The sequence below is a fragment of the Anser brachyrhynchus genome, assembly GCF_964034855.1.
Source record: "Anser brachyrhynchus genome assembly, chromosome: 1".
NCBI lineage: Eukaryota > Metazoa > Chordata > Aves > Anseriformes > Anatidae > Anser > Anser brachyrhynchus.
Window position 1 is genome coordinate 81,883,980 of NC_137694.1, and position 121,865 is coordinate 82,005,844.

Genomic DNA, 121,865 nt, shown 5'->3' on the forward strand with positions numbered 1-121,865 from the left:
CCGTATTTTCCTGAATCTTACAGGAGAGTCAGGGGAAAAGTCAAAGGACTCACAGTTAACCTTCCCTTAGGGGCTTTTGCATCATATGCATTCTTCTGGTGGCCTTCAGTTCACATATATTCTCTTTTCCCTCTGTATAGGTAAGTTCTAGTTTTCAGCATGCTTCACTGCTAGCCAGAACCCTTTAATAAAGGCTTTGCCTTATACAGACACTCTGTTTTCAACAATATAGGCTTTGAGTTAAATGGCACAAAAGTAATCACAGCTGCATAATTAGCCACTAAAAGAAATCTTGAATTTCTACCAAGCATATTCTGTAAAGAAGGCTGTGACTCAAGGTTTTTAACATTTCTTGGTACGATATTTTTGAAACTAGTAAGGCCATATAAACATGATATGGTGAAAATATAAAGACTTGACAGAGGCAAGGATGCCATTTCCAAACAGAGCATCTTGCTACCAAGACAGGACTGTCTAGGGACTGTATAGATCTTCTTACACCAAAAATGCGCTTCAGTCTCCAATATCCATCACTGGGTCTCAATCTTTAATGAACAGTGGCTTCAGGCAATATTTAATTGGGTAGTATAGTAATTTTTGTGATCAAGATATAAATTCATTACAGACTAGATTGCAACTGACAAACTCATTTCACCTATGACCTAAACTGATTATGAACTCAACTCTTCTCAGGTAGGAAGCTGATGCATAAAATTGTTTTAAACTCATTTCAGGGGATTTAGAGTTCACATTTTTAGTGGTTTAATCTGGGATTTAAACCTGAACCCAGTTATTTGAAGAGCTAGCCAAATCCAAGTTGTACAGGTAAAGCATATATATATATATATATATATAAATGGGATCATTTTTATTGTTTTAAATACCACTTTTTATGGTGAAAGACAAAACAGGTTTTTGTTTGTTTTTGTGTTTTTTTTTTTGTTTAGCATTGCAATGCTAATACTTAGATGTAATATCAAAAATGTGTCTATTTGCTATGTCTTTGAACGTGCATTAAAATTACAAATGTTAAATAATGTTACAGTGCTCACAACACTTTTTTGTCAGTTTCGCTGGCACAGTTTTAAAAGATACTTTCCATGAAATGGAATACAGCCAGCCCTAATGGCAGACATTGGTCAATATCTTTTGTAAAACAGATTCCTAACAATTTGCCACAAGTGGAGAGCTCAGCTGAAAGGGAAGAGAAAGGCTTTCTTAGACATTTGGATATGTTGAAATTGAGCAAAGCAAAAATTACATTTATGCTATGTGATTAAAAGCGTTTAATAATCATTAAAATTCTCTTTCTGAACAGAAATGAAGGACTGGCTAGCTCCATGCCTGGGTGAACAAAGACTTTTCAAGAACATTTCACTGCTGTTTTATAAGTTTACTGTCTTAACAGATACTCCCATTGATCATTGTTTGCCTTACATTTTTTACTACATATTTAAAATTGACATATATTTGAATACTTACCATTATATGGTTATTGGAGCTATTCATTTAGTAGGTCAAATAATCATTATATTTCACTAGCATGCTGGGTTTTAATTCATTTAACATTTTAATCTTCCATCAGTTTTTCCTTTAAGAGGATTTCAGTGCATATACAGGATTTGTATAAATCTGTGCAGTAAATTTATTCTTTTAACAGTTTTATTCTTTCATCAGAAATTCATTTAAATGGATTCCACTATATATCACTTTCACTGCCAGTGTGGCTTTAGGTCAGGCTGTAATTGATGCAAAAGCAATGAGGTATTAAAAGAGATAGGAAATATCTGAAACTGGAAAGGGTTCAGAAAGCATGCCATTGTAAGGCCATGGCATTCTTCGGATATGATAGGGATGGGGTATGGACCACTAATAAGCCATTTTGGTTGAAAGCCTTGTATAATTGCTAATTTCTGTCTGTAGTATAAAGTCAGAATTTGTGCTAAGAGCTTTAAAGTTGGCTTTAAAGTTTGAAGGGGCGTGTCAACAAAAGAAACACCTTCAGTTTGTTGATGTTATGCATTTGACATATTCAGCTCTTCTCTTTTGATGATGTCAGTTGCTCTGTTGGTATAGAATACACAGAACAGTAACTATAATACATGATTTTTTTCCCAAGTTTTAAGGTGGATTGTAAATGGCAAAGAGTAACAGAAAAAAAAAAAATGAATCTAGCAAGTGATTGTGTGTGTGTGTGTGTGTGTACAGAGAAAGGAGGTATGGAGAAAAGGGAGCATGATGTGGATAAAGTAAATACACTCAGACTTCCTAGATATAGCAAGAACGTAGAAAAAGTTCTTTTGTAAATTTCTATATATCATCTGCTACTCTTTAATATAAGCAGAATAAGGACATACTTTTAAAAATAATTAGCAAAGTTAATGTAACTGTGGCCTTTTGAAAAGATCGTTAAGGTGTTTCACGACAAAGCTGGAGGCGTGAGTTCATACCGTGTTCCTGATTCAGCCCCAAAGCTGTCCGTTGGTAACCTTGCTGTAAATAGCTTCTTGTCATGTGCATGGAGGAGTCAAAGGTAGTAAGAAATGCAACTGGTTATATAATAACTTCAGCTGCAGAAGCCAGTGTAACCAAACAAGGGGTCAGGGATAGACAGTATTGGTGCATTCAAACAATTAAGTTGCATACCTTGAAAGCAAACAGAAGAAGAAAATATATTTTAAAACTAGCAATACATGTAAAATAAGCCAAAAAAATAGCTGCAAAGTAGCTGAGGAAAAATGAAGACAATCTGAGAAAAAATGCTAGAGCTAGAGTCTGTAATATTTATGCATGTGTGTAAAAAAAACTGTCTCAATGCAATTATTAATTTCATTGGAAAATTTTCAAATAAAATAAATTTATGTTTATCTCTCTTCTTTTTTTTTTTTTTAAAGGAAAAAAAATAAACCTAAAACCTGTGTTTTATTTTAAAAGTATGTTTTTTAATTTTAAAAAGTGTTTTATTTTAAAAGTGGTTTCTTTTAAAAGGTTATATACAGTATACCCTTGTTAATTTTAAAATTTTTCTTTTGCTAGAATTCCTGATGATTGGAAGGAGGTTTGGAATATAAGTAGTGTTTCAGCACTGATGAGGAATAGTTGATAAGATCCATGAAGAAAGATATAATGAAGGGTCTGTTGAAGATGTACTGTGCTTCTTATTTTAATTCAGCAAATAATTAGCTATATAAATCAGTGACTTACATGTAAAACAAAAATACAATCTTACTCTGAAATTGCACTAGTTACACATAATTTTCTTTGTTTTTCACAGTGACATTTTTGATGGCATTGTGTGGTATAAAAGGTAGAAAGCAGGGTCCTGATGTGAGGCTGAGCCCAAGCCTGGGCTTAGAGGATAAATTAGGAGAGAGACAAAGCCCAGTGCTCCAGCTAAAGTGAGGCTGCAAAAGGTCTATCAAAAGAAGTAGTGGGTTACAGAAAGATTATTTTACTGAACAGTTTTTTACCTGAGCTATGACTAAGGATCCTTGGGTAAGGCTCAGGCCACTCCTAGTATTGAAGTCAAGGTTAGAAGAGTGAGAAACCCAAGAGATTCCATTGGACCAGGCAGCAAAGGGGTTCCCAAAGGAAGTCGTGGGCTATAGAAAGACTTCTTCCCCATCTACACTTTTGTATGGATGGTGCCTGGGAGTCCTGGTCTAGGGCTGAACCCTCTACGACAGGAAGCATTAAGGTTAGGGAAGAGTCAAAGGCTAGACCTACTTTTGAAGTGGGGCTGCAAAGCAGCTGCCAAACAAGTAGCAGGCTACAAAAAGATTCATCCACCTTTTCATCTAGGCCATACCTGGGTATCCTCACCTGAGGCTCAGCCAAGGTCAAGGCATAGGGCTATAGATAGATGGGATGAGGATTAGGAGAGGAAAAAAGGCTAGATCTCCTGTAGGACTGGGAATGGAAAGAATTTGCCAAGAAAAGTGGTAGGCTACAGAAAGATTTCTCCCTTGGGCTTTTTATTTTATTTTTTTTTTTCATTAGGGCTACTCCTGACAGCAAGGGGTAAGTTTCAGACCACCCTTTGAGTTGGGGATAGATTTAGAGTTAAGAGAGAGAAAAAGCCTAAGGCTCCTGCTGGAGTCAGACTGTAAAGGGCCTACCAAAAGAGGTAGGCTGGAAGAGTATTAATCTCCTGACAACTTTTTTATCTAGCCATGCATGGGGGATTCAACAAAGGACAAGCAGTAAGGTTGTAGTTATAGTAACCTTTAAGGTTAAGATACAGGTTTAGAGACAAAACCTAGAGCATTCATTTGAGCGGATCTGCAAAGGCTGTACCAGTGGATGGGACTGGCTGTCAAAAGGTTTCTACCCTGACTACTCTTTAATCTGTACCATATTTGAATGTCCTGGGCTAGTGCTGAGCCAATACCAAGCTAAAAAGTTGGGGTTAGTTTTAGTTTAAGAGAGGCAGATTCTTGCCATTCTGTTTCAAAGTGGCTGGAAAGGGAAGTGGTGGGTATGCCCACAATGATATCTGAGTTTTGAGTTAGGATTAGGAGACTGACAAAGTATAGAGATTTTCTTGGGGGTGTGTTTGCAAAGAGAGTGCTGAGGGAAGGATTAGTCTGATAAATATTCCTCTTGACACTGCTCATCTGGGTCATGGCTGGCATCCTTGGTAAGGCTCATCCTTTGTGATAGAATTAGGATTAAAGTTAGGAGAGAGACAAAGCCTATATCCCCAGTGGAATAGGGCTGCAAAGAGGTTGCTAAGGGAAGGGGTAAATTGCCAAAGTATTTCTCCCCAGAAAACTTTTTCTTCTGGGCCATGGCTGTATGTTCTTGGCTGAAGCTGAGCCTCTGTTGGCCATTAGAGTTAACATTATAATTTGGTGAAGGGTCAGGAGGGAGACAAATTCTGGCTCTGGGTGGACTGATGCTGCATCTGGGCTGCCAAGGGAAGAGGCAGCCTACAAAAAGATATCTCTTGAAATTACTTTTTCATCTCAACCATGGCTTGGGGTCCCAGGTTATGTCTTAATGCATAATACATTTTAAGCTTATGATTAAAACTGTGGGTAAGATTAGATTTAGTGTTAGGAAAGTGACCATATCTAGATCTTCAGCTGCAGTGGGGCTGCAAAAGGGCTGGCAAGAGCAGTATCCTGCAGAACAATTTCTTCCAACAGTTTGTTTTTTTTTTTTTTTTTTTTTTTTTAAATCTGGGTTATGGTTTGTGGGTGTGGGCCAAGTCTCAGCCCATGCTGGTGGTTAGGGTTAAGGTTAGGAGAAAGACAGCACTTTCTTTACTCAATCTGATCAGTTTTTCTCTCTTTTCTGAAGCTCTGTATTTATAGCATATCCTATCACATTTGAAGTTACACCCTTAGGCTGGTGTGATGACTCTGTATGTCAGAGAGTTTGTTCCTTCTGCTTGCTGCAGTCAATTTACTTTTGACAACCAAGAAATTTGATTTTTATAATGAGGCATAAATCACAGGAAAGGGTTGTCTGTAATGGACTTCAGCAGAGTTAGCAGCAAGAGTGCAATAGTTCACATCAACAGGATTTTGTAATAGAGATCTGCACAGTAAAGGATGTACTCTACATGGATAAGGAGAATTCAGATAAATTTTGGATATCTAGATAAGTTACATAGCTTGGAGGTTAAAAGCCGTTGTTGTCTTGTTATGGTATGTTGTTGTTCTAGCATGGTACCTGGTTTGATATACACAAATACTACCGAGCCAGGAGTCTGGCTGAAAACAGAAAGATGGGGTGAAGTGCAGGGTGCCTGAAACAGCTGCAGTACATCTCATTGCTCAATACACTGAGCTGTGTGTTTGTTAAATTGAATTATACCTTTAAATTAATTCAATTGAATGTGAGGCAAATGAATTATAAATAATTCTTGGTGAGGCTATAAATATGGCTTGATAGAACCTACCATCACAAACAGGAAAAGTCTATAAAAATATATTTTCATGTTTACATATCACTCCCCTGTGGTGGATTAGTAAGCAGAAAGAATTCTAAAACCACGGGGGAAGGTTTAAATAGGATGATGCAGACATTACTGAATGACTAACAGTAATTTCACAAAGGTAGAGGGTAAGCTGCTCATGTTGGAGAATCTCACAAATATGCTTTGAATGGTTAACTAAATTTGCTCGGTAAAAGTTTAATTAAGGTTGCCACAGATTGACCACAGTTATTCAACTTAGTTTATAGACTGTCTATACATCACATATGGAAAGCACAGTTAGCCAACATGAAGATGCTAAAGACTTCTTGGATCTTTCTGGGTTAGCTACCTCTGACACCTCATCTCCGAAGAGCAGAGGTAGTCACTCAGAGAACATTACACTGTATAATGTCCCAAAAGGCTTCTAGCAGCCTCTGACAGAGTCTTCTTAATAAAGTATAATATACATACACAGTGCATGTACGCAACAAGCTCTGTGGGTCAGTGCATGAGTGAATAGGGTCAAATCCCTGTCCCCTTTGGTGAAATGATGGCTCCTGTTCTCAAAGCTTTTGATATTTCTACAAAGCTGAGAAAAACATACTGTCTCTTTTGACTGCAAGTGAACTCAAGGCTGGGAATGACGGAGCTCTCTTGTATCCTCGTCTGCCCTTTACAACCTGCTCCCCACTGCCCAAACACACTCACATCCCCTCCTCATCACTCTCATGTCTGCATAAGCCTGAACATAATCTGCCCTTGGATGGTTACACTAATATTTTCAAATTCTGCTTACTGTCTTTTACAGGTAATACTATTTTGACACAGTTGGACATACTCCTGAGAACAAGTGACATCTGTGTAGTTTAATTGCTGTTTTTCTTGTCAGAGGGAGAAAAAAAAAAAGATTAGTGCCCTTAGTAACTTATGATTAGAGTTGATTAGAAAATAAGTATTTCCTGGAAAGCATTTTGAGAGAAAGCATGAATTTTTCTTTAAAAAAAAAAACAATAAATCATAGTTTTATCAAAACCTTCTTACCTATCATTTCAGTCTATTGTTAAGCATTTAAGCATTCTTTCTTCCAGCTTTTCAAGTCATACATTTTGGTTTTACAATGAATCTTTGGTTGTCTGTATTCCAAGCTCCAGTGAAGAGGTGTTGATTGTCAGATAATGGTAGGCCAGGTAAATCTCTGATGGTTATTGAATGCATCTCTTCCTTCTAAACAGTTCCATGAATGCTATTAAAAAATTTGTACATTTGGAAATATGACACATTTGTGTGGTAGACATAGCAACATAGAAGTTAAAGAACATCAATAATAAACATTGTTTACTATCAAGAAGACTCCTAAATTCCCAGTGTTTATACCTAAATCACACAGTTTACTTGTGCTCCATCCATTGGCTTAGTGCTCCACAATGTACTTTGAATATATTTTGAATACAGTTTGAATACTTAATATTTTAAATATGTTTAGTATTTTATTTACATCCTTCCTATATCATGATGTCTTCAGAGTCATACTGTTATTCAAACAGTAACTTTGAACCTCTCAGAAATCCCAGAATTATTTCATTAGTAGTTTATGTGAATACTGAGTTCCAAAATACACTAGTTACCCTGTTTACAAAGATTTCCAATGTAACATACAAATTCACTAAAAGGCTAAGTAATTTTGTTTCATTAAGAAAGCCATGTGTCTTGCTCTATATTTTTATCCACGGCCTAAACTTAATTTCTACTATACCAATTCTTTTATCAGCAAGCTATAAAAACTGACTAATTTTTAGCTAACCTTTCCAAAAGCCTGCTTGGTTTTCTGTGTCTATATTGTTATTGCACAAAGCAGTACCACAAAAAATAGTATCATAGCCACAAAAATTCAAAGGTCAGGACTGGGAAACATTAATTATTTTTACTTGGATCACATTTTTAAGAATGTTCATACCTGTCTCTTTACATGCTTTGTTTGTCCTAGTAGCACTTGGAATATTCATGAATAATTAGTTCTTCTTCTATCAGTGCCTTAAATAAAGGACTAGTGATGTCAGGACAGCTTACTTAGGCACATATTAAACATTCTATAACCTACCTGTGCCTGATTGTAGGGGTAGCTGGAAGAGCATATTTTTAAGATTCCTTCATTTTCTGTCATCAGAAGATCTGGCAACCTTAGCTGGAAAGCTTTGACACTTCCCCACACTCTACAATGTGGCATGTACTGTAGGAGCATCTATTGCTTGACATTATGAAGCTACATTCAGGTTAAACTGCAGAAGCGTAGCAAGGTCCTCCTCCTTCTTTTTTTCCCCTTCTGCTCTCCAGAGGTAGCTGGGGGCACAGGGAGCTGAGCGACTGTCCCTGGGGAGCTGCCTGTTGCAGGGGGTGTGTGAGCCCTGCAGGCTCTGATCATGGTTCTGAGGGAGAGCATTCACACCAGGGAGTAAGGAGAGAGCTAGGCTGTTGCCAGCAATTATCCTTTTCCACCCACCTTCCTGGGCTCAGTTATTCATTCTCTTGTTTCTTGAGGCGTCAGCTTTGAAGTGCGCTTTCCTTCCCTCCCAGAGGCAAGGTTTGGACTGCTCCCCCCACCCCACCCGCGTCTCCTAAGTGATCCCTTGGACCACTGTCAGTATTGACACTAGGTACACAAGGGGCAAACTTAAGGCCACATAAATGCTCTATATTTAGATATTTTTCTATTTTCAAAAACTTTCCAAAACTTCCACCTTTACAAGAGTCACTTTACAATTTTTTGTCACTTTACAATTCTTTCAACAATATTATAATTTAGCCACACTGCCTAGTTTTCTACTGCTACAAAGCTATCTTCTATCCCATGTGTAACTTCTCCTGCTCGTGAGCACAAATCCCTGTTCTCCCACTGAGGTTTCCTCTGCTCATCACCCATCCCACCCTGCTCTGGAGGAGCAGGTGCAAGTGGGTAGGGCATTAAAGATAGGAGCCTGTTCCTTTGCAATTCCAGCAGCAGCAATGAAGACCTAGAGAAATTCAAATGAGCAGGAGAAGTTTCTTACTGGCAGAGAGTGTGAAGCAGCTCTGTTTTGGTATCAGCAGGCTACCCTTAGTGGAGCAAGGTTATCTGCTCCTAGAGAAAAATCCATAGAGCCATTATAGAGCTCCTTCTTTTGCTTCCTTATGCAAGTTCCACTGGGAATTTGCACCATTTCTCTGTGCAGTAGAGCAGAGTGCTTTTCAGAGGCATGCATATATATAACAACTGGGGGAGAAAGCATGGAGTCACAGCTTTGCAGCCTGACTGCACTTCTGCCGCTGCTTTAGCTCCCAATAAGCAGCTCATCTGCACACAGGTAATGCGGAGTTTCCAAAGGTGGTTGAAAAAGGACGTAGGAAGGAAGACTTCTAAGACTTTACAAGTCTTAGAAGTAATTACAAAGTCTCAGAGAAAGTGCAGGATTGCCATAATCTCATTGTGAGGTGACAAGCATTTGTTTAGCTGGGTTTAGGGCATCAGGTAGGATGGGCTACATTCTGCACGCTAGCCCTATGACACAAGACAGGTTAAGAGGTCATTTTTGAATTCAAAATAACAAAGGGTCACAGAGGAATTCTTTCTCTGGTAGTGTTTTGATGATTTATGGCTATCTGCCTTAGATGTGTAGATGCACACCGTGGCTACAGATTCTTCAAAGTGTCTGCTGTTTCCTGCAAGTATAATCTCAATTTTGTGAAGGTTTAACATCAACCAGCTGTTCCACAACCATATGGTAACCTGAGCAAGATACTGGATTGACGGGATTTCGGTGGTGTTATTGAATGTAGGTTCCTATTATGGATGCAGAAAAATACAAGATTAACAATTTATTAAATCAGTCTCTTTCTCTGCATTCACTTCTGCCCCTGGAGCAGCTGTTTATGCTCACCCTCAAAGTGAGTAGTGAATTTACTGCAATAGATACGAAATCAGGCCCTTTACCCATAATAATTACAGAACAGGCAAAGTGCATCTGATAAAATGTGGAGAAATCTAATGCAAATCTTAAGCTTCCCTCACAGAGAAAGAAATGAGCCCTAACTGTGACTGAACAGGTTAATGGGAAAATTGCACCAAGTAAATTCAATCTGCAATATTAATGCTGCCTCAAAGACATCAGGCATAGGCAATAGCATATTTAAGGTACAAATAAAAGAATGCCTCAAGCCATATTTGTCAGCAACTATTCCTGCATAAAAAATGTCTCATAATTAACGGAAGATTACAATTGAGTTAAATCTTAACATTTTGTGTTGTGGATTTTCTGTAAACAAAGTGATTAGTTTGGCTTAACTCTGTGTTCTGAACAAGCTTTATGAAAGGTCTATTTTACTGAAAACTACCATCCATCTCTTTAATTCAACAGTTTTATCTGACCTGGCTTCTCTAAACATTTTATTATTTTTTTTTTCTCCACAAAGATTAAAAAATTCAGTGTAGAATAAAATTATCTCAGCTTTGAAAATATGAAATTGCATCTAAAGTAGTAGTATGTAGTAATTTACTATGGTAGCTCTAAAGCACAGATGGGAGAGTATAGAAAGAGGATTAGACTGCTTTCCACATCCTAAACTTTATCAGGGATAACACAGAAAACTGTGACATTCATTACTGCCTGGGAAGTTCTTAAGTGTTAACAATTTATCTAGCTGATACATTAGAAAAGCTAGGAAGGTTTTTTTGTTTGTTTGTTTTGTTTGTTTGTTTTTTTCATTAGCAATAACAGACTGCAACCAAAATGAAAGTCAAAGTTGCATTGCAAATTTTATGCACATGCCAAACAGAGGAAGCAAATTGCTTCACCTGAAAATATTGATCACAGTATATTTAAGTGCATGGACCCAAGAAACAGACTGCTGAGAAATTTATTTTTCTGAGCCTATATTTCTAAAAAGGCTATTTTTGCTGTATCAGAAATAAAGAATAATGAGGCACTATTTCTAATACTTCTTGTCACAGTAGGTTTGTGTTCATGCACCATTCTTCATGTTACAACTTACTGACTTACTGAACTAAATTATTTTGTTTAGGATTAAGTTCAGAACTTATTCAAATCAAAAGAAATACCCTCATTAACATTTAGCAGACCTTGGATCAGGCCTATCCAAAGATTCAGCTGATAATACAGATACATGCAAGAGATTACAACCAAAGTCTCATTATCCCTTGTAATTATATCTCCCTCATGTTTGTTTTCACTTGCATGCTTTGGTATCTTTTCTAGATACTTCTATTTAAGATTTAGATTTAGACTTAGCAGAGTTTTACAACTGTGTAGTTTTTCAATGATTCTGAATTTCTACAAATCTAAAGTAATATTGTTCAAGTGTCAAGTTTACTGTGATTTTGTGTAAAATGGATGACACCACAAAGTTATTGTTCAGTTTGTCAATAAAACCATTAATATAGCATGGATTTTAAGAAAAGAGTGTAGAAGATCTATACTTGCAGGGTTTGTTAAATGTTCTTTTAAACCACTTTATGGAATTCAGCGTATATAATTCAGTGTGTGTATATATTTATATATAAGCACACACATGCTTCTCTGTGTCAAGAGTATACACTTCATCCTGAAAGAGGTAAATTGATTTAAATTTTTTCCACAAGACCTCTATGTCAAATTTCATTATATCCTCTATGTAAAAGCCTGGAAGTCTCATACACAGTTGTACTGAATCTCTCTATTACAAGTGCTTTTTGCCAGTTTTCACTGCAAATGTTTGCTACCACAGCTGTTTCTCATCTCTTAATTTTTGTCATATTCATCCTTGCTCCTATTGGCTTTTTGTAGGCTGGGATCTAGCTTATCTTCCACTGCTAGGATTAATGTAAAGTCAATGGATAATATGCAAGTGTAGGATACCTTCTGATGATGGGAAAGCATCTCTTGAATATGTAAAAGCACATGAGCAAACATAGTGCCAAGGTATACCAAGACATTTGAAGAAGAATGCATGAGTATCCAGTCTCCAACAGTGACTGAAGTTGTTATTAGTCATATTCAGAAAAATAATTCCAGCCCTCATATTGTGCTTTTTCTTTTGGACTATCTAATCCCTTAATAGCATATTATGCCTCAGTTGCTGTTTGTGGGATAAATAATATGCCTTCTTTAAGTAAGTGTAAACTGACACCCAGCAGAGCTGTGGCTGTGAATAACACCGCTTTTAGTAGCAGTAGCAGTTTACAGCTCTGGGCTGGGACATATGCGTGCACATTTATCCTCTCCTACTCAATTCTCACATAGTATCATTTGCTCTTTAATAAGATTTCCTATATCCACTCAATCTGACTGTTGATTTTTTTACAGCAAGGTGCTGTTGACAAAATGATCTGGCTTGCCTGTGGATAATGCTGCACACAGCTATGCACAGCAGCAAGTTACTAGTAATCAGCTCATTGCATTTGTCTTTATAAAATGTCTCCTTCCTCATCCTGACAGTTTATCTCCTGCAAGTTCCCAGAGATTGGAGTAAGAAGGTAGGTGCTGAGCAGGGGGAGCTGAGAGAGGAAGATGCATGCCCTCCTTTCTCCCTCCAGGGGTTATACATTAGAGATAATCAAGAAAATTAGAGAATGGCAATTGTACTACATATCCTGCACAGTTTTCAAACTAGCTAGAGAAATAATCTGTTTCCAGTTTTATTCTGAAGAAAAAAAAATGTCTTGGTGGAGTGTTTAGGAGAGTTGGTTCTTCTTCTGCAAACTTCTTGCCTGAGCACCTACAACCACTCCTCCAAAGCATTTTATTTTAATACTTGCTGCAGCGATTTTCATTTCTGCTCCAGTGAACTAGATTAATATTCAATGCTTATTGGAGCTGGACCTGGAGAATTCAATTGTATCCCTTGTCAAGTGACTACTCTAACAACCAGGCCAGAGACCTACACAAACGTATGCACACGTATGTACTCATACACACCCCCGTTAGCTTAACAGATCTAATTAGTATGTATAAAGTAGAACAGATAATTTAGGAGTCTGAAGTAGGAGAAACACAGTTCAGATAAGTCTCTCACCTGGTGGCTGGAGAAATCACACAGAAGAGGAGAACAGAATCCATGAAGAAAATTTGAACCCTAATCACCCCAGTGAGAAGGGATGCTGCCATGGCTGGGCTGCAGCAAGTGGGCTGACAGGTAAGAGGCAGCAGGAGGGGGAAATCCTGTCCAGTCCATTTGCCTTGTTCTTTTCAAAGCTTGTTTGGTTTATTTGCTCTGAGGACAACAATCAGATTAATCACTGAGTTAACATACGAACAAGATGCAATTTACAGATCCTGATTTAACCGAAATGTAGACTAGCTGTCTAGCTGCTCAATAATGCCAAGATTTATATAGTGTCTGGACTTATTCATAGAGAAAATTTACATTTCTAAGTATCTTTAAGCACCTGAAGAATGAGGAAGCATTTTAAACTGCAGATTTAAAAATCAGTATTTTGGATTCAGGCATCCCACCATCAGTGAGCAATAGATTACATATATCTGATTATGTCTTTTAGTGATACAGACAATATGCCCAACTGTGTGATAACATGGGAATAACATCACTTTTCTTGTCATAGGGATGTTCAAAGGATAACTATGCTAAATGTTGTTATGTTTTGAATGTGGGAATAATGGTACCATGCAAGTGCCTACGATGAAGGTAGGAATGTACATCTAGCAGAGCCAGCTTTGAAGTTCTAACTATATACTGGGTATATTAGGTAAAAATGCTTCTGTAGCACTAAACAATGTGTGTGATTCACTAATCTGTTCCTGGTGGACATTTATAGCTTATTTGTGAACATTATTTCTGCATATAGCAGTGGTTTTCTTTTTTTGTGCATTGTTAGAGTAACAGGTTGTTGAACCACATCTGGATTGAATAGAGTTAGGGGAAAATTTTGGCTGTTCCATGGTTATCCAGGATAAAAATGTAATCTATTCCATTGACTCCTACTTTGAAGAATTTGAATGATAAAAGAGCAGGGGGAGTCACAGGGGGCTGGGTCACTCTTTGATGTACAAGTCTTTGATCTGTAACTGTATCTGTTGCATGTACCCTTTTTTGCAGATCTCTAGATGCCAGTATTATTCAAGAAATGTCTTGATTGTTCTTTTCTGTCATCAGTTAAAAAAGTTAGTATAGCGAGGTAGAAGTTCCTATGCAAATACAGAAACACTGCTGTGCACTGCTCTCTCCCCTCTCAATACACCTGTAATTCGTTAAGATGATAACTCATTCTCCTGTTGGAAGACCATGTTCTTCCTAAAGCAGAACAACAGTGAAATTACCTAAACAAGTCTTTCTAGACTGTTTTTTTCATGTATGTTCCATTTTTCATGTTATCCATCTTAGGTTCTTGGTGGGTTGCCTGAGGTAATCATTTTCTACTAAACTGGCATGGGGGGATGGGGGGGGAAGGTTACCTACTCAACCTTTAATAAAGTTTCAGGAACTGCCAACTCCAAGCATGTTGTTTAACTAGGATGGATTTAAGTGAGTAATAATATCCAGTTACTAGCTCTGAGACAATTTGGCAGTCTGAAGTACCATGAGGGCTCAGCTACAGCAGGGAAGGCTGTTCTCCACAGAAATGAATATATGCTGATATGCTGCCAAAGTTATTCTAGGGATGCAGATGGCATCTACAGTTCCCACTGGATAAGGCTGGTTTTAATGTGACTGGTGAGGACAGTGTGTAGTGGATACAAATTTTTACTGGCATGTGATAATCAAATTTAAATTTTGTTTTCCCCAAATATTTTAGAACACACTGATATCCTATGTGTCGTTCCTGCAACATATCCTGATGGCAGTGTACAGACTTCTCCCCCTTAATGTCAGCCTCTTCTGCATATTCAATTACCTTAATAAATGCTGGTAATTTATCCAACAGTGGGTACAGACAGGGCATATTTTGCAGGAACACGAAGGTGTGAATTGCCACAAGGCATAAAGGCTGCCACTTGTTTTTTAAAGAGGTCCTAAGTGGCAAATAGAGTTCGTCTCTCACATGGCACAATATGTTTGTAGAAATGAAAGAAAGTGCTATAACACATGGAGAGGAAGTAAGACAGTATAACAGGGTCATGGATAGTCAAAACCGAGGACGCTCCAAGCTGGAGGCTCTGCAAATCACATGCACAGGGATGTAAACAGCTCGAATTGCCACTGCATCAGTTGATGTATCCTCGCCTCTAAAAAACAGCACTGTAGTAAAAATTAGCTGCACAGTTGTAACTGTGGTGACATTGGACGAGTTGACATAACTCTGTTGAAGAATATGAAGTTCTACTAATGTCTACCAACTAAGGATCTATTCAGATTAACTTCCAAAGAATACAAATGGTCTGTCCAAACAGTGGGTAGCTGTTAATGCAATACAAAAGGATAAAGTGGGGAGAAATGCTCTATGTAGCAGCACGTATTCCTTGCTGCAACATGAGCAATTTCATGTGGTTGATTCCAGCTCATGGCTGTATTTACAGTCCTGAAGTGTTTAGACCATTTTGATTTAAGCAAATTTTGTACTTCCTGGATGCATTTGTACTCACACTTCATAACTGGTTTAGAGTGGTTTTATCACTATATTTTACTAAGTACAGATTGAAACCTAAGTTGCAGAGTGTAAGAGAAAAGCTTTGCTTGACACTAACTGCATAGCCTTTAATGTATAACTTGTGTGGATTGCTGGTCATCTCTGTATAAAAGAAGAAATGCTTTTTATTAGGAGATTTTTTTAAAAAAACTATTGAGCCAAACTTAGAGCCAGTGTGATCAAACTGTGATGGTTGTACAGCAGATTTATTTATTTATTTGGAATGATGCCCAAGAGAATGGGCTACTGGCAGCAGATATGTATCTCAATCAGCTAAGGAGCCACGAGGTATCTAGAAACTGAATGGGAAATTTCTGAGTCTCTAATTATGATTTTCAACAAGGTTAGACTAACACAAACCTGAAAATTAAAACATATGGTAGAAGCTCATCAATAAAATTAGTCTTCAGTTTTTCTCTTGTCGATGCTACAGTGGTTTCATTAGCTTCCAGTGAATTCCTGCTGATTTGTCTCAATGTGAGTAGAGAGACAGGACCAAAGAGTCTCAGTGTAGACTCCTGAAGGACAGAAGAAGATTTTGCATCTGGTGTTGTGTCTACAGATATAGGCAGATGCAAGTCTGAATTGGCTAGCTATGAAACAGCTCCAGGCCTGAAAACTGCAGATGAAATGGTGGTACAGACAAAATATTATGTTCTGTTCAGAGGCTACTTATCTAGGTGCAGTTGGCTGTGTGAGTCAGCTGGCTCTTTTCTATTTCACTTGGAGCTTGGGGCTGTCAACAGCTACCTGCGGGTGTCACCTGGATTTAAGGAGGTGCATGGGAGCAGAAGTGTGTGGCTATGGCTGCAGGGAGTGGGTGCAAGTTAGGTTAGAACGACTGTCCTCAGGCTGTACCCACCTTAGCATGTACCTCATAATTAGTAGAGGAGCTCTGAGTAAAGTTACCAGGAGTGCTCAGATCAATAGATGCATTCCTTTTGGCTTCATTAAGCTTTGGATCAGTCCCTCAAGGAATGACTAAAGTTCTTAACCTAAATTCTCATAGGCAAAAGTGGCAAGGCAATCTCTCTTGCAGAGTGGATTGGAAAAACCTCTGCTGGCCTTTCAAAGTTCTGTTCTTAAATGCTAACACAGGGCCTGGGTGGCTACAGACTCAGAAGGCAATGTTAATTTTTTGGAGCCATTGCAGGCAGGGTGTGCTTAATAAGACTGTCATCTTGGTATTAAACAAAAAATAAAACAGCACCACCACCAACAAAAACATCAAAAATAAATGGAATACAGGGTGATGGGAAGACAAATGTTTAGAGAACAGTCTGGTTCTTTGAGTTTACTAGCCCATTACATAAAAAAAATGCATGAACTGTGTGATTAAAAATATTAAGTAGTAAGTATAGAAATCAATTCTGTTTAGTGAGGATTCAAATCCCCTTGAGGCTTTAAAATGTTTTTTAAGGTCTAAGGAGGTAGAGGGTTGACATCTCTTCTATAAATGCATAGAATTACTAAGCACAGGGGATTTATTTAACCAGGAAACTTACATTATTGAGATTAGACATCTCGTTTTCAAGGTGCTTCTGAAAGATAATGACTCCTATACCCATAATTCACTGTAGACATCAGTTTTGTCTGGCAGTATATAAATTGGCCTGATGAGAGAAGTTAGCAGTTTTCCCTCTAAATTGCAATATATTGCTAGATAGCAATATAGAATATGTGGGCCTGATTCATGGAGTTTCAGTAAAATTATGGAGCATAGAATTTGGCCCTCCCATTTAGGAAATAGATGTTTCCTTTCTAGAACAGTGATATGTTTTTTCCTTTGATTAAAATATATCTGCTCTGAAGAAAAATGTAAGTCTTCTGGGACAAGGGAAAGAACAATCTGATTGTTTATCCAGAAAGCAATGTTGGCTTCAAAACATGACCGAACATTATGAATTGCATGGGAAATACCATGTGCTTTTATGATGTGACTAAATGCGATCTGTTAGCAGGAGAAGGTGCATGAAATTCTGATTTAACTGAATTCAATGGGAATTTTGCCAGTGACTTTAACAGACATAGACCTGTAGAGGGATTCTGGAAATTGTGAGTGTTTTACTTGCCTTTTTGATTGTGAGTTATAGAATATTGGCTATTTGTGTCTTTATTTGCTTGATTTTCTGAGCTGAAGTAAATGTTATGGCTATTTGTGCTGAGTGAGTTTGAAATAGTCTTTAACTGAGCTAAACAGTGTTGCCAATCTTCATTGCAAATGTGTAAAAGCTGCTGTATTGAATCAATCATTGCATCTGTAAAATTGTCTCTTCAAAGGAGAAGGGGAGTACTGCAGTTTGGCAGAGGTAGGGATAGTTGTGAAGCTTTTTCCTTACCAAATTTAATTACTTGCTGAATGTAAAAGGTGGAAATGAAGAAGCTGTCTCTAAATTGAAGGAGATTCTAAAAGAAAAAAAAATCAATAATGTTTAAAGAATCAGATTTTTAGTTAGTACTTCATGGTTCCTTTCCCAACTATTAAGTAGTTGTAATTTAGAACCAATGATTGGAACATTTGATTCTGGAACATCAAATGTTAGTAGCTCTTACAGCTTCTGATATGTTTGTGGTCTGAAATGGAGCTTTCTACCATTTGGGGTATCTTCAGGGGATGTTCATGATAGAAAGTGTTAAACTTTTTTTATCATAGCATTTTCCTAAGATCAAATAGTGGCCTGTCAAAGAGCACTCGTCATGGGTAGTGGGTCAACAAGAAAAGCATTCTGCACGCAACAGCTTTGTCATCTGCTTATTGAAAGTGAACAGAAGGAGGTGAAATAAGGCAGGTTTTTTATCCATTGTGCCAACACAAGGTTGCCCTCATATGTTAGAGAATATGGAACATATTGAATAGGCACTTCCTGAAAGTAGACACACAATCCCTTTCCAAAGAAATGGGAGACCAAGAGAAAGCCTATAACTGAGTCGTAATTTCTGAATCTCCCAGTTTCTACCAGCAGAGCCTCTGTAGCACTGTAGTAATGCACTACATTTACTTTGAGCTAATGATGAAGTAATAATTCAGCTTCTTATGTGCAGATAATAGAGAAACGTGACTGCTCACCATATGATTATTTGAATATTTAACATTCATACCTTATCAGACAATAGCATTGCTGCTGTTGGTTTTAAATCTGTGGGGAGATGCTCATATGACAGATAGATGATGATCAGAAAAGTAGACACATTTTCATTAAGGATAGTTGTGCTATAGGAGGAAAAAAAGAAGGGGGAAGAAAAGAGGGTAAGTATTTGTTCCAGCTTTACTCAAATGTAAGTAGTAATTAACTACTGTGTTTAAAACTACTGAGTATATATTTGTTTGTCCAGTTAGCCAAAGAACTCAGACTCACTCATCTGTGAGTCACACAGTTCTGCTGGTGAGTTTTCACAGTGACAGTTGAAGCTGCACCAGTAGAAAGGCTAGCATAGGTCTGTGAGCCTGCAGCCAAGACTGAATTACAAGTACCTGAATCGTGGTTTGACCTCGACTGCTGTAAACCAGGCTAGATTTTATGTTGCCACTTACTGTGAATAGCCTGAAATCAAGCCTTCTGAAGAGGCCAAGAATGCCTAGAGATCTCAGCTATGCAGTCTTTTCACTGTTTAGGAACAGAAACCTCAATATAGGAAAGCCTCAATTTGTGGGCATTTTTTTCTTTTTAATGGTGTCTGAACAATTTGCACAGATATAGAACCCAGATATGTAGAAACCATGTAGCAGTGAACACAGAGATTAAATGCTAACAGTAGCGCAAGATTAGAGTTAGCAAGTGAAGGTTTCAACTGCTTCCTGTTTGGTAAAACTTATTTGTCTACCCTTCTCACAACATGCTTTTGCTGCTCTGCTGTGTTGCTGTTGCAGCAAATTGCTCTTTTTATGTCAGATAAAATGTACATAGATGTCACAACACTGACTTTACCTTCAAATTTGTTCTTTTTATTTACTAGATTTTTTTCTTTTTATAGCTCAAATTCTTTACACAAAGAGCTGTGATATCAAGTGTCATTAAGAACTCTTGCTGAGCTTTTATTTATATGATTCATCCTGACCAACCAATTATAAACTATTGCATCTTATATTAATTATTATATTAGGTGCTTCCTCACAGTTGGTAATTTATCCATTAGTCTAGGGCTGGAACATGATGGGTAATGTCATCTCTGGTTTACAAGTATCAATTTGACCTGTACAGATGGCTATAACAGTGAATTAGTAGAGGTCCACAATGCTAACTTTTCGTAAGAGGAGTCTTAGTATTCTAAGTATTTAAAAATGTGTAATAGCAAGTCTGCAGTCTTTAGAGTCTTAGTGGCTCATATCTAGACTATCTGTAGCTGTCCTTTGGGATCCTCCTTGAAGTCCTTACTGAAGACTACTATGTGTAAAGCAGAATGGAAATGAGAGTGGGTTAACTATCTCTGCTTCTCAAGCAGGATATCTGAACTGGATGTGTAAAGCTTTTACCCTAGCAGAATGGAAATCAGAGTGGGTTAACTTTCTCTGTTTCTTAAGCAGGATATCTGAACTGAATATTTTATACCTTACTGGAAGAACTTTCACAAACGCTGCAGTGTCTTCAGTACAGATATACAAAGATAGCTGATACAGCTGGAAACTGAAGGACTAATACACCAGGATATGAAATGAGAGCAATTGAATGCTGGAGGTCTGCCTTTTGGAGAATGAAGGAAGACAAGCCATCTGGGACATCCATTCAGGAGGCATGTTCACAAAGTTTAAACCTGTGTCACTCCCAGTTGCAATCTTCAGCTCTGTATTTGAGGAAAGCATGCCTCTGTTTTTCACATTTTGCTTCGGTGGACTAGTGCTTAGCTCACGAGATTTCAGGCTTGATGTGATGAATTGCACCTGTCCAAATGGTGAAGCAAGAACAACTAAAACAAGAGTTGGCCCAATGCCTTAGAAAGTCAGCAGATGAGCATTTATCTCTCTTCATAAAAGGTTACCTTGTACAGCTCTGCATTTTTGCTTTGCTATATAGTCACTTTCCACATATGTGTATGTCTGTAAGCAGAGATACAGGCTGGTTTTTATGTTTTAAATTGTTTTTTTGGTCTTCAACTATCCTCTTTTCTGTGTGTCTGCACATATAAGCAAAATGTAAACTGAATAGCTCAGTATAAGATCCATGCTTCCTTAGCCACACTTAACTTACAGATCTGTGGTATAAAATGAATAAACTTCCTCCCAGGGGTCTGAGAGTAAAAATGTTTAGAAAAAAAAAAATCCAGAAAATAAACCAGTCTGAATACAAAATGCATCCCCCTGAGTTACTTAGGTTTTGATTCCTTAGTCATGTTACCAGTTTTTTAGTCTTCTTAGAGTTTTATAGATAGCTATTCCTATAAATATGTGTAAAAAAAAAAAAGTCATAGTTGGGCTAGGGTACTTTTCATCATTACTTTCATAGTACTATGCATGTGAGGTTTGTGTTGTTATTTCAGTTTTTCCAGCTGAAGAACCTAAGGCACAGAAAGGATCAAAATTTGTCCCTGAAGAGAAAACTACTGAGTGAGCCAGAAACCAAATGCAAGCCCATCTGTGGTCAGTGAGGTCTCTCATATGTCTATTTGTGCATAATCATGTTAGAAAAGTGTCACTAGGTGGTAGTTGACAAAATCTGTTAGTATTCCTCAAGTTTGTAGTAAGAGTAAATGAGAAGCCTCCAGTGTAATGGGTTTATCTATAACAATTTTCATAAAGTTCTTCATAGCCAAACCATTTTTTTTTCTAATATGTGAAACCAACCTGAAATTATAACTAAAAAGGAGGCCTGGGAAAAGCCTTCAAGTCTTCTATAGACTTTAATATACATCAAAGTAAATAGGGAAAGCACAAACTGAAGTTCTTTTCTTTTTCATGTTATGTCTTATCTGTCCTCTGGAGTTTGTCTGAGTGCCTTTTTGTGAGGTTTGCTTGGGTTTTGTTCAAAGTAGAAAATAAGTTATATTAAAATGTAGTTATCCTGCCAAAATCAGAGGTTTTGAATGCACCGGGGGTGCAGAATCAGACTGCAAAATGACTTGCACAAACTGAAGTAGTCAGAAGTATGAGCAATAAAAGAGATACTTGGCATTTACTAATATAAATCCCTATAAAAGGGAAATTGAGCTCTCGGTCACAAAATGAGAGTACCTCTCCATTTTGATGGAATTTCAACTTGTGTCTCTTTGGTACCAGCAACTACGCATTCATATAACCAAATATCATAGTGTTCACATTAGAGTTGTGGGAGGTTAACTGGTGGGTTGCAAGGGAACATTATTCCAAAAACAGATTAAGTTTACATGTTCTATAATCTGAAACAACTTGAGACTCACAGTCTCTATGTCATTACTTCTTCTTCAGACTGTAGTTCTACTCCATAACAAATGAATACATGGGAATTCCTTGGGCTGATGGAATTTTGTTGATTTTTACCAGTTAGTCACATAGGCTACTGTTTTTATTTCTAATTTTCCCTCATCTGCCTGCAAGTATATACGGAAAAGTTTCATTATAACCCATGAATCAGCTTTGAATATTCACAATTTTTTAATTTCCAAATTTGCCATGTTTTCGAATAGCAAACTTGGTTTAATCTTAATCTGCATCATCAAGCAGTCAACATGTCAGGCACTGGTTTGGTAATTATTCATTAGTGTACAGCCCCAAAGAGAATGTGATATATTTTTCTTTATAATTTGATTATGGCACATAGGTTTCTTTTTCAAGGTACTTAAGTAAGATGCTTCCATTCTAAATGCAGTGAATAGCTACTGTATTTTGTAAACTAATTAATCTGTATAGAAATGAAGTATTTTCCAAGAATATCTGCTTCTTTGGAAAATACAAGCAAGATGTGAAGAGTTGCTTTGGGGTTAGCTTTATGTTCTGGTGGCCTTCGGCATAAATAATTTTATTTATATTAGATGATAAACAAAATGGAAACAACAAGAGAGCATATCCTGAACCCTTCATAATAATTCAGACCATGCTTTTGTTTTGTTTGTAAACATTGTTCATTAATTCAGAAAACAGTTTGTACTGTCCTGAGAAAGCCTGTCTCATTTGATAATGGGCTTTGAATCCAGTGGATTATTGCAGGGATTTTATCTTGCAGTAATCTGCAGGGAGAAATGTACAAACAGCTGGGAGAGCAAGGAGGAGCTGCATTGTGCAGTGGGAGTTCTTTGGAGCAGAATTTTGGGGTGCTGGAGTGGATCTCAATAGCAACATGAATCTTTTCTGTTTTTCTCTGGTAAGTGTACACACACATTTTTCTTTACAGGGTTGCTGAGCTGATAAACTGAACCAGTGGGTGTGTTTGGAAGGAAAAAAATTCAAGGTGTTGTATCATCAAGTGTACAAAGATTGTGTAATGACAATGATTCTCTCTAACATAGAGGAAAGAATTTATGTATGAGAAATTATACATAACAAAACATGATTCAGTAAAAATAAGATAAAGTAAAAAGCATATTACAAATGTGCTGTGTGACTTCTGTGATTATTCCAAAAATCTGCATATTTAAACATTACACATTTGACGCCAGCACAGTAAAACATATGTGTCTTAAAATTACAAAATATATGTATGCTATAATTTGCTTTAAGTTATTTTGTTTGAGATAGTAGTGTCTGATTTCCTTTTATAGTAGTCTGGGAAATCTGCTAGAACTTTTACAGCATTAGTTTTCTATTAGCCAAGCATGAATACATAGTCTTCTGGGTTAATCCAATCATATGGCGATATTTACTGAAGGACAGAGGAGTTGATCTAAGACCCTCTCCAGGTTTTCTTTGTTTTGTTGTTTGATTTGTTTGTTTGTTTGTTTGTTTTTCTCTCTCTCTTTTTTTTTTTTTTCCTTTTCTCTTGCCCTAAGACTACTGGTCAGAATGAAGAGGTAAATCAGGGTAGGAAATCCATAGAAACTGTTTCTGTTTTAAAAGCTTAACCATCTGCCAATACCAATGATCAGTATTAGCAGTAGTAATTAGATGAGTATATTTGCAGTATTTACACGGAAAAGGAGATCTGTTTGCCCATTTTTTCATCTTTTGTCCAGATGTTTTGTATCTTTTCCCCATATGTTTAGAAAGAAAATAAAAATCAATATTCAAGCCGCACTTATACAAATTCAAATAGGGAAGCTGCTTTGTGTAAACCATTGTTGCTAGTTGCTAATGCTAATCTCAGCACAGAGTATTGGTGCTTTCCAGACCATGAGGATTAAAAGCTGTTTTGGAGTACTTAAAGTAAAATACAATGATATATCAGGATTTTGTGACAAGAGTCCCCTCATAAAAATAATATCATGGGAATTCAGTGACACTTTTGATCACAGTTTATTGTGAATACCTGTGAATTTGTTCAAAGTTACCAATGGCTTTGTGGTACAATCTGTAACATCTTGAAAATACTTGTTTCTGCAGGTTTTTGGGACAGAACTGTTCTATCAATTTTTTATTGTTTCATTGGGGCAGCTTCTTGTTTTCTATGTAGTTCACTTTTTAAGGTGTTGAGCATTGTAACAGTTGAGAAATCAGCTTTTAAACAGAATGGGGGATAGATCATGTGGGCAAGTGCAGGTCAAGTTGCAGTTTTATGTTATGCTGGCTGTGCATCAACTAGAGTTTCTGTGACAAACATAATGACTACAGTAATTATAGATGGCTCAGGCAAGTGAAAGCTAGTGCCATGATAGCTTCTGTAATGAAATTAGTTCTGTTTAAAGATTGCTGCTAAGAAGATAACCTCCATTCATTACAAGCTTTCCATAGGAGCCATTCTGTCTACTGTGGTAATCTTTTGAGCAGCTGGCAAAACTTCTCACAAGTTATTGAGATCTAAAGATAATTCATAAGTCACTAGCATGGGTCTGTATTTCATAAAACTCAGAGCCATGTGTACTCCTCCCTGTGCATGCAACAGAGTGCAATTTCTTTCTGTAATCAGATTGTCTAGCTTGGAAATGAGCTAGTGATCCAAATATGTACACTAGCTACTTTTCAGTCTGTGGCTGTGAAAAGGCCGGCAACGCAGTGGCTGAACTAGCAAAAAAGATATGAGGGTGTTTTTCTCTTCAAGAAAGGCAAGTCAAAAATAATGTGCAGTAACAAAATAATTAGACTTTAAAAACATCTTTAAAAAGCACCAGAGGAGACAGTTCCTTTGCAGATGTAAAATGACCAATGATGAATTGAAATATTTTATACCAGGTGAACATCTGGTGTAAATATTGAACCTGCAGCCATAGAAGAATCTTAGACTACTGGCAGACATAACTAAAAGAGCTTTCCAAAAATAGTATTTTCATGGAAGTATTTTCCTCACATAGACCAAGAAGACTCACTGCAATGAGCGTGTGTGTGTGCACATATGCATGAATATATATTTTAAAATACAATGTTGTATAGGTCAAAAAATACTTTTCTACCTTACTGAACATACTGGACAAAGTAAGATATAATCTTAGGGAATGCCAAGAATATTGTGTTTGAAAACAGGGTGGAACCAGACTTCTGGCAGATTTAAAGCAGTGGAACAACTGGTAGTTAAAGGAACATCAGTTTCTGTTGTCAGATTTGAGTTTCTGTGGGTTTGCTTTTGGAACTGTCCTTATCACTAAGACGGATTTTTAGCATGAGGAACCACCAAGTGTTACAGACAGTCCAGCAACTGGTGACAAGGAGGCTGAAGACACTCAAGTTACAAGAGGGTTGTAAGGTCTCTGGAAGCCTGGACAGGACTCTGCCCTTTCCTGGGAAGCAGATAGTTGAGACTGGAATAATTCCTGTTGCTGCTTGGTAGGCCTGTTGTCTCCTGCTATGAGTGCTCCGGCATGGGGTGTTTCCCCAGCAGTGTTTTGTGTTCTCAGTTAACTTCATAATGATTTGTTTTCTCAAATGAGATTAATTTTGCCTTGGTCTCAAGAAATGTGCAGACTTTCCTTCATAACCTTGTGCCATTTTTTCCATTTACAAAATGGTCTAAAGCATAAATGTCTCTGCTTTTGTAAACATATCATGTTAAAATGTCAGCCTTACACTCAAAATTTGCAGTGTCTTTTCCATCTTACAGTGCTTAACATTCAGGTGCTTAAATCAGAACAATACTGTTTGGTTTTAGAGCAATAGGGAGAGGTACCCAAATCAAGCACTGCTACTGTGTCAATTGCAGGGTTATGTCTTCAAATCATCTATTTTAATAGCCTGCCTACTAAATGGAAGCATCCTACAAATCTAAGGAATAGAAAATATTGTTAAAACATCTAGTCTTTTAATTGAGGTAGATTTTTTTCCTATATTATTTTCCTGAATCAAGTCTCAAATCTGCAGACTATATACTCTGTGGTTAACATCAGTTCACCTGGAACACCTCCAATTAATCCTGTTCTGGGTGGTTTGTTTTTTTTTTTTCATTTCTTTTTCTTTTTTTTTTTTTTTTTCTGAGACTGTGTGCTTATATTACTGATTTGGTAGCATTCTTCCTGGAAGCAGCGTAATGCTCACCTTTGATGGGGACATCTTTGAACATGGGTGTGCAGTTAACCAAAATTACAAGCTTTTAGTTATTTCTGTACTCTTGGACCCACAAGAAAGACACAGTCTGCAATTCTACTAATAAAACACACACGCCCAGGAACATGTCGAGACATTGAGGCTCCTAAGGTTGCAATAACTTAGGCCTTTTCTAGCAAACCCTCCAAAACAAGGTGGCTGCATGCAACCTGCCTGTTGAGTATCATCTTGATGGGGTTTTAAGAACTGTGCTGAGAAGTCATTTGGATGCCTTTTAGTTACTGTAAGACAAGTGTGAGTCAGGGACTGCAGATGATCATGTTACAGTGTCATGGACTGTTCTTGTCCATAATTTCATTTACTAAGAGAGATGTACAACCAGATGTATTTCTGGTTCAAAGAAAAATTGAATTTCAGTAAAGTATCCATAACAAAGTGGATATGAGGGGCATGAAAAAGCTCCTTACAAAGGCAGTATTTAAACGCTATTTCCAACCCTTTAGCAGTGAACAGTAGCATTAACAATGGAACCGATGAAGACGGGAGAATTTCAGATGCTTCAGGGGTGACAACACATATATATCAGAAACCCGTGAAAGAAGGGAGCTAGGGAAAGGACACAACACTCATAATCACATGGATGCTCAAATCAGTTATTCGAGTTAAGCACTAATCTTTGGGTTTAAGCCAAATAAGATCCCTTGCATTTGTCTATTTCTCTTCCATATGGTAGCTTTCTTACTATCAGTTTTGGTAGTAAAACGTAAAGTACTGAGTGAAAGTCTCACCAGCTCAGTGATTTTAAGTAGCATAGAACTAGTTATGGTTTTTTTTGATAGTTGGTTTAAAGATGTGCTGACTGCAACGTAAAATGCATTACATCTAATGTTATTAACTAAAACAGCCATTGGCACTAAACTAATGTTTCTACTGTGAAGAATACAGAGAAGATTCATATTAAAAAATGGTGTGATAGATATATTAATAACTACATGGAACCCCCTTACATTAAAGAAACCATAGAATAAATAGAAAGATTCTAATGCTGCAATGGGCATTGGGACATGATGCTACTCAGAAATAGATTTTATTTTAAAATGTGTTTTAACAAAAAAAAAATTAACTGAATGTGGAAGGAACGTTCTCTGAAGTATAGTGCGAGTAGAAGACATCTGAGCATTCGAGCTCCCATGCTTCCCATGTAGTCATCTTCTTGTTCTTTTTAGCTAGCTAGTTGTCACCCCGTGATACACAGGAGTTCACAATTAAACACTGAGTTAGAGAATGATCTGACTGCATTGCAAAATGCGCTTCTCTCTGCCTTATGATTCGTGTAGTCACTGCACACCATGATAATAATAACATGAAAAGTAAAGAACTGCAGACAACTATTTTCTTCTAGCTCTGAATTAGAATCTTTTCTCCCATAAAATTCCTGAGGCAAAGGGCTTTAAAATGCTTTCTTATACAGTGTAGGAGAAAGAAGTACTAGGTACTACAGAATTAAGTTATTGGTTTTTTCTGCTCTCTCTTGTATTGTCCTGTGCCATTTAATGTGCTCAGAAGTACTAAAGGAGTTGAGTAAATGCAAAGTCTACACCAGCTCATATCTGCAAAGAATTTTCTCTCATTGACTGATGTTGGTTGCAAGGGGCAGACCTAGACACTACTTTGTGAATGATCTTTGTGTCCTAGCAAACCCCAACAACAGCAAAATAGCAATATCTTTTGTGCACCAATATTACATTTCCCCTTTTCAGAATAAGTAAATATTGACCTTATTTTGCCAGATAAAGAAATTTGTGTCTCCGTATACCCATGTATCCAAAGAATTCCTGGTATGGCCTAACAACTTCTGTTTTGTATGTGTCTTACGGGTGAAACAGTAGTAAAAATAGCAGGTTTTAGGAAGTGAATATGGAAGTGCTGTATGAATTAGAGGTTAAAAGGGGTGGATTTTCTGGAGATTTTTCATATTTATAGCTTTTAAACGAGACTTAGTGTTTGTGTAACAGAAAAGTTTATTGGCATAGCATTGTCTTTCTCATACACTTTTTTGGTACACGCTTGCTCTCTTGCATGTGCTCATGTCTTCTTATGCCCACACCTTTTCCACACCCAGTATTTCTCATTTCTCATGCCCTCACACAGGCTTTCCCCACATGCTCAGTCTCTTCCTTGCATGTCCCCGTGTGTTGTGGTTTAACCCGGCTGGCAGCTAAACATCACACAGCCGTTCGCTCACCCTCCCCCCTCCCTCTCTGGGATGGGGGAGAGAAACGGGAAAGTGAAGCCTGTGAGTTGAGATAAAGACAGTTTATTAAGACAGGAAAATAATAATAACAATAATAATAATAATAGTGATAATGGTAATAGTATTAACAATTAATAATGTGTAAGAAAACAAGTGATGCACAATGCAATTGCTCACCACCCGCTGACCGATGCCCAGCCTATTCCCGAGCAGCCGGCCCCCCCACCCCGGCCAGCCACCCCTATATATTGTTTAGCATGACGTCAGATGGTATGGAATACCCCTTTGGCCAGTTTGGGTCAGCTGTCCTGGGTCTGTCCCCTCCCAGCACCTGCTGCACCCCTAGCCTGCTCGCTGGCAGGACAGAGCGAGAAGCCGAAAAGTCCTTGGCCTGGTGTAAACACTGCTCTGCAACAATTAAAACATCAGCATGTTATCAGCACTCTTCTCATCCTAATCCAAAACATAGCACCCTACCAGCTACTATGAGCTACTTAACTCTGTCCTAACTGGAACCAGGACAGATATCCACCCCTTATTCCATACCATTTATGTCATGCTCAGGTTACACTCTGTCCAATACATTCTAATTAATCACCATTTTCATCTATGATATATAGCAATCATGGTAGTGATGACATACAGTATTATATAATAATTAACATACTACAATTCAACTCATGGTCTATTCTCACCCAGTATCAAATCCCCTTGAGGTACACACCGGACCTCCCCATTCTTTTGCATTACCCACCAAGTGCATCCAGGTCCCTGAGCAAAAGCAATTCCACGAATGGGTTTGCCTTTTCCTGAGGCAGGAGTAGCCCAGACTGTTTTACCCAGCATGTTTCTTACGTGCACTACAGGAACTTTATCCCCTTCTACAGTGCGTAACAGGTTTGATTGGGCAGGTCCAGCTCGGTTGGCAGATCCCCTGGTATTGACTAACCAGGTGGCCTTTGCCAAATGTGTATCCCAATTTTTGAATGTCCCAGCACCCATTGCTTTCAGTGTAGTCTTCAACAGTCCATTGTATCGTTCAACTTTTCCAGAGGCTGGTGCATGATAGGGGATGTGATACACCCACTCAATACCATGTTCTTTGGCCCAAGTGTCTATAAGGTTGTTTCGGAAATGAGTCCCGTTGTCTGACTCAATTCTCTCTGGGGTGCCATGTCGCCATAAGACTTGCTTTTCAAGGCCCAGGATAGTGTTCCGGGCGGTGGCATGGGGCACAGGATATGTTTCCAGCCATCCGGTGGTTGCTTCCACCATTGTAAGTACGTGGCGCTTGCCGTTGCGGGTTTGAGGGAGTGTGATGTAATCAATCTGCCAGGCCTCTCCATATTTATATTTCAGCCATCGTCCTCCATACCAAAGAGGTTTTGACCGTTTGGCTTGCTTGATTGCAGCACATGTTTCACAGTCATGGATAACTTGTGCTATAGTGTCCATGGTCAGGTCCACCCCTCGATCACGAGCCCATCTGTAGGTTGCATCTCTACCTTGATGGCCTGAGGTGTCATGGGCCCATCGGGCTATAAATAATTCACCTTTATGTTGCCAGTCCAGGTCCACCTGAGCCACTTCAATCTTAGCAGCCTGATCCACCTGCTGGTTGTTTTGATGTTCTTCAGTAGCCCGATTCTTGGGCACATGAGCATCTACATGGCGTACCTTTACAACCAGGTTCTCTACCCGGGCAGCAATATCTTGCCACAATGCCGCAGCCCAGATGGGCTTGCCCCTGCGCTGCCAGTTGTTCTGCTTCCATTGCTGTAACCACCCCCACAGGGCATTTGCTACCATCCATGAATCAGTATAGAGATAGAGAACTGGCCACTTTTCTCGTTCAGCAATATCTAAAGCCAGCTGAATGGCTTTTACTTCTGCAAACTGACTCGATTCACCTTCTCCCTCAGCAGCTTCTGCAACTCGTCGTGTAGGACTCCATACAGCAGCTTTCCATCTCCGATGCTTTCCCACAATACGACAGGACCCGTCAGTGAACAAGGCATATTTCTTCTCATTTTCCGGTAGCTTGTTGTACAGTGGGGCTTCTTCAGCATGAACCACCTCCTCCTCTGATGATATCCCAAAGTATTTGGCTTCTGGCCAGTCCATAATCACCTCCAAGATTCCTGGGCGACTGGGGTTTCCTATTCGAGCCCGCTGAGTAATCAGTGCAACCCATTTGCTCCATGTAGCATCAGTTGCATGATGCGTAGAGGGGACCCTTCCTTTGAACATCCAGCCTAGTACCGGCAGTCGGGGTGCCAGGAGGAGCTGCGCTTCAGTACCGACCACTTCCGAAGCGGATCGAACTCCTTCATATGCTGCCAATATCTCCTTTTCAGTTGGAGTATAGCGGGCTTCAGATCCTCTGTATCCCCGACTCCAAAACCCCAGGGGTCGACCTCGAGTTTCCCCAGGTTCCTTCTGCCAGAGGCTCCAGGTGGGACCATTCTCTCCGGCTGCGGTGTAGAGCACATTCTTTACATCTGGTCCTGTTCGGACTGGCCCGAGGGCTACTGCATGAACTATTTCCTGCTTAATTTGTTCAAAGGCTTGTCGTTGCTCAGGGCCCCATTCAAAAGCATTCTTCTTACGGGTTACTTGGTAGAGCGGGTTTACAATCAGACTGTAATTTGGAATATGCATTCTCCAAAACCCCACGACACCTAGGAAAGTTTGTGTTTCTTTTTTGCTAGTTGGTGGAGACATAGCTGTTATCTTGTTGATCACATCCATTGGGATTTGACGACGTCCATCTTGCCATTTAATTCCTAAAAACTGGATCTCTCGTGCAGGTCCTTTAACTTTATTCTGTTTTATGGCAAAACCGGCCTTCAGAAGGATTTGGACTATTTTCTTCCATTTCTCGAAAACTTCTTCTGCAGTGTCACCCCACACAATGATGTCATCGATGTACTGCAGGTGTTCAGGAGCTTCCCCCTGCTCCAGCGCAGACTGGATCAGTCCATGGCAAATGGTAGGGCTGTGTTTCCACCCCTGGGGCAGCCGATTCCAAGTATATTGGACTCCCCTCCAAGTGAAAGCAAACTGTGGCCTGCACTGTGCTGCTAGAGGGATGGAGAAAAATGCATTAGCGATATCAATTGTGGCATACCACTTGGCTGCCTTTGATTCCAGTTCATACTGGAGTTCTAGCATGTCCGGCACTGCAGCACTCAGTGGTGGCGTGACTTCGTTCAGGCCACGATAGTCCACTGTTAGTCTCCACTCACCATTAGACTTTCGCACTGGCCATATGGGACTATTAAAAGGTGAATGAGTCTTGCTGATCACTCCTTGGCTCTCCAGTTGACGAATTAGCTTATGGATGGGACTCAGGGAGTCTCGGTTGGTGCGATATTGCCGCTGGTGCACAGTTGTGGTAGCGATCGGCACTTGCTGTTCTTCAACCCTCAGCAACCCCACAACAGAAGGGTCCTCTGAGAGACCAGGCAAGGTAGACAACTGTTTAATGTCCTCTGTCTCCAAAGCAGCTATGCCAAAAGCCCAGCGGAACCCTTTTGGGTCCTTGAAATATCCTCTTCTAAGATAGTCTATGCCAAGGATGCACGGAGCATCTGGGCCAGTCACAATACGGTGCTTTTGCCACTCATTACTGGTTAGACTCACTTCAGCCTCCAATACAGTTAACTGCTGGGATCCCCCCGTCACACCATAAATACAGATGGGCTCTGGCCCTTTATAGCTTGATGGCATTAGAGTACATTGTGCACCGGTGTCTACCAAAGCCTTATACTTCTGTGCGTCTGACGTGCCAGGCCATCGAATCCACACAGTCCAATAAACTCGATTGTCCCTTTCCTCCCCCTGGCTGGAGGCAGGGCCCCTCTAGTCCTGGTCAGAATCTTCATTTCTGTGTTTAAAGGACTGCCTGCTGGAAGTTGGAGCAGCAAACCTTTCAGAGAACTCCTTTTTCCCAATTGTTTTCCTTTGCAATTCACGTACCCGTGCCTCTAGGGTCGCAGTAGATTTTCCATCCCATTTTCTCATGTCCTCTCCATGGTCACGTAGGTAAAACCACAGGGTGGCGCGGTGTGTGTGCCCACCATATTGTCTTCCTTGCATAGATGAACGTTTACCCCTAATAGCTGAGACACTGGTTTGTACAGGTGGGGAGGAAAATAATCTCTCTTCAAGTTGGTGGATCTTTTCAGAAAGTTTCTCCAAGGTATTCTCTTTTAGCTGGTGGACACTGGTTCGTTCAGGTGAAGGGGAAGATAATCTTTCTTCAAGTTGGTGGATCTTTTCAGAAAGTTTCTCCAAAGCATTCTCTTTTAGCTGGTGGACACTGGTTCGTTCAGGTGAAGGGGAAGATAATCTTTCTTCAAGTTGGTGGATCTTTTCAGAAAGTTTCTCTAAAGCATTCTCTTTTAGCTGGTGGACACTGGTTCGTTCAGGTGGAGGGGAAGATAAATTCTCTTTAAGTTGGTGGACCTCTTCAGAGAGTTTCTCCACAGCTGAGACACAGGCCTTTAGGGAAGAGGAGAGATTTCCTTCGTACTGCCGGAGTATTTTAGTCACTTCATTCACTGTGGGATTCTCCTCCGCTTTCCAGGCTAGTATTGCCAATGAGCTGGCATATGATGATGGGGCACTCTGTACAAACTTCCGCCACATGGGTAGTGTACACCGGACTGCATCTGGATCTGCGGATGTTTGTGCATCGTCTAGGTCCTTATAAATTACTTCCCGTATGGCCAATTCCCTCAGGTACTGAATTCCCTTCTCCATGGTGGTCCATTTGCTTGGTAAACATACAAGTTCTTCCTTGAAGGGATACCTTTCCTTCACAGCTGACAGGAGACGCCTCCAGAGGCTGCGAGATTGTGCTCCATCTCCAATTGCTTTGTCAATGCATGCGTCCCTAGCAAGGGATCCCAGCCGCCTGGCTTCCTTGCCCTCCAATTCCACATAATTGGCTCCCGTGTCCCAGCACCGGAGCAGCCAGGTGACAAGCTGCTCACCTATACAGCGACCAAAATCTTTTCGCACATCTTGTAGCTCACGCTGGTATAGAGTCCGGGTAATTACTGTTGATTTTTCGACATCCTCATCCTCATCTTCAGTCTTCTGCACCTTTGATGGCCGGTGTAGAGTCCGGGTAGTTACTGTTGATTTTCCGACATCCTCATCCTCATCTTCAGTCTCCTGCACCTTTGATGGCTGGTATGGAGTCCGGGTAGTTACTGTTGATTTTTCGCCATTCTCATCCTCATCTTCAGTCTCCTGCACCTTTGATGGCCCAGCCTCGTCTTCACTACGCCCAGACTTAGCAGAAGACTGTCTGCGTTTTAAACGACCTGAGCCTCTATACCATTTTTTCACCTTGTCTACAGGGGCAACTTGCACTGCTACAGCTCGTTTCTCTGACCCAGACACAGGGTCTGCCACAGGGGTTGGAATACCCTCTGCGGGGTCAACTTGCACTGCTACAGCTCGTTTCTCTGACCCAGCCACAGGAGTGGGAGCAGCTGCACGAGCTGGGGCAGCTGCAGGAGCTGGAGTGGCTGCAGGGGCTGGAGCTGGAGCGGCTGCAGGAGCTGGAGCTGGAGCGGCTGCAGGAGCCGGAACGGCTGCAGGAGCTGGAGCTGGAGCGGCTGCAGGAGCTGGAGCTGGAGCGGCTGCAGGAGCCGGAACGGCTGCAGGAGCTGGAACGGCTGCAGGAGCTGGAGCTGGAGTAGCTGCAGGAGCTGGAGCGGCTGCAGGAGCTGGAGCTGGAGTGGCTGCAGGGGCTGGAGCTGGAGCGGCTGCAGGAGCCGGAACGGCTGCAGGAGCTGGAGCGGCTGCAGGAGCTGGAGCTGGAGTAGCTGCAGGAGCTGGAACTGGAGCGGCTGCAGGAGCTGGAGCGGCTGCAGGAGCTGGAACTGGAACGGCTGCAGGAGCTGGAGCTGGAGTGGCTGCAGGAGCTGGAACGGCTGCAGGAGCTGGAACTGGAGCGGCTGCAGGAGCTGGAGCGGCTGCAGGAGCTGGAACTGGAGCGGCTGCAGGAGCTGGAGCGGCTGCAGGAGCTGGAACTGGAGCGGCTGCAGGAGCTGCAGCTGGAGTGGCTGCAGGAGCTGGAGCGGCTGCAGGAGCTGGAGCTGGAGCGGCTGCAGGAGCTGGAACTGGAGCGGCTGCAGGAGCTGCAGCTGGAGTGGCTGCAGGAGCTGGAGCTGGAACGGCTACAGGAGCTGGAGCTAGGTTGCTAGTAGCATCAATTGCAGCTCGATAGGCACAAGCCAGACCCCAGCACGCTACAGTGATTTGTGTCACTTTGGAACTGCCAGAGTCATGACACCTTTTTTTCAAGCATTCTGCCAGCTTTTTAGGATTTTGCAGTTGTTCAGGGGTGAATGTCCAAAACACTGGAGGTGACCACTGCTCTAGAAACCTGCCCATATCCTCCCACACTCCCTGCCACTCGCAACCATCCCGCCTCAAGACAGATCTCCGGATGAGATTCCTAAGTAGTTGTTTAACCCTCCACAAAATCTGAAGCGCATTCAGGAGACATAACAACAAGAGCAGGCTGGTCTGAGTATCCCAAGGATATTCAACATCTCGGAGAACCACCGCAACTAGCTCGGGGGATAAGAGGGTGGTGGTGAAGGAGAAAGGGAGAGTGAACAGGTAGGGAAACATGTCTTCCCCTGTCCCCTTCACAGATTGGCTCCCTAACGAAAACAGGCAATAGGTGTAATTGCTAATAGTTTCCGAGATATGGGTTCCAAAGTATAGAGTCGACGTCAGTGCTGAGTACAAATACCAGGTTAAAGTCGTGACCAGATATTTCATCATTTCATAAGCCATTGCTACACCGCACAGTACCATAACAATCTTAAACCAGGGCCCGGAAAGGATAAACAGTGCAACAGGGAGCACATACAGAAAGTAACGCACCATAAAACTCAATTTGGAATACAGGTACAGCAGACTGGAGATTAAGGCAATCAACATCGTGACTAGCAACTATTAAGCAGGTCCAATACTTATACCAATTTTAGTTTAACACACTCTGGTCAGATTTGTCGATATCTCAACCCTTCGGGCCCCACGTTGGGCGCCAAAAGGACTGTTGTGGTTTAACCCGGCTGGCAGCTAAACACCACACAGCCGTTCGCTCACCCTCCCCCCTCCCTCTCTGGGATGGGGGAGAGAAACGGGAAAGTGAAGCCTGTGAGTTGAGATAAAGACAGTTTATTAAGACAGGAAAATAATAATAACAATAATAATAATAATAGTGATAATGGTAATAGTATTAACAATAATAATGTGTAAGAAAACAAGTGATGCACAATGCAATTGCTCACCACCCGCTGACCGATGCCCAGCCTATTCCCGAGCAGCCGCCCCCCACCCCGGCCAGCCACCCCTATATATTGTTTAGCATGACGTCAGATGGTATGGAATACCCCTTTGGCCAGTTTGGGTCAGCTGTCCTGGGTCTGTCCCCTCCCAGCTCCTGCTGCACCCCCAGCCTGCTCGCTGGCAGGACAGAGCAAGAAGCCGAAAAGTCCTTGGCCTGGTGTAAACACTGCTCTGCAACAATTAAAACATCAGCATGTCATCAGCGCTCTTCTCATCCTAATCCAAAACATAGCACCCTACCAGCTACTATGAGCTACTTAACTCTGTCCTAACTGGAACCAGGACACCGTGTTCTCTCTCTCTCACCGGCTCCCTCTGCCTCATTCTCTCTTCCATGAACTTGTTCATTCTCCCGTGCTGGCTCTTTCTCACGCACAGTCATAACACTTCTCAAGCCGGCTCCATTCCTCACACCATTGCTCTCTGTCTCATGTCCTTCCTTGAACCTCTTTCATGCCCTTACCCTTTTGCACAACCATGCACCCTTTCTTGCCACCTTATTCTCACTGTCACACCCTCACTTTACTGCGTGTGCTTTCTCTTTCTCCCACCACATCTCTTTGCCTCACACTCTTCTCATGTTCTCTCTCCCTCTGCCAATCTCTTTCTTTGTCCCACCTTCCCCTTCCCTTCCCTCCTCTTTCTCTCATGCAGTCTAGCACATCCTTTTTAACAGCCTTTTCTCCTGACCTTACACCCTTTCTTGCAACCTTATGCTCTTTCTTACAACCTCATGCCCTTTTCTTGCAACCTCATGTTCAGTTTGTCTCACAACCATATGCTTGCTTTTCCACGCACACTTTTTCTCTCACCATCTTTCTCTCAACACCTTATTTCTTGTGCATTCATGCTCTGTTCCTTGTTCACTACTTTCCCTTTCTTGCATGCTCATGCTCCCTCATGCTCTTGTGCTTCCTTTCTTGCACATGCTCACACATTCTTGTGTTCCCTTTCTTAAGCATTCTCTTTCTCTCATGCTCTCAATTTCTCACATGCTAGTTCTTTTCACTGCTTTCTCACCATCTCTCCTCACTGTTTCTCTTCCCTCTAGCTGTCCTCTTACTACCTCTTCTCTCCCCTCTTTCCCTTAATCACGTGCACTTTATTGAGTGTGCTTGCTTTTCCTCATGCATGCTCATTTTCTTATGCCCTAATGCCCTTTCTCTTAATTCCACTATTTCTTGCAACATCACACACTTTCTTGCAACCTCACACCAGCTTTTCCACATGCTTTCACTCTCCTTTGCATGCATTCGCTTTTTCTTGCATTTGATACTCCCCTGTCTTACACCTCCTCCCCTTCTCACACCCTTCCTTTCTTTCTTGCACTCTTGCACCCTATCTTGCACTGCCATGCCCTTCCTCACAACCACAGTCTCACCCTCTCATGTCCTTGCACCCGCTTCCTCACGTGCACATCCTCTTTCCCTCCCTGCTCATTTCTGCACATATCCCGCTTCCCTCCCTCTTCCTCTCCTCCCTCTTACTCTCTCCTCTCTTCCTTTCTTTCTCTCCCCTCACACTTTTACTTTATTTCCCCCTTGTTTCCCATCCCCTTGTCTTTCTCCCTCTGTCTCAACAATTCTCTCATTCATTCTCTTTGCTCTGTCCCTTTCATTGTTTCTCCACCCTCATCTCTCTCACCCTCTCTTTCTTTCTCTCATGTGTGCACTCACTCCTCATCACACACGATCATGCCCTTCGCACGCTTGCACTCTGTATTGTGCCCTCGTGCCCATCCTTTCTTGTGCCTGCTTTTTCTTGGGGGAGTTTTCTCTTATTCTTTCTTGAGAGCTCTCTTGGAGGCCCTTTCTCTCTCTGCCTGTCCCTAACCCCCAGCTCTTGCTCACTCACTTTTTCTCCCATGTGCATCTGTGCTCTCCCACACACAACAATGCACTTTGTGTGCTCATTCCCTTTCTCACAACCTCACTCCCTTTCTTGTGCTCTTAAACCTCTCCTCACACCCTTTCTGGCAACCCCAGTTCTTGAGACCTCACCCCCTTTCTTGGCAGCTTGCACCCTTTCATCCTTTCTATCTCTTACGTCCCTACATGCCGTTTTTCCCATGCTGCTCTCTCACACTCTCTCTCACACTTTCTCCCTTGTTCTTTCTCCCTCATTCTCTTCTTTTCTTCCCCACTCACTTTTTCTGGATGATGGCATGCTCTTTGCAAAGCCCACTCCTTTTCTCACGCCCTTGCTCTCTTTCTTATGCCCAGTATCTGTCACACTCACACTTTCTTTCCTGCTACCTTGTGCTTGTTCTCTCTCATCCCCTTGTACTTGCTTTCTTTCTCATGCCATCTCTCTTCTCATCATTCTCTTTCCTGTGCCATCTCGCTCTTCCACAAACACTTTCTGGTGTGCTCTTTCCCACATGCTTTCACTTGCATGCACATGCTCCTTTTCTCACATGCTCAAGCACTAGCTTTCCCTTGCATCATTCCCTATGTACACATACTTTGTCATGTGCTCCACTCCTCACACGCTTTTTTTCATGCCCTCTTTGTTATGACCTTCACATTTCTCAAGCCCTCATTTTCTCACATGCACTTGCTCTTTTCTGCACTCTACTCTTCCATGTGCACCTGCCCTTTCTGATGTCCCCACACTCCATCTTTATTTCACAACCTTTCTTTCCTGTTTGGGCTTCCTTGCACGTTCTCCCCCCTCCTTAAGCACTTTCTCACAGCCCCTCTGTATGTCCCCTCTTCTCCTACCCCTTTCACACTCACACCACCTTCCTTTCCTCTTCCTCTTTCATGGCCCCCCATTTGCCTCGCCCCCACTTCTTCCCACCCCCTACCTTTCACACAGGCACTCTTTTATGCTTTTTTTATGCTTTCAACTTTTAATCCAATACTCTTTTCAGCAAGATCCAGCATTATGACCCATTGAGGGAGAAGTATATGATTACATTTTTACACCGTGAATCCTGGAAGTGTGTAACAAGGTTTTAAACTCATCATTTTTGTCCAGAAATTTTCACTCCAGAACTTCAGACCTGGAGCCTGAACCATCATTGCTACATGGCAACACAGTTAAAGTAAAAAATATCACTCTTTTGAAGGTGTCTTTGCATAGTTTCTCCTGCCTGTCCTCTTCCTGAAGATTATTAAAAAATATACACGCCTTTTTGGAAGGTACTGTATGAATGCTTATTAGAAGAAATGAGATAAGAAAGGTCATTGCATGTGGAGACACACAGACTTTTCTTCATCATAGTCTTGGAAAGTCTGTAGATCTGGTGGCATACCAGACACTTTAATCTGTTCAGACTCTACTGAATTACCTTTGGTTTACAAAGGAAAAATGTCTCTTCTCAATATGAGAGAAGGTCTTAAAGGTATTTGATCTGAGCATCGCTGATTGCTGTCTGTGCTAGTATCCCATTTTCTTAACCCAAATGTTCATCTTTCCTTCTAATGGGGGTTTTTAAAACCTTGCTAACCAGTGGTCAAACAATTGTTTTTAGTGGGCATTCTTATTTAGAAAATGCAAGTGTGGGACAAACAAAACTCTTGTAATACTGAGCCAGGTCCAAGCAGAAATAAATGTATTTGCTTTCAAGCCCCAGGCTCAGCTGGCTGTAAGGTGCACCAGCCATGAGTAGTCTGCTTCATAACCCATCTGCCACATTGCCAGGAAGCTTTAACTCATTAACAACTAGAATGAATCCTGGAATATAATAAGTATTTTCAAGAGGTACAACCTGTAATATTTCTCCCACAGCATTTATATTAGCTTATCAAGACTCTAGTAGACTGAAGCAAATGAAGTTCCATAGATGAACATTGTGGTTGCAAAAATAAATCGTGTTTGAACTGCTGTTCACCAGTCAGTCATATTGACTGTAAAACATTACATATTAGCAATATAGCTTCAAATATGCATCTGTGTTTATCTTCTGTACTAGAGGAATAAATATTTTTATAAAATGACACATTGATTTCAATACTGGTGTTCTGCTACAAGTCATGCGGCTAAAAATTTTATTTATTCCTTAATTAATGCAGTTAAAATCAGAGATCAAAATTCATTGGGAAAATATTCAATGCAGATCAAATAGCAACATCTAAAGTCTAGGATTATTAGTTAGTGTTTTCAGTCTTGCCATCTGCTTTCAGTTAGTTCTTGTATGGTGGAATGGTGGTGTGTATATGAAGTATTTGATCCTGGAGTTGTGGGTTAAATGTGAAAATCTTGTTTTCTGTTAAAATGCGTCTATTCTTTTTGGCTGGAGAAAAAGCCAACATGTATATTATAACATAAAGTTCAAACATTTGAATGCAAATGGAATCCATTTTAATTCATTTCTAGCCATTGACATGACTTTGGGGGCTGAAGTCATGGCTCAAAATTCTGGGAGTTGGCAGCATTGTTTTTGTTAACTGCTATAGAATAGGGTTAGCTTTTTACATCAAATTAACATTTCCCATAAATAACAAGTATTAACATTTTAATATTTTTGTAGACATTTTCATAATGTATTGTTTTCATAGAAATTTCTTGTAGTATTCAGGAGGAGATATACACCTGATTTAACTCCTCCTGAGCAGATAATGCTCATTTTTATTGTACCCTCAGCTTTACTCCTGCCAATCTGTGGAATCTATGTTGTGATACCATGAACTCCAGCATTCTGGTGCTTACTATAATCAATTGCCATATCCTTTTTAAAGAAAGAAGAAATGAAGGATTTCAAAAGATAATGGATGAAAATCAGTCTTTTATTTTGTAAATCATACAAAATTGAAGCTTTTTTCTTTTTCTTTTTTTTTTTCTTAAAGTGGGTTTACAAGTGTTCAACTTTGAAAATCTGTTTCAATTTGTTTTAGGAGGGTTCAATGGACAGCTTGTATGAGCCTGTCCCAGAACATCAAGAACCCAAGGATACAACTAGTATTGGCAGCTGGGCAAGCACTCCTGTGAGCATGCATGTAAACTGTGGACTTCCTGATAGGTCTACGTCTTTGGTAAGTTAATTGCAAAGTATGCAATGTGTCTTGGAATAAAAAATATTAGAGTGTATGCAGACTCATGTGTGTTCAGCTGGCTCAGCTGCCAGTTTGAAGTATTTAGGCTCTTTAGAGCCATTGTTCATATCTCATCCCTGTACCCAATGACCTGATTTCTGTCCAGTCTTAATAAGCACACTTTAAAAAGAGGTCATGAGTTTCTATACAGCTAGCAAGAAACTGAGATTAGTACTGCTTCACAATACAAGGAAATTTCTCTTTGCAAGTAATAATGTATGGAAATAGTGGGTATATATATTAGTAGAGTATGTCTCTACAGGATCTACTATCAATGTATTTAATTGTCTTTTTGAAGGTGTGAGTTGTATGAATTTTGTAAGTGATGGCCTCAGTGGAATAGCCTTTACACTTTATAAGACATTGTTAGGTGAACAAGTGAAGGAAGTTGTTTTCTGTTTTTTCTTCTTCATAAATATTACCCTACTTAATTCTTTATTATTGGTATGTTATTGGTATAATATGTCATTGAGGCTTTGAAAAATAATTTAACATATTATATTAAATGTTATAGTCTCTTTCATTTTATAATCTCTTTCCTCTGCTTAACAATGCCTCACTTATAATTACTATATCTTTGCCAAATAGTGATATATGATGCAGTCTGATGAAGGAATAAAAAGAAACCATGCTGTTCATTATCAGGGAAGAAAGACTGCCTTGCCTTCACAAATTATACCAGGTTTTACCCATATGTCCTATGGCTTAGGTGCTATATGTCCTATAGGTAGGTCCTATGTTGGGGCTATGGTATTGCAGTGTCACAAGGCAGGTTTGCATGCAGTACTTGTGTGGAGAGAGCATTTGAGCTGGTGGGATAGGAGAATGGCCAGGGAATTATTGCATGCACTTGTTGAATCTTGAAGGAAGGGAAATAAATAACTTGTTCTTCTCAGACCCTTCTGCTGCAACCATCTTGCTCTGGGCATGCTCTCTGCCAGATAATCACCTTAATGCTCTGTGTAATGGTTCTGGTCTTGAGAGCATGGCAGTGCAGAGATCTCCAGAGGCCTCATCACATCACCACAGATGTATGAGCCTGGGCTCTGAGATGTGCCTGCATTATAGTTTTACTGCAGCAAGTGGGAGATGCTTTCCTGTGTGACAGATTCTCCCCATTATCTGGTTGTGACATCGTTACTATAAAAATAAGCCCCCTCTACACTGTTCCAGCTAAGTGTCTTTAATCATGGTTGTGAAATATGCCTGTAACCTGATCTTAACATGCTTGCAGTACCTCAGATATGCGGAGCTCTAGCTATTTGGCTAGGGCTGTGGTACACAACCATACTGAAACATGCTATTCTTTGAATGAAGGTGAGACATTATGGATCAGCTTCTACATGCATTCAGACTTTCCCTTTTTGTATGACTGCAAGTCAGCTTACCAGTTAAAGACAACTACACTAATATTTCTTTGTACAATGCCTATCTGCTAGGAACTGGATTTAGCCAAAGTGAGTCAAAAATTAAGAGCAGGTTGTTTTTTTTGGTTTTTTTTTGTGTCCAACATGTGACAAATGACCTCCTCATATACTTTATATACTTTGCTATAGATAACTATTAGAAACTGCTCTTTGTCTTGTCAACGTATGATAGAGACAGGTCCATAAAACTGTGCTCAGCACCAGCTTGTTACAATGTGGAATGGTAAGAATTAAGGATGCAGTGACCTCAGACTTTTTATTTTTTGCTTTTTCTTGTTTTGTTCTGTTTTCTGATACAGCGGCATTTCTTCAGACTCCTCATTATTTTGAGTTAGGCTTGATACATTTTTCAGCTAAATAAACGTAATCAACCTGCCCAATGCAGAATTTTATTTTTGTTAAGCCAGCCTAGAAAAGCAGATAAAATGCTAGTGTAGGATTATAAAATCATATATATTAATCTGAACAATTTGTAGCAAATTATTCTCATAGTGCTCAGTGCTTTTTTTTTTTTTTTTTCTTGTGGGATGACACTGCCTAGTCCATGAAGATGCATGTATAACACTGAATATAAGAAACCATTTTTTGGGGGTTTCTTCTAACTCTTATAATACATTTCTGTTTCCTAAAGGGGGTATTTTACTGATGGCACATTTATTCATCATAAATTTAAATTTCATCATCAATAAAAGCTAGGGTAAATGGGAAAGCAATCTGTTGACTCACTAGATATTAACAAGAAGCCTCATAAGACTGGCTGTGGGTTTTATTGTGTTCTGTTTTTAGAGAATATTCAGCTCAGCACTTAACTAAAAGTAACGGCTTGATGCTGTGTCACTGTGCTGGCCGTAGAATCAAAATGGTTATTTATAAAATACTCACTAGAAATGGAAAACAAGATTAGCGATGACGTGTCGACAGTAAGACCTATGGAAAAATGCTGCTAAGGCCAAAGGACTGTGTAATCTTATCTACTATTTCTAGCATGTGAGTTATTAGACCTACACCTTGGATGAAGCCGTTAAGCTTATTAACTGAGCCCATTTGTACTTCTCTCCCATTTTTAATTCCGTCACTTGGTTTCATGCTGCAGGAAGGCCCCCATAGCATGATAAATTCAGAACATTATTGGCTCCCTCAGGCCCTGATTCAGCCATCTATCATTATTCAGTAATGCACATACTTAAGTGCATTGCTAAGTAGGTATGGGCTTGAGTGTATGTTTAAATGGTTGGCTGAGCCATGGCCATGCAGATTCCACAGTGCTGTTAAATCTCAGGATGGAGCAGCCTGGCACTGCACATCTCCTTCCTCAGAGACTTTGCACCCTTCTTTTTTTCTATACTGCTTTATGAATCAATAGGGCAGGCATTTCAGGTCTGCTCCTCTCAACACAGAAGAGCGAGGCTAGTACTAGAGGAAATTTTTCCTCCTACTGCAGCAAAGTAATTATCGTCTTGCATTTATCTTGTCTGTTGTGATTTGTCCTAATCATAGTTGGGCAGTGATGTTTCACCAGAGACATGGAAAATACAGGGTCCTGAGGTGTCTGAAGCCATGCATGACAAGTCAGAGAACACACTCTTTGGACGCCTTTTTGAACTGCAATTATTTTTGCTCCTGGCAAAATATGTGCCCAAACAACACATTCTGGATGAAGAATAATCTTTTGTGTACATTGTTTTTCACATAATTTAGATGACCTGTTTAATATGAAATGTTTTGCCTGGAATGTTCCCACTCTGGGTTCCTGTGGTAACAGCTTGTGCCAGTTATACACACTTGTTTTTTTATTTTAATCCTCGCATGGAACTGGCCTCCTAACTTTCTGGTTACTTTGCCTGTTGTTCAGCTTCAATCATATTCTCAGACAGAAAGCAAAAACTAGGTTTACAGAGCTGTTTCTGAACCTTATAGGAAAGCTGAATCAGGCTTTCCTCAGAAACAGCTGGTAGCCAAGAGTGCACAGTGATTCATGAACCCTTTGTCTCTAAAGGTGTTATTAACAGGGAAACTGAATTTCTTCATCTTGCTGCCTCTTGTAGCTTGGTGTTACAGTCTTCTACCTCATGACCTGTATTAAGCTTAGAATCATAGAATCATAGAATATCCTGAGTTGGAAGGGACCCATAAGGATCATCAAGTCCAACTCCTGGCACCGCACAGGTCTACCCAAAAGTTTAGACCATGTGACTAAGTGCACAGTCCAATCGCTTTTTAAATTCAGACAGGCTTGGTGCAGTGACTATTTCACTGGGGAGCCTGTTCCAGTGTGCAACCACCCTCTCAGTGAAGAACCTCTTCCTGATGTTCAGCCTAAACTTCCCCTGCTTCAGCTTAACACCATTCCCGCAGGTCTGCTGGTGATTACGGAGAATAGGTCACCTGCCTCTCCACTCCCCCTCGTGAGGAAGCTGTAGACTGCGATGAGGTCTCCCCTCAGCCTCCTCTTCTCCAGGCTGAACAGGCCCAGTGACCTCAGCCGCTCCTCATATGTCTTCCCCTCTAGGCCCTTCATCATCTTCGTTGCCCTCCTCTGGACACTCTCCAACACTTTAATGTCCTTCTTGTACTGTGGTGCCCAGAACTGCACGCAGTACTCGAGGTGAGGCCGCACCAGCGCAGAGTAGAGCAATCACTTCCCTCGACCGACTAGCAATGCCGTGCTTGATGCATCCCAGGATACGGTTGGCCCTCATGGCTGCCAGGGCACTTAAGCTTCTTAAAAAAAAAAAAAAAAACACTCTTCCATATTAAAACTATTTTCATATATTTCCTGTCAGATTGCAATCACAAATGTCATGAGATCCAAATATTTTTCAACTGCTGACTGTGATATGATTGACTACCCTGTATATTAGAAAAGTGCCAAATAACTTATCAGTCTAAGTTATTGCCAGCAAAATCACAGTCAGTCATGATACATACTTTAGTATGCAGTGTTGTAATTGGCATTCCATTGATGCCACTGAGGGAAAGATTTCAGTTATCTGAAATCATCATTTCCCTGTTTGGAAATCTGACAGACACAGGAGCTCTAGTTTCCTCAGCCAGCTTGTAAACAGCAGACGGATTAATTCTTTAATTCAGAGTTATTTGATGAAAGCAGTGAGGAAAGGACTTTATTAATTCATAATGCTGAGTTTCTACATACATGAGTTTGGTTTCAGGAAGCAGGCTATTCATATATGGAATAGGGAATTGTTCCCGTAGAAAAGATAATGATGCACTTCAGAGAACGTAGAGAGTAGATTCTAGATGAAAGTTAATTTAATTCTAAGCTAAAACGTGCTTGTAAAACTGCTTAATTCTTAGTTACAGATTAAAGTTATAGGGCTTTATAGTATAATCAAGTACTGAAGAGTCTTAAAGAGAAAAAAGTACAAACAAGAATGATTTATTCTTCTTCCCCAAACTAGCCAGCTGATTCAGACATAGCAGGAAGAGGAGCATTGAAAGAAGGGAGCCATTTTTAAATGGCCATTGAAATCCACTGTCATATTCTATTGCAACTCTGCATCCCATGATATCTAGTGAACTCACCACAGTATCGCCTCAGCATATGCCATGCATTTATCTTTGACTGCATTTTAAGAAACTGATGCTGATATTTCAAATTGTAGAGCAAAAGATTAAACCTACAATTCTGTTTCATGTTCCATATCAGGTGTTTGGCATGTGAAGATGTGAATTAATAATCTTTCCAGGTATATGACCACACTGAATCTTAGATAGTGCCACGTCTCCAGTTTTTGCCCTGGTTCATATACAGATTCTGACTTACAACATCCTGTGGTCTCTGACCTCTATGCATAATGCTTCCTTTAATGAGCATCTTTGAAATCAAAACATTGATAGTTTTAAATGGTCATGAGATAGTTGGTGCTACCCTTTTTAAGAGCCGTAAAAATCTCTTCTTCAGCATCTTTCAAACACTTATTTAGAGTTATGAAAAGATTTGTCCCAAGACTAACATGCTGTTTTGTTTTGTTTTGATTTATTTTCTGCAAGAAGTTTATCTTGCATTGCTTGCAATATTTCAAGGTAAAGGGTATGCTCTTTTGATCTGCATGCAGCATCTGTGAATGAATATATATTTAAAAAAAAAAAAAAGTGGAAACTGCATATAATTACTAGCATTCACAAATGTCCAGGTAATAGTAGGACCTCCTACACTCAGTTGAAATAACCTTAGTGCAGTAAAACAGGCTTTTCTTAATGCAGTCTCTGAAGAAGCTTAAAAAATATATATATATATATTCTATGCTGGGTTTTACTGAGACAGGGAAAAAATATAAAATGCTTAGTTATGCACTTACATAACTTTATGTAGAATGTATTTTGGCTTTTCATTAGGAAACCTGAATGACATTTTAAAATTACTGTAGTCAGAGATCTGCAGATGTAGACGAAGGAGAAAAAAAAAAAAGTAAAATAAGGTGGGTTTTTTTGTGTGTGTGTGTGGGGGGGGGTTGTTTGTTTTGTTTTGTTTTGTTTTGGAATGTGTCTTGTTGCCCAGCAGATTGAAATGGCATTCATCATGATTCACCAACCCTGGTTTCTGCTTTCCAGGCTGGAAGAAATAGGTATGAAAGTGATACAGTGCTTTGATATTCTTTCTCAGGAGACATCAAAATAGTATTCCAATCAGAGATCTCTTCTGTCCTAGAATGACATACTCAGGTTTTCTTAAAGTTAAAATTAACTTCAAGTCCCAGGGTGACTGTGATAGCAAAGATGCAAGGAGACGTTATGGCATTCCTTACAGAGTGAGGCACCCTTTTCTTCAGTCTTTCAACACACACATAAGCCTTCTCTTCCTTCTTGCCATGTTTTTTTTTTTTTTCTATGGACTTTATTTAAAGAAAGTCCCAGACTCTGTAGTCACCAGCCAATGCTTGGTCTCCAAAGAAGGACAACAAGGTAATCCTCTATGATCCAGACAACTAGGTTCTGAGAATTTCTGTGCAGCACAAGGGGAGAACAGGAAGCAGGTGATGAAAGGTTTAAGGAGATGTTCAACCAAAACACGGTCATCAAGCACAGGCAGGTGGCCATCAGCTGGGGCCCTGCAGCTCAGGGGTCTTGCCTCCAGCCCAGTGTTTGATTCTGATTTAGTGCCTCTTAGAGCTTTGTCAGGTTGATTTAAACAACTTTCTTTTACTTGCATTGTTTCCTGGTCTCTTCCACATACAGACTTCCTCTGAATGCATTGGGGTTTCATGGTTTGCATCCTTCTGTGTTCCTCAGAATGCTATGTCCCATTGTAATGTGTGGGCATTTTATCCTCAGAGAACTTTGCATTTTGGAGGCAATATTTTAAATAATCATATTGTATTAAAAATATATTATGCATTCTTGGGGTAAGAGTATTGTGCTCTGATTTTTCAGGGGTTTTGCAGTTGTCGATGTCAACTTCTTGGGAGTCACTGATATTGAAACCACTAAAAATCAGGACACCTGACTACGTATATTCTCTGCTGCACTGTTCTCCATAGCTCCAGCTGTTGGAAAAAGATAGGGAATAATAGTGGATATTAAAAACATGCCTCAAAAGTACATAAAAGCATATTTCAGTGTCCTTCCAGTAAAGAAAATATTATATTTGGATTTTTGATTTTCATAGTCTTTTTTTCTCTGTCTTTTTAAAAGGAATTTCCTGACTTTGAGAACACAGTGACCAAAAAAAGAAAGTAAGTTGAGACCAGTTCAAGATCTACACACTGTCACTATATTTGTCTGTTCTTTTCACTTTTGTTGTTTTATTAATGTGTTTGCCAATGTTGCATTAATTTTCAGAGAGTACATGTATTAATGTTGCAGTTGGAAAGCAAGTACCAAGCTTGTAATGCATTAGTAAAGCTCTTTTGCCATGATTTTTTTCATATACATAAAGCTTTCTTCCAAAATACTGGGACCAGGAAAGCTAAAATCAAATGCAGTTAATCTGAGCTTGGTTTAACCATATGCCTGCTTTTCTGAAGGATTGAAGTGGTAACCTATTTTACAGCATGTTTGTACCATTGACCTGATAATCTTCTGAAGAGTTCTTTGTGTATTTAATCCAAATAAAAAATTAGTTTGCAAAATGATTCAGATTAAGTGGGTCAGACTGTATTTTATCAAGTACATTCGAGATAGCAGCATACTTCACTTCCATTTGTTAAGACACAATACATTGGTATGGGTTAATGATTAATATATATTAGTAAACAGGAATTTATTTTGAAAATTCTTTTTTGTCTTGAGATTGAAGGTTATTGCATTACTGAAGAGGTTCCCTTCAAATGAAATCCTGCCTAATGGAATGATACACAAAGATCTTATCTGTCTGGCTGTGACAGACATGAAAATCCCTGGATATCATATTATTTTTTCATTTTTTAGGTGAGGCCCCAGTAAACTTAGAAAAGCAATGTTATCTATGTCTATTGCTGAGAAATTTCAAAATAATGATTTCAAAGAAAGTCTAATTTGTCTTAATAAAGAGATTTCATCTATTTTTGTCATCTGATAAAACTACTAGTAAATTATCAGCTGCAAACACAGATGTATGCACTCAGTGCAGTGAGATCTCTGTTACCAGTGACCAGATAGGACTTTGCGAAAACGTTCTCCCTTTCCAGACTTCCATTAATCTAAGTATGGATATAACTTTGTTATTCTTATTTTTCTGATCATCCTTTAATACTTTTAAGGAAGCCAAACTACTATGTGGGCTGGCATGGGTTTACCCAAAGATAAATCATTTAAAATAGCTCTACCAAATATGCTGCAATCACCTACCTGCTCAGTTCTCCTGCTTAGATCAGAACCATGTCTTCCCCAGTGACTGGATTAGTAATTTATAGCTCCACTCTCAAATCTTACAATGCAAACAAAACTATTCTATTCTAAAACTAACTCTATTCCAACTTATTAACCAGAATTTAGAAAGGTTGTCTCGATCCTTTGACTAATCAATATGAATAATGAATAGGATTGGTTACAATAATTTCACTCAATGTGAAAAGATTTAATAGCAAATATTTCACTGTGAATGTCCAGCCTTCACTTATCCAGGCATGATACTCACACTGATGATGTAGGAAATTTTGTATTGGTCTTACCCATAGATATGGAGAAAGTAAATAAGGAATGATCATTCTCTTTCACTTGCACCAGTGAAACATAGAAGGAACCAATGATAAAGAGTAGTAGAAATAAAACAAACAGAAGTATGCCTTAACAGTGGAACTCTGGAAATAAACAAATAAATCAAACTAGTTTCAAAAGGAACTAACACTTACAGACTAAACAATAGTTCAGTTGCATCCTGTCACTCAAGAAACCTTCCACCCCCCTACCTACCTGAATGTGAGAGAGGGATTTCAATTTTTGTCCTTTTTCCCTTCTGTTTATCGTTGTCACAGATTAGAGACTCTCTGGTTTTGCCTAGTATAATCTTCTGGCTTCATCCTCTAGCTTATGAATTACTATCATTTTTTATGGGTAAAATATAACAAATTAATTCACAGGATAATCCTTTGTTCATTCAGAGATTTCTTTTTTCTTCTGTTAACTTCATGTATTGTTTAACTCATGATCTATAAACTCACTGCTAACTCAAGCTTCTATCTGCATTGTTTCTTGATGTAAACATGCAAAAAGCTCAAGGTTTATTTGGGCAAGAAAATGTCACTCTAGGTTGTGGCGATGTTGTGTTCATATGTAGCTGTTTGGTTCAATTCATTATTATGTCACCAAACTTCAGACAGTAATTTCTGTAAGTTGCAGGACATTTCAGATCACATCTAAATAAAAGTATCTCTTATTCTATTTCTGATGGGCTCCCTGATTCAGTCATGAATTCTTAATTACAAAAAGAAACTTGAATGAAATACTTTTTCAGAGTCAAAGCTCAGAAGCTTTCAGAGCTTTGTGTGGCAGGTGAAAGTAGATGATTGAGTAAATGAGAAAAGCCAAGTAACCCCAATTAAAGCCAGTGGGAATTACACAGCTAAATCCCTGTGCCCTGCTTTGAAGAATTAGGTTGAAAATATCCATATTTGATTAAATGTGCTTTCTTTTTTTCATTCTGACTTTCAGCTAATGGTTAATTCTTTTAATTCTTTTAGATCCATCCAGAAGTCTCTGTCTGAAAATGAAGCATTTGGTTAGTAACTGTTTCAATCATTTACTATATACTTGCTAATCTCACAGAGCCTACTTTAATTAAAGGTCTGTTTTGCTTTACAGCTGTTGGAGAAAATGCAAAGGAAAGGGAAGGAAAAATACACTTAAACTATCAATGTATTCCCCCCTCTCCTTTCTACATACATATCTGAAGTTAGATGTTGAAACCAAACCATTTTAAATCTCAGTTAGATTTCTATATTTAAGTATCTGTTATGGAACAGCACACGAAATACTCAGCATATTCAGTGTTTATTTTAATCATTTCAATAAAAAATTGAAATCTCTCTGATATAATCAAATTCAGTCCTCTGCCCTTTCCCATGTTAATCTCATTTGCTTTAGCTTTCACGAACAACTTTTCCAAAGAAGAAATTCAAGTTTTTTTCAAATGCTTCTGACACTCTGTGTTATCATATATATTATTATGCACGCTTCGATTCAATAGGTTCTGTTTTGTATATAGTCTGTAGGAAATAACACCTTTTTTTTTTTTTTTGTGAGCGCTTCCTGTTAACATTGTATTATTTATGTTCTGAAGTTTGGAATTCAGGTGCTGTCCTAACTGAGTTTAAAGGGGAAAAAAAAAAAAGATACAAAAACTTCATAGTTATCAACACGCTGTGAAGCTATGTTGTTCACTGAGGCAGTATCAGCCTTGGATGTGTGCGACATGGTTGTGGGCATCTTTGATGCTATTTCTTGCTGGTGCTAACACACTATCTGATTAGCTGTAAAATTAAAAACAAACAAAAAAAAAAAACCTTTGCTTCCTGGAAGCAAAATAAAGGTACATGTGTTCTGTGGGCTGCTAGGTCTTAAAAACAGTGTTAAGATAAAAATCATTCTGATCATGTTTTAACAGTATTAGATGAGGTATTAGACAGTGACAAAAGATGATAAAACTTGAAGTCTGCCCACAATAAATAGCATCTGTCCATCAAATTTCCTATATTGCAAAATCATCTATTCATTTCCATGTTTGACCACTTTCTATAGCATTCCACAAGCTTGTTTGATTTGTATTCTGATGCTATTTTTATAGACTTTCCTGTTATTTCACAGATTTGCTATGAATTCAGGTGACTGCTCTCTGTGCTTTTACTTTAGACAGGAAAAATGTGAATGGCACACTTTGGCAGGGTTCCAGGAAGCCAGAAAATGATTCGTACATCAGAAGGCACTGTCAGCTTAAAGGTAATTGCTAAATGTATTTCAGCTGATTTTGCATTTTCCACAAAGTATTTTAAAGGGCACATAAGAAAATTTTTCATTTTTCACCAATAATTTAGCTAAATAATTTGTCAAGTCCTTTTGAGATCTACTTTGTCCTCAAGGAGGGAAAATGTAGTTTAAATAAAGCTTACATTAAAACTAGGAAGATAAGAACACACTCTGTGAACAATTCATTCTGTGGTCCATGGGCCAAAGAAGACTTCTACAGTAAATTGCAATAGTTGTGTTGCACAGGGCTTGACAACTGTAATATGCGCCTACAGTAGGAATCCATGTTCCCTGTATACTTTACAGTGCTCCAAATATCCAACTTCTTGTGTAGGTGTGACTTTTGTAGGTAATTCTTTTATCCGGTTATCTTTCTAAAGCCTGTTTCAACTAACTTTAATTGAAACAGCTTTACAGCTAATGTACGGGAATTTGCTAGCGACACTGTTTAAGAGTTGACCAGTATAAATCCATTAAATTAACCACAAGAAATAACAAGTGAGCAGTCACCTTGTCTATTTAAAGATAAACTAGACTTTTAAAAATCAAAATTATGTGACAATCTGCTTAACATTGCTTCCAGGAATTAAGTTTGTATTTGTATTTTTTTAAAGTCAGTTTGCCGTTACAGTTGCCTAATCAGACCAAAACAGTAAAAGTTCAGCACCTGTATTAGCAGAAACAGAAACCTTGACATGTAAGATTAAAGTGGATGTATCCTGTATTCTCTGCTTAAGCTAACAATGTGACAAGATGAGAAGTGTGTTTACTTTTAATATCTCCTGTACAAATGGTTTAGGTATCATCCACTGTTCAGAGATTCCACTGTTAACTGCATATGCCAAAGACAGAAGAGGACAGAGTGCCAGGTTTCCCTCTGGGTTTCATTCACTTCATCACTTGAAGATAAAGTGGTGAAGTGAGAATAGATCTGAAATTGTAATGTCTAATGCATTTGCTCATATATGTGTGAATAGGGTTTCTAGGAACCAGAACCAGAATGAAGATATGACAGTAAAAGAGGAACTCTGCCCTTGTGATAAACTGATGAGGGGAAAAGAAATCTTATTGGTTTGTAAGAAGAAAGGTGTTAATGATAGGAGAAAGAAAAATTAGACATTTCTTTCCTGACAAGTCTTACTTTTAACAAAAAAAAAAAAAATCTAGAATGATTCTTCAGTGTACTGCACAGGTTGTCAGTTTGGGGGTGGAAAAAAGCTGAATCAGAGGAAAGAACTTTTTGACCTTCCTCCAGACTCAAGACTTTTTTTTTTTTTAACCCTTTTAAATATCCAAAGCATGCAAAAGAAGCAGTGCGCATTTTAAAAGCTAACAAATGTTGTAACTGAAGGGCAGGGGCCCAGAGGGAACAGGAAGCAAAGCTGGCAGCTAAATAAAAATCTCCCTTTCCCACACTGCAGTAAAATTATTAAAAGGGAAGTCCCCTTTGCACAGTGGTGAAAACCACTTTTCAGAAGATTTACTGTTCATTGCTATTGATCAAGATAATTTGTCAGTATTGATCAAACTTTTCCCTTAACAGAGATAATACTTCAGGGTCTGTAAGTCTATTGCATAATATGAATTTCTGTTAGACCTGATCCAAATCTCACTGAAGTCAATGAAAAGACATCCTCTGACTCTTGTAGCCTTTGCATTGGGTCTTTAATGTGTCTGTGTGTACAACCTCTACAAAATAAATAAATAAATAAATAAAAATCCAAACTTATTGGGCAGTAAAAACATACATATCCTACAGACAGAATAGTGGGAATACCCATCTTTGGTCACAAGCCCAAACCCAAATCATTAGTACCAGACTTGCCAGCCCGAAAGTGCCATCACAGAAAAAGTTGATTACATGAGTCACAGTCATTCCAGTTCCATGAAAGAGCATTTCTGAGACAAACAGAAAAGGACTGATACCTTGCAGAGTAAGTCAGAGTAATTCTCTGCTGCTCCTAATTCACTCCACAGAAAAGTGACCAGAAAGAGCCCACTTATGTTAATCTGACTTTGCATAAGAATTTCTTGACATGAGTTATGATGCCTACAGAAGTCCAGCTAGCTCTATATTTAAATAAATGGATGGATTATCAGACACCTGGCCCTCAGTGACTTCAAGGAGATTTGTAGGTGCTTGAGATGTCTGGTCAGTCATGTTAGATTTTGGACTCTAACATACTTTTTGGAAAACATGTTGATGTTACTGTAATAATCAGGTCTGTAGGAGAAAGACAGTGTCTCTAAGCATATATAAGCTCTTATGGAAACCTCTAAAGGCAAACTCATGTAAAAAAGAATTTCTGTGACCCATTTTCCCTCTTTCTGTTGACGTATGTGCCAAATAAAGGAAATTGCTTGATGGGGTTTCCTGTGCAACTGACCTATATTTTAAAGGCAGAACTAAAGTGTGAAAGGAGTGTCTCTCTTTTTCATTTCATGCTCAGATTGTAATTTTTGGGTTTTAACTCAATCTTACAATATCCAAGTAATTACAAGGAAGATTGTTATTTTGTTTCAATTTTTTGTTTGCAGAGGGTTGTCCTTTAAGAATATTAACAATCCTAAATATGTCTCTTGATTCAGAATTTTCTTTAAAAATAGCATTAAAATATAGGGGCTAACTTGCCTGTATAGTGGCCCTTTAACTGTTTGACTGACAAGGGCTTGGGAGGGTTCACCAGCTTTACACACACTGTGGTCTCATTTAATTCTAATGTAAGTCTAGGTGTTTTGAGGACTGGGATCTTACTTACCTCTTTGAATATAAATTTGTATGCTTATATCAAAATACTTTTTTTTTCATATGATAGATGAAGAATCTCAGTCAGTCGAAGTTATTTATTGAATGAACCTTTCTTTTTCTGTTGATTGGAAAGAGAAAAAACAAAACAAAACGAAAAAAAAACAAGGCAATCATTCTTGCCTGCCTACAGTTAGCATTTCTGAATCTATATTTTAAGTTAGCTGTCCTTTTTCAAGAAGGAGAATTACTGATATTGTAAGGTATTCCTCAGCAGCAATAAGGAAACCAAGTTAGGATTCATGAGGAAAACAAAACAAAACAAAAAACATTCTTACTCTTTTCTATTAACTTTGGAAAGCCAGAGTAGCACTTAATGCTGTGATTTGCAAATTATGTTTCTTTTGTTTTTTCTTGCAAAATAACTGCGTGCCTCTGATGTCTCTGTTGATGGAATGCAATTGCTAGGGCATTTCTATAATAGTGTAATTGTAGATGCTTTGCCTTTTCTTAATTTTGGAAGTGAGAGAAAATCTTTCAAAGTGAGAGTAGATCTTTTTCTTCTTAAAGACTTATTAAAATGTAGACTTTTCAGAGTCATTTGACCTATTATTGTTCATTGTTGTAATGAAGGTAAATATTCTTCCCAAGTAAAGCATTAATGTCTTGGAAGGAATAGGTGAAAGTTCATCCTCTGAAAGTAATTTCAAAAGATCAAGTTACACAGACATCAATTGGAAAGACCATTTTTGCCCAGGGGCTTCATTTTTTTATATGAATATTCCAAACATTTCTGTGCTAAATAGCTGAGCAAGAGGGAGCACTTGGTGGGAGTCTGGATTAGTAAACTGAGGACTAAATTCAGATAAAGAATTAAGCATGAATGAGTTTTATTTGTGTGTGTCAGTTTGCCAATTTGCTCTGTAGTCTTACTTCAAAGTAGTTTTGAGATAAAATGGATGCTTAAATGATACAAGATTAACTTCAGAGTCAAAATGTCAGCTCAAAATATCAAGTGCAATTCAAATGATACTCCTTAGAAAAACTTAAAACAGGATATTTGAAAGCACATTTTCTTTCCTTTTTTTTTTTTTCTTGGTCACAATTCTCAGAAGATAATGTTGGTGATGGGATGCATTTGCTGAAAGGAAAGAAGATAGAAGAAACAACATGCCAGGTAGAAGAACTACTCTTCAGATTCTAAAATTTCATTCAAACATCAAGCATATTTCTTTTTTCCATTCAGTATGAATTTGCCAACCATATACTTCATGGTCAATATACCTGTGTATTTTAAAAGCCAAGCTCAAAAGAAGACTGATGACTACCTGAGCTGTGCGTAGTTTTCATTATGATGAACATATGGGTTTTATTACTTAGAAAACATTTTGTTTTCCTGAACAAACACATTTCTGTTAAATTGATGTGCTAGAATTGTGAAAAGCAAGACCTGTACCAAATATTGATATCAGTCCTTTTGGCACATGTATTCTAATGCTTTTTGAATTTATATAAACATATATCATGTCTACTCTTCATAATACTACATTAATCAGCCCACTAGTATGAGCAAATAAGGAATTCTGACCCCTGGGTTTGCATAATAATAGTAACATAAATGTAGTTAACAACTCATCAGCTGGTGAGCTGTGAGCAGCAGAGAAAGTGATACACCAGAGGGTTGTGCCCTTCAGAGGGACTTCAGCAGGATGGAGAAACAGGCCAACAGGAACCTCATAAAGTTCAATAAAGGGAAGTGCAAAGTCCTGAACCTGGGGATGAATAACCCCTTCCCTCAGTACAGGCTAGGGGCCAACTGGCTGGAAAGCAGCTTAGCAGAAAAGGACCAATGAGTCCTGGTTGACACCAAGCTGACCATGAGCCAGCAATGTGTCATTGGAGCAAAGAAGATCAACAGCCTTCTGGGCTGCATTAGGCAGAGTATTGCCAGCAAACTGAGGAGGGTGATCCTTCTCCTTTGCTCAGCACTGGTGAGCTGACCCACTCCATACAGGCGCTGAATCCAGTTATTGGCTCCTGGATACAAGAGAAACAAGGAAATACTGGAGTAAATCCAGTGAAAAGCCACAAAGATGGTTAAGGGACTGGAACACCTGTTATACAAGAAGTTGAGAGAGCTGGATTTGTTCTGCCTAAAACAGAAAAGGCTCAGGGGTATTCCTTCACTCAGAGGGTGGTGAGGCACTGGAACTGGTTGCCCAGAGAGGTTGTGGATGCCCCATCCCTGGAGGTGTTCAAGGCCAGGTTGGATGGGTCCCTGGGCAACCTGATCTGAACCTGCCCTGGGTGGCATCTCTGACCATGGCAGAGGGATTGGAACTAAAGGATCTTTAAATCCCTTCCAACCTGAGCTATTCTATGATTCTATCCAACCCATGTGTATAAATACCTGATGGGAGAGTAAAGAAAAGAGATTCAACTCTTGTCAGGGGTGCCTAGTGATAGGACAAGAGGCAATGGGCACAAACTGAAATACAGAAAATTCCCTTTAACATAAAGAAAGCACTTTTTTTTTTTTTTTAACTGTGAGGGTGGCTGGAAGAGGATGCTCGGATTGGCCAGGGAATGTCCATCTTTGGAGATGGTTAAAATCTGCCAGGACACAGACGCAGGCAACCTGCTGTAGCAAACCTTCTCTAACTAGATGTTCCACAGAGGTGACATGAGTCTGTGATTCTATGAGACATGGAAGAGCCAAATGTGCAAAAAAAAAGAACAATTAAAATAAATGAATATTTTAGCTCCCTCTAAAGCAAATAAACTTCTCTGAGTGCCTCATGAAAACTTTAGTTCCTCTCCAGTTCCTAACTAGAAGCTCATTTCATTCCATTCCATTCAGTCTGTAAACAATGGAAAACAGGAGATTGGAACAGAAATACAGGTAGAGGGACACAGCATGAGAAACACTGTAATAATTGAACTTTACCATAAAAAATAGCTTTACCATCTGCATTTATTTTTCTTTTCTTTGTTCTTGTTTGTTCATGTCTAGCAGGGCTCCCTTGATAGCTCAAGCTCTTTGTAGCACACTGGGAAAGAAATAAAATATGAAGTAATACAGTTTGGGGTTAATACATTTTCAAAAATGTTTCATGCCTCATTTCTCACATAAATTCTCAGGTTGCATTCAGCCTTCAAAGTGTCATTCATATTCATGAAGAAAAGAGGCTAGCGTTCATTACTTTCACTGATAAGCTATAAGCACTGTCAGGCTTGCCCACCAGGGACTTCATCAGTGCCCCAGGGAAAGTGTATTCTCACGATGTTCCTTTCACGAGGACATTGCAACCAAGAAAAGGATTGTGGGCAGATGATGAAAGTGTATATAGTCTTGTCTTTGCTTAGTTCTGAGGACCATCCCATTTTCTCTGCATTATTAATCCAATTCATACTCACACCCCTGGGGCTCAGCATTTCTGGCAAAAAAAGAAGCAAAATGAATGAGGCTCTTTGTAGAAATGCACCAGTGACACTTGTTCCTCAACCAGGGATTTGCTGAGGAAAGACTTCTGGGGCTTTCCTGCTCACACAGAAAGGAGAGCCAAGATCTAGGATGAGATCCAAGCATCCCATGATTTAATGCATACACTGATGCTTCCAAGATGTCCCAGATAGCTGAGGAAATTAACACAGCTTGATATCAAACTGATTTCACTGGGTGTCAGCAGCTGGTGTCTGTCAGCAATTGCTTTTGTATGCACACAGTACTTCATTGAAAGACTGCTGAGCTCTCAACCTGTATTCAATGACATGATAGTAATTATTTATGTTGCATTTTTTTTTCTTTTTTACTTTTCTTACCATCGAGGTGATAAATTATGAGCAGTGGATTCCACCACGAGTTCACAATCCAAGAGCAGCTGGTGATGGTGAAATGGTGAGTTGCCATGAAAATTGTTCACTTTTTTTCATCAGTGGATAGCAGCCTGAAAGAACATGATGTTTTAATAGGATTTCCTTTACTGCATGTGGCTTCCCTAAAAGTTGAAAGATCTTTATCCAAATTCATGCTATTAATCATATTTCTTCATCTTTTATAGAATATCTTATAGCTCTGTGATTCCACGAGATAAAATCTACCTATAATCCTAGCCTGCTAAGTTTGGCTCTGAAGTTATTGTTCAGTAGCTAGAGAAACAGACTAAAGTAATGTCAATATTTAAAGGTTAAACTGGTATATATGGGCAGGAGCATACAAAAAAGGTTTACGTAGTACTTGTTTGTGTATTGGTTGATTGTGTCTTTACTGACATTTTTAACATAAAATTTATCCAAATTTTACAGAACTCTGTGTACAAATATGGTAGAACGTTCTATATCATGTACTACTTTAATAGTCATGCGCAACAGGAATATTACTGCAACTTTCAAAAAATTTATACATTACAATAATAGTAGCACCATAGACACAATAAGCATGCAATAATTTTTGCCTTCTTACTATTATATTGTACTCTGAATATAAGTGCAAAACTAGTCATGATCAAATCATTACAGCTCTTTGGGAAAGGCAAACGAGTTCAGGGAAAATCACAAAGACTACACTCTGCCATGACTAAATTTTTTATGCTGAGAAGTGACATGCTGTGCAAGTACTTTTATTGAAATTAATGCAGTTACACCCAGTAAAGGGAGTGCTCTACAGGACAGATAGCTGGAATCAGGCCAACAGTGTTTTACATTTAGCTTTCAAATTGCTGTATTTCTGTCACCAGGTCAATCCTTACAGCATCTCAGTGAGCAAGGATTTCTAAGGTATTTAGAATATATTAGGATAAACTGAGAACTGTTTACCAGACACAATTTAACTCTTTCTCTGTAATACATATTGATAAGTACATTTTTAAATGTATACTTTTGTCCATAATTATTCATGTACACTTCATGCAAATTATTTGCAACTAAAACACAGCTTGTGATTTTTCTTGGACAATGTTGTGTTTGTTTTTTTGTTGTTGTTTGTTTGTATGTTTGTTTTGTTTTTGTTTTTTTTATTTGTAGTGTGACAACATTTTGCAAGACTGATATGTCTTAAGCAGTGAAATAAAGAATATTCTTATTCTTGAGGGAATCCTTAGCTTATAGATAGCTTCAGGAGCTTTCTTCTATGAAGAAAAGCTGAGAGAGCTGGGACTGTGCAGCCTGGAGAAGAGAAGGCTCAGGGGTGACCTTATTGCAGCTTTTCAGTACCTACAGGGGGCTTATAAAAAAGGCAGAGAGTAACTTTTTGCTCAGTCAGACAAAGGACAAGGGGGAATGGTTTGAAACTAAAAGAGGGGAGATTTAAATTAGATTTTATGAGGAAATTCTTCACTCAGAGGGTGGTGAGGCACTGGAACAAGCTGCCCCATCCCTGAAGGTGTTCAGGACCAGGCTGGATGGGGCTTTGAGCAACCTGGTCTAATGGAAGGTGTACCTGCCCATGGCAGGGGGGGGTGGAACTAAAGGGTCTTTAAGGTCCCTTCCAACCCAAACCATTCTATGATTCTTTAATTATAGATAGCTTTGGTCACTAATTGTGCAAAATACAAGCATAGCTTAATATTCAGACAAACAAATGCTCTGACCCTAAAACACAGAGGAAAACAAACATACAAACAACAACAAAAACAAAGGCAAAGGTCTTTAAATGTGTTTGAACTTAACAATTTTTGTGTGGGGAGTCTTATTGCTCTGTGTACTGGCTTCCAGTATCCCCCCAGTGTTCCTTGCTGAATATCATTCCCCTTGCACAGAGGAAGAAGGTACTGGAAAGTAGCATACTCCAAATTAGTATCCATCATTATTAGTCCAACCAGTATCACTGTACTTCCTTCTGCCATACTGTGGACAGTAGCAACCAGAGATGCTACTTTCCAGATAAAACAAACAGCAAGAAGAAAGTTGCTTGAAACCAAAGCGTAACATTTAACAGTTTCAAAAAGCTTTAACACTCAAAAAGCTCTGGCTGAAGCTTGCCAGGAAAACACACCTAAATTGTGTGAGACCAGGATGATCAGTTTACTTGTTAGTCTATCTGGTTTCTACAGAAAAGAATGTTTTATTTCTTTTGGATAGGAACCTAAACTTCTGGGTTTTAATACTTAGATAAACCAAAATAAAATACTGTACATTTAAAAGCTGTCCCATCACTAACTGATACTGCATGAGCTTTGTTTCTTTGTAAAAGAGGGTTCCAGCATTTATTAAGTGCATATGACGTTTCACTAACAGTAGACTCTACCCAATGAAAAGCAAAGAGGATTAGAGTTTGACATTAAAAAATTATCTGAATAGATTATCTTCTATTTATCTTGATGTCTCCGTGATGGAAATCCCAGATCATACCTCAGTCATCATGTTGCTTTTGTATCATTACTTATAAGTGAAAAAATGATTATTGCTACGAGAGTTCTCATCTAACAGAGCAATATTAGCATTTTAAGTCCCTTGTGATTCATTTTACAAAGACATCACACAATGGGAGACTGAAAAATTATACTTCAATTTCTGTCCTTAAATAAGCTAAAACTGCAGTCCTGCTATCCTGAATTTGGAAGAGGAGACAAGGGCTTGAAATAAATCAGAACATGACTAATCTAACAATGTTTGGATTTGACCCGCAGTTGACGATGAATATTCAGATACAAGCTGTAAAAGGACCCTAAGCTTACTAGAGCTTTAAGGTGGATCTGCTTAGTCCTTATTTACAAGATCCCTAAGAAGGCACAGAGGATTTTAAGTCAGACTGAAAGAGAACTCAACTGTTTCTGGACTGATTTGCAAGACAACTGCTAGTTTAATACAACTTGAAAGCATGTGAGATGGCCACGTATTCACTAAGTTCCTCTCTAAGAGTCTGTAAAACCCAAACCTTGAGTTATTCCAATTGGGCATTATTGAACTGCACAATAATAGATCTGAATTGTCATTTATGCCATTGCCCTTTAGTCTAGGAAAGAAAGTAAAGCCTTGATTTAAGAAATTATACCAATCAGTATTTCAGAATACACTGCCATACATATTTAAATGCAGTAGTTTGACATATCTGGGATTTCTCTGCATACTTAAAATGATTCTGGATAACATAGTAGACATAAGTATTAAAATTCTTTCTAGAATTAATCTGGAATTAAGTATTAAGTAATTTGTGGAGTATTAAAGTAATATGTAAATAGCAATACAAACACTGATCAAAATTTGATGTCTCTTGTGACTTGCCTTTTCTTTTTTTTTTGTATCTATTGGTCACAGGCAAGGAAATGCCTAAGTTTTAAACCATTGTGAAGATAATTATTTCTTTGAAGATGAGATTTTCCTGTTCTCAAAATAAGCACCAGGTTACCCATAGATTTTTTTTTGTTGTTGTTTGTTTGATGAGGTTTTAATACTATTAACATCTTTGGTTTTTTGCCAGGCTACAGAATCAGATGATAAAGCAGAGTCCATGGGAACATTAAAACGATTGCAGAAATTGGTCCGAACCAAAAAAAACAACACACAAAGCTTGGAGGACGTCAAACATGTTTTGATCCCCCTCAGTAAGTAAAGCATCATATCAGCATTCTTTCCAACATTTGGCAAATGTCACAGTATTGAGCATAACTATAAACAATCCTCTCCTGGTCCGTCATTCTCCACCCATGATTTTCAAACTCTAGCTGAGATGTTACTGTGATAGCACTGTGATAGATGTTACTGTGATAGCACTGTGATAGTGCTGACTTCCTCATAATGTGAAAACCTGTTTCCTGTCACACTAGCTTGAGTTTTGTAACGGTATATCTTGCAAGTGGGGATTTCAGCTAAATAGAATTATATAACACTGGGGCCTTCATGCTGAGGACAATTTGTTTTTAAGAGTAGTTCCTGGTTTTGTATCATGTTTCATATCAGGAAGGCAAAACTCACAAATGCAAAGATAACTTTCAGTGTTAATCCATGAGTCAGTAGCAACTGGGAGTGCAAGAAGGTCTGTGGAATGATACGAACGTCAATCTCATCATACCTGATTGCCTTAGACCATAAGACGTGGTGTTCTAAACTGATGCTGAGCACAGGTTATTTTCTTGAGTCTCCTCCTACAGATCACTGGTCTGACTGTGCAGGAGTTCTTCATCTGAACTTATTTTGCCAACATTTATTTAACAGTGCATACATTTGAAGTAGAATGCATCGGCATTTATGATTATTTTAAAGCTAATACCAGCAATTGAGTTTAAATTATCTGATGAACCACTACTCCAAACAAGTCATTTTTGGAGCTGAAACACATGAGGAAATTTAGATTTCAGCAATTACTTTGTAATTAAGACATTCATAATGGAAAGATGTGGGAGAGGAATTATCCAGAAAAAACATCTGAACTTTTTCCAGTATTTAAGCTAAATTCACATTCTCTGCAACTATTGCAGCAATATGACATCTAATTAGCAAATTTTTATGTTCATTGCAGAAATGGTACAAATTTCCAGGCTTTTGAGGGAATGACACAAATTTACAAAATGGAGAATAAATCTTGCTTTTGGCTCAGATGTCTGACCCACTACAAAATCTTTTCCATCTCCCTAATTATGAAGATTTTTTCTAATGTAGTTCTTGGCTGTTTCATTATTTAAAATGCAACATACACCAATTAAAAAAAAAAAAAAAGTCTGTTATTTTCTGTTTGAAGTGCAACACATTATAATACAAGTATTTGTATTTTTAAAGATACCTTAGAAGATACTTATCTCTCTGAAGAGGATGAAGAAGCATTAACTTCATGCATGAAACTAAAAAAAAATCAGGAAAAGAAGATCTGGAAAGACAATGTGAGGAGAAAAGAAGAGACTGAGACTAGGGCAGAGTTTATTTCTGCATCTTTGGGACGATCATATACTTCCAAATTTAACAATTTAGGAACAATTTCAATCCATTCAGAAGCTGAATTTCATTTGTGGAGTGACTGGAAGCCATTTCCTGATAACCAGCTCTGTCCTTGTGATTTCTTGATTTCAAAAATAGAAGAATGGGAAAACTGTACTTGCTCTTCTCATTACCCACATCTTACTTATTCCCTAACTGATATGGATCTGCAGTACTCCTGGGTAAGTGAAAGTGGTTCCTTTTGTGCTGAAATGTGTAAAAAGTGGAAGTTTTTGCTCTGGTTCAGCATAAAGAGATGCTGTCATTTTCCATATGGTTATGAAATGCAATAAAACAGATTTAGATTTCAAGTAAATGGACATGAATGTCATTCAGACTAACACCAGGGGTTCATATACCCCGAGGTAGTTCATTTTCAACCATGCAGACATCAGCAGCATTGAGCCGGAAAGATTTGGACTGTTCTGCTTCTCATCAGACACATTGGATTTTTTATCTATACATTAAATACTCATCCTTCCAGGCTTAGAAAACTTTTTTTGGAAGTCTGACATAAGCAAATGTCAGTAAGGGTCAATGAAACCAGTGGGCTTGGATCAGACCCCTAGAGGTCACTGCAATACTAGTAAAGGACACTAGAGTTATTTAGAGAAAGGTCAGAGGCTGAAGAAGTATTGATGTTTCTGCCTTCTTGGATCAGGTCAGCTGTTGGAACCTGTTTTTGCAATTACCTTTGTGGCAAAAAGAAGTTCTTAGGGGTGGATAGAAAGGACCAGAGTATGATCTTGTTCTGAAATTGTCTTTCTGGATAGCCATGTGTAGAAGGCTTTTTTTAAAAGGACAGTTTAAAACTGGGGGGGGGGGGGGGGGGGGGACGGACTTCATTTGGCAAGATATACAAATTATGGACACTGTGATGAGATTTTTCTCCCTCTTACTGGACTCAACAGGTCTGCTGGCACTCCTTGTGATGGTGGTAAGCACATGGAAAGTGACTGGCTGACTGAAAAATATCAGGGGGAAAAAAAAAGTAAAGAGTAACCTCTTTCCCTTTTATGCCTGTTCTCTCGTACAGTGCTCCAGGGACTGAAGGAACTTCCCCTTTGAAGGGGAGAAACATAACCCAATTTTTGAAAAAGGGAAAAAAAAAAAGACTAGGGGAACTACAGGACAGTCAGTTTCACCTCTGCCAGCAAGATCATGGAGCAGATGCTACTGGAAACTGTACTATGACACATGGAAAATAAGGAGGTGTTAGGTGACAACCAGCATGTCCTTGCTAAGAGCAGATCATGCCTGAAATATCTGGTGGCCTTCTATGATGGGGTTACAGCACCGGCAGATAGGAGAAGAGCAACTGACATCATCTGCCTGGACTTGTGCAAAGCATTTGACACTGTCCCCCATGAAATTCTTGTCTCTAAATCAGAGAAGCATGGATTTGACTGATAGGCCACTTGGTGGGCAAGGAATTGGCTGGATGGTCATACTCAAGGAGTTGCGGTCAACTGTTCAATGTCCAAGTGGAGATCAGTGACGAGTGGTGTTCCCCAGGGAGTGGTATTGGGACCGGTGCTGTTAAACACTCCTATGAAGACAGGCTGAGGGAGTCACTACCTAGAGGGGACCTACAAGAAAGCAGGAGAGGGACTCTGTTAGGGAGTGTAGCAATAGGACAAAGAGTAATGGTTTTAAACTAAAACAGGGTACATTTAGATTAGGTTAGGAATAAATTCTTTACTGTGAGGGTGGTGAGGCACTGGAACAGGTTGCCCAGAGAAGCTGTGAATGCCCCCTCTGTGGAGGTGTTCAAGCGAGGCTGGATGGGGCTTTGGGCAACCTGGTCTGATGGGATGTGTCCCTGCCCATGGCAGGGGGGTTGGAACTGGATGGTCTTTAAGGTCCCTTCCAATTCAAACCATTCTATGGTTCTGTGATACTGTGCAATAAAGCCAGCTCCCAGGAAAGTGAATCTAAACCACAGGAGGCAAGATAGCTGCAGACAACTACTAGATGGCGGTTCAAATGGAGCCCCAAGTAACCAGAACCTCATATCAGAGAGTCTCCTGTCCTGACTTTGTACATGCTGAAAACAGCATTTTCTCTAACGTGTGCTCATATATCTTTAGGAAAGGTACACATACACAGATCATTGCTGCAATGAAGTGGGTCAATATAGCAATCATATTTTTAAATATGTTAAGGTAGTCATTGAGCTTTTTTTTTTTTTTTATGATACAGTAGTCCACACAACAAAAGCAGTACCTGATACATGGAATTTGTCTTGCCGAATGCAGCACAGAAAATTTTCAAGGGATTTGACACAGAAAACAGAAAGGCTAAAGCATTGATTGATAGAACTATAATAAGGAGAGAGAGAAAACTGACCTAGAAAAAGTTAATAAAGATGCAGCAGTGATACCCTGGATAGGCTCAGCAGCACAGACTCCCAAGGAGAGCCCCTGGAGATGGACCTTTGGGCCAGAGTTTTGGCAGAAATAGGCTCGGAGAAGTGCACAAAGACTGTGCTCTGTTGGGTGACTCCTCCTGTCTGTGAGTCAGTAGGATTCCCTGTAGAAGCCAGATTGTGTCGGGAACACTGGGCTCCATCATATGCCAGCTCCTAATGAAAGCAACTCTCAGCATCCCAAGCTAAGGCTGAAGCCCCTGGGCAAATGCTATTAGTATTTTCATAGTATGAAATCTGACCCATAGTATGGGTCAGATTTATAAGAGCATAAGTGTCAATTCAAATAATTCTATTTCATTTTGTCACAAAAAGTCTGTTAACATTCTCTACCCTGGTGAGATTTGTCCTGCACATGTTACTATTAAGTGCCAGCAAGAGGTTTAGTACTTTTTCTTTTTTCTGCATTATTGTTTATTTTGCCATCTGCTTTCCTGATGGGCAGTTTGCTCCCTGACTTTAATGTATCTCTGTGGGTTTAGTCTCTTTAGATTTAGATTACAGGCAGTGGTAAGACATCTCATTCTTTGCGCTTACATTCAACCAACTGGCTCAATTGAAGATTACAAGGACTGGATTTTCGGTTTTGCTTTTAAAGAATCAAAAAAGCCAACACTTGTGATTTTGCTATGAGGGGATTAGACTCAGAGAATGCTGCAGATGTTCTTTCTGATGTTGATTTGCTTACTAGAGTAAACACAGAATTTTGCATAATACTCTTTCTGATTCTATAAGTAAAGTAAAATGTTATTTTCTTGGCTGATCTTGGCTTGGCAGCTACTCTCTTGTTTTTGCTACAGCGTGATGTGGAAGAGAGAGCCTGAGATGTGGTACTGAAATGCCTGAATGTCCTGAATTGAAGCAAATAGGCAAAACTGGTATATGCAAGACTAAGGTCCTATTCTGTCAGAAAACTGTGGCCGATTTGGTTATGTGAATAGTCAAATAAATAGGTCAGATACATACTGTCCAGATTCATCCCTGCAACATATACAAAGCTGATTGGAGCCCAAGTTTAATCAAAGCTTGATATGCAGATAGTAAATTATCAGTAAATTATTCCTGTTATCACAAGGAAAAAGACCTAGATCTCTTAGTGATAGCTTGCTATTTGAAGAGAAAATATGAGTGATCCCAATTCTCTTCCTCCAGTTTCTTCCCTGGATTTCTTTCCTTTCTTTCTCTTCCTTTCCTCCTCCTCAGCATTTTATATGGGCCTCCCTTATGGTGTTTCACATTGCCATTGCTTGTTTCACCTAAACCAGTAAAAGGCTGACAGAGATCATCAAAGCTGATCACCTCAACAAGAACTGTGAGAATAAACATCCATCCTCAGCTACAACAAACTCACAAAACTCCTCCAGCTAGTCTTCCTTCAGCATACACATTAAATATCTGTGTTAGCTGACTCTCTGGCACAGAGACTTTAGACAGCTCAGATCTCACCCATCCTGCCCACCTTCATATATTATGAAAACATTTTAGAAGTCTGTATTTCTGTCCTTTCATTAAATACAGAACTGAATGTGCTACATTACCATTTTATAGCCATGGTGCCACTGTTTGCAAATCTGTGAAAATTTAAATTAGACATAGGTCATTTTTTTTCTGTGTTGTTCAGCTGTTCTCAATATATCTATTGGTTAAAATTTTGCTAGGGGCAACACAGAGCATTGCTTTTTTGGTGTGTCAAGACTGCCACGTGAAATTATTGTTAGTAATATTCTTCCTAAAGCAGTTGTAATTTGTAAATAGTTCTTCCTTAGAATGTGGACAAATATATTTAAGAAAATACTTAATATTTCAGAAAAAAAAAAAACAAACAAACAACAAAACCAAAAACAATTACTCCTAGGTAAAGAAACTACTATGCTGCATATAGTTTCATGTTACCACAAAGTACACTGGGGAGAGAAATGAGTGATCCAGTCTGCTGTTCGCAATGTTATGAATCAGCGGAAAATCAGGTAGAAAATAGAAGAACAGACTTTACAGACACCACTTTAACAACCACTTGACCTTAATGTGAAAGGTTGTTGATTTTTATACTGTTTATTCCTCAAGCTTAGCCTTGCAGAAAGTAGTTCAGTTATCTGTCCCAGACTGCTATTTTTTTTTTTTATTGTGGTTACTAGGAGCTGCCCTTCTGTTACTTGCATGCTAAGATCTTCACTACCTTTACAAAGTAGTATGCTTAGAAGTCCGATGTCCATATCATTTTTGCCATTTTTGCCATTTCAGCCTTCTGTTGCTTTTTCTCAGTCTGTGCAGTTGAATAAGACTTGCATCCCTATGTAAGGCATGGAAATCTAATTGGAAGCTTTTAAAGTATGGGAGCTTGGTGAGCTTGACTGGCCCTGACAGGGCATATGGTAGAACATGGTTCTGTGACCTACTGGGGTCACAGCTGAGGGGCCCTCTTCACTAACTGTGTTCCAAAACTGTTTTGGATAGCCTGAGACAAAGAGAGAAAAGAATATTTCTCATCTCCCTCAATACCTTAAATATTAGGACCATTCTACTTCATGGGGTGACCCATCCACTCTCCCTATAACTGTGCAATATGGAGGCTGTGATTGTAGAATGCCACAGGCATCCTTTACAGGAAATGGAGAGGAGAGGACTTGGGAGATTAAAATGTTCATGTTGGAGACCAAACAGCAGAGAGTGACTGGAAGTGGGTTTCTCTCTTACAGTGTCTTAGAAACATGGTTAGGTTTAACAGAAGAAGGTTTTAGTCCTTAATACTGTAAGAATATTCATGTGCTGCAGCCTGTGGTTGGTATTCAGTGAGAATGAAAGGCCAAAGTCCCAGAACTTGGGGAGACCTGGGATTCTGGTGAGGAGAAAGAAAAATCTAAGGTTACTGCAGATCAAGATATCTTTTTTCTTCCATTTGCAGGTAAGAGGAGAGTAGAAAGCTTCAAAAGATTGATTTCTATTCTATATGGATGAATTATATTGTGGTGGAATTAACGATTAGTTTGGGGAAACTGCAAGTGACTGCTTATGCCAATGCCTGTGTTCATTCACTCCCCATTCCTCTCAGGAATGTGTTATGGTCTTACAATGAATATGTTAGCCCTTCTGGCATGGTCTTGGTTTTCTGTCATTTCAGTGACCATGTGGCATTTTGCTCTTCTGCTGGTCTGACTTGCTTTCTTGCCAGACAAGCCATCTTCCCTTTGACCCTTAGTAGACATGCATATTTTGACACTTATTGCTTTGTTGAAGAAACACTCTTCTCCTCAGCTCTACTTTTTGACATTTTCTTGTCCTAACTCTTCTAGGCATAGTCTGCTTAATAAGCTCTGGTTCCTGGTTGCCCCCAAAAAGCCTTGCTTGCTTGATATGATTGCTCATATCCTGCGCTCTGTGCTGCCACTGCTGTTCCTGGTCATCTTGGTTCTCAAAGAGGTGCTGTGTAATGCCTAGAGGTTTACATGGGTTATTGGATCTCTTGTGATACCAGTGACCATCATCATTCCTAAAGAGCATCATTGTCTAGGTTAGTGGAGTGTGGAGTTAGGGTATGAACAGACAGTCAAAAAAAAAAAAAAAACAGGACTGAGAGTGGTCTTCTACAGCAAAATGTACTTCAGAACTGAAAGCTTCATTTGACCTGTTCTGCTTTTTGCACAGCCAAGAGAATGGCTGAGGGATTTCTTTTTCATTTCAAACAGGAGTTTCTCTTGTGCACTAGAGCACTGTGGTTTTTCAGTCTTTCTGTCTGCTCAGTTTTCTTAATCAATTTGACTTTTTTCTGACTTTTTTTTCTTCGATTTATGTGTTTCTGTTGAAAGAGGCCTGCACATGCCTTAGAAGAGCTTTCTCAATTACATGTGGAATCACATTGGCACAAATATAGTGCTAAACAGAATGCCTGGAATACGCCAAAATGCTTTTCTGAGACATCAGTTTTCAACTGCTTCAGTCTTGCTAGCTACTTCAGTGTCAGTAATAAGTGGTACTTTTCAAAGCTGCAGCTCTAGTTCGTATTTCAGTGACAGGATGGGAAGCCAGATCCTTGCCTAGAATAAATCCATTGTTCTGTTGGTGTTACGGAAGTCCTACTCACAGGTACCTGAGCTGAGATACAATTTTTTTTGCCCAGAAAAGAAGAAAAGAGCAGCTGAAATGGTGGCAGTAAAGCATGCAGGACCATGATGATGGCTGTTCAGGTGATGAGCTGTGGCTGAGACATGAAAACAGGACTAGTTTTCTAAGAAATGAAACTATCCCCAGCCGCTTTTCTATGCTATCTTCACTTACAAAACAGGTTTCCTGTTGCTTTTTATAGCATTCCAGCTATGTTCACCTGTAACCCTGATCTTCCTATCAGTCCACCAGCTCAGCCTTTCCCCAGGTACTCAGCACCTCTCTTGCAGGGCAAATAGACAGCAAGAAACCCCTCAATGCTCCCCAGACTGCAGAGTGTGAAGATACATGAAGGGTCAGACAAAAGGGAACAGTGTTACAGCTAAATCTAACATATCATTAAATTTAAAAGGCACTTACTATTTCCTTGTTCAAACCCTGTCCCAGAGCCTTGAGAAAGCTTATTTTGAATTTTAAGCCTTGTAAGGCGATGGGAACTGAGATATATTTACATGTGTCTGTTGAAAGCAAATGCTTGTGGACTTGGAGTGGCTTTGATTTTAAGATTGGAGAAGAGTCAAGATCTATGACTGAACTTTCAGTGTTTACTTTTCATAGAAATACCAAGAAAAAAAATGAAATTAGCTGAAAAGACATGAATACTAGTGGACTTAAGCTCTCATTTTCCTAATGTTTGTGGATTCTTTCCTGATGTCTGTAGATGTTTCTTTTGCAGTGTCTGTAGAGCCTTACTTTGCCTTCTGTCATGGGGAGCTTTATTTAAGAAACTGTTAGATCAGAAAGTGGCTAAATGTCATATGGCTTGCTTCAGCTGAATACACAAAGTGAGTGAAAATCACCTCTTAAAGTATAAGGACTCATTCCTCAATCTTTGTGCTTGCAGGAGGGGAGCCTGGGAGGGCATGATTCAATCTCCATTCTTCCAGCCTTTCTACAGGTGCACCACTGAGTTGTGCTGATACGGTATACCTGCTGCTGCCATTCTGCCTCACACAATTTTTCTAACTTCCTTCCTGCATAGCAGCATGAAAATTTTAGAAATTTATTGTCTTTGTCTGCAGTGACTTTGAATATGCAATCTCAAAGTAGGTTTTACAAATACGAAAAATCTGATGCTGCTGCTCTTCACTATGGTAACTATTGTCTTACTTTATATTTTTAATACCTTACTGGATTTTTCATAGCTATGTAGGGAATTATGTCACACTTTCTGTTAATTGTAGAAGAGAATGTACCTAACTACTAAAAAGCTTAGCAATTTCAAACTTTCCTACAAACATTGCTGGTCTGTTCTGTAAGTTTGGGCAGTTAGTACCTGATAGTATGGATAAGACCAAATGATAACTGAGTGAATTTATTTACAGTAAAAGATTTTTAAAATACCATAGTACCTTTAATACAGTTTCAGATAACTGAAGAAGAACATTGCAATTCACCTCAGCTGATTTCATGGTTCTGCTTCTGACATAGCTGTTAGAGCTACAGCTGGAGAGAGAAATGAAAGATTATTTTGGATCGCTGTTGTGAATATAGTATGAAGGGAAATGTAATCATTAAAAGTGCAGGAAAAATAGTGCATACCATATACTTCTTTGTAAATGGCATATGAATTCACAAAAGGAAAAGGAAATGCTACGTGCTTCACGAAACATGATTAAGAGTCAAAATATAATTAAACTAAGTGCAGTTGTTGATAACCAACTGTCTGATGAAAGGATGACTTCCTGTTAGCGTCCTTTAGAATTGCCAAAATGATACACTTTTGCATACCAAGGGAAAATGTATTGTCTGTCTGTTGCCTTATATACTTATGCTGTGATAATATTATCCTTCTTGTGGATCATTATCTTATGTCATTCCAGTATTTTATAATTGGTATCTTTCTTCTTCTTTTTTTTACTAAAAATATAAAAAGTCATCATTTCTTTCCATACATCTAACAAAGCAAAACAATGTATGCATTACTCTGTTTGAGCAGTGTTCCTGTTGAATGAGTCAGCTGCTGCAGGCAGTGTTCTGGTCCTGTGTTGTGTTAATGCATTAGCTCCTGGTGCTGGCATGAAGGTTTTGACCAATGAAGCCATTAGGTGCCTTGGGATCTGCCTGAGACTGCAACTTTTTAAGTGCAATTTATCTCCCTGCATAGAGTAATGCAGTTTTACTTCTGCATAGATTCACTTTTGAAACATGAACTTTGGTCTGATCTTGTGCTTGCTGAATTGGGGAAAAACTTCCCTTTTGTAGTCAGAATATTTAATCTTCATGTTGCTTGCTTTATCTCAGTATACCATTTATATGGCTAATTTGGTAAGAATTTGATTGAACGCAGGGCTAGGGAAACCACAACCTGGGATGACTCAAGGATCTTTGTTTGCCTGAATTTATAAGACTATGTAGGTGGTAGGTAGCAGTGCATACAAAAATGCCTTATATTCCTTGTGTTCTTCTCTGCTAATGTAAATGACTTTTCATTTAAGAAAAATTAATTTTCTGGAATTTCCAAGTTGTATCGGGAGATGATTATGTTTGCTTGCTTGTTATGTGAGTGTTGATTGGGCTAGTTATTATCTTCAGTAAGACATTTTGCATGCTTTAAAGTGTTCCTGTAAAGCCTATTTGTGAAATAAGCCGTTCATAAATTAGGAGAAATTACTTCTGTTTTCATCTCATAAAAGTACAGGTAAAGTCACGTGATATGAGTGCTTTGCATTGGCATAAATGGAGGAGTGAGGATTTCAGTGCCAGAATGACATTAAGATTTCCAGGACTGCTGTATTATTAGAATGAATGTATTTTAAAGTCCAGTAAAGTGTCTGTTGTGACACTGTATAAAAGCAGAGCATATTTTGCAAAATTTCAAACTTCTTTTTAGAAACTGAATACTCACTTTAAATATTGAGTTTTCACCCAGCTTTTAAAAAATAATTGTGGGTAAAATAAAGAATAAGGCCTGAAAAATAAAATTGGAAATGAAACGTTGGATACACAATGGACACACCTCTAATTCTGCCATTTAAATACTTTTAGGTATATGAACAGATCCTTAGAAGACAGAGACTAGGTTTTTTGTTTATTTGTTTGAGAAAGAAGTGGTCAATGACTTGTATCAGAATATTCCTTTTTATTTTGAAAGGAATTCATCTATGGTATGAAATTTCTGGACTGATTTTCTGACAATATTTAATTGATTGAAGAAGTTCACCTTCATTAATACATGAGCAAAACAAATTGGAAACTTGAACAAAACATAATTCTTGCTGGAAATGTTTATGCTCTAATCCATTTGAAGAAATCTGGCTATTTTTTGTTAAAGGACCAAATTAATTAGGTAAACGACATGAAAATTCTTGTTCACTTCTACTGATGACTTACGTTTGACAGCATACCACAAGAAATGACAAAAAATGGTGCATGGGAAATGGGAAAATCAAGAGTTCAGATACTTTAGGATCACAAAACAGGTGATATTGCAGATCTTTTGGGGGTTTCTGTGTTTACTTCTGGATTGTGTAGTGTTTTAAAACACAGATTTCCTTTCTCGCAGATCATCCTTGCCCAAAACTCAGCAATACAGTAGTACGTGTAGCCTTTTTGTATCAAAAATCAAAATCAAAAAATCAAAAAACTCAAAAATCAAAAACACTGACAGGGTACTAGCAGAAGGTGTCCCTACCCATGGCATGAGAGGTTGTAATTAGATGATCTTTAAGGTCCCTTCCAACCCAAACCATTCTATGATTCTATGACTAGTGTGTTAGCCACTGTGATAGTTCATGAAACAGTTCTCAGATGCATACAGATGACAGCTCACATCCTACAGAGAGATTTGTACAAGTGGAAAATAATGAAATCAATTAATTCGGGTGACCATTTATATTTGTACATATATATGAAAAAATTACTTCCTGTAAAATAACAGGCCTGTATCTACCTTTCAGAGTTTTTCTACTCCTGGAGTGAGACACCTCTCCAGTTTTCTGTCCTAGTCTGTAGCTCAGTAGAGCTTGTAGCAGATCATCGAGCTGTTGTAGGGAAAGGTTTTGTCACTTTTTCATCAACATCTGCTTACCTTTGCAGCAGCAAGAAAAAGGAAATAGAAAGCACCCAAGACAGTGTGTGTGAAAGAAGTAACAGGGATCACATAAGAGAAAGTAAGAGGTAGTAAAAGACTCTCTAGAAATGTGATATACAAAGATGGAGTCAAAAAGCTCATACACTTCATGGGGAAGTGAGAGGGGAAAGAGTTTGATAACACATTGAAAAAAAAAATCAAGGTTGGCAGAGGGAATCCTAAAGGAAAGTGGGTTGTTTGTAAAGAGGCAAAGCATCCATCTCTCTTTCCACAGAGCAGAGTTTTGCAGACAGCCTCCTCTGTCCATTCCCTTCAATCCCCAAAGACAAGTTACTGATATGTAGGTAATTACCTTACAACTGCTGAGTACCGTGACTGTCCCTTTGAGTGCTTTTAGTCCACAGACAGCCTGAGATAATACACATTATCTTAAATCCTTAATGAAATAAATTTATGAGAATGTGCTTCACTTCATCTTGGTGATGGGCTAAGAGCATCTTCCCACCTTGTTAGTGAGGCTCAGCTGGCCTAGGGCAACTTGCTCAATCATGATCATTCAGTCTGAAGTGTCCCCTGAAGGCCCGAGCAAGGCAAGCAATCACCTGGCCAGTCCTCCCTGGATAGGTACTCAGTGCTGAACTCCATCAGAAAAAGCACCTTCTCTTCTGTATGGTGGAGCTCAGTGTGGCTGCAGTTTGCCCGCCCTGGATCACCCCTTTACTGGAGCATGAGGCTGACGGGTTGGGCTAACCACCTGTGCCTGCCAGAGCAGGAGGCAGACCTCCCTGCAGGGAGATTCAGGTCTGGATGGAAGCAAAGGCAAGAACAAATCGTCTGCTCAAGTCTCATTCCCAGTATATGTGATTTGGCAGGTCTGCTGACAGAGCTAACCTGACCACACACTGCTTGATTTTGAAGGTATTGCCATAGATGTCAGCGCCTCAATCAAGTGTTGCAACAGATAAGCCCACAACTCCAGTGCAGAGTGTTTCAAGGAGAAGAAAATCAAATACAAGTTTGAAACTAATCACCTATTCTTGGCAATGAAGTGATTTTGTGTTTCTGCTGACTATCACATCAGTTAGATGAGTTGAAGGAAAATTTATAAAACAATTGCAAATAAAGCAAATTTATCCCTCTCTGTCACTTCCAAATTTTGATTTTCATCCACTTCAAACCAGGAAAAAAGAAAGAGTAGCTTTTTCCTTTGGAAGCAAAATGAAACTGAAACCCTGCAAGTGAATGCCAGTCTTTATTCCTTTTCATGTTATCATCTGAAGACCAGTCCTAATGCTGTGATGGCATAGAAACTTGACACTGACATCAGCAAAGAAATTCAGCAGGAGATGTTTACTTGTAAAAGATAGCTCAAACTACAAAGAGTTTCCTGACAGCAGGTTGCGCATTAGAGTTAATCAGAATTTACTTTCGTTGATCTTGATTCTAATCAGAGATAGGCAGGCAGACATCATGTACATACCTTGAGAAAATCCCCTGCTGCACTGCCAATGCCGCTGCATTAAGCTGGTCTTCTAAATGCCGAATGAAGCATGTCACGTTTTGTAAGATTAAGACAGAGAGCCTAAATTTATTTTTGCATCAGTTCCCTTCATCACAAATTTCATGTTTGGGCTTTTTGAATAGATATGCAAGGCAGCTGTCGTTCTTTATCTTTAAATGCATTTCTGGGAGGCTGAGCTTCATCTGGATAATTACAAAACAACAGTTATACAAACCTGCAAATTATGTGGGATAAAATGCCCTTGTATCTGATTAGCAATCCCAGTGTTCACTAACAGAATCCACTGAGATATCTGAGGCACGAACATTGCCATGCAGCTTTGAGCTACCACTTAACATTCACTCTGAGAAACAGCATCCTATTCACATACATGCCTGAACCCACAGCAGCAGCATCTTGTCAGTTGCTTTCTGTTATTCATCACAGACTGTAAAATGAGCTCTGCTTACAATAAACTATACATGAAAACCACCAGTGACGCACATATTTCTGTTGGAAATTATTACACGGATACTGGATAAGCCTGTGGCTGTGTTTTACAAGATACCAACCTTGCTGACTTTGAGTTTTCCCAACAGGCATACCTAGAAGATATAGATGCAACTTTGGCTCTTACTCTTCAAGGTAATAAGAAAGGGATTTGTTCAATAGGTGAAAGCCAATCTCCTTGAGAATCCTTCTGTCACAATAGAATAGATTTTTATTAGTGTTAGTGCTAACTTGACATAGTGTAGGTATGACTGATCTGTTCATCTACCGCTAATACAAGAGAATGTGCTGGGAGCAAAGTTTGAGATAAGTTCTTGGTACTTCATTTTCCCTTTAGGCCATGTGATGTTGGGAGCATGCCAAGGACATAGTCTGGGGGCCTGGCAATAAGACATTTTTTCTTACCCACTAGGAGCTGTTCTTTGTACCAGACATGTCTCTAAATTCAGTAGGAGCTTTGGTAGTGATGCTCTATAGCTTGTCCCTGCCATATTTCTTTGTGACTCCATTGACCTTAGTGGCAAAGGATTAGCATGCAGAAAGAAAGAATTGCAAAAATATTTTTTCAGGAAGAAAAGGAAGCCCAAGAGTCTCAGGGAGGCTGAACTCACAATTTCTGGGACTCAACATAATGGTGATAATCTTGCTTATCTGTGCCCTAACTGTTGCTTTAACAAGCTTGGACTCCACTCTTTTGTTCCCTGATGCTGTCTCAGTGGATGTGTAGCATTAAAAATCCCCCAGTTCCCAATTTAAATTAATTCGAAAAGATCAAGTTTTTGAAGCAACCTTTAGATGTTTGATTCTTAGCTTTGTGGAATAGCCAGTTTCTGCAGTCTTCATAAGAATTCTGCCTCATACAGGATAGGAATTTTCTTGATATAGTGTCAACCCTATGGCAAATCAAGGGCGTAAACTTAAATATTCTTAATCCTGTTTGTCTTTCACAGAACCTGAGTTTATGTTGCCTCATTTTATTTTTTTTATTTTTTTTTCTCCTGATAAAAAGCACATGGGAGCCAATTCAATAAGAAATTACACAACACATTGCGTGAAGAAAAGCCCATAAGTGTTGTGGACCAATTTTGAGTGCTAAGTTTTGGGTGTTCAGAGTGATGAATCTGCAGTGAATGCTTGAGTTCTGAAAATGGGACCTTAAGCTCCAGCTCCATTCCCCAGAATTCCAAAGAAAAAGCAGAGCTTCAGTCTTCAGAGTTAAAATAAGAAGTCAGTGTTTAGTTTAAATACTTATAAAGACAGCCCAGCCAACAACATCTGGCTTCTTTTGTTAAAGGGAGAGGGACCCTCACTCCAGTCAGAGAGAGATCTCACTTTTTCACTCTTCTTCCTTTAATTTCTGTAGCCTCTTTGCCATCATAGTTTATATATAGTTTATGCTTATAGCATAAGCATATTACTTATGCTGACAAGTAGCAGTGACTGCACTGTAGCTGGCCCTTGCACAGATTAGACCAGGAGAGGGAAGTATCTAGCTATATTCTGACCAGTAATTAGTACATTTGAGGAAATTGTGTTCTGCTCATGAGCAGAGGAAATAAAGACTAAATAAATAAAATAAAATAAAATAATAAATAATAAATAAATAAATAAATAAAGACTTGAGGAAATAAAGACTAAAATTGTTAAGTAAATTATTCATGGCAAATTATTTACTCAGCTCCACTTCCTGTTCTGAGATTTCTGCAATACCTAAGCAAGCTAGATCATACAGGGAGAGGCATGGACATAAAAGCAGAGGCTGAAGGCACCTTTCTTTTCTTGTGAAATATACAAGTCTTAATTTAATTAAAATAGATTAACACACTTTGGGATCACTTAGCATAAGGGAAAGCAATGTACAGACCCCAGGTATCTCTGAGTCTTCAGTTAAACTTGGGCCAGATTTGTCTGACGGCAGTAAAAAATGAGTTGCTAATATGAAAAATATCTCATTTTGTTTGCTTTTTGACATGTGACCACTATGCCAAACCCTTAATTCTAATTTTAACTCTACTTTGTAGATCTATAAAAATAGTCAGATACAGAAAGTATGAGTTTATACTTGCAGTTTAGACTGGAAGCAGTGTCTTCTTTTCAGGCAAGGTAACTGGACGGAGTCACTGAAGAGTGTGGTGCTTGATACTGTTGTGACACTTGATACTCTGTGGGAGGGTGACACATAAAGCACTTGAGTATCCAGGATCTTTCATCATAGTCCACTCATTAAAACTGAATAATGATAATAAGCTATAATGTATACTGCCTTTTATAAATATAATGACATTGGGAATCATTCTCATGGGGTCATCTTAATTATTTTTAAGTGGAAAACCTTTTTCCCCATTGGACTTTAGAGAGAGAAGAGTGGCATTGCCTAGGTATTTCAGGATGGAGTCCAATCTAAGCCTCATAAAATTAATCTGAAAAAATTCTATTGATTTCACTGTGGCTTGGATCAGTTCCAAAAACCAACAAGGAAATGGAATAGGTTACCTGTAATCATGTCCAACAGAAAATTAAATATGAGAATTTTTATTTTAATTTTACATAGGTATTCATTCCCCTTTGAAAAATTAGCTTGAAATACAGAGGATATAAGCACCAGGCTTATTATTAATTTTTAATACAGAAGAGCCCTCTTTTAAATGTATTGGTTAACTGGATTAAATGAATTTACTGTTATATATGTTTGATTTTCTTCACTTTGTTACTTTTAAAACTAGTGTGGGTCAGCCTTCCAAGGGCAAGAACCTAATCAGGTCAGCTTTCAAGCTGCTATAATTTTTCTGATATGTGGATGAGGAAAGGAAATAGATATGGGTGGGTACTATATCTCTTGAAATGGCCTCTTTCTTCCTGTTTAACAATAAATATTCTACAGAAAGGAAGCTCATATATTACTCTTCGGATGAGTTCTCATTTTATTAATCATGAAGGTTTTAACAGTGGCCTGAGACAGGAAATCACAGTCTAATTATCTGCACAGTCTTATTTAATCCTCCGGTTTGGATCAGATTAAAAAGAAAAGCAATATACTGCAATGTTTATCTATGTAGATAAATAATCGGGTTTAATCACTGTAAAACATACATACAACTACTGTAACAACATATGGCTCTACTGAATTACTAAGGTTGATTAAATATCCATGGTAAAACCTCCTCAAGGTTAAAAATTAAAATGGACTTTTTGGGTGTTGGTAACAGATATATGGAAGAAACATATACCTTATAGTTCATCAATATTATTAATAGCAATTAATGATTTTAATTATTAATAATTATGAATAACATATCCCTCCGAGTTTGTCATTGTTATTATTAATATTAATCCATATTTAATTAATAACAATGATGATGAACTCTGAGAGATATCTTATTATTGATAACAAAATTCAGCTCTATTCTAAATGAGAGTAGTTCTGATTAAAATGTGAAGTGAAACATCTTGGTTAATGGGCTGAGGTTCAACACGTATTTCACTGCAACCCAGTAACCTGAAGAACAATCTTGCTTTATATTTGGCATAATCTCTGTATCTTAAGCCCAGTTCCTCCTCTCTTTCTTAACCACCCAGTTCTTAGAAGCTCTGAAAAGGAAAACCTCATTTTACCATTAGCATATAATAACTTACCCATCAGTCTCAGTCCATTCAGTTGTAAATCCATCAGAATCTAAGAAGGCCTTCAAAACTTTTCTTATATATTTAACTAGAAGTCCAAATAGCAAACTGAAATGGGCATTCATCTGATGAATAGTGTATTTTCCCTCCTTGCAGTATTCATGTGATAGAGGATGAACAGAGCAATTAAACAAAGAGACTGCCTGCCTATCCAGCATCGTCTCCTCATTTATGCTTCAAAAAATTAGAAGTGTGCTTGGGGCTGGGAAAGAAAATTCTAAAAAATCAGACCTGTGTGTCTCTTATCAGCTTCCGACTATCAGTTCTTCTGTTGTTCAGTTCAGGTGGTTCTTGTTTTAGCTTCTCTTGAAGTCTGTGTTCACCCAGATCTACTATTAAAATGATGACATTCAGAAAGAAAAGACTGGGCTTTACTAGGGTGTGTGCACTCAGCATTTGGATTCACAATGACTTGTGAATTGTTATTTGGTGCAAGAGATTTTCACAAACTTGTTTTTTTTGTAAAGAGGTTTTACTGGTGCAAATCTTATGAGAAAAAGTTGTTTAAATTGGGTATTTTTGAAAACTTTCTTTTTTCATTTTGGAAAAATGTCAACAAAATATTGAAAAAAAAAATTTTAACCAAAGTTTTTTTCTTCATTTTGTCAGTTCTGCAATTCACTTAAAAATAGATTTCTTTATTCATTTGTATTAATGGTAAGATTTCATTGAAGTTCTGTGGGTAGCCCGAAGATTTTAGGTTTGTAATTGAGAATTTTCATCCATCTTTCAGCAAAAAGCTGATTTTTTTTTTCATGGTTTCAGGTTTCGTGTTTTATGATTCACAACAAATACTTTTTTTTTTTTTTTTTTTTTTTTTTTAGGATAGTCCAGATTTGTGTGTGTGTTTCACTTTGGCAAATTATATCAAACAAAAATAAGCAGAAATTCTAAGCTATCTTGGTACCACCACTTTCATTTAGCCTCTGAGTTGTTTTTAAAGGGGGTAAAAAGAACTTTAATTTGTCATTCTCCCCTGACTCTTTGTTGTAAGTCTTCTGTTAGACTTGGTTGTTCTCCCTTCTATTTTGCCACCGAATCAACAACAGTGGAAGACTGAAGAGTGCTATTTCAGGGTGTCCAAATTCTGTGATGAAAGGCAAAAAAAATATTCTACCGTGCAAAACAAGAAAATGGCTTTAGAAATCCTTCCTTCTCTCCCAAACACTAGCCGTTAATCTTCTTCCATTTATTGCATGACTGTATAGCTAAGAGAGAAAGAGAGACATTAGGGAGCAGCTTGACCGTGTGCCACAGTGCAGTGCAGATCTGCTGGGAAATAATATCTCTTGGTGCTCAGAAGAGCAGCACACCTTCTTCACATTCAAGTCTCAGCACAAGCTGAAATGAAAGGTGCAGTTAGTGCCACAAGGTTGAGTGGGAAAAATGAGAGAGGAAAAGAGAATGATTTCTTGAGGTTGTACAATGTCTTACTGAGGCCTGACGTTAACACAGAAGTTTTAAAGAATTTCTTACTCTGCACCCTGTCCTCATTTTCAACTCATCTCGCTAGTGCACTTCTCTCTCCCCTGTCACTTCCTTCCCTCCTTCCTCACTCCCTCCCCAAACTACCATCTCAGCTTGCTCACCCGTTCTGCAAAGCAGCTGCGTGGTCACATCCTGACAGAATAAGGAACTGCATTAACTGATGTGCCCTTGTGTGGTATACACTTTTTTGTGCTTAGTTTAGTTGCAAGCCAGTAGCAGTTGCACATCAGTTGGATAAACCTGAATTTAAAATGTTGAAGAGAAAACCATCCAATGTGTCTGATAAGGAGAAAAGCCAAAAACCAAAGGTAAGAATGTTTAACTGTTATTGTCAATGAATTATGACAGGAATTCTTAACAAGTTTTAAAAGGAATATTTAGGTACTTGAAAGGCCTAGGACTGGTTGTAATTCTGTGGAGTAGCTCTTAAGATTTTGCAGCCTCTACAGAAAATGTGGAGCTGAAAACCAAAACCTGAAGTAATTCAGGATTTCCTCAGCAAGTCCCTCTGTAGTATAATTTCAAGAATTTATTTTTATGTACTCTCTTTATAAATGTAATGATCTGATCCAAGAAATCATAATTCTGAAGCTGCTATAGCTGTGTTGAAGGGTCATGGTACTGGATGTTGTCTATCTGTGTATGTTCTGCAATAGGCTTTTATCAGAGACTCTCACAAAAGCTCCCTTTCTCCCTTGCACTTGTAATAAACGGATGATGTCCCAGGAAAGAGTGTGGGAAGTAGTGAGGGATTAGAAAAACTATATTTGGTCCTTGTTTTAATAAATTTGCTTTTGCATTACCATAACTAGAGGAGGAGATGGTACTTGGCAATCAGTGTTTGTCATCTTCACTTTTCTGGGAATGATTATACTTTCAGCTTGAAAAAAATACTCTGAATAAATTGATAAGTTGCTACACTGGACACTTTCTGCAATCTGGAATTGCAAGAAAGAAAGTGTGAGTTTTGGAAGATGCATAAGGGTACGTCCTGCCCTACAAATTTGCTTTAAGTCCCTGGACTTTGTGTAGAATAACCTTTCAAATTGTGTTGTGAGCCTTAAGAGAAATGGATGCTGCTAGATGTGAGCACTTCCATATCATTTTTTCAGTGCTTAAAATTTAAATAAGAGACTAGAAAACCCTTTTAGTATACGTCTGATTTCAGTAACTCAGTGTCTCTTAGTTTACATACCCATCTTCTCATTGTTTGGGAACACACCTCATATTGTGACTTCTGTATCCCAAAAGCTTATTGAAGACATTTTTTCAGAAGGAACGTCTTCTGGTTTTACATGGCATTGGCTTTTATATATCACATTTGCAGCTTTAGTCTAGTCTCTGATTCATTAACAATTAATGTTATATTCCATGGATTTTAAACAATTTTGAAGTCATTTTTCCATGGATTTGTATATCTTTTAAGCATTTCATTTGTTTATATGGTATCTATTTGCTTCTGTTCCATCATCATACTGTTTTTTAAAGGCAGGGAAGGAGTATAGTTAATATTGAATTACACTATAAGTGAGAAAGGGTCATGAGACCCTGTCCAATCATTATTTGCAAAATTCACTTTTGGTCACTCTCTACTTCCAGAATAATATTTTACTTAACAAATGGTCTGATTTTTTTTTCCACAAAGTTGGTTATTCATTCATGAATGTACTCCATGCTATTAAAATGCTGTCACTGTGGCTTCTCAAATCTCTGAATCTATGTGAATCTGCAAATATATATATATATTTATATATACACATGAAAGTCTGTGAACATTATATATATATATGGATTCACTGTGTGTGTAAAGCAGAGATAAAGAGAGTCTAAACACTTGACTGATTGTCAAACCTCCTGACATTGCTGGGCTGACTTAGTCTTATTTTAAATGTTTAACAAAAATTGGAAAGTCTTTGTGAAGTAGCTCAGGATCTCTTTCTGCCTTAATAGCATACTTTGAAACAGTTCATCTACTATAGTCCCACTTTTGCAAAGAACTGTGTAAACCTTCCACTATGAGAATCTTTTGCTGAATATGCTATTCACAAAAAGGTTGTGGGAGAAGACAGCTTCCGCCACCTCCTTCACACAGAATAGAAATTTTCGTTTGATGTAGCATGTTTCGAAACATGCACTGTGTAAGCAATGCAAATACCTAACTTGCTCAATACAGAATTGGGTAACATGGGATGCAGGTCTTCACCTCCCGACAGAAGTTACAGAGTTTCATAAGTGACTACTCTAGATGTCTTCCTGGCTACCCCCGGTCTGCATAGGCAATATTTGACGTCACCTTATACTCACAGGGAAGGATGTAATTGTCACTGTGGAGGTCTTGGGCTACCTTTCCTCAACTTTAGGTGGCTGTCTCAGATGTCCTAGTGTCTCCAGAGCAGACACATGGGGCTGACACATATGACACAAGACTTATGGGAAAGCCATAGGAGTGTTAAGTGAAAATGTGGTTTGCCACCTTAGACCCACAAACAGGACAACCAAAACATCTGTTTAGGCAACTCAGTCTTACCCATTGTGACCAGTTGTCTTTATCATATTTGTATGAACTTTTGTGCATCAATTCAAGTGTTTCACCTTGATTTTCTTTTTAATCCTTTTGTTTTTATTACATTCTAATGTGAAATTACCCAATGTCCATGAAGAGTATGTGGTTATGCATTTTGATAAAGAATGCCATGCACAGTTGGTGTTAAAACCTTTCCCCTGGCAATTCACTGTCCCTCTATAGAGCCACTAGTAGTGGTGGGCAGGTCAGTGGCCAGTGGAGGACTAATACAGATTTTCACTTATCTAACTGCCAATTCTCTGTTTGTAATACATTTACTTTATTGTTGTGGCATTTTAGAGAATTCTGCAAATGTGCTAGGTGCTACATAGATAAGAAATATCATCTTGCAGCTCTCAGTGTCTTCTATCCAAAGGTTGATATTTGTCCATTGCCATGAAATACTAGTGTTGCAGTTTTTCCTTATACAGCAAGGATTACTATAGCACTGCAGACATGCTTAATAACTTTATTGCATATCTGGCAGCTTTTGTATATGTGTGGATATGTATGTAACTACTATATGATTTGTATGTAAAGTAAATAATGAATGTAATAAACATTCATTTTTGAGCAAAAAAAAAAAAAAATCTAAACCTGGTGTTATCCCAGAGAACATGGGGAGATAAATATTTTCAAAAGAGATAATGAAAGGATTCTGATCATTTGCTAATGTTTATCATTGTAGCTGCACATACTGCTGTGGATTTATATGTTTACTCCTTGTACAGCAGCTGAGAACCTAGGCAGTTGAATTGTAAAGGAACAGTCCTAAGGCATAAAAATACACTGCCTAATATTGAAGAAATTCAAACTTATTGAGGGGTTAAGCTCTCTATTTCAAGCCTGTCCTCTTTCTAATCCAACCTGTCTGTCTGTCCAGGTCCTTAAATGACTTTCTATCACAGTACAGCATGAGCACTTCCCATGAAGAGCACTCTCAGCGCATCCTTTCAGAACTCACCTGTCCCCTTCACTTTTCTGTCAGCCTGGACGTGATTCGGTTTATGTGGTGCAGCTGTTCTGATCCACAGCTCAGTATTATTTGTGGGCAGGTGAGGTCAAACAAACTAGGACTTGCACATAGCATGATCATGTTTGTGGCACTGATCACCGGAGTCCGCCTTGGCCCCGGCAGCTCGCTGCAGCCAGAGCGGGTCCCCTGCATTGCTGGAGGGGCAGGTGCAGAGCAGCAGAGTGTTGTAGCAAGGAGCAGGAGTGAATGCTTTTACCAGATGTGCTTCAGCCATGAGGTGGTGTACTCTGTCCCACCACCGCTTGGAGAGCTGGGAGGAGGAGAGCAGTTGACTTAGAGGATAAACCAAAGACCCCTGAAATCGCCTGGATTTTATCCTCTTTGGCCCTTATGGAGGCGTTACAGATCTCTGTGTATCTGGGGAGTGGCACAAAGTAGATTTTAAAAATGGTAAGAAAATCATTTGGAGAATTTATACAGGCTCTAGTCTCCTCTTTTATGTGCTTCATGCAGTACCATACAAAAAATAAAATAAAATAAAATAAAATAAAAACAAAACACTATTACAGCATTTTTTCAGCTACTCCTCTTTCCACTTTTTGGTGTTTTACAGTTTTGACCAGGTGTAAATGACAATGGAAGTTGCAAACTAATCAGTAAAATGTCCCTGCACTGTGCTGCTCACTTCATACAATGTAATGTGCTGTGCGGAAGCTATTCTTATTTTTCTCTCAAATTCCTACAGACATAGCAAACTTGAGAACAGCCTGATGATTCTTGGCTTTACTTCAAGCTGAAGCAAACACGACTTTGTGCCATTTTTTCCTGGCTTTACTTTCTGGAAAGTCTTGTGTCATTATTTTACATGACAGATGATCTATGTTTATGCTAAAGGTTTGAGACATTTTTGTTTCCTTTTTCTCATTCGAAACATACTCTATGTGTGGAACCTGGCTTACTTCTGGTGTAAGACAATTCAGGGTCAATGCCTGTGTATTTTGTTTAGGCAAAAATATGTCCAAGCTTCTAATTAAATCAATATTCACTTACTAAGGTGATAAACTATTATTTATTTTCAGGGCTATAATAAAATAGTGGCAAATCCAGTGGAGGGAAATATTTTAATGCACAACTTTGTCCCCTAGTAGTATTTTATATTATTAATTTTCCTTTTTATAAGCATTATTTGAAACCCTGCCTGCACAGAAATCAATGCACGTTTTTACCATAGATGTAATGAGTCCGGGATTTCTCTTCTGTATATATTCTTCACAGAAGGCCTGATACTTATCCTGAAAAACATATAATTGAACAAATTAGCTGTGATCCTATTGATTTCTGTGGGATTTGTCATCTGTGTAAAGTTTATCACTTGCCTGTGTTTGAAGCCTGTAGTGCAGACAGATACTACAAGCAAGTTTTTCGGTGCTGCAGTTTTCTTAGACAGTGGCTTGTGCAGTATTCGCTAATGCGGAATATTTACTAAAGAAAATAAAATAGAAAATAAGTACAGCAAACCTAAATACCAAAAATAATTCAAGACAATTAGATCATCTGTGGGACAAGATCTGCAGTGAAGAGATTGTGCAATGCTAATGAATATTAACTAGGATTTATCCTTGAGTGGGGAAAGCTGAGGGGTTTAATTTTATTTCAAAGGTAAAGACTGGTAGAGTTCTGAAAATAGCGAGTTTTAAATTCTTTCTTTCTCCCTGAAATTTTGAGTGTATAATAAATGAGCCACTGCTAATGTCACAAATGCTAATTTTCACAGCCATGACTGAAGTGATGTTCATTTCCATTTGCATTTAATTCTAACAATGATGAGAGGTGATGAGTTGATGATAAGCTATTTTCACCATACTGCCCGCTGTGCAAATTTATGCTTGTAGGCAAAGATGACACATAGTTCTGTCATTAAAGGTCTTTACTCCATTGCCTCTTGAAGAAACACTGTTTGTCAAAATCCATTTGAACTCTGTTAAATAAGCAGAAACAGATGACATCTGGGAAGTAGTTTTGAGAATCTGGATCGTAGTGGAAATACCTGTGGGCCTTTATCAAGGAAGGGTTCAGAGAAAGAAAAAATTATACTAGTAATAACCATGTATGTGCAGATGGGGAAAAAAGGGGTTGCAGGTTACACATCAGAAGGTGTTTCCTGTCTCCCTCAGACTTTGTAAAAAATTGGAACAAGGTTAGAGTTAACCCTGGGGTATTTTTCTTGTGTGAGTGGAAAGTTCTGCAGTGATATTACTGCTCCTCTTACCTCTGTTATTTTTCTTCCTTTTTCATATCAACATCTTGTTTCTAAATATTGATTATCATCCAAAATTTTCTTTTTCCTTTGGTTTACAGCAGGCCCATAGAGATTTTTGTTTGTTTGTTTGTTTGTTTCAGACTGTTTCCTCACTTACATGGTAGCATACCTCTTTCAAAATAAGATTTTGAAATTTCTGGAATTTTGTTTTCTCACCAGAGAGTAAGTAAAGGTCCAGGGTCTTTGTTTTGAAGGAACAACTATCTTTCTCCTCCCCTTTGCCACGAGGCTGAGTAGGATATCCAGACTCCACATTCTGATTCTCAGATCAATACAAAGGATCATTAAGGACTCACACAACTCTTGACTAGCTTGCATGCAAAAAAAATAAAAAATAAAATAAAATAAAATAAGATAAAATAAGATAAAATGTTCAAAATTCAGGCCATTTCTTATTTATTCCCTCACTTGATTTACCTTCTCTACCCAGGCTTAAGCCCTTAGATAACAAGATATTCTAAAACAAGTGAGAGCAAATTTCCTGAAGGGAATATTTTTACACTAATGTGAATTTTTCTTAAAAACAAACAAACAAACAAAACCAGTGCAATTCTTTCTTTGTTTTTCTAAGCAAGGAATGACATTTCAAGAAACATGTCTGAACTACATTCTCCAGCCATTTCTGGAAATCTGATTAGCAACCACAACAGTTATAACTGTACTCTCTGATAAGTACTGTAGCACAAATACCAAGGTGATATAAATCAGCATTAGTTGCCTTCTAATTCTTTAACTAGCTTTATAAATCATTCAACTTACTTCAATACTGTGTTTCCAGAAAACCCAAAATACTCTTAAATCAAACACTGGCCAGGTCGTTGTTTGTAAAAAACAGTAACTGTGTAGGGGCAGGACAGAGGATGTGGCCTAAAGTTCTTTGGAGGTTTCAATATCCTTCTAGTAACCTGTATTATTATATAAATCCAGACTGAATTTATAAAGCTGTCGCTGACAGGTATAAGCAATTTATGGGTGGCTACAAACACTTTAGCCAGAAGAATGAACCTCTTGCTTTGTTGGGCTGAAATCCCTGGCAAAACCCACACCAGGAAACGAAGAGAAGTCTTCTGGGCCTCTGTAGTCGCAATATCCTGTAAGCTTTATCTTCTGAAAGCTTGTAACAGAGACAGCAGAATTACTTCAGTTGTTAGAAGCAGTTTCACTCATTTCTACAAATTAGCAATGTCTGTGGTTTTGCTCTAGACATTTTTCTGCTTGGCAACAGGCTACAGATTATATATGCTCTGAATATTTAGCAAGTCCTTTAATCCATTGTAATGGAAAACTTTGTTTCATACATCAGATGAAGGAGTCTGTGTGCATGTGTGTTAATATTCCAGAGGATGACGAATGACCACCTATCTTTTTCCCAAGGGAAATCTTTCCTGTATTTGCATGCTCTTACCTTTCTAGGTGTTTATATCTTATTTCATTTACATAGCGGAAGAGCATCATCTTACTTTTTTTCTTCTTTCCAAACTTGAGGCTGAAATTCCAGCCCTAAGAGAAATCTGGAGAAGTTGAACTACTTCCATAAAGCTGCTTCTTTGACTGGATGTATTATGCATCGTACTGCCACTTTTTTTCCAGTATATCTTTGTATGTTTATTCCAAGGATACACAGAAAGCTGGATGGTGATTTCACTTGTACACAGACTTTAGGCTTCTTAGTTGCCAGTCCTAACATCTACTGGCATCTTTCTGGTATGCTGAACATCAGCTGCAAAGGGTCTGTCATTCCTAGCCATCATCCAGCATTTAGGCCAAAAAGAAAACCCTTCTCTGGGACAAAGATTTTGTGATCCATCTAATGTTTTGTGCCATTATGTCTCATGGATGGAGTTTTAGTTCTTTTCTTATACCTTTTATGCCTTCATCTCTTTTATCATCTTCACAAGAACAACCAAGTAACCTGACATATCTGTCCTTGTTTTTTACTGAGAATTGTAGGAAGTAGTGAGTTCCTCTTCTTGGTCATGTTGACCTCATTCAGAATGTGTGGTAAGTTTGCTGTTCTTTCAGGCATGTTGAAAGGTAAGCGATACTTGGGGCTAGTGAAATACTTGAGTACTTGGGTTTAAGATTTTCTGCAGGGTTTCTGGTGGCTTCTTCAGGAAAAACAGAAGCTCTGTAGGACTGCCATTCAACTAGAAAGCATGGAAAAGCTATGCTGTAATTTCATGTTTTCCCTCTGCCATTACGTTTAAGATCAAGATGGAGCTTTGTCAGTCAGCCTGCAGTAACAAGATAAAGAAATCAGCTTCACTTAGCAACAGCACAGCCAAATGCAGATGTGTAAAGAACAGATGACAAAGTAACCGAGGCAGCTGAATGAGTTTACAAAGCTTGACTCTCTGCTGCCTTCACCTGAGCAAAGTTGATGTTGAGCATTACCACTCATTAATTGCTTTCATTCTCCACAGCTGAACTGTATTTCTCTCATTCCTCTTTCTGTCTGCCTCCTTTTAAAGATCCTATGTTAAGTCTACAAAGTGCTTCACAGAACTGAAAAGGGGACATGGTTCACTGATGGATGAAAAGCTCAAAGCTTGTGTAGTGAGCGCATGTAATAGATGATGATGATGGTACAGCAGTCATCCAGCTCTAACCACAAGTACATAGCAAAGCTCTTCTGATATAGCCTGTTGGGGTACTTCCATGATTTTCTTCCTGTCTCTCTAATAGAGCTTATATTTGTTTGATTAGTGAGAGTCTCTGGGTCATTGTGTCAACCTGGAAAAAAATGCTTGAAAACTATGTGTTTGGGATTTTGGATAGTATCTGAAGGAATGGGAGAAGTAGACATGTTCCTGCTATTCATAAAAGTTTAAAACCTTGTAGATAATGCAATCTCCTTTGCAGCCATAGGACAGATTTGAGAAGGATTTGGAGTATGGCCTTGTTTTGAGGCTTCATATAACTCCTCAAAGCTTTCATGGCTACCTGTTCCTTGAAGGCATCATCTCATTTGTGTCTCTCAGTTATGCACGATTTTCATGGAGGTTGCAAGAGCTTAGCCTCAATTTTGTCAGGCATCTGAAAGAAAACACAACCCAAATGTCTAGTGAATTTGTTTTTCATGTAATGAAATCTCAGTCTTCTACTGAGTTGTGGTCACAGTAACCCCACTGCCACAGAGATAATCAGAGAAAGGGGAATTGATGATACTAGATGGGTACCATTTGCCATATCCAGTACCCCCACTGAGCTGTTGATTGTTATTTGTTCCTTTCTGATATAAAAATGACCTGAACAGAATCAGGATGCTATCTTGCCTTCAGGGAACTATATTTATTCTCTCCCCACCCCGTCACCCCAGGATTGCAGTGATAGGACTTATGCTACAAAGAAAGCCCAGAATCTCACATACCATATCGTGTACACTAAGAGGTATTCTTAGACAGTTCTAAATCAATAGAAAACTCTGAATTAGAAACCTTATTTCAGCTGATGTACTGGTCCAAAACAAGAAGCTCATTTTATTTATTTATTTATACTCAAATTTCTAACAAACATTTAGGATTCCCATGCATATTTTTTGCAAGCAAGCATGTCTGGGTTTTGAAGTTTACAAGGCTGCAATGAAATGCAAAGTATGTTTTCTTCAACTGGACGATGAAGATAACTTTGGCCAGTTGATGGCAATAAGCCAACATTGGAGCTCAGCTTTCTGACAAGGGAGGATATATGAAGGAAAAAAAGCGTGGTGACACTGGTCATCATTTTAAAGGAGTCAAAAGTTAACGCACTGTAATGAGTATAGTCTTTTGTTTGATTTTTATTGTTCTCCAAGATAAAAATAATGTAAATAAATGGACATATAGATTTGATGAAACACTAAAATTCACAATGACTGATGATAGATACCACACTGAATTTTGCTTCTCCACTGCAGTGCATCTCCATTAAGGCAATTTCAGCTAATCTCACTATGGATTCATTAATCAAGTGCAGTCAGGATGTCTGAAGGAAGATAATGAGGGGGGGAAATTGACCTATTGTTTGGATCTTATTCTCCAGTAGTTAGTTTGTTTATCATGCTTTGTAATATTTGTATCCCGATAAATATGTTCCAGTTGCAATTAGTTGTAATAACAGATGACTAACACATTTCTATTTACTTGCAAGTTCAAAATGATTCCATAAATACATCAGTTAACTTTGTGTTCTCCTTTACATTACATGTCTACACAGATTTCCAGCCTGCAGTATTAGTTAACAGTGAAATGGGAATAAGGTGGACCAGTAACATTTAAAATCCACCCCCCCCCCCCCCCTTAGCCAAAGGTACAAGAATCCATGGAGACAAATTATCAAAGTCTTTAATTGTTTTCCTCTAAGCACTAACATCCTAAATCCATACTGCAGTATCAGCAGTCTCTTAGTGACTTCCAAAATTTCTCCTCTAAAGAGCCTAAGAAAAGATTTGTTCATTTTTTACTCATTTTTTACTCATTTAGGATTACATACAGTATATCTGCCCCACATAAAGCTGTCACTATATTACTTTAAAAAAAAAAAAAAAGTTTAGGTTCCAAGAGCCCAGTGGGGTTGGAGACTGCTGAAGATGGGAATGTTTATAAGCTCTGTGATATTAACTGCAGCACTCAACCTCAGGTGACATAAAGCATGCAAAAAAGAACTTTCTGTCAGTTTTATTATTTCTAAAAAGGTTCCCCTTGAAAGAGAAGAGTGACCTTGCTCTGCTGAGCTGACATATGCCACTGAATTAATGGCTAAGCTTTGCTGTAGGGAAGCTTGCAGAAACATTACAACTCCAATGGCTGAGTTTGCTGTGAACATTAATCAGAGGAACCAACATGATGTATCAAACACTCATTTAAAAGTAATAAAAACTAACTTCCTCTCCTCCCTCCCTCCCCCCCAAGTTTCTTAGAATTAGCTTATTGTTGGTCATTACCTGTTGTCAAGGATAAGGCTGCAGGACTGCAGTAAAACTTGTACAAGGGTTTTCTAAAGTTTGCTTACTCTTCAAAAAACCAAACGAGCTTTTGAGACGGTCAGATTTAACTGTGACTTAGAGGTTACTTTTTAATCCTGTTTCCCTTTGGAAGGTCATCTGAGGGAATATCTTCCGCTCAAAATGTGCCTCTCCTTAGCAAGGAAAGCAGCAGCTGCATTTCATTCACGGTGACTCCCATGGGAGCAGGACCAGCTCCCACATTGTGCCTGAATGAAGTGCAAGATAGGCAAGGAGTCTCTTGATGCCACCGTAATGACCCTTGCAAGGGATCTCGTATGGCTGTGGTACGACAGCCAAGTCACAGAGGCTCTGACCAAAGTGTCGTCCTTCCCATTGCACTGCAGGGCTGGCCATCGGCAGCTGCAGCCGCTTCTCAGCCGTGCAGAAGAGGACAGCAAGGCCGTCGGACATGCTGTGGCTCCCTGCGCTGTTCCACCTGTGGTCTTTGTACAGTATGATGAGGCGGTGGGGGTCCTTGCTGCTGCTTCTCTGCTAATGGGGGAATACCCCTGATAGCCACACAGAGGAGACCCCTGCCTCTTCTGGGAGGGGACGCTAGCCAAGCAGCCTGTTCCACTCCATGTGTGCAGGATGCTCAGGTCTCCCTGCAAAACTGACTCCTCGGGCACTTCATTCTTCTTGGCTCACCTTTTGGCACACGTATTTTCATCTTCTCTTAAAGCCCATCCTGCAGACCAACACGTGAGTGATTTCTCTCGCAAGAGAAATCCAACTGAGCCCTGCAAGGTCAGGGCCAGGATAACACCCAGCATTAATAATAGCATGCTGTATAAGGAAGTACAGAAAGGACTTTAATTGAAACAAGGCAATTCATTTTTAAAACACCAGAATTTGTATGCAAATTGCTGTGGTTCAGGAGGAGGAAGGTTCAGGAGAGAAAAGATGTTATTATTTAAGGGATTAAAGACCAAAGCCTGCAGTGCTTATGCAGTGTTTAGCCAGTCTTTGCTCACATAACACTCCCCTTCATTGTGGTCACTGTTTTGTGGAGGGTGGATTTCCAAGCTTGTCCCTCAGCGTTTCTGCCCATGTGTAAGTGAAGGATAAAAAAGGATAACAGTGCAGTAGAGGTGCACATCACGCCAAGTCCTTAGCTGTCATTTTCATAGCTCCTCTGAGTTTGTCACACATCCTTAACCTTCTTTTAAAGTCATTTTCTTTTCATGGTTTTGTGTGCCACTGAAAGTCACTTTTAATTAAATGTCATATAAATAATAAAGTCTTAATTACATAATTATTGCCAATACCTGTATGCATGCTCCCAGACTTGGCCAGGTTGCCAGAAGAGCACTTGGAGCTTTTTCTCACTGGGGGTGAGAGTGCTCTGCAGCAACTGGGCAGCAATGGTGCTGTTTAAAATGTACATTTTCTTTATCTCCAGTAAAAGTTCCCACCACACAGGGTGCTGGATGCTGTCACTCACTGACCTGAGCAGGAACACTTGAGCAGTTGGTTGTTTTATCTCCTTTTCCAAGTTAAGAAAAAGGGCTATAAAAAAATCTATATCCCCAGTCACCGGCTCCAAACACTGATTGCAAGGATCCAAGTTCTGCAGTGGTAAACGAGAATTCAAAGAAAGAGGAGTTGTAACCCCTCCTGTCCCCCCTTGTACATTTTGCAAAACTCGGCTGCAGAAAAGATATTGTTAGTGCTACTAACAACCTTTCTTAAATTGCCTTCTTACTTCTTTCCTCACAAACTTGCTTCACCAGCACGATGCACTTTTATTTTTGCCAGGTGAAATCACCTTTTTTTTTTGCTCAGACTTCCTATGTGGCCTGCCTCTTCCCAAGGATGGCTTGCAGAAATGGGCCCCCACCCTGTGGAGCCCTGCACCCTGCTGTAATGGCAGTGGCCCCTGGCTCTCTGCCCTGCACTGGGTGTCCTTGGGTCAGGTCCCTGGCCGCACTGCCTGCTGTGTGTCACCGTCGGCTTGGGCTGTAGAGGCTGAGGTTGGTGCCAGCCAGGGGCATTTATAACAGGGCTGCTCGGAATTTACTTCCACGAGTGAAGTTTGTTGACCTGGGGAAGTGTTAAGTACGACTGACTCATTATTTTACACAGCTTTAAGTTTCTAGTTATTTTTTGCTGTTAAAATTAGGGTGCTTGCTCTGAACCTTCAAGGGAGGAGCCTTGCTCAAAGCCCACCCTGCTCTCCTCGCTCCCTACCTCCATGCAGACCACGAATAGCAGGCCATGCTAACAACCGGAGTCTTTTATAGAGTCATTTTTAAGCCAGTTAAAAATGCCATTTCAGTAGATTGCCCTATTTGAGTTAGCAAGAACAAGCTGTATCTTTTTTATTGCTTTTGACTGGCGAAGTACAAGGTTTAGGCCATGTTTCGGTGGGCTATAAAGTTATATTAATAGCTTGGTTAGTGGTCAGATGTTCTATATGTGTAAATAATGTGTAAATAGGAAAAATCCCTGAGGTAGGGAGGTTGTGATGTCCTTTCTTTTTTTTTTTACTTCTTTGTTACACTTTTAAGAGTTACTGAATCATGTATGCAAATACTCATTCTTTATACAGAAGTGAGAGGGGTTTTTTTTTTTGTTGTTCTACACAGAAAATCCCAAAAGCTAAAATTTACTATCTTGCCTTCTGGGAATGTAGGAGAGAATTTTCTTTGACTATCTGTGCAAGAAGTAAGATAAGCTAGCAGAGTGGTTATATTCATCCCCACTTTGGTAGTTTGTTATTTCATTCCCAGTAGAGTATCCTGATTCTGAAGGGACTGGGACCAGCTGAGAACAGGTGAAATGAATCAGATCCTGGGCTCCACTTATCACCATTGATCAGAGCACTGTCCTCTTGGGAGCTGCTGTGGCTTCTTCTGAGCAGAGAGGGAAGAATACAGGTGTATAAGGCAGGAGAGGAAATTGGGCAACACACTGAGCTCCCTTTTTGTTACTCAGTGACTGCATTTGCCCTTGCACAGCTTACATGGTCTGGGTAGTCTAAGGTTGAATGGAAGCTAAAAATGAAAATGCATGGGGGAATTTGAAGAGATTTACTTGAGCAAAAGGGTCAGCACAAAGCCATTGCATCATGCTGGACTGAAATTCTATTTTGAATAGGACTTGAAGTAAAATGTAATGAGCCAGAATTTCTCACAGCAGGGATAGAGATCTGTGAGCAGTCTAAATTGTCCGAAGGAAGACATGAGATGAATAGCACCCAGAAAGATTATTTAGCAGGATGACTGCTGTTAGTTTTGGCTCAAAGTTTATCCTTAGACACGGAGAAGCTCTGACTAGTTTATCATAAGAGCTGCCTGACTTTCCTGATGATATCCTCTACAATGGAAGGGTGTTTTATAACAGAAAGACATGTTTTGCAACATCTCTTTTTGCTGTTGTTTTTCTATTTGTATACCATACCCTTTTCAGGGGAAAATGATAGTCTATTTGCAGACAAACCAGATCACAAACTGCAGACTGTCCAAATTAAAATAAACAGTGATTAGATGCTGTTTACCCCTCAAAAATGATTAAATAAAGTTCCCAAATTTCAGGGAACTGAAGATAAGAAAAAGATTGAAGAAGGATTTAAAATATTGAAATGTCTGTGACATTTTCCATTATGCTAATTAGGTATACCAGAGGGGAAAGGATAAAAATTAGTGCATTGACTTGTAGAAATTATTTGATCGGTCATTATGTGGAAAAATAAGTGTTCTCCCCAGGTCCCTGCCCATGCCTCCATTAGATTTTATTGAGCAAATTAATATTTGCTTAACGTATCCATTGGTATCTCTTCCATGAATCCAGCCAGCAAAATCACTTAATCTTATAGGATGCTGAACACTGGTATCAAAAGTCAATAGCGTATATTCTCCTAGCAGCTTTGCATTTACTTTAAAAGCTTCCCCTCAGCTGGAAAAAAAAAAAAGGCCTGGCCTTATCTTCACAGGGTAGGTGTTCCCTGACACTAATACAGTGACTGAAACTACTGAAAGTCATCGTCCTGCTCCCCTGCAGCCCGTAGCTCCTAAATCTGCCTTTTGTTATCAGTATAATGGGGTTGAATACATTTTTAAAAGGTGGTAGCTATTGATTACTTAATGGAAAAAGTTAGTATAGAGAAGTGCTGAAGCAGCCCTATTTAGTACTCTCCAGTGCAACAAGACCATTATCTAGAAGAGTGGAAATCATTCTCTAACCCTTATTAATATTTAATAGGGATGAAACAACACTGAAATATACTACAAAATAGCCCAAGGCTTCTGCCCACGTAGGATATAAGGTTGTTTCAGGGGTCAAAAAAGAATAACTGATTTCCCTGTGCTCAAGCTGTTTATAGGTAAGACCAACAATAAACAATGTTTTTCCTCTTGTTCCTTTTAAAGTATTTGCAGCACATCTGCACTTTAATATACAGTTATTCCTACTAGACATCTTCAAGTGATTGAATGCAACAGAAAGGTCAGTGTATGTTTAGAGATCACTGTGTGAGACTATTTTATACCTTCCCAATATTGCTGTGATTCCCAGCCTCTCGCTCCACGCTTCAGGGCACATTTGGCTGGGTTGACAAGCCAGTGAAAGGTGTTAATCCTGTCTAATAGAACCATAATCCTTAGGGCTGTGTTTTTATATCATACTATTGAGCTAACCTCTTGTCACAGGATATTGTCCATCTAGTTAATAGCAAATTTATATACGGGAATTTTAGATAAAATTAAAGTGGACAGTCTAAATGGTCCTTTTCAACTTCACAGGGTAAAAACAAACAAATAAACCACAATGTTTACCCAACAGAGATTTTCTGTGAGATTACAATCAATTAAGAGCAGAGATGTGCGGTTTTTCTTTTTTTTTTTCCTTTTTTTTTTTTTTCACCTCAGTGAATAGTAAATGTCATTTTACTTGTCCAAAAACATTCACAAATCTGGGTCAGCTTCTTCAAATAACCTTTGGCTGGAAATATTTTTCAGGTTACATAGGCCTAGAAATGTTAGTGGGAAAAAAAAAAAAAAAAAAAGGTGTTATTTCTTCTCCTCTCAAGCTGCAATGGTTAAAACACTGACCCAAAATGTGGGCACACTTTCTTCTCCTATCTGGTTGTATTCAGGCCTCTCCCACTGCTATGTCCAAATTATTTTTTTATTTATCCGGGGATGCGGGGGGTTGTTAATAAATAAGTGTGGTTGGAAAAACAGGGAAATGAAACGGTGGGGAGTTTTTGTTTTCAGTTCTGTTCCAGGAGAGGCAAATTTTCTTCTTCAGAAATAGAGACTTAAGACAAAGTATTTTCACGTGGCTTCTAGTTGCTTTTCTTTGTCTTATTTTTTTCCCCTCTGCAAACTATTTGTAGTTTAAAAGTGACTGTGTGTAAGAGAGAAAGAAGCTAATACGTGTAGTAACCTTGTGATTTATGAGCAGGGACAGAATAAGATGGGGTCCTTCCCGGATGGAAATACTCAGGGGAGGGGTGTGTGTGCTCATCATAGCTGGTATCGTTTTGATAAACTCCTTCCTTAAGACCAGACCACAGCTGTGAAGACTGAATGTCAACTTGTCACCCTGTACTGCGTCAGGAGTATGGCAGCATTACTGCTGAGTCTCTCACAGGACTAACTACTGCCAGGAAAGGAGAGTGTAAGGAGACAGAGCAGTGAACAGCATCTTGGTGACTGTGGGCAGAGGGGCAGAGCAGGCACAGTACTGTATCAGCACTCAACAAGTCCCCAGAAGCTGAAATTTTTACTTAGGTGTCAGCTCAAAATGGTCTGTGGTCTTCCAGCATTTCAGAGCACGTCACTTCAACAGCATTACTAACCCAGTCATCTGGATAGGGACCTGGAGAGCAGGCAAAGTAAGGGCAGCATTTCCTAAAGCACTCAGTGTTTGTGTCTTTCTGCTCCTTTTACATTTGTGGAGAGATTTCCCCTTAGCTTCACTGGAAGCAGGTTTATACCAGCATTAAGCATGTCTGCAACACAAAAGCAGGCAATTGGATCAGCTATTAAACAAATCCTTTTCTCCTCCTCTTTTCTTGCCCAATGGATGATCCACCTCAGTATCCTTTCAAGCTACCTTACCTGGTAGAGAAGATGTGAAAGTTGAAATGGTAGAGCAATGCAAGGAGCTAGCAGGTCCTTTTCAAGCTTGCAGGTTTCCTGGATAACAGTGAAAAGAGGTAGCTGGCGATGCCAGGGGAAGAGGGCACGACAGGCGTGTTAGAAACCAGGGGAAGAGAAAAAGAGGGCTCGTGTGGCTGGGGGGAATGTAAGCAATGGAGCAAGGAATCAGTTTGGTTGAAATCATGTAGGCAAAGTAAATGGATGAATAAATCCAGAACAGTCTGTAACCAGGTAGTCTGAAATCACTTGTTAAATCATTCAAGATGTGCAAACAGTTTGTGGTTTGCTATTTAGTTCAATGTTGATTTTTCTTTTCCTCCAGGAGGAATTTTGAACACTTAGAAATAAACTGAGATGATATTGCATTGTGTATAATAGTAAGCCCTACTCAAGAAATCTGACACTGCATTAAAATACATTCGTTTTTTATGTAAGGGTAAAGAGTTTAAAAAAAAAAAAAATTCATTCCAGACTTAGCATTGAGTACTGGTGCAGATGTAAAAACAAGACCTTAAGGACTCTGTATAGTTGATAAATGTCCAAACTCTGGCTGATACTAGGAGCAAACTTAAAGGCATCTCTGACTTGTCATCAACAAAACTGTGGGGCCTGCCTGATTATTCTGTTACTCCTCCACAACATACACATTTTGGACAAAATGCATTCACACTACACAGTGGCCCTTGACTATTCCTGTTGGTAAAGAATCATGGACAGTATCCACAGCCATGAAAGTAAACTATAAAAATTGAAAGGTTTCCATGACCATAACCAGCTCTATGGCTCACATAATACTTATGGAAATAGCTTTTTTATTTCTAAGCTCACAGACAGCAATCTAACCCAGAAGTAACTCACAGATATCTGTGTATATTTATGTGAAACTCATGAAAAGAACTCGAATCATACCCTTTATCTAATTTGTATTTGAAGCAGTATTGTTTCTCTTATTGATTTTTCTGTTTCCAGCAGTACAGTAATACTTATTTTCCATATAGTCACCTCCTCGTTTGTTTCCACTGGGTGTAGCAGTTCTCAGTCCAATGACTTGAAAGGAATTTTTAACATAAATCAGTGACTTGACAGCTGTATTTAAGTCTTCAAAACAGAAAATAAATAAATAAATAAATAAATAAATAAATAAAACCACCATCAGTGATTCCAGGTTTGTCTTCTCTTTCTTTACAGCGCACAAGTAGTTTTGGAAGCTTTGACCGTTTCAGACATCACTCAGTATCAAAGACAGATGATTCAGCTGAGGTTTGTATCACACAAATTTTTACTTTCTTCAGATCTCTTTCCCATAACAGTTGTGCAAAAAACATTGGGTAACTATTGTATAAATTCTACACCGGTGCGAACTTGTCTTATGTATCTGGATCTGTCTGGATGATTGAGTTCTTGCCAAAATGAACAACAGAATCACACTTAAACTTTCTTACTTTGGTGTGAAGATTAGAAGCAAGTTTTCAAAAAAGACAAAAGTGCACTTTGTTTTGGTGTGTTCCCGAAGTAACCAACACATGTATGCAGACTACAGATGTGTCATTTTTGTTTTCAAGCAACCTGTATAAATCCCCTCAATTCTTGTTTGGATTAAAGACAATTAACAGAGGGAAACAACAATTCCAGAAAGATATATATTTTATATTTTTTTTTCTGTCATTTGCAGTGCAGGGGTGTGCTGCAAACCTCTTTAGGTATATTATTCCCCAGGAAAATGGCTGTGACTAACTTTTGTCATCCTAACTGCATTGGTGTCCTTAATATTATTCTGTAATTCTCATTCCTCTGTACCAAATTATATTTTCTTGGTGAGTTGTTTCTTACATTTTTATTTCAAATCAGGTTTCTGAACTGGAGACTGTAAGTGGTGTTGGAGATGCAGTACAAACCAAAGCAGCAAGTAATGGAAGAAGCCTGGGTAAGAAGATGAGAGCCATTTCCCTTACCATGAAGAAAAAGATGGGCAAAAAGTACATCAAGGCACTCTCTGAGGAGATGGTAAACACGGCTTAAGAATCTTGTATTTTGTGATAATGCATATGAAGTAACAATGTTATGTACATTTTTTCCTGTTCTTGTTTCAAGCATCTATCAGTTATTAGATTCTATGAAAACATGGTTAAAAGTACTGAATTAAAACAACTTATACTATGTATGCTTTCTTTCCTGTGCATGCTAATGTACACACACATGCACATAAACAAGTACAGCATCACACAGTAAGGGCTCAAGTTAGACCTAGGAGTTTTACGTCATCAAATTTTACTTTGTCATCAAGGAGAATTTGTATAAGTATCACAAAACATCTCCTGATGTGAACACAGGGGAGTATTGGATGAACCCAGTCATCAGTCTGATACTCAGCCCGTACAAAACGCTTCATTTGGAGAATTTGTCTTTGAATACAAGATTTTTTTCCAAAGTCCATTTTGTAGAGGTCAGCCAGCATCCTACAGCATGACAACTCATATGCTTTATCTGCTTTTCTCTTATCTACTATGTGAAGCTATCTTTATTAAATATAAAAAACATATAATCTGTTTTACCCACTGTAAACCCTGTTTCCTCATTATTTTGTGTCACTGAGTTCCAAATTTTAAAACACATAAGGAGAAAGGATCCCTAAAAAATCTAGCTGGTCTGCATCTTATCTCATACATGTATCAACACCAAATAACTAGGAAAAATAAACATGAAACTTCCCAACTAGAAAAAATAAAATAAAATAAATAAAATAAAATAAAATAAAATAAAATAAAATAAAATAAAATAAAATAAAAAGTTTAACAGTTTTGGAGGTCAAAGACAAGAATTCCTAATTTGTTACCTTAATTTCTATTTTTCGCTAAAATTCAGCAAGTTGCAATCCATGAATTTTATACTATGAGAAAGAAAACTCATTTCAACATTTACCTTCTGCACATTTACAGAAACTATTCACATGACAGAAATTCAATGAATTACCTGGCTGGACTCACATATAGTGTGATCTTCATACCTGCAGTAGATGATGACCAATGATATTGGTCCACTGATTAATCTATGGCTTATACCGATGATTGGTGTAACAAGCTCTGTCCTTGCTGAAAACCAATATAGTCTTTCATTTCAGTGTTATGCCTTGTATGTACCTGTATGGGTCTCCGTACATACAGTGTCATATTCACTTGACTTCATCAGTCACCTGATGGATGATTAACATTTCCGCAAATGTGATGTAACATCCTAAGTACAAGAGGGTAGTAGGCACATTGAAAATGTGATGCAATCTGCTGAAGAAATTCCTTCTTTTGAGAGCTCAACATTATTTTACTTAGTTGTTACATCATCCCTAACTTATCGGTGACTGAAATACAGGCCTTCTTGTTTTGAATTTGTTAAGTGTGTAAGCTGTGATTTCTGAGGTGTGATTTAATGTCATAAATTAAATCCAGGAACAGATTTTGTACACCATTAGATTTTGTGAGAGAAAAATGCATCTGTTAATTCTGCAATGCATGGGATTCTGAGGCCAATGTGTAGGTTAAGCAAGGTAGTGAGTATGGTGCTAAAACATATTGATGCTGTACATGTGTGCAAGCCGTCTCTGGAATGCCCTTGCTTGTGTGCCAGCATACCTCTAAGTGCCCATGATTTTCAGAGGCTCAGTACAGAACACAGGTGTGTCAGCAAGGCCTTCACCATGAGTTTTCAGAATTAAAGTTTATATTTCTTCCTCAGAAAATCAGAAAAAAAACATCTTATTTGGCTACCTACAAATTTCTCATTATAAGCCTTTGTTCTGTTGTAATATATTGCAGTCTTCTGAGATGGAGAATCACTTGAGAAGAAGTGAAATTAAGTGAGTGGGGCAGAGAGGAGATAAGTGATTTCCCCAAGATCATGGTGTTGGGATTGGGTATCCTTAGTACTAGTCATCAACTCCTAAAATGCTTTCTCTCTTGGAGTGGTTCTTAATAAAATGTAGTTATGAATAAATCTCCAAGTGCAATGATGACTGAAAATGAAAAATAAAAAAAAAAGTTTGACTAAAATAAATCTTAGGGTAGTTAACATCTGATTTTTCTTTTAAAGAATGAAGAAGAAAAAGATGATAGTGACCCTGGTAGTGGAATACACACTGAGAAGGGCTCCATAAAAGCCAGTGACTCTATGGAAAGTCTCTACAGTCTGAACAGTGGTCAGAGCTCATCTAGTAAGTACAAGATATCCATACTTCTTATTCAGTCCCTGGTTCAATGTTGTTATTGCTTAAGACTGAGGTATCAGAGCTGGTGATCAAAAATGTGGTAGTAGACAGCTCTTCAGTCTGGCAGACAAAAATATAATCTGATCAAATGGGTGGCAGCTAAGGTATGCCTGAAATAAGCTGAGTGTTTTTAAGAGTGGAGATATTAAAAGAAGTAAAAATATAATAACACTAACAACAACAACAACATGGATTACAGTGAATGATGTTGGTACATACACCATGAATGTTTCTGGGAGGGTAGCACTGCTGGGGTGCTGGCACCCACAGAGTTGCAGTTCCTGGGTGCAACCACACAAGCATCCTCTCTGCGGATAGTGGCTGTGAGTTCATTTTTCACTCTGTGGATGTGAGACAGACAATGTGAGATGTCTGTCTGAGATGACAGGTGACGGGAGCCTGACCTGGCAGCTTCAGATCATGATGCAGAGACACAGTCTACTTCTCTGAAATCCCACTGAACCCCCACACCCAACGGAGTATTCTCAATTGGAGGATGAACGAATCTCTGATGAGAGGTGCAGTTTGCCTCAACATATCTTCAATTGCTCTCCTGTGGACAGTCCCTGGGCAGCAGGTCACAGCTGTCCATGATGATATTGCTGTGCCATCACTGCTGACGTTACGTGAGCCATAAGTGGGGGTTTGAACTGCAGTCCTGGCTGTTTTCACTTAGTTGTTTATCTGGCACTGAGATGGAGCTGAGCACTTAAGCAATCACCTCAAAAAAAAAAAAATCATTTTCTGTGATGTGATTTGTGAAAATTATATACGGGAGTTTACTTCCAACACACTGCTGCTCTTATCTAAAAACATATTTGGATGCGATATTGCAGAGCTTGCTCAAATTTGCTTGAATTACTCTGCCGATATTTTATTGCTCAACTTGGATAAAATGACAGGCAGAAATGTTGATAAGATTAAAATTTTACTCTGCAATGCAGGTTCTTTTGATGTTTTAGCTAGCTCTGTAATGAAATAAAATAACTTCTACAGTACTTGTTTTCATTTCTCTGAATAAACAGGAGAAGTTCAGCAAAATTAATTCTCTAAATTGCACTTTCAGAGTACATGTTATTAATCTGCAGAGGTAATATTTCAAAAAAGTCTGTAAGTAAAATGTGTAGTCTATTAGTATCATCACCAGAAAAAGATTATTGTAGGGAAGATGTTAATGAAAGATTTCCAACCTATTTTCTTCAGTCTCTTGTAGTATGCTTTTTATTGAATGTATTTTTCCTGGAATGTGTCAAAACCATGTGGGGTATGCTCTTTCTTAATTCTGCGCTTTTGAACGCCTTCCTCTCTGCTGCTGTGCAGAATTGAATGTCTGGGCCCTAGGTGCAGGAGATCTCAGCTTCCACTTGAATCTCTTTAAGGTGGGGTGACCAGCTGCTCTGATGGAACGAGCAACAGGGATAGCCTCCGGTTTGATGATGAAGTCCCTTACAGTGGGCCATTCTGTGGTCGAGCCAAAGTGCACACCGACTTCACACCAAGTCCTTATGACACTGACTCTCTGAAAATTAAGGTAAGAAAACCACTGGAGGCATGTTTTAGATGTGAAGAATGTACTTGCTACAATATTTTTAACTGTTAAGCACATGCATCGCTCTAAAAGCAATACAGATCTGTTTTTGCAGTATTTCTGTAATGACTTAGTTCAGACAATGCTGCTAAGTCAGCTGCTGCTAAAGGCTTTTTAAGGCATAGGCCTCCAGGGAGGTACCTCATCAGTGTGGAGTACAGTACAATATTTCCTCACAGTAAAATGCATGTTGCTTCCCTAGGAGATCTGAAGTAAGAAAATCTAGAGTCTCATGGGGCATGAAGTTCCCTCCCCAGCTAGGTTGTGTCAAAATCTTGGTGGCACTCATTGTCTTTAATGGAAACAGCTCACTTTTCCATTAAGCCTTTATTTACTCACACTTTTGAACTATGAATTTTCTCTGGCTCTGGCATCATGGCAGGGGTGTCCATGCTGTGGGAGTGAGAAAAAGAAGCTCCAGACATGGCACCAGTTCAACATTACTAAAAAGGTCCAGCCCTTTTCTTCTCCATTCATGCACAGATACAATCAATATCATCATTCTTCAGACTACTTGCATCTGTTATCTGTTATTTCTTCTCTAAAAGAAAATCTTCCTTTTCCCTCTCTGTAAACACTTTCCTATCCAGACTGTATCCATGCCTCATCTTTTTATCTTTTTCACAGCCTCTTCTTGTCAAAATCCTCATATGTATCTCACTGCAGTCTCCTTCCTTTCCTCTCAGGCCTGTATTACAGCAATCGCTTGCAAGTATTTGCTGTTTTCAACACTTGCCCTCCACTTCTACACACACCTAGGGTATTTCTTTCAAAACAGTTTATCAGGTAATGAAATGGCAAATTTCTGCTGGTGCACCTAGGTTACTTTTAAAGTTGCTAAGGTGGTGTATTTTACAATTAAAAACTAATACTTAGGTTTGAAAACCCCTAAGAATACCACAATAAATTTCAGTGTCCTGAATCTGAATTAAAACTGCAGCTTGCCTTAGAGCTACCTAATCCTGATGTGCATCCATATCTAAAGTTCCTGAGCCCTCCATAAGTGTGTAGAATAATATATATGCTTATAGAGCTTTAAACAAATGTTTGTTTAGTTCCCATTTCAAACATGCTCATAGCTCTAAGCTTCATATTCTAATGAAATCAGGTCATTTAAACACAGTGAATTTCATACTTGGGTTTTAACCAAACTAGGGTGACAGCTTTACTTGCATTTTCTTGACCAGATCAGAAAACATTTAAAGATCTCAGAGTTGTTATAAGATATTTTAACAAACTGAGTTTAATTTTTCTGTTTTGTAGCAGAATGACAAATTAAGTGTGTATGTAGCGATTTGTAGTAGAACTCTTTAAAGACTTCTAGTGGTTTTGTAAGTTCTATAGTATCTCACCAGAACAGAGGACTCAATTTTACTGTCATGGGAGCAAGTTGCATAGAAGGTATGACTTTTTTGCTACCAGAATTACTCAGAATGACTGTTGTGCTGAGCTGAGATGTCAGTTCCCACAGCTTGGTGAGAGCACCGTTATCAACAAGCCTCCTTGAAGTTGCTGTGTTGTCACTCTTGTTGGTTTTTTTTTTTGCACTTGCCTTTGTGAGTACACACACAAGTGTGGAGAACTGAAGCTTTTAGTTCGGTCTGCTAAGGTGTTTCTACTATTTTCCCAGTCAATTGGGTTAATAATAATGGGAGAATTTGACAGTCCTTTGGGAAGGACTGACAGGAAGATATTAAGGGAGTTAAATGTTCTTTATTGCCTTTGAGAAGTGTAGCCAGTGTTTCTTACTGTAAAATGGGTAAGAGTTCACCTTTCATCTAGCTCAGCTATTAGTTTTTGAAGACCTTTGGGATGATGGGTAATAAGATTATTGTGTAAGTGGCTTAAAGTGAAGGAACCAGGTGAGAAGCTGTGTAAAGCATGTATTTGGAAAATAACTTCACAGTGCTCTCTTGCTTTTTGCCAAAGCTATGCCCAGTATCCATTGCAAAAGTTGCTAGCAGGGTGAAACCCTATGCCCTTTCAGGGTCCAAGTGGAGCACTAGAAGTTGAAAGGTGCTGCTTATGCTCACCTCTCCTTCACAGAGCTCTGGAGATAAGGTCTAGCTCCATTTTCTGTGACTGCATTTTTCTGGGATTTTATAAAAGCAAAGGAACTAAATCTAGGTCATTTTAAAGTTACTTCACACTGACCGGTTAAGATTCTGTGCTGGTTTTGGTGCATAGAGGAAAATTCACATATCACAAACCAGATGTGTAAGCAGTATTATGCTTTTTTTTTATTATTTATTTTCTAGAAAGGAGATATTATAGATATCATCTGTAAAACCCCCATGGGCATATGGACAGGCATGCTGAACAACAAAGTAGGAAACTTCAAGTTCATTTATGTGGATATTATTTTGGAAGAAGAAGCTGCACCCAAAAAGATAAAGACTCACAGAGGAAGCAAAAGGACCAAGCCTAAAACGCTGCAAGAACTCTTGGAATGTGTCCATCTGCAGGTCAGAAAACGTTTTCCTGTTGTGTTTGAAATCTCTAATTTCAGTGCACTTGGGTTTTGATGTAATTTACAGGCAGTTGTAGAACGGCAGGTTTCAGCAGTTTTGAAGTCAGCAACACAAATAAGTTTAATGTCTGTTTCTTATCTGATGTCAGTGGTTTATATAACTGCATTTTACCACAAGATTTGGTTAGGCCAAAAGGCTCCATGCACAGAGGCACAGTGATGACTTGTCAAGTAACTTGCCTGTAATTGTGTGCCTTTGGGCAGGAGGTGTGTGAGTATGTGGAAATCTCAGGGACAGGACTGCAATGTGACCCAAGTGCCAACATTCAGAATTTAGGTTTCTAATTTTGCATGATTTTTGGGAGCAGTATTCTTTTTGCCCTATGCTCATGTTGTGCTTCTCCCTCTCTGGATCCCTAGTTCCCGACTGAGTTTAAAAGCATACTTAGGTCGTGATTTACATGTAATATTTTTATTAGCTGTTTTTGCTTTTTGTACTGATGCAAGCACTCCTTATCCTGGAGTAGATGTAGAGTTTCATATTGTGTTGACACAGAGCTGAAGGGGGACTATGTGTTACACAGCATGGCTGAGGGTTCCCTCAGCTTCTCACACTCACATTTTTATCTGAGGGCTCTTTCTGTGCCAAGGCAGAGCACGCCCTACATCAGAGGCTTTCCTGGACTGGAAGGCACTCTATTGGGTGACCCGTGAAAGTCCAGAAGGTCAGTAGATTAAATCATTTTTGACAGACCTCTATCCTGACCCAATTTGTTGCCAAGCTCTGGCAGGCAACTCAGCCACAGGTGCTGGGCTGGCCAAGATGACCTCAAGATATCTCTACCTCTCTCACTCTCAGTCTCTAGTTTTGTACAAAAGGCAGGTTCATCAGACTGAAAAGTGGAGTCCATTCAACCTGATGAAAAAGTAAAGGAGAAATGGTTCGTATTCCTCTACTAAAAAATAGTGCTTGTTTACATGAGAGATTTGCAAATTTCTTTTCATAGGAATATGCCTCAACGCTCTTGCTAAATGGCTATGAAACTCTAGAGGACTTAAAGGATCTACAGGAGAGCCACCTGATTGAATTGAATATTTCAAACCCAGAAGACAGGACAAGATTGTTATCAGCAATTGAAAATCTACAGGACTATGACAGTAAGTGTTTAAGCTCTGACAGTCATGTGAACATTTTAACTGAAGAAAAACATTTAAAGAAATAGTGATCCCCACATTGATCTGTTTAATGATTTTTCTTTTAAACATGAAACATTGAGTTTGGTGGTTTCTTAATTTGTCCAGACGGCTAACTGTACATCTCTTCTAGACACGTACATGATTACTATATTTGTAACACATGAATGATTTAAGATTTCCTGTTGATAGGTCATAAACTAGACATTGATAGCAACTATTGCTTGAGAGCAACCCTTTTTATGATTGTAAAACCAACTCCAAGAGAGGTTAAATGACTTGCAAAAAGTCACAAGGTCTGTGCAAGAGCAGAAAATTAAACCTCCCAAACTCTGGGCTAGTACTTAAAAAAATAAAGCTAAAAAAATTAGTCAAGTACTAAAAAAAATAGAGCTACAATGAGAGCTACAACAAGAATTTAGGTCAAGTTCTGAGAAACTTCAGCTAAGCATCTACTTAATTAGATACTCAGAAAAAAAAAAAAAAAGAAAAAAAAAAGAAAAAAAAAAAGATGTTTTCTTCTCCACTAATATTTGTGCAAATTCACCCCTATCCTGACCAGTTACTTCATCAGATGTGTATTCTCAATTGAGAAGCATCTGAAAGAGAAAAAAAAAAGGATACCTGGAAGAACAGGTATCCCTGCCTTCCTGTTTTATTTTAATATCAGGTCTTGTCAGCTGTCCAATTTTTCTCTCCTCAGCATAGGTGGCTCTCCATTTGTCACTCCAGCATATGTACATACATATGCACATACCTGCAGGCACACATATATCCTAATCTTTCTGTACATGAATTCTGTACATGAGTTTCTGAGAATGTCTCATCCATTCAACTTTCCCTGCAGATGTTCTCTAATCCACCCTTTTGTTTCCTTGTATTTCACTCTACATTTGTTTTTTCCTGAAACCCATTTCAATGTACAGTGTTTCCTGTTCTCTTAGTCAGCATCACAGAAATGCAAGTTTCTTGCAAACACATTGGAGAAACATTTAAAAGGTCTTCTTTGCCCAGCAGGACCAGTACTTCTTTCTTATCAGTACTTTTTGAGATGAGGGGCTAGAAAAGGACTCTTGAAGTGCTGTCTATATAGAGGTAGTGTTTGAAAGAATGAATCTGGGAAAGAAAAGGTTACATTTTCCAAGAATTGTGTTGCAGGTATCCAGCTAGAAATCATATGAAAATGCATTAATTTCCTTAGTTTTCCCATGAATTGAGTACATGTATCTTTGTGTATATTTCCAGGTAATTAGCCTTGCCACACGTTCTGCACCTTTTATTGCATATGTTTTTCTATACCAATATTTAACAAGAAAAAAACATTAATGAAAAATGATAGATTGTAGTTTTACAGAGTTCTGCAACAGGGTGAAAAACAAAACCAAAACATAATGGTTTTCATCAGGCTATGCAAGTGTCAAACTATTCTGGGACAGTGAGGATATGGTTTACTATTTATACTTCTTGTATAGCAAAAAGCATAGCAAGAAGACACGTAATATTTTTAGAAGATAACAACAAGGTTTTCTTTTTCTGAAGATGTGTTAATAACTTTATCTTCTACATAAACCTTTGCAAGAAGCAAATCTGACAAGGACATGTCCCATACACTGAATATTAGAAAATTCACTTTAAGTACCTAAATAGGGTTCTTCCCGCTTAGCAGCATGGGATTAAGTCACTTTTCTCCAGGTAAAACGGTAACCCTGATTATGTGTGTATGGTAGTTTAACACTTTAAATTCTTATAATGGTTCTGGAGAAAATTACATTAAATCTTATAGAGTGGCCCATGCTTCAAAATCAGTGATGATTTTTGATCAAGAGATGAAATGAATGTTTGTTTCACATTCACTTGAGATAGGTATAAACAATCTTTAGAGTATTCAAATTCAATAAAATAATTTTACCAGAAATTATGAATACTCACAGGGACCAAAACTAAGACATCTTTAGATGCCATCCCAGTTATAAGCATTCATTTCAGTCTGGGTGTCATAAGACTCCTGTATATTTTAAGGTAAAACACAAATAAATAAGGTCTTGGTTATATAAATAAGCATGCTCTCTTGAATAAGGACTGAATCAAATCCTTCCCTCATCTGGTTGTCAAAGTTTGATGGTGCTTATCACATGACCAGTAGTCACAGAACAAAATTTAACAACCTGCTCTAAAAATGAAGATATTAAAGACTAAAATTGATAGACGTCATCTGTTAAGTAACTATAATGAAAGATGGAGGGTCAAGTTTGGGCATAAGCTCAGCATGTGTCTGACCTTGTCCAAATCATTTGACCTCTTTGTGATTCTGTCAACCCAATTGGAAAATTGGGTTGAAAGAGCTGAGTGCTATTGTGAAAGTGAATTCTGCCTCTGAACTGAACTTTCCTAGGTCAATATTTTTTTTTCCTAAATGAGCATGACTGAGTCCAACATAAATGATTTCTTAATTAAAATTGATTTTCTGCATTGTTTAGAAGTGAGCAGCATAATTACCCACAGTTACAAGGTAATCTGTTTACTGGCCAAAAGTGTTCTAGATAGAAGTTCAGCATTCTACCAGGTAAAAGTTCATTCTCTTTATAGGCTTCATGAGAGAAAATAATAATAATAGACCCATAGATCACATTTACTATTCTAATCCCATCTTTCTCACACAGATTGGAATAGTTCTGTGTCTTTGCATTAGATCCATGTTTCCACAAAGCATGTGTTTGATTAATGAATGGAATCTCATCCATGAAGATATGCTCCAGAGCTGAAATGCAAGGGTTTCTGAGTGTTTGTGACTCTAATACTATTCATAAAAGCCAAGTATCCTGGAATGTAGCCTCATTTTACTTGATTCTACTATAAATGTAATGATAAAACATGATTTTATATTTCTTTAATGCAATACCTGATATTGCTAAATGTCCAGATGTTTTTCGAGGGCTTCTCATTTCTTCTTCCTTTTTTTTTTTTTTCCTGACATCTATTTTACGTTACACTAGGTGGTTTCTTCATGCCACATACCTGAGACTATATAATTCATGTTGCAGAATAAGCAAACAGCTATTGAATTTTGTAACAAAAGGACTCACAGCAATAGTTTCCACATTATATACTTCTTAAAGCCACCCAAAATGTATGATTTTTGGCAGTAAGAATATTTTCATCTTACATTTGATTTAGACCTCAATGAATTTAAGAGCAAAGATTTTACGCATCTCACATCAGGAATTAAAAACTGAGTTTTATTTAGGAAATGCTACTGAATAGTGTTTTGTTTTGTTTTATTTTGTTTTTTAAAATTTTTTCCTTCACTGTACTGTGCTATATTCTTTCTACCTTTCCTGTGAGTCAAGGCCCAAATTCACCATCTTCAAGTGCTGCACGTAGCAATACTATTCTAAAACTGCAAGGTCTTTGAAGCACTTCATGACCTTCTCCACCCTCCACAAATATCTTTTTAGATTTACTGTAAGTTGATCAGACCTATATATTTGGGGAAAAAAATGATTGGTTTCCATGAATTCATGTCTACGGAGGGAAAAAAAAAAAAAAAAAAAAAAAAAGCCCATTTTCATAAAGCATTTCTTAATAGCTTTCCATTCTTCTCCCACATGGCTTCTAGACAGGAGATGGATGTCTGTGCTTTTGTAGGATGCTATTTTTAAAGTGAAGCAGTTGCTGAATGGTTAATGAATAAAGTAATGAAGTTTGCAACTTCTTTCATGACTGCTTCCCAGGACACACATTTGTGGGTGTGTGAAATAGGCTTGATTGTCTTCTCATTTAGATGATGGAAGTCAAGAGGTTCATTCCTGAAGTCCAGTAGGTTATATTAGTCTGAAACTATTTAGAGTGAAAGAAGAATTAGACTTCTTTGAATATGTGCATAAAGTTCATGTATAGGAAAAAAAAAAAAAAAAAGGTACATATGTGCAATCTTGGGGATAATTATCTTACCCTTATCTCCCCAAATCCACTTCCTTAGCATGTTCTTTGTATCTAAGTGCCAGATCATACTCTAAATCCCACTGCCAGTATCACATAAGGTTTGTTTCTTATTTATTTGGACAGCAAAATAGCTGATGATACAATTTTCAGTTCTTAGTTGTATTCCTTACATGAAGACCTAGCATCAAGAGTTCTACTTACACAGGGCTGTCCCTTTACATCCGTGGAATTACACAATATCATGTAAAGGTCAAATGGTGCAGAAAGATGCTCTCCCCTCCTTCACTGTGGTAGCTGCAACCCTTTGACCTGTATGTAATATTCCCATATTCCAGGAAGCTCTCCCTTGCATGAATATTCGTATTTTTCACTTTTTTCAGACACATCTGTTTGCTTCCTGATTTTAGCGAAAAATAAGCTTACTTCTGTTTTCAGCATAAACTCTTCTCTCATACCTGTTCAGTATCTCTCCCACTTGTATTTTACTCTGAGTGCTGGAGAATCATTGCCAGTGGGAAGAGAAGGCCCAATTGATGTCAATGCAACCTCTGCTATTGAAAGCAGAAGCTATGTCATTGACTCAGCAAGTGCTATTTTTCACCTTATGTGTCTGTAAATATCCACTAAAGATTTACTCCTTTGATGCTCTGAAGTATTGCAGGTATACAGACCCACTTCGGGTCTTTCTTTTTCAAGAAGTATTACTATTTACTGCTTTACAATGATCCTTTCTGGTTTGTTGCACTATGAGTTTTTGTTTCATCTTAACAGTTAAGTGGTCTAATGGGTACAGGCACTCCAGGTTGATAGGTTGACCTCCTTCACACCTGGCTAGGAGGTCTAACATCAGTTTTGAAGATACACATCATTCTAGTTACTTGTTCAGTTGTGCTGCACTGCATCACCTTCCAGGAAAGTACACAAGTGACTCAGCCTAAAGCATCACGCTCCTAGCCCATTTCACCTCCTGGGCAAATCTCATGAAGGCAGACTTGAGGGCATGCTCATGAAGTACGGGTTGCTGCTGGGTTGACCTTTTTTTTTTTTTTTTTTTTTTTCTTTCATAAGACAAATCTAAGCTTCAACCAGTCATCTGAACATAATGACACTGGAGTCAGTGTGACCTCAATACATTCTTGAGTGGAATTGCCTTAAACCTAAGCTTAAAGTGCTTTCCTAATCAGGACTTTGATTAAAAAGAGGGGGAAAGCTAGTGAAAGGAAACAAAGATCTATCTCTGCCTGTGTTATGAACATTTATGTCATTGAATAAAAAATGTTCACTTCCAAGATCTAAATTGTGAGGAAGATACATATGCATCACACATCCATTATCAAGTCTAAAAGCCTAACATTTTATTCAGTCATCTGCATATAATACTACAGTCTAAAGTAGTATTAGAATATCTGTCAAAATGATCCATATTTTGGACCCTCTGGCCATATCATAGACAACAGTGACTGAAAGCTATATATCTTATATGAAACTGCTTTGCTGTAGAAAAATAATAGAACTTCCATTTGTTGATAAGATAGTAGTTTCCGATGATTCTGCAACATTTAATGGCAGTTTAATTTTTATCATTTCATGTTTCCTGTGCATTGTATCTTTCATCTGGTGTCCAAAAGATTAACACAGTAAACTTACCTTTACTAATGGGGAAATTGAACATGTATTTGTTAGAAGAAGGAACTAAGTAGAACTGAATGCGAAAACCAAAAGCTAAAAGAAATTTTAAAAAACAAACAAACAAAAAAGTAGTTGTTTTTTTTAGAACATCTAAAGCTGTATGCTATGCTTATTTATAATACTCAATATCCTGTTTAAGTGATTTAGTAGATACGGCATAATATTTAAGTTGCTCATAAAAAAGAGAAAAATAACTTGATTGATTTCAGTATTTTCTTCTTAAATATGATTTTTTTCTTCAACTTTTTCTGTTTTGAACAAAAAATAGAAAATATATGTTCACTTTCCCAAACACCTAAGCATTATTGTTTTTCAGTTTTCAATGTAACAACAACAACAACAACAACAAAATCTCCTAGTGAGGAGACAGAAGTTTTACATTTCTGTTTCCTGAATAGAAATTTGTTATTTTTCTAAAACTGATCTAAATTCAGATTAAAAAAAAAAATAAAAATCTCAGAGTTCCATGCTTGCTTGTGTCTCTGTCCCTGGAACACACAAAGGAAAGACACTGCTACAAAATAGTATGAGATGTTTTTCACAACTTGCTTAAGCTACCACAACCATTAACAGAGCACTACTGTAATACTAACTGAAGCAGTTTTTTTCTTTTTTTTTAATCCACTAGTTACTTGGTCTTCTTTCCCACTGTAGAACAAACAAAGTGGATAGAGATTCCTCTTTGACCTTGAAAATGTAAACAGGATTAACACTTTTCAGGTCACTGCTTGCCCTGGCAGCAGTTGATGCCCCAGAAGCTGATAAAAGTCCCAGCGAGTGGCATTAGGGCTGGTCGGGGATTACAGCAGAGGGAAGGGGAGCCCTGCCTGCAGCCGCCTAGGAGGTCTGCATGCAGCCGCCAGCTGGGCTCTGTCAGCCCACAGCGACCAAGGGTCACCTGGGTCCTCTTGGCACTGGTGGGATGGGTGCGAGGAGCTAATGACACAGTTCAGACAGGGTTTTACTGGGGCATCTGCCGTTGTTTGGGCTAAACTACTTCTGTTGCTACTAATAGCAGCAGTAATACCTTCTTTGCTGTAATTCCTTTTGTAATTCCTTACTGACTTAAATCAGAAATCAATTGGACCCTACCCGATCAAATATTTTCCCTACAGAGATAACATTTGACATAGCAAACTACATTCTGTAAGGTGAGAGGAGATCAAATGGTTACAGGTATCAATTAAATCCTCTGAAAGGTGCCCTCTGTCATGCAAAACAAAACAAAAAAAGTGAAAATCTTTCTCATGTTGGAAAAGTTTATAATGTCTAATAGCTGAAACAAATGTCTGTAGAAATTTTCCTTCTGGAAAATTTATAATTCCATGCTGCTACCCTGGAACTAAATTAGATTTAGATTTCCAAGAAGGATGAAATCCTTCATGAACTAGGACTTCCATACTGCCTGTATTTGGACTGAGACAACTTAAATCTGACCAAAGAGTCAAAGCGAACTATTTAGCCATGGAGCAACAAGTCAGGTGAAATAAGGGAACTTTCTTTGCAAAAGCAAAAAGGTACCATTTTTCAGTGGATTAAAATCTGAGGTAAAACCTTTTATTCCTGTAAGATCTGTTCCTCATACTTTGGAAAGTAAGCCACAGTTTAAAGTAAAAACACAGTTACTGGAGAGCAATAGGAAAAGAAAGAGAATGACAGAAAGAGATTTTAAATTTAAACCTTGTTTTCTGAAGAAATTTACCGTGAGTAAACATCATGTATTATACAGCCAGAAGATACAAACATGAACTTTAACCACAGGATACATTAGATTCATGATATACAGGTATATCTTGTCTGCAACACACCAGCTTGTTGAGCTCTGTTGAGAGGTCTGCCGATACTCTTCCTGGGCTGCAGATTTTTGAGTTTGAACAGATTAGTCATGCAGCAAGCTAAACAAGGACACATTATTTGCAAGATTTTCTGTTTCTACTTAGTTTTGAAACGGTGTTCAAAAAACATAGCAAGAATTAAGCATCTAAGCTTTCTCTGAGGCCTTTGTGTTTTGGAAAATATCCTTCTGGCTACCAAGCTGAGTTTAGGAAGTTTCCATCAGCCAGCAACTCCCACTGAAAAATCAAATGCTTTAGGAAATCTGATTGCCATATCTTTAGGCTGAGCACTTCTAAAGACCAGCCAATTATATCTTGCCATGCAATACACAGAGTAGGTGAAATGGTGGGAATTACATTCAAAAGACACAGCACCTGTCATTCATGTATTATAAACAAGGCACAGTATGCTGCATGGTTAACTAGGATGTTGCATGAGCAGGATCGGGAATGCATGTGTGTGGGAGGGGAAAGGCTGCTTACTCTATTGTGGGCATGGTGACCATGCATGGTCACTGGTGCACCTGTGTACAGTCTGAAGGATGAGGCCAAAGTCTCAGGCATTCATCTCTGAGCAACATAGTACAGGATCAATGCCAACCTCAACAGCAACTTAGATGCTCATGTCATCATATTTTTAGTTCTTTGATGCTGAGGTTTGTGATTCTGATAGACAGAAGATATTGATCAAGCCATGTTTATATTACCTACTCTTTTTCTACAGTTTCTCAAGATCAGCTACACTGCTGTCTCAAACTCTTTCACAGGGTACTTATTTTGACATTTTTTTCTTATTTTGTTCTCTCTAGTTGAACAACAGCAGACAAGTGAGGGTGGTCAGGAGATGCGAAGCTTAAGCCCTCAGCCCAGTTTTGACAAATCACAGTTAAATGACTGCCCAAGAGATTCCGGCTGTTACATCTCATCAGAAAATTCAGATAATGGTAAAGAAGAAGTAGACCCAGAAACCCTGTCTGACATGGTGCAGTCAATAACAATCACTGAGTCAAACTGATTCTGTTAAGCTGTATTTCTGCAGATGCTCAGAAAAGGCAAACAGATAAGTGAAGTTGATTTGCTGGTACGGTGGCACAGAAGCAGAACACAAAATACTCTCAACACTGAAAATCTACTTCTGTCTGATGTATAATGCTCTAGACTGCTACATGTGTGGACACCTGAGAGCTAAATCTTAGCTGATAATATGAATATCTCATGCTTTTCTTTTCAATGAATCCACAGACATTTCACTGAAAAAGTTTATACATACATATTTATATATATATTTGTACAGCAAATGCATTTTTTTATGATAATAGATAATTGTTTCATGTAGTGGTACATAACCTGGATGTTAATTTCTGGAACTGTCCCAAATGTAAATATTGTATATATTTATTTTTAAAAGATATGGATTAATCACAGTGTCTCTTTTTTTCAGATTGTTTTGCTGAGATTTGTACAGAAAATGTTTGCATTGACATAATATCACAATAAAAAATTGATACATTCACATTCTACTTCAAAAAGTACCAACCTAATTCTCATTAATATTAAAACTATTTCAGGCCATTCTTCTCTAAAATGGTCTCTAAAGTAGACTATTTCTTACACTTTATCCTGGAGGTACAGAAGAACTGTAGTATGAATCTGAATCAAGCTTTTTGTGTTCATCATCTTTTAGAGAGCATAGCCATCTGAATTCTTTATGCACTGGCAATTTGTATATTGTTATTTCACAACTGTTCTCATTCCTTCCAAGCATTATAAAGACAATGAAAGCTTGAAACAAACAAACAAAAAATTGTATCAATACTATGCTTTTATGAATGTCTTCTGTGAAACTCTTGCCTTTTGTGTGTGGTGTAAATTTTGTTAATTATTTGTTCATACAGAGCTCAGAAGCTAATATGCTTATTGTGCATTATTGTCTTTTATATGAGATTTAATTGTCATTTCCCAGTATATTTTGCACTGGAATACACATTATATCTGCCTGTCTTCTTTTAGAGTACTTCCTTAAAAAATAAAAAAAAATCATATGTTTGAGCCCTTTATAAACTACTTGATTTTTAATGCAGTCATTACATTGCAAAGATGGCTCCATTCTAACACTAACACAGTAAATGGCAAATCCACTTAATATTTTTATCATGCGTAATCACCTGGGTATCAAATCAATACAGAAACTTCATGCTCACCAATTAGTCACACAATTTTCATAATTTAAGGCATTTTGCATTCATGTTAAATAGTCTCCACAGATTGATGACAACTTAAATCATTTTCAGAAGAGATGAAACACGGAAAGTTCCACCCTCAAAATAGTATTTCTGAAGAATTTGTAAACAAACGGAAAACTCTTCCCCCCCTACCCCCCCCCCCTTTCTTTTTCTTCCCTAATGGAAATGCTTCCTGTAGTTGTAGTTCCCTCATATGGCTCCTGCTGTCAGATTCCTAATACACAGATCTGCTTTGAAGGTTATAGTATCAAAACAGCAATTTTAGAAAACTACATATATTACATTTCAAAAGACTTGAAGTAAATAAAATTAGTTTAGTAAAGTAAAGAAGCATGGGAGATGCTTGACTTGTTTCTGGTTTTAAATTACCTTTTATGCTTTGGCTGGCAATGATAGTTATCATTTAGCAGCAATGACCTCATATTTCCAGGTGTGCTTGGGGGTGCACAAGCCTATGAAGTACATGTCAGCTTGTATCAAATAGCTATATTTTTTTCTTAACGCATTTCTAACCATTAGTGTGTCATCACGGGTGGTACTTAATATGATTTTGATAACTTTTTCTGAAAAAATATTGTTGAATTAGCTTCTACCATCTCCTCATTCTAGGGAAGGACTGAAGTCTGCTTGACTTCTTCTAACAGGAGCTTTATGGATTATGACAGGTATTATGACTGTCAAGAAACAGCTAAGCTAGCTGGGTCAAGGACTAACAACCTGAGAGACCAGAGATGTGCCATGATATACTCTGAGGAATGTTTATTTGCATTAGTTTGCAAATGAAAATAGGTCTCCTTAATTAGTTACAGCGAGACAAGCAACTCATCAACAGAGCAAAATACCCAACTATTCTTATTATTTTACGATAATCAAACCCTGCATAAATTTAGGCTGATGGCAAGAGGTTAACTAACATCTAAGGTTAACTAGTCGGTAACTATGAGCATGAGCTGTGGTTGAACCACTTCTGCCTCTAATCAGCAAGACTGTCCAAAGGGCTTCTCGTTGAGAAAAAATGTGTCAACTGAAAGCTTGTTCAACATATTTGTAACTTCCTGTGAAGGCAGAGAAGATTAGATCGCAAGCTGAGAAACTTCCGTTCTCTCAAGCTATTCCGAGAAAAAGAATGAGGAAATATCATACCACAAAGGAAAAAAATGCGTATTTCCTATAAGAAGCATACCCAACCTTCTTTCATCTCTCAGTGGTCTTGTTAATCACAGTGATCGTGGATTAAACTATCTAAGCATAAACAGTCCTCTAGCTGTCTTTTATGCTGGCTAACCTTAATAATAATATATACATAATATATGTTTCTTTTTAAAGCTGTACCTATTCTAGGATCTTTTAGTCTGATGAAGAACTGAGATGCTTTTGAGGAGTCTTTAAAATGTACCAGAGACAGGGACGAGAAGCAAGCAGGGGTTTTGTTCCTCTCTGTCACTTGCTCACAGCTGTCAAGTCTCTGTTCATTTTTTAACTTTCCTCTGTGATGAAGGAGGACTATAAGGTCTTTAAGCCTCTTATTTGGAAATAACTGAGAGTCCACTCTTCCCAGTGATTATAAAGCATACAAAAAGATGCAAAAACATCCAGTAACAGAAGAAACCAAGCCAACAAGGTGAATCTCACTGAAGCCAGAAGTGGCCCTGCTAGTCTTCAGCTGGTGGGGATTTCCCCTGCTGCAGAGGGCCATGGTGCAGGTGCAGAGGACTTCCCCATAGGGTTGCTGTGCCAGGCTTGCTGCTGGCACGTGTGCTGCCACTCACCCTCAGTCAGCCAGTGACTCAGAAAGGCCAAAGGGAGCTGCAGAAAAGTTGAGGTGGTGACAAGCCCCCTTGCCCCCAGGGAAAAACCACCTCTGGTCAAGGTTAGCGTGGCTTTTTGCATCATTGCTTCATGTTCAGCTCCATTTGACTGCTGTTCCCAGCTGGCAGAACTTTAAAGGAGGCCTGCTCTGTTGCCAGAATTGGTAGCAGCACACTGGACCATGGTCCTGCAACCCAGGCAGACTAGCCTGAAGATAGGGAATCAACATCCTATTCTATCTAAAACTTTTGACACGGTCCCACATGACATCCTAATCTCTAAATTAGAAAGATATGGTTTTGAAGGGTGGGTCATCCGGTGGATAAGGAATTGGCTCGATGGCCAGACCCAGAGAGTAGTGGTCAATTGTTCTATGTCCCGGTGGAGACCAGTGATGAGCAGTGTCCCTCAGGGGTCTGTCTTGGGACTGGTGCTTTTCAATATCTTCATCAGTGACACAGACAATGGGATTGAGTGTACCCTCAGCAAGTTTGCAGATGACACCAAGCTGAGTGTTGCAGTTGGTACAACAGAAGGAAGAGATGCTATCCAAAGGGACATGGACAGGCTGGAGAAGTGGGCCCATGTGAACTGCATGAGGTTTTACAAGTCCAAGTGCAAGGTGCTGCACCTGGGTTGGGACAATCCCAGACAGGACAGGCTGGGAGAAGAACTCATTGAGAGCAGCTCTGCAGAGAGACTTTGGGGTTTTAGTGGATGAAAGGCTCAACACGAGCCAGCAGTGTGTGCTTGCAGCCCAGAAGGCCAACTGCATCCTGGGCTGCATCAAGAGGTGTGACCAGCAGGTTGAGGGAGGTGACTGTCCCCCTCTACTCTGCCCTCGTGAGGCCCCACCTGGAATCCTGCATCCAGGTCTGGGGCTCCCAGCACAAGAAAGATGTGGGGCTGTTAGAGCGGGTCCAGAGGAGGGCCACAAAGATGATCAGAGGGCTGGAGCACCTCTCCTGTGAAGAAAGGCTGAGAACTGGGGCTGTTCACCCTGAATAAGAGAAAGCTCTGGGGAGACCTCATTGCAGCCATTCAGTACTTAAAGGGGAGATAAAAAAGATGGAGAAGGACTTTTTACTCAGGTAAATAATGATAGGACAAGGGGGAATGGTCTTAAACTGAAAGAGGATAGATTTAGAATTAGACGTTAGGGGGAAATTCTTCACTGTAAGGGTAGTGAGGCACTGGAACAGGTTGCCGAGAGAAATTGTGGATGCCCCCTCCCTGGATGTGGTCAAAGCTAGGCTGGATAGGGCCTTGGCCAACCTGATGTAGTGGGTGGCATCCCTGCCTATGGCAGGGATGTTGGAGTTAGATGATCTTTAAGGTCCCTTCCAACCCAAGCCATTCTATGATTCTACAGGTTTTGCCACCAAACTTCTGAAGGTGAGCAGCCATAAATGCACCTGTGTGACATTAGAAACAAGGAGGGTTTTGCATTAATTTTGCAAAGTTGTAAATGAATACATGGATGTGGGTATACTAGTGGAAATTCTGAAGGAGACTATTTTCCTTTACACTTTTTCAAGTACTACTAGCAACACACAAAACAAAATAAGCTACAAACAAACTGGATTGTGTACTTACTTGCACTCAACTCCACACTTCACTTGTCCTGTGGTCCTTCAGAGCTACCTGTGCAAGTGGCCCTTCATACAGTTTCTCACTATCCAAGTGCACATTGCTTGTTCCTGCTATTATGGAGCTATACAAGGTCCACAACAACAAAAAATTATTTGCAGGGGAGGTTGAAGTCACCTTTTGATCTCCAATGTACCTCTGGTATCAAAGATTGCCACAAATGATTCTCTATACAAAGGTTGCCTATACTTTTTCTCAGGTCACAGAATCATTGCACAATGAGGGCAGGAAGTTACCTCTAGAAATTTCTAGTCCAACCCCCTGCTCAAAGCAAGTCTAGCTGGATCTGTTTGCTCAGAATCATGTCCAGCAGTCGCAAATTATTAAAGGACTGGAAATCACACAGCCTTTCTAGGCAACACATGCCAGATTTTTTGTTTGTTTGTTCGTTTTTGCTGAGAGCCCAAGACAATACTGAAAGAAAGAAAGAAAAAAAGAAAAAAAAAAAAAGGATACCTCAGCTGCTGTGGACCAGGCAGGCTAGTTTCTGGATGTCACTAGGTTCACGGGATGAGTACAACCTGACCCTTTCCCTGGGAACTGGTTGTTCCATCAGGTCAAGGTCAGTATAGCTCTTTCAGTCCACAGACACACACACACTCCTTTCCTCCCTGCCCCTTCCTCCTCCCAGATCTGTGATATAAACATATAATGGAAGAAACAGACCTTTTTGGTGCCTTGTAAGCAAACCTAATAGTCTCGATGGCAGTTTCCCAACTGATTCATACATCATGATGAATGGCTGCACCTTCTCTACTATTAGAGGGAAGTGGTTCCATCATGTCTAGTGACAGCACGACAAAACCTCTGCCTCCTTTTCACAGCTCAAAGTTGAGGTTTTGAGTTACATTAGCCACTGAAGAGGTTATTTGCATCACTCTCTGATGCCTGCTGGCTACATAGTTGTTGTATAACTGGTTTGTGCGATGATGGTTTTTGGTCAGTTCCGGGAATGTTACTTATGATGGGTATAAGCGTCTTCTTTTGTTCTAAGAGTTTCTACTGCATGACATGTTCACTTGCATCCCTGATCTTTGGTGCCTTGTTGGTAATGAGCAGATCATTCCCTAGCTAGCATCCTTGCTGCAGATTGACAATCAGCCAGTGATTCTGTCAACCTCTGTATTTTACCTGGCCCTAGAGAAAGGGCTTGTCTATTCATTGGAACACCAAAAAAAGCAGTGTAAAATCTTTTATTTCCTCCTGTCTGGGAAAGGCC

At 38.7% G+C, this 121,865-nt stretch overlaps 2 protein-coding genes and 2 long non-coding RNA genes across 5 annotated transcripts; 2 read left to right on the top strand and 2 right to left on the bottom strand.

The window, feature by feature from the left end:
* Positions 1-919: 919 nt before the first annotated feature.
* On the bottom strand, positions 920-8,164 carry LOC308201070. The gene is made up of 3 exons (XR_013956021.1): positions 8,025-8,164; positions 6,968-7,169; positions 920-2,646 (listed from the first exon to the last, which is right to left on the bottom strand). It is a non-coding gene; the product is annotated as an uncharacterized lncRNA (long non-coding RNA).
* Positions 8,165-9,145: 981 nt separating this feature from the next.
* Positions 9,146-61,941, top strand: LOC308201011 (uncharacterized protein). Of its 2 annotated transcripts, XM_080607717.1 has the most exons (9): positions 9,146-9,264; positions 40,546-40,683; positions 47,823-47,863; positions 48,420-48,557; positions 50,288-50,325; positions 51,456-51,542; positions 55,428-55,492; positions 58,145-58,213; positions 61,733-61,941. In XM_080607717.1, exons 1-9 carry the CDS (start codon positions 9,157-9,159, stop codon positions 61,862-61,864), a joined length of 816 nt encoding a protein of 271 aa, XP_080463843.1. In that variant the 5' UTR covers positions 9,146-9,156; the 3' UTR covers positions 61,865-61,941. The 2 variants fall into 2 exon arrangements, with proteins under 2 accessions (XP_080463843.1, XP_080463844.1); XM_080607718.1 differs by lacking the exons at positions 55,428-55,492; positions 58,145-58,213; positions 61,733-61,941 and adding an exon at positions 52,369-55,028.
* Positions 55,535-79,824, bottom strand: LOC308201074. The gene is made up of 3 exons (XR_013956022.1): positions 75,915-79,824; positions 58,138-58,262; positions 55,535-57,365 (listed from the first exon to the last, which is right to left on the bottom strand). It is a non-coding gene; the product is annotated as an uncharacterized lncRNA (long non-coding RNA).
* A 968-nt stretch (positions 79,825-80,792) lies between these two features.
* LOC308201001 (SAM domain-containing protein SAMSN-1-like) lies at positions 80,793-117,005 on the top strand. Its single transcript, XM_080607705.1, has 8 exons — positions 80,793-81,329; positions 99,160-99,231; positions 99,820-99,975; positions 102,052-102,172; positions 103,606-103,757; positions 106,073-106,279; positions 107,292-107,442; positions 115,754-117,005. The coding sequence occupies exons 1-8, from the start codon at positions 81,273-81,275 to the stop codon at positions 115,957-115,959; spliced, it is 1,122 nt and encodes a 373-aa protein (XP_080463831.1). The 5' UTR covers positions 80,793-81,272; the 3' UTR covers positions 115,960-117,005.
* The last annotated feature ends 4,860 nt before the right edge of the window (positions 117,006-121,865 follow it).

Coding starts and splice junctions, on each gene's coding strand:
- LOC308201011 (XM_080607717.1), top strand. CDS start 9,157: ATGCATATATATAACAACTGGGGGAGAAAGCATGGAGTCACAGCTTTG. Junction 9,265..40,545: donor AGCAGCTCATCTGCACACAG/GTAATGCGGAGT, acceptor AATTTGTTTTAG/GAGGGTTCAATGGACAGCTT. Junction 40,684..47,822: donor CTGATAGGTCTACGTCTTTG/GTAAGTTAATTG, acceptor TCTTTTTAAAAG/GAATTTCCTGACTTTGAGAA.
- LOC308201001 (XM_080607705.1), top strand. CDS start 81,273: ATGTTGAAGAGAAAACCATCCAATGTGTCTGATAAGGAGAAAAGCCAA. Junction 99,232..99,819: donor AGACAGATGATTCAGCTGAG/GTTTGTATCACA, acceptor ATTTCAAATCAG/GTTTCTGAACTGGAGACTGT. Junction 99,976..102,051: donor AGGCACTCTCTGAGGAGATG/GTAAACACGGCT, acceptor TTTCTTTTAAAG/AATGAAGAAGAAAAAGATGA.